The sequence below is a fragment of the Pseudorca crassidens genome, chromosome 2 (genome assembly GCF_039906515.1).
Source record: "Pseudorca crassidens isolate mPseCra1 chromosome 2, mPseCra1.hap1, whole genome shotgun sequence".
NCBI lineage: Eukaryota > Metazoa > Chordata > Mammalia > Artiodactyla > Delphinidae > Pseudorca > Pseudorca crassidens.
In genome coordinates this window covers 111,688,749-111,821,415 of record NC_090297.1, presented here as the reverse complement: position 1 = coordinate 111,821,415, position 132,667 = coordinate 111,688,749, and the positions used below count along the sequence as shown (strand labels likewise).

The window sequence follows — 132,667 nt, the reverse complement described above, 5'->3', positions numbered from 1 at the left end:
AAGGAGATGGGAGGAAATTATCAAAGAAATAATACTAGAGGGCTTCCCTGGTGGCGCAGTTGTTGAGAATCCGCCTGCCAATGCAGGGGACACGGGTTTGAGCCCTGGTCTGGGAAGATCCCACATACCGCAGAGCAACTAACCCCATGTGCCACAACTACTGAGCCTGAGTGCCACAACTACTGAGTCTGCACTCTGGAACCCGCGAGCGACAACTACTGAAGATTGTGCACCTAGAGTCTGTGCTCCGCAACTAGAGAAGCCACCCGGGCATGGCAAGGAAGAGTAGTCCCCTCTCACTGCAACTAGAGAAAGCCTCGTGTGCAGCAATGAAGACCCAGTGCAGCCAAAAATAAAATAAGGTTAAAAAAAAAAAAAAGAAAAGAAATGATACTAGAAACTTTCTAAGAACCAAAATTTTAGAATGAAAGTGATAAAGATTTGCATTCACACAAAGGATCAGGAATGGGTTTAGTCTTAGACTTCTCAGTAGCAACGCTAGAAACTAGGAGGCCTTGATGTCCTGAGGGAAAACGCTTTCCAACCTATGATTCTACCCCAACCAAACTAGCAATGAAGGATGGGGTTAGGATAAAGAGCACTACAAGTCACTCAAACACACAAAAGAAAGCAAATGTTTCTCAGGAAGTTCTTGGAAATATGTCCACAAAGGAGAAGTAAACACAGAGAGGATGGGACATGGGATCCAGGAAACAGGGCTCTAACACAGGATAAAGGGGAAGGGAATTCCCAGACTGTTGATGAAGAGGAGCTCCAAGGTGGCAGCTGTGCTAAAGAACCAAAGACCAACCAACCCAGATTAGAGCAAAGGAGTGAATGACTCCTGGAAGACTGTCTCCAAGAAAAAGGGCACTGCCAAGCTATTGATGAGTTTGACCACATTGAGAGGAAGGATCGATCAGAGAGTTTGGGGGTAAATTAGTAATCAGGAAAAGAAAAGAAATAAATAAAATAGTCCAGGAAATATTTTCATTTTAAATTCATTTTTGAATTGGTAATACATTCACATGGTTGAAAAATCAAAATGATATAAAAACCAAAATAACTGACTCCACGTACCCTGTCTCCTCCCAAATAGGCAACCATATTATGTTAGTTTCTTATGGACACTTCCAATGATTTTTCTTTTTTTTAATTTGTGGTAAAAAAGACATAACAAAATTTACCACCATCATCTTTTTTTTTTGGCCACACTGCACCGCATGTGGGATCCTAGTTCCCCAACCAGGGATCGAACCCGTACCCCCTGCACGGAAGCGCAGAGTCTTAACCACTGGACCTCCAGGGAAGTCCCACATCATAATCATTTTTAAGTGTACAGTTCAGTAGTGTTAATTATATTCACATTGTTATGTTCCAGGGTTTTTTCCATAAGGTATGAGTAAATATGAATATACTATCTTATTTTTTAAAATATTCTATATACATTGTTCTACACTTTGCTGTTTTCGTTTTCCATTATATCCTGGAAATCTTTCCACGGAGAGTTTCCTCATTCTTTTATCAAGTGGCTTAGTGCCCCACTGTGTGGATGTACAGTAATTTATTAGACCAGTTCTCTATAGAAAGACACTTTTTTCCCCAATACTTTACTGTTGTAAATGAATGCCACCGTGAGTAACTGTATACATACTTTGTTTCAAATGTCTGCAGATGTAGCTGCAGGACCAATTTCCTGAAGTGAGACTGCTGGGTGAAAGGGTAAATGCATTTGTAATTTTGCTTGATATCTCCAAATCCCGCTCCATGTGAGTTACACTGTTTTGCCTTCCCACTGGCAATATATGAAAACGCCTGTTCCCTGAAGCCTCATCAACAGACTGTGTTATAAAGTTTTGGATTTTTGCCAAGCTGATAAATGAGAAATGCTACCTCAATATGGTGGGTTTTTTTTGTTTTTTTGTTTTTTCCGGTACGCGGGCCTCTCACTGTCGCGGCCTCTCCCGTCGCGGGGCACAGGCTCCGGACGCACAGGCTCAGCGGCCATGGCTCACGGGCCCAGCCACTCTGCGGCATGTGGCATCTTCCCGGACCGGGGCACGAACCCGTGCCCCCTGCATCGGCAGGCGGACTCTCAACCACTGCACCACCACGGAAGCCCTCTTTAAACATTTAAGAGCCATTTGCCTTTCTTTTCTGTGAAATATTCATGTTCTTTGGCCATTTCTCTATTGGGTTGTTGGTCTTTCCAGCTAATTATTAACTACAAAGAAAATAAAAAGTTTTTGAAGAAAATTCTAGAATGGATCATAGTATATTACAAGGCTCAATTCTGAATAATTATTACAGTTTCATAACTATCTAAATGCTAAATATTGAATTTACCAAAAATTTGGATTTGACTATATTGGGAAGGTAGAAGCAAAGTGTGTGTGTTTGTGCATTGAGGGGCAGAGCATAGAGAACTAAATACCTTCCCTAAGAGGAAGTCATAGGTAAAGTCTAAAATAAAAAAAATAAGAAAGAAAGAAATAACAACAGCAGTACCGGCTAAATCTGATTGTTTAGAAATATGAAGGTAAATATCAAAAGAAGCAACTAGAAAGTTTGAGTGTGGTTGCCTCTGGGAATGGGGATTGGGAGTTGGGGAAGGGTGTGGCAGGGGTTATTGTTTTTCATCGAAGTTATTTAGTCCTATTTGACTTTCTAAACTATGTAATGCATTCCTGTGACAAAACAAAATTAATTATATACAATTAAAAGGGGGTGGCATATACATTGCAATATAAAGCCTCCCCCTTTTCAATGGAGGGATATAATGGAATGTGATACACAGGAGTGTTTATGCTAGTTATTGCAGCCAGAAGGGGTTAAAAGACTGAAGAAGACCCAACAGGTCTTTTTTTTTTTAATTAATTAATTATTTATTTTTGGCTGCATTGGGTCTTCATTGCTGCGCATGGGCTTTCTCTAGTTGCGTCAAGTGGGGGCTACTCTTTGTTGCGGTGCGCGGGTTTCTCATTGCGGTATCTTCCCTCGTTGCGGAGTATGGGCTCTAGACACACAGGCTTCAGTAGTTGTGGCACGCAGGCTCAGTAGCTTCGCGGCACGTGGGATCTTCCCAGACCAGGGCTCGAACCCGTGTCCCCTGCATTGGCAGGCAGATTCTCAACCACTGCGCCACCATGGAAGTCCCAAGGGCTTTTTAAAAAGCAAACAAAGTCATGTTTGCAGGAAAGTCTCTTCCAATCGTAGGCCAACTTCTAATTCCGTCCATGATGGAGTAATAGGGACCATCCTCTACCCTCCTGCATTAAACAACTAAACAAATGGACAGACTCTATGAAACAATGATATTCAGACATTGGACAACAGGCAGAACAGAACAGTGATCCCTGAGAGGGAGGAAAAAAACAAAGTGAGCTCTAAGATTTCCCAAGATTGCTGCCTGAAGAGAATTTCCAGGCAGTGGTGTAGAGAGGGTCACCCAGGCTGAGCCTGGTGATCTCCCGGAGTTGAGGAGAGGGAGCTGGGGGTCTGGGGAGGCCAAGGTGGGCAGTTCACAGGTCAGGGCACTGAAGAGGAGAGAGCTGCATGGAGAGAGAATTCTGGAGATCTGCAGAGCGTCCCCTCCAGGAGTTCAGTTGTGTGCTGAGCAGTGTACACATGGAGGGGAAGAACCATAGGAAAGGAGGCATTCCTCAGAGCTTAGACAACTCCAGGAATACTTTGTGTTCCTGTTACCAAACCAAACTTGGGTCTGCTTGCCTGGTCGAAGTAAAGCCAATCTACTGACGCCAAGTTGTGGTGAAGGAGGGTGGAGTTTTTATTGCAGGGTGCCAAGCAAGGAGTCCAGGCAGCAAGTTCTTAAAAGACCTGAACTCCTGGGTGGCATTCAGAGGAAGGTTTTCAAAGACAGGGTGAGGGAGGGGGGCGTTGTAGGGTATTTGATCAGCTGGTGGACATTCTTCTGATTGGTTGGTGGTGAGGTAATCCAGAGTCAACATCATCAACCTTCTGGTTCCAACCAGTCTGGGGCAGCATACAATTAACTTCTTCCACCTGTGGGCGTTTCATTATCTACAAAACAGCTCAAAGGGTATGGCTCAGAGTATTGTCTGTAGCCCTTGAGGAGGAACTAAAAGTCCTTGATTTTGTTTAATGGTTAAACTATTATTATTTTATCTTACTTGACTGTTTTCCTTTGTTTCTACATTTCCTCACTTCTCTGATTAAATTTATTCTTTGGAACTCGGAGAAGGCCTAGGAGTCTGAAGTTTTTCTACAAACAAGAGGCAGGTGGAGGACATGGTGGGGGTCTGTCCTGGGAAGGCCCCAGAGGGTCCTGCTCAGTTATAGTCTCACCAACCAAAGTAGAAAGACCTCCTAACAGTTATCACTCTGTGCCGGTTATTAATTTATTGCCTCTCAGCTCTAAATTGATTCCTCAGTGGCTTCCTTGATGGCGCTGTGGTTAAGAATCCGCCTGCCGATGCAGCGGACATGGGTTCGAGCCCTGGTCCGGGAAGATCCCACATGCTGCAGAGCAACTAAGCCCGTGCGCCACAACTATTGAGCCTGTGATCTAGAGCCCGCGAGCCACAACTACTGAGCCCGTGTGCCACAACTACTGAAGCCTGCACGCCTACAGCCCATGCTCCGCAACAAGAGAAACCACCTCAATGAGAAGCCCGTGCACCGCCACGAAGAGTAGCCTCTGCTCGCTGCAACTAGAGAAAGCCCGTGCACAGTAATGAAGACCCAACACAGCCAAAAATAAATAAATAAAATTAAAAAAAATTGATTCCTCATTGCCTGCTCTGTGAAAATGGAGATGAGCTCTTTAAATATTTTTGTTATTTTAAAATTATTTTTTCTTCCTGTTTTATTGAGATATAATTGACATACAGCACTGTATAAGTTTAAGGTGTACAGCATAATGATTTGACTTACATACATTATGAAATGATTGCCACAGTAAGTTTAGTGAACATCGATCATCTCATATAGATACAAACTAAAAGAAAAAGGAAAAATATTTTTCCTTGTGATGAGAACTCTTAGGATTTACTCTCTTAACAACTTTCACATATAACACACAGCAGTGTTAGTTAGATTAATCATGTTGTACATTACATCCCTAGGACTTATTTATCTTACAACTGGAAGTTTGTAACTTTTGACTGCCTTCATCCAATTCCCCCTCCCCTCACCCCCACCTCTGGTAACCACAAATCTGATCTCTTTTTCTACGAGTTTGTTTGTTTGTTTTTGAAGTATATTGACCTACAACACTAAGTTAATTCCTGGTACATAATACAGTGATTTTATATTTCTATACAGTACAAAATGATCACCACTAAACATTATGGGCATGATTTCAGGCTTTGTTAAAGGAGGATGCTGCAGAGACATTGCAGGAGGAAGAATTTTTCCTTCCGGATTCTGGTGTGCTCTCTCCACAGGTTTCTGTAGCATACACAGCTTCTCAGACGCAGCTGGGGGAGGGCTTGTCCTTCTCAGCCCTAGAAGTAGTGGCTGAATATCTGCTATTCCTATATGCCTTTAGAGTTCTGTTTATCTCTTACGGACCAATCTCTCGTTACGGTTAATAATTCTTTTTTTAAAAAAAAAATTTATTGGGCTTCCCTGGTGGCGCAGTGGTTGGGAGTCCGCCTGCCGATGCGGGGGACGTGGGTTCGTGCCCCGGTCCGGGAAGGTCCCACGTGCTGCAGAGCGGCTGGGCCCGTGAGCCGTGGCCGCTGGGCCTGCGCGTCCGGAGCTTGTGCTCCGCGGCAGGAGAGGCCGCAGCAGTGAGAGGCCCACGTACTGCAAAAAAAACCAAACCAAACCAAACCAAAACAAAAATTTATTTATTTATTTTTGGCTGTGTCAGGTCTTAGTTGCGGCACGCGGGATCTTTCATCGCAGCACACGGGCTCTTCGTTGCCACGCGCAGGCTTCTCTCTAGTTGTGGTGCGAGCTCCCGAGCATGTGGGCTCAGTAGCTGTGGTGCGCAGACTTAGTTGCCCTGCAGCATGTGGGATCCTAGCTACCCAACCAGGGATCGAACCAGTGTCCCCTGCATTGGAAGGTGGATTCTTATCCACTGGACCACCAGGGAAGTTCCAATAATTCTTTATATTAAACTTTCCCTGTTCCTGGCTGATACATGGGCAACAAGTAGCCTCCTCAGAAGAGTATTGTCTCAGTGGCCAGACCAAATTAGCCCTAAATGAAAGGCTGTTTCGGTCTTGCCAAATGGCACTTAAAAGCAAGTTTTAAAAGATCAATCTATTTCCAAGTAACTTAACTGTGTCTCTGAACAAGGCTCAAAGATATTCAAAGCAATTAAAAAAAAAAGGCCAGCACCAAACAACATAAAATTCACAGGGTCTGGCATCCAACCGATAACTACCACACACGAAAAAAAGCAGGAAAATACGACCCAAAATGAGAAAAATCAACCAATCGAAACAGATCCAGAAATGACACAGATGATAGAATTAGTAGACGAAGGATTTTAAATAGCTATTATGAATATATTCCATATGTTCGGAAAGATAAAGAAACACAGGAACATGATAAGGATAGATGTGAAAGATGTAAGATAAGACAGCAATTGACCTTCTAGAATTGAAAATTACAGTGCCTGGGATGAAAAATATACTGGATGGGATTAAAAGCAGATTGGACACTGCAGAAAACAGCTGGGTGAACTTGAAGACTTAGCAATAGAAAGCTAAAATGAAACACAGAGAGGAAAAAACAGAAGAAGAAAAAGAAGGAGAGGAGGAGGATGTAGCAGTAGTAGTAGCAGTAATCAGTGAGCTCTGGAATACTATCAAGCAGCATATATACCTGTTTGGAGAACCAGAAAGGTGGGGAGAGGGGTGACAGAAAAATATGTGAAGAAATAATGGCCAAAAGACTTTGTGTTTTTTTTGTTTGTTTGTTTGTTTGTTTTGCAGTACGCGGGCCTCTCACTGCTGTGGCCTCTCCCGTTACAGAGCACAGGCTCCGGACGCGCAGGCTCAGCAGCCATGGCCTCACGGGCCCAGCCGCTCCACGGCATGTGGGATCTTCCCGGACCAGGGCACGAACCCGCGTCCCCTGCATCGGCAGGCGGACTGTCAACCACTGCGCCACCAGGGAAGCCCAAGACTTTGTGTTTTTGATAAAAACTATAAACGCATATATCCAAGAAGCTCAACAAACCCACAAGAAATATGAAAGCACATCATAATCTGCCTTAATCACTGCTGAACATCAATGATGAACAGGAAATCTTAAGAGCAGCCAGTGCAAAAAACAGGTTAAGTAAAGAGGAAAAAGAGAAGCAGACTTCTCGTCAGAAACAATGCCAACCTGAAGACAGCGGATAAACGTCTTTAAAGTACTAAATGATAAAGCTGTCAACCTAGAATGCAGTGGAGATGTCTTTCTAAACTGAAGATGAAATAGAGATGCTTCAGACATTCAAAAGCTGAAGGAATTCATTACCAGCAGAACTGCACTATAAGAAAAAATTTCAAGCAGAAGAAAAATGATACCAGATGGAAATCTCCATCTACACAAAAAAATGAAGAGCACCAGAAATGGTAAATATATGGGTAAATATAGAGACTATTTTCTTAGTTTAAAATTCTCTTTAAATGATAGTGGAGGGATTAAAACAAAAACAATCATGTGTGTGGGATTTATGGGATATGTAGAAATAAAATGCAGGACAACAGTAGCACAGAGGCTAGGAGGTGGGAAATAGACCAAGTAAGGTGCTTACACTCTAAGTGGTATAATATTGCTTGAAGAAGATAGTCTATGATAAATTAAAGATACATTCTGTAATCTTATGGAAACACACACACACACACACACGTTTAGAAGTATAGCTTAATAAGATAATAAAGGAGACAAAAAATGGAGTCATGGTCACAAGCATCCACAGGGGCATGTTGGCTGCCCGCTCTAAAAACTGAGCTTTTGGGTTGGGTTCCTCAGACCACAGGGGTGGGAGGGGGCACAGGGGGGGATGTCCCACAGAGCCTCCAGGTGTTTAGGACAGAATAAGTACCGTCAGAAAAGCGCTTCCTCTTCTGCCACCTTCTGGCAGGAAATCCAGCCTATTTTTAACTCAGGCTTCTGCTTACGTGCTCTTGGCTACAAGAGAACCTGTCGCTTCTGAGGCCCCTAGCGGCCACAGTCTCCCTGGCTTCCCCGCTGTCCCCAGCGCTGGGAGGCTCACGGTCTGCTCCGATGCTCCCAGCTGCCCAGCCACCTGTCCCAGGAGAAGAGGCTCCTTCGCTGCGGGTGTCACGGCGAACACCCACGCACGATAGGCGGCCCCTCAGCCCGGGCGCAGATGTGCGAGAGAACCTCTAGGGGGCGCCATGCACACAGAGACTGTGGGAGCGGCGCCGACAGGGTAGTCCGGGAGGGAATGGGACCGCAGACTTGTGCCCGAGGTGTGTGTGTGTGTGTGTGTGTGTGTGTGTGTGTGTGTGCGCGCGCGCGCACGCATGAAGGTGCACTGTGTGAAAAGGGTGTGCTCTGCTGCGAGTGTGAATGTTTTTGTGACTGCTTATGCTATGAAACATAAACATAACAGCCTCTGCCCTTTTGGTCAGCCGCCCCCTCTGCCGGGCCTGTTTCCCCTCCTAGTGCACCAGCCAACTCCCACACGCTAGCTGGCAATCCACCACCCGTCCCTCAAGCCTCTCATCTCTCCAAAAGCCGTCCCTGGTGGCCCTGCCCACAGGCCCAGCCGAGTGGCCCTTTCCCTCTGGGTCGTACACCCAGGGCTTAGCACAGGGCCTGGGGCGTGCTTAGCCCTCGAGGAGTGAAGAATGCTCCCAAGGCGCGTTGTGAGCCCTTTCTAGGGGTCAGACCAGGTGCTGGCAGGCCTAGAAGAGCCCCCAGGTGACAGGCCTCAGGATACAGAGGGGTGCCAGGATCACCCTCCAGGCCCAGGGCTGGATCTACGGGGGTCTGTGCCCAGAGTGGGCAGTCCTGGTGCCCAGGGTGGTAGGTGTGGGGACACGGCCCACAAAGAGCAGGGCAGGCTCTTTTGGTCTCTCCCCGGGTCCCTATCCCAGGCTCAGGGTCTGGTGCGTGTGTGTGAAGGCGTGTCCGTGGTGTGCAAAGAGGGGTCCCTTTCATTGTTGTCTCCTTATTGATCAGCATATGACAGGAGTGGGAGGGGTGTTCAGGGCCCCTGGGGAGGAATTGCGGTGGGCATCTGTGTCTAATGCCGGTGTGGACTCATGTCTCTGTGTACGTATGGACGTGGGTGAGAAGCCCCTGCCTCGTCCTGTGTCTGTGAGTGTGTCTGGGCATATCCTTGGGGTCCTAGGAACCTGTAGGTTCCAGAGGGCGTGAATGTGGCCCTGCTCTCTCCCACACCCCACCCTCTCCCTCCCCTAGATTTTCCCGGACTCCAGACTTTGTCCAGCCGGTTTGGCTGCTGCCCTTCCGGGCAGGAAACACTGTTTGTTTAGTTGGGGCCGTCAGCGTGGTCTGTGTTGGCAACTGTCATCTGTCGGATGCCAGTCCTCAAGCGTGTCACCCTGTGTGACCCCGGGTGCAAGTGTGGCTTGGGTGCCTGTGAGCCCCTCCACCTGTGTGTGGGCTCTCGTTTGTTGAGTGTGTTAGTGTGACCTTCCTGTGCGTGCCTGGTGCCCGTGAAGGGTGGGAGTGTGGCTTTGAAGTGTGTTGAGCGTGCACGCCGGAATGTGTGTGGAAGTGGCGAAGCGGTGTGTGTCAGGGGCCTGCCCGCGGGGCGGCTGCAGGGGCAGGGGTTGTCGGCGGGCCCGGGCTGCCTGAGCTGCTCCCTTGGCCCAGGGAGGACCCTTCCACTTCAGCTGTGTCAACAAAGCCCCTGCCTTCCTTTCTGAGGCCCCTTCAGGGTTGTCATTCCTCCCCCCCACCCCATCTCAGAGCAGGGAATTTGATTGAAAGCATGGGGTTGCAAGGTTGTGAGGTTATATGCCCGGGTGTGAACTGAAGTGTGCAAAATTGTGCATGAGCGCGAATGTGAAGCCGAAGCGTCCCCTGGCCAACACCAGCCTCTCAGTGGCAGGTTGGGGGGGACGCCAAGCCACTTGAGCTGAGCTCTCGCAGGTCCCCAGGCCGGTTCATCCACTTATAGCCAGGCTTGGCGACAGCCCTGTAATTAACCCCGGCCAGGTGCTGCGGTGAAAGCCAAGCGTGTGACGCTGACCCTCTGGAGGAGGAGCTGTATCTGTCCCTGCTCCCCCCAACCTCTGTTTAAGCCAGAGGCCAGGCCTCCCTGGCTCAGATCTCAGGCCAGCATCGCTGGGTTCTGCTTGCAGCTGCTCTTCCTGCTCTGGGCCCAAAGTATCCTGTCTGGCCTGGCCCCAGCACATCTGGGCTGTTCCCTGTGTCAGCACCACACTTGCCAGTGTGTCATCCCGGGGCTGAGCTACCCAGCCTATGTGTCCCCACCACTTCCCACCTCTGTCCCTCATGCTAGCCACCCCCCCCCAACCTAGCTCATGTCCTTCATCCACACCTGTGTCCCCCATCCAAGTCCATGTCTCCTGGTCCTAGCTCATGTCCCTCCATTTCAATCTCTGTCCCATCCCAGCCCATGTCACCACCACATCTAACCCATGACCCATGTCCCCCCAGCTCAGCCCACGCTCCTGGGTTTGCCAATAAGGCAGAACAAGGATGGCAAGGGAGACTGCGTAAGGCTTTGGGGCTGAGTAGCTCTAAGCTGGACAGGTGTGGACTTGGCCCAAGTCCACTCTCAGCCCCATAGCATCTAGAACTGAAGGGAGGGAGAGAAGGGGGGAAGGGGTCAGAGAAGTCCTGAGATGGAGGATGCACTGGGATGTCTCCGCTCTGCCCCAGGCTTCAGAACAGGCTGAGCCTAAAGCATCCTCCAGCGCAGCCCCCTGCTCCCCTCAAGGGCCAGCACCCATGCTTGCAGGCCCCCAACCCAGGGCACAAGGCTTTGAACCCAGCCTGGGTTACAAACGGCCCTGCTGACCTCGTGTCCGGAAGGGGAGGACGCGGCTGGCTCTGAACGTCACTCCACCAGCCAAAATCTGTTCTGAGTTGTTTGTTGTGGCTGCAGTTTTTCACCCTGGGGAGGGCAGGAAGGAAGGGGCCGTGTGAGAGTCTCTGTCTGGCTGTGTCCTGGGATGTCCCTAGGAGGACCCTCTGGGAATTCCAGCGTGTGTTGCTATGAACCCTCTTGAGGCCCTTGTGGAGGCGGCCAGGACAAGAGAACAAGGAGGAAGAGGACCCTGCTCAGCGTGGGCACGCTGCCATCTGGAGCTGGATTTGCCAGTCTGGAGCTGGCACAGCTCACTGAATTGAACTTCCCTGGCCTCAGGGCCCTGTCCTTTGGGGTGGGGACAGGACACTAGCAGAATGTCAGGTCCTGGGGCACCATCTGGCAGCCATCAGCAGATTCTAGGGGCATCCCAGGTGCTGGGATGTGGCAGCAGGAAGAAGGTGGCTTAGCCTGGCTTTCCCATGCCCTGCTGTTGTCCTGGTGCTCTCTTTCCCCCTCCCCCCAGCATCTTGCTCAGTCCCATATCCCAAACTGTTCTATTTGGTTCTATGCACTCCTCCCCTGCTTTATCCTCTCCATCAACAGGTATTGAGTCTGGATCGTAGGCCCCCTTCCTTCCTTCCTGCCACCCCTGCCCTCATTCACACCTCCAGCCCTTGCCCTCAGGCCCACCACTGGCATCATCTCACCTCTGCCTTGGCCAGGACACCCTGGTCTATGCAGATCTTGGTGCCACAAGGCAGAGGCCCTGTGCCAGGCGGGCTCAGGGTCATGTCATCTGTGCATCTAAATGCTGAGCCCTCACCCCACTCCATCTTTCGTGCTCTGGGAACTAAAGCCTTGCCTGAGGGGGATCCCAGCAGCACCCCAGAACTTCCTGAAGCCCCAGCCTTAGGGGAAATGAAAAGCGATCTTTGAAGTGAGTCGTGCTTCCTCCTTAATCCCTGCTTGTGGGGGATTAAGGGGTTTCAAAGACCAGTCTCCAATTCCTGGGAAGGTGCAGATCTTCCCTTCTGGGGCATCACAATATGATAGGAAAAACTGGGGGCTCAGAAAACCTGAGTTCCAGTCCTGGCTCTGCCATGGACATCTAAGTGACTGTGGGCAGGTCACTTGCTCTCTCTGAGCCTCGGTTTTCACATATGTAAAATGCGGGGTTTGGACTGGCTCCCCCAATCCAGAGCTGAAGTCCTTTGATGTCTTTCTCCAAAACCTCTGAATGACTCTGATGGAGGGGATGACAGGAGGCAATCAGAATTTGTGGGAAAGGGTTCCAGGTGGTGGTGCAGGGTCCAATGGTCAGAATACAGCGACAGACAGACCCATTTTGAATGTCAGCCTTGAGGGACATAGCCTCTTAGGCCCTCAAGTTTTCCTATCTGTGCTATTGGGGTAGTAAGGCTTCCAAGGGCGTGATGCACACAGTGCATGTAAAGCACTGGGCACAGTGCCTGGCACGTAGTAGGTGCTCAGTGGACGGAAGCTGGCTTGCTCTAGCTCCTGCTCCCAAATGCCTGGCCTTCTTGCAGCCTTCTCATTCTTGGATTTTTTTTTTTTTTGGTACGCGGGCCTCTCACTGTTGTGGCCTCTCCCGTTGCGGAGCGCAGGCTCCGGATGCGCAGGCTCACCGGCCATGGCTCATGGGCCCAGCCGCTCCGCGGCATGTGGGATCTTCCCGGACCGGGACACGAACCTGTGTCCCCTGCATCGGCAGGCGGACTCTCAACCACTGCGCCACCAGGGAAGCCCCCATTCTTGGATTTTTGAACCCACTAGATCCTCCCCATCCCAGCCGGCCAGCTCCTACCCCACGTAGGAGCTCCTGGACTCCTTTGTGGGACAAGCCCACACTCCTCAGCCTTCAAGGCCCTCAAGACTGCCTAGTAGGGCCCCAGCTATGTGTACCTCCTCCTCCTACGTCCCCAGGCTAGAGTGTGATTTTTTTCCCCCATGTTCCTATAGCTTCCTGGCATTTACCCATGTTACACCTGGTTACATTGCCATATGTGTGTGTGTCACTGATTCCGCATCACATATCAACACATGCGAAATTATGAGCTCATCTGAGGCTAGAGACTGTCTTCTTTGTATCCTCAGCACCCAGGTTAGGGCCTGGCACTCAGCAGGCGCTCAATAAATGTCGATTGAATCCATGAATGACTAGATCGATGAGCCTACCTTTTCAAGTCCTGTCTCCACGTAGGGAGCCTCGGACTAGTGCACTGGCTGCCCCTGATCCTTTCCCCACCTGCCCTCCCACCCCCACTCCTCCCAGCTCTGCCAGTGGGAAACCTACCCACTCTCCACGGTCCGGTCGAAATTCCGTTTCCCATGTTTTATGAGTACAGAGGGGGAGAAGACACAGTCCCTGCTGCTCAGAGACTCACAGTGCAGCTGGCAAGAGCCACAGGGCACACAGGAGGGGCCCTCACCCAGGACCCAGCCTGCCCACACAGTGCCCTGGTTGGGCTGGAGTCACTGCTTGGCAATGAGGAAAAAGGCACCCCCTCCCTGGGCCAGGGAGCTTGGCTGGGCAAGGGAAGCCTGGATAGATCTTGGCCCCTATCAGCAACCCCTCACCGCCCTCCTGAAGTGCCTACCTGTACAACCCTGACCTCACTGGGCTTAGGTGGGGCTGTGACCTTTGACGGCTTCAGCCACTGTCCCGTCTTCTTCCTTCTGTCCCCTCACTCTCCTGATGGATGTAGGGTGCTGTTGTTATGTGCGGCTACAGCACCCGCAAACTCTCAGCCTTTTGGCCATAATGTTTTAAATGAAAGAAATAAAATTACAAAGGATTATAAAGGAAACCAATTATATTGAAACACAGTTATCAAAACATTTACATTTTTTGGTAATAGTAATATATATGCTTCTTTATTAACACATTAAAAACAAGATCTAACAACCACGGTTATTTCAAAGTAGTGATGAGAGTAAATGATATTTTGAGATATCTTCAAAAACTATAACGCAGTCTGAACACATCTGTGTCTGTTACAAAGTCACAGGCGCCCTTAAAACTACTGTGGCTATTTTTTTATTAAAGCTTCTTTGTTTTACCTTCACATTGTTTTTTAAAATTTTTATTTATTTATTTAGTTTTGGCTGTGTTGGGTCTTCGTTGCTACGCACGGGCTTTCTCTAGTTGCGGTGAGCGGGGGCTACTCTTTGTTGCGGTGCGCAGGCTTCTCATTGCGGTAGCTTCTCTTGTTGAAGAGCAGGGGCTCTAGGAGCGTAGGCTTCAATAGTTGTGGCACGTGGGCTCAGTAGTTGTGGCTCAGGGGCTCTAGAGCACAGGCTCAGTAGTTGTGGCACACGGGCTTAGTTGTTCCACGGCATGTGGGATCTTCCCTGACCAGGCCTCAAACCTATGTCCCCTGCATTGGCAGGTGAATTCTTAACAACTGAGCCACCAGGGAAGCCCACTACTGTGGCTTATTGCCCAAGTACATAGGAGAATGTTAAATTTCAGTTACAGGCGAGTGAAAATAAAGATATAATTTTTTCCTATCTAGGTTCACACCCCCCTGAAATCCATAGACCCCAGTCAAGAACTTCTGGTTACAGAACGGAATGGGAAGAAAAGGAGAAAACCACCACTGATTGAGCCTTATACTCCCTCTGCCATTTAATCTTTACACCATCCCTGTGAGAGGTGTATTATAACCTAAATTTTCTGATTGAGGCTCAGAGAGGTTGCCATGCCCTGCTCGGAAGCCCTTGTTGCTCCCTCCACTCAGAGCTGCCTCCTTAGGGGAGATGAGCCACAGAACAAGGTGTTCAGTTGACCCTTTGGCCCTAGAGTCCTGTCCCCTCCCCAGGCCCTGTGACCTGTGGGGTTTATTTAACCAGTGTACAGAAGAGTGGTGGCCCCTGGAAATTACACACACTCAGTTATTTACATCTCCAGTTTATTTTTTTAGACTAAGAGCAGAGTATGAAAGTCACAGCCAAAGCACTTGAAAAAGGCCCAGGAGAATGGGTGGGGACCACAGAGGATGGGCAGGGCAAGGTCCTGGGAGCTGGGTCCCCGCTCAGGGCTGGAGGGGAGGGGGCGTTGTTGTCTCACGGTCTCCAAAAGTGTCTGTGCGTTGCATAGGTCCTGTCTTCACAGAAGACAAAAGAGGGGCCAGGTGGTCCCCCAGTGGGGGGCCTAGCCTGGTGGGGAAGGGGTCTGAAGCTGGAAGGGGATGTCAAGGAAGGTCAGGGGGTTAAGGAGGGGGAGGGATTCTGTCCATCTGTACATTATATATAGAGATATAGAGTCTGTACATGCCTGCCTGGCACCCCAATGCCCACCCCTTGTCACCCTTGTCCACTGACGGCCCCCCCAGGGGTGTCTACTTGTAAACTTGGATTCAATCCAAACCACAGTCCTGGGAGTGGGAGTAGGGGGAGGAGGACGTGCTTATTGCTGTAAACAGGGGAAGGGGGCAGCAGGCGGCGCCACCCCTTCGCCCATCCAGTCCCCTCCCCATGTTCTGCCCCTGGAAGAGAGGGATTGGGGGTGTCTCCCACACTTCGATTTGCTCTCTCTGGGGCACATTTGTCTCTCTCTCGGGGGGGGGGGACAAGGGGGAGGGCACCAGGGGTCAGAGAAAGGTACCAGGGGGCAGGGAGTCCTGAACACTGCCCCTTATGGCCCCCCGGGTTTGGTACCAAACATTACCAGAGCCACAAGGCCACTTGGAACCCTTGGTTGTCCCTGTGCCTGGTCCACTACAGTGCCCTACTTGGTGGGGAGGGGGCAGAAGGGGTGGGCACAGATGTATGGTGCAGACCCCACTTCCAGCCATCAGAGGAGGGGTCTAGGCCCCAAGGCTCGGCTTCCCTTGGAGAGACCAAAGGCTCCCTGCTCTGTCCCAGTCCCACTCCATCTCTCCCCGCCAAGGGAGGGGGCAGAGCTAGGAGGCCAAGAGTGTCATAAGGAAGAAGGCGATGCCCACCGCCAGGGGCAGGTGTTCCCGCTTGGGGCTGGTCCCGCTGATGCTCTTCTCAAGCTTGGGCACCTGGGGGTTCTCTCCCTCAAAGTCTTCTGTGGATAGATGAATAGACAGACTGGTGAGAGCTGTGCTGAGTGCTGGGGCGGGGCACGCGGCAGCGGCAGCAGCAGTGGAGCGGGGGACGTGGCCACCCACGGGGGTGGTAAAGATCGGTGACCCCAGGAAAGACATGCAAGATGAGCAGGCACCGGGAGGGGGCTGCGGTTCCAGCAGTGGCCACCAGAGGGCGCTGCGCACTCACCCAGCACGTTGATCTTCACATTGGGGCCCATGGTGAACTGGGGGAGAGTGGGGACCGGCTTCTCCCCGGAGTGCGATGCTGCGGGGGGGGGTGCGGGGGGGTGGAGAGAGGAGGGGATAGTCAGGGCCAGGATCCCCTCCCCCTGTTACAGCTGAGGACCGAGTCCCCCTCGCCTGTGCCCTCCGCCCCCACCCCCAGGAAGCCAGGGGAGCCCCAAAGCAGGGGAGCCGAGAATGGGGTCGCGGCTGGGAGCCTATTATACTCACTGGAGGCGCAGCAGACGAACACCTTCATCCTCAGACACTTCCAGTGCAGATTGTGGGTGGGCGTGGCTGGGGAGGAGATTGGGCCTGAGTGGCTTTCTCCAGATTTACACCTCGTGCCCTCCTCGCTCAGAAACTCTCCTTTTCACCCCCTCCAAACTGCCCCTCTTGGGCAGTGTCCTTCAGTACCTCCTCCACCCTTTGCGCATTGGTCGTGGTGGCTCCGCCGTCAGCCCTAGAAGCCCTTTGGGTCCCATCCCTCAAGAAACAATGACCCCTGAGGTCCCGGCCTAGAAATGGCCCTCACAGAAACAGTGACTCTGCGACCCAAAGTTCGGAATGCCACTAACCTCTTTCTTAGCCTCAAGACTCTGAGCTGGAACCCTGAGGTCCCCAGCCCCCACGCCTCATCCCGAGGTATCACTCCAAGCGACGGAGACCTAGTGCCTTGCAGCGTTGGCCCGCCGCCGGCCCCTCGGGACTCCACCCCCTGGCACTCTTAGGTCCCGCCCTGGTCCGCCGCCTGGCCGTCACTTACAGATGTAGTAGTACTCGTGGCCCGCGTGGAACTCGTAGCCCAGAGAGAAGGCGCTGTAGCGCTGGAACTTCTCCGAGAACTTGATGGGGCTGTGGGGAGCGTGCGGTCGGTTGCACTCCCAGCGCTTGAAGCCTTGGCTGGCGTTGCAGGTGCGGTAGCCTGCCCGGCTCACCATATACAGCACGTACTGCTCCGCCCCGCCTCCGGGCCCTGGCCCCGCCCCCGGGCCCACCCCTGAGCTGTTGTAGTGCGGGCAGTAAATATCCAGATAATCGTTCACATTCACCTGCACTGTGTAGCCCTCTCGCCGCAGGCTGTGGGGAGAGGAAGCGGGTCAGAGAGAACAAACCCAAAGCCAACCCACTTTCCACCTCACCGCTCCGCAGACCTTCCCCAGGGTCCTCGGAGCCTCCCGGTTTTTCTTCTGAGCTTCCTCCCTTCTCAGTTCCTGTCTCTGTCCCCAGGGCCCTAGTGCCGTCAATCCCCCAGCTATCCTTCCAGGCCCACTCCTTGTTCTGCCCTTCTCATAGTGGCCACCAGAGGGTAGCAAAGGCACAGGGAAGCCCTGCCGGCCTCCGAAGGAAAAGAGGCGGGGGAGAAGGGTGGAGGGAAGAAGGGAACGTATGCTTTGGTTACCACAGAAACGGCGCAGGCCCCAGCGACTCCCAGACCCAGGCCCGGATTTCCTCTGTCCATCCCCCATAATTCACTAGTAGGGAGGAAGGATAGAAGGAATGGAAGTGTGAAAGTGGGAGGGATCCCTTCGAGGGATGCGCACTCTCCATCGCCTCTCCCAGCATGCTTTCCTGCTGCTGCCAGTGGGCCCCAAAGGCGAGTCGGACAGGACCTGCCCTCACAGACGCATGTATGGAGGCTTCATGCATATACATGCACAAGTTCTATGGCACACACACAAATATGTTCACCGCCCACTCATAGGCGGTATACACATAGAAAAAGTAGGTGATATGTGTGCTGGACTGGCATGCCAGTATTGGTTGACCCCAGCAATTGCAAGCTCTCTTCCTGCTCTCCCCATACACACACACACTGGCACATGCTCTCTCTACGGTATGACTGGCCTCTGTACCTTGAGTCCCACTGACCTCCACCCTGAGGCCACGGACAATTAGGTCCCCAATAACGTGACACAATAGATCAGGGAGCTAAGGGACTCAACACCAAGGCTCCGTGTGGTGTCACGCTAACCAGCCAAAACTTCTGTCTCTATACACCTCCCTCCTCAACCTGGACGCCAACGCCCCAGGTGATGACGATGCTGGGAAGAGTAGTGGGCATAGTGCCCAGACAAGATGGCTGTGCCTCTTACTTCCCTGATCCTTCTATGGGCAGAGAAGCAGATGCTGGGTCCCTTGTAATCCCCACCTGCCTTGCTAGTTACCATCAAAATGTTGGTATTACTGTTCTCCATGGTGGTACTGAGTGGTGTGGGGATGGGAGAAACATCTGAATGGAGAAAGAAACTCAGAGAAGTAGGCAGGAGTTTCCCCTAATTTCCTTAGCATAAGAATGCACACATCTTGGCAGTGAGAGGGGAGTGTGGTGGACACAGGAAGGCATGGGGTACTTGGCAAAACATCCAACCACTGGGGTCCCTGGTCCCTGGAACTCCCTGAGGGGAGAGACTCACTCCCCATGTCGCCAGGCACCTTCCAGTTCCACAAACAGTAATTAGATCCATTAGGGAAGCGAGCTTGGAGGCCTTTGGATGGCATGGGGCCTTGAGAGTCCCTCCTCACCTCACCGTACTTCCTTGGCCTTGCCTGTGCCACCCCCTCCCCAGATACTCCCTTCCAAGCCTAGCAGTAAGGCAGATAGGTAAGAGCTGGTGCTTGAGCACCCCAGTAAGAATGGGCACGGCCTCCCTGAATCATCAGGAATGCCACCAGCCCCACTCGGTCCCCATGGGAGTGATGGGGTCACTCTGGCCCCTCCTTGGCCCTGGCACTCAGGTGGGCAGGAGTCTCTGCCTGGGGCACTGGGAGCAGGAAAACGGGTTAGACCAGGCCTAGCTCCCAGCCACCACCCCAGGTTTGCCTCTCTATCCCCAAGCCCAAAGTCTACTGTTTTCTCCACAGGCTTTGAGGAGGGGGCCACCAGTGCCAGGCCTGGAGCAGCTGCACAGGCACACTGGGGCCTCTGTCCATTAGCTTCGCCCGGGTTTCCAGCCCTCCTCTGAAGTAGCGCCTCCCTAGGGCACTGCCCAGTTCCTCCACAACACACCCTGCTCTAGCAGAGAGGAAGCCAAAGCCAGAGCTATCCCTACAGGTACCTCAGTTTCCTTAACGCAGAGGGGAGTAGCCTTATACAAAGGTTGCTGGGCGACCACAACTGAAGAGGAGCCACCTCTTTCCCATCCCTGGGCTGAGTGGAACAGCCCCTGAAATGCACCTCCCTCCCCAAGCTGTGCATGTGGGAGAAAGAACTGCTTGTGGAATGCCTGTGCCCAGTTGGTAGCTGGTGGACAGGGGGCAAAGGGCTGGGTGCCAGGATCCCCAGCCACACCTCCCGGGAGACCTGAGGTGTCTGCTCGGCTTGGGCGCTTTAATTGAATCTGTCATCCTCCCAGCCTTGGCACTGAAGAGGGAGGTGCCGCTAGGCCCCGGCTTAGCGCCACAGCTCACCCCCCCTCCAGGGCCGCACCTCTCTAACCTAGAGCCATACCCCACCCCCCGCCCCACGGGAGAAGAGGATAGGCTGGGGGCTGGGGGCTGGGTCGTGCCTGCCCCTTCAAACAGTTCTCTATTCTTCCTCACTTCATCCCCTCCTAGCCTCCCATTTCTCCTCCAGAAAGGCGTGTCAACACACCCCACCCGGAGGGGGTGCCCCCTCACCCTGTTATTTCATTTCTCCCGGCTCTCACCGCCGCCGGTGCGCATTCCCACCCCTCACTTTCACTCCTTCAGTGGCCTACCTGCTCGAGCCTGGTGGGGTGGGCGGCGGGGGAGCGGGGAAGGAGCAAACCTCTCCCCCTGGGGCAATTAGGGGCAGGTAAACAGGGTGTCTAACGGACCAGGGAGTAGGGAAATGATCCCCAGAGAGCTGAACTTGTTAAATCCCTGCCCCCACCCCAGACGCCAGGATGCAGAGCTAAGGAAGTGGAGGAGGGATAAAGACACCGGACCCCGGTTCTCCTTCTCTCTAGCGCGCGCCCCCGAGGCTGCGCGCCGCTCACCCCAGCAGACTAGGCCTGACCACGTGTGTGCGGCGTGGGGTCCGCGCACCCGGGCTTGGGTGGGTGACTGGCGAGAACGCTCGCGGGGCGGCGCGTGCACGCTGACACCCCCTCACCCCTCCGGCGCCCCGGGCCTCGGCGCCCCACCGCACTGGGTCTTGCCAGCCCGGGACTGGGCCCTGGGCTTCTCCGGACGGCGTCGGATGGGAGAAAATCAGCGCGCCCCATATCCCCGCCCCTCCTCCCTGCGACAGCGGCGGCGGCGGCGGCGGCGGCGGCGGCAGCGAAGGTTTATTGATCTGCAGCGGCGGAGAAGCGCGAGAAACCCGCCGAAAGCGAGACACGTAGAAATGGAGAGAGGGGGAGACGCACACCGAGAGGGGGATGAACAGAAACCGGATTCACTGAGAGGGGAAAGGGAGTGAGACACAGCGAAAGAGAGGGATCCAGAAACCGAGAGAGAGAGGGAAGAGAATGGGACAGGAGAGAGGCTTGGAGAAAGGGAGAGACGTAGAGGCCGCTCCAGAGAGGCCCACAGACAGCAAAGACGGAGACGGCGAGACGCAAAGCAGAATATCAGGGACGGGGAAGGGGTTCAGGGCAGAGACTCGGTGACAGACAGAAAAGAGAGAGAGAGAAAGACCAACAGGGAGGTAGTATAGCCTCAATAAATATTTGTTCAATAAATATATGAATGAAAGAGAGATAAGCAACAGAAACATTTCAGAGATAAAGAGACAGGTAGGGAGACAGCTAGAGAAAGATGTTCCGTACACTTCTTGAGATAGGGGTGAAGACCAGCACCTTTGCACACTTCTGCAAAGAAATGGAACACGGTCCTGGGCGTATATATTTGGCCATTGGCCAGTCCCGACCCCCCATTCGATTCCGGGCTCAGGGGACCCCTCGACCTCACACTCTCACGCTTTCCTCCAGTATAGTTCGCCCAATCCCTAGTTTCTGGGCCAGGCTGGGAATAGATCTCGCCTATTCCAGAGGACCAAACGGAGGGGCCGAGTGGGAGATAGGAAGCGAGATCACGGTCGCTGTGCAGGGCACTGCCCCCAGGTCTGTCAGAGACCAGCGCACAATTTCCACCAGTACACTCCCACGTGACCCCCAGGAGGCGGGGTCGCAAGACCCTCTCCACATGATCCCAAGGGGCAGAGACCCTCGGCAAGTGACGGGGGGTGGGAGCCAGGAGCCCAGCTCACGTGACCTGGGGGAGGGGGCGCGGGAGCCTGTGGCTCGGCCCGGCCCCGCCCCCAGCTCCCTGGCCCTCTCCACTCCCGGCTCCGGAGCACGTCGCTCTCACGATTTATGGGGCCGCGGCTGCCGCAGTGAGGGAGCCGGGGAGCCCGGGCACAGCGGCAACAAAGGCGGAGGAAGCGAGGCGGGGGCGGCGGCGGCCTCCCGGCCCGGTGCGCGCCCCCTCCCATCTCTGCCGGTCCAGACCTGTGGGGGAGCGGGGAAGACAGAAAGGAGGCTCTCGGAACCTGGGCTCCCCACCCCCTCCCAGGGCTTTCACCTGCGCCCAGGTGTATGAGGGGAGGGGAACCTGATCGACAACATCCCTCCCCCCCCCGCCATTCCCGCATCCCCCTGGTTCTGGCTTCTCCTAAGAATATGGGGGTGCCCTGACGGTCGTAGGGAACCCGGGGCCCCTCACCTGCGCGCTCTCTGCTCCCCGCCCCCCGCCAGACTCTAGCGGGGCGGGGGGCGGACGTGTGAGTCTGGGGGAGGGAGACGAGCTAGACTGAGCAGGGGAGTCAGCCCCCAGTGCCCCTCGGATTTCTCCGAGTCCCGGTCCGGGGGGGAGGGGCCGTATCCCCACCCCCGAGGTTTCCATGGGAAGCGAGAGGGGGGCGTCGCTGGCTCATCCCCACCCCCAGTCTGACACTCCGGGCGCGAGGAGGGAGAGAGGGGGAGGCGCAGAGCCCCAAACAACAAAGAGCGGAGCGGCGAGCGGCACTCCCTCCCCAGGGAGGTTGGGGGTCGCGGCCGCCCGGCCTTCTCAGTCCCCTCCTGTGGGCCTCGCCATTTGCTCCCGAGTCGCCCCCTGGAGTGGGGAGCCAGAAACAGTGCCACCGCCGCCGCCTGGGTAGGTGTGACAGTGACCCCCGTGTCCCCAGGGATTCCCCCCCTCCACACACACACACAGACACACACGGAGGCGGCCGGGGTGATACACACGGCGGCTCGGCGGGGAGGAGAAGACAAGGGCAGCAAGGACTGAGCAGAATGAGGACCTGGCCCCGCAGCCGGCACCCAGCCGCCTCTTCACACACCCCGGGAAACCACACGGCCGCCCTGACACCCGCCCAGACCGCGGCCAGCCACCCTAGCTCAGAAGCGGCCGGCCACGCGGACAGCGACCGCAGCCCCCTCCCCGACCCGTCGCCCGCTCCCACCCCCAGACAATCGCCGACGCAGACACACAAATCACACACTCAGACACACACGCACACTGACAGCCGCGCACGCCCGCTCACTCTTGGAGCCACACGCCGTCCCCAGCCCGGGCGTGTGTGTGCGTGTGTGACACGCCGTCTCCTTGCCTCCCTCCCTTTTGCCGGTACCCCACGTTCCCATCCTATCCAAGCAGCACCTCCAGAGCCCCCCAACTTGGCGGCCCAGCCCCAGGTCACCCCAACCGGGCTTATCCATACAACCAGGGTAACCCATTCGCCTTCGTTCTGAGGAGGTGCTTGGTCGGACTCCTTGCCTCAGCTCTGGACTCCACTTTTAAAAGCAGGAGTCATAGAACCCCTTGAAACCCTCACGGCTGAAAACAGGTCATCCCTGGGTCCCCCAAGTGTGGCGGCCTATCCCCAGCACACTGGTACTCCCAAACCCCAGCCCGGCCGAAGGAGAGGAAGATGGGAGGACTGTCGGTGGGGGTAAGCTATTCCAGAGGCGGGTGTGGAGAGAAGCCAAGGTAGGGTGGGGTGTCCCCGAGCTGCCTCCTCAGCACGGCCCAAGCCCTGGTTACTATACCTTAACAGCCTCTTTCAGACACCCCCCGAGTGTCATAGATGCCCACAGAGTGTTTCCCCCTCTCCCTCGCCTCCTAGCCCCCAGCTATGGTCTCCCAGGACTCCCACCCCAGGTTCCCCCAGGACTTCCCAGGCCTCCCCCTCTCACTGACGCGGGACGCATGGGCTCCCTGGGCCCCCGACTCACTGCTGGTTGGAGCTGTTCCAGTACACCGCATGCCGGTTTCCCAGCGCCCCCCCGGGCCCTTGGGCCAGCAGCGGCAGCAGCGGCACGGGCACAAGCAGCAGCAGCAGCAGCAGTGGAGCCGCCGCCATCCCCGGAGCCGCCGCCGCCGCCGCCCCCCGACTGAGCCCCGCGCTCCCGGCTTCTTGCTTCCCAGCTCCCTGCTGCCGCCGCCGCCGGCCCCAGAGCCTTAGGCCACGCCCCCAGCCCTTCCCTCCGCCCTCCCGGGTGCGCCCCTGAAGCCCCGCCCCTGGCGCGCTCCCGCCAGGCCCCGCCCCGCTCGGGCCCGGAGCGCGCGCGGCGCGTGGGAGGTGAGGACCGTGCTGCCCCCTCGGGAACAACCGGGGCGCTACTCGCCTCTCACTCTTAGGTTTAATTTGCTACCGCCGGCCCTGGGCCTTCAGCTCCCCAATCTGGAGTTCCCAGGAGAAGAATTAGGGAGGCCGAGACAGGGATCTTTATCTCCTGTGAACATTCATTTCTGGAATGGGGCGAAGGAGACTTGAAAAGAAGCTGGGGGTCCAGGACCCCTTAATAAGTAGAACTAGGTCCCCCTCCTTTCTGAACAGTCTGGTCCTCTGCTCCCTTTATGCCCCTCTTCCCATGTGCATGAGGAGTCAAGTGGGTTCTAGAGGGTGGCTGAGAAGCCCTCAGCTGCCACCTAGGACCTGACAGCTGTTGACCTGAAGCCCCCAGCTGAGCAGGCGGCTTATTTTTCTTGGAGGTAGTGTAGAGTAGCTCAGCCCCCAAGAATGCCAATACTGGGTGCTGGAAGGGCCTTCGGCAGTCCAGGGCCCAAGGCAGAGGAGGGACCAAGGAGAGTCAGCTAGAGCAAAACAGGCTTCCCTAGGACACCTACAAAGGATTCTTGACTCACACCCAACCAGAGCCCCCTCCCAGCGCAGCCAGTGGTGTCCCCAGGCATTCTCACTCCTACTCTTACAGATGCTAACAAGAGGGCAGCAGGCAGATCACCTTGTCTTCCAGCTCTCACCATAGTCACCGTCCTCACAGTGGCACCCAGACACAGACATTACACTCACACATTCAGGAGAAAAGGCACAGACACCCAGAGGCAGAAAACATAGAAACACAGGCGTTTGATACAGACATACACACACACACACAGATAACCCTTCGGAGACACACACAAGTAAAGGTACTATCAGACAACTAGAGATCTGTAGAAACACAGGGATTAGGTACACATAGATTTAGGAGCACACACCCAGACACACACACAGTGACTCACACACAAGACCATGCACACACTCTGACACACACTCAGCTCTGCCCTCTCCTCTTCTCTCTTTTCCTATGAAGTAGAAGTTGAGGGAAAGGGTCTAGAATCCGGACCTAGGGGGTATCCACCCCTCATCCCCTTTTTTGGAGAGGCTCAGATTAAGCGTGATCAGGAGGACCAGGTCTCAGACCAGACTCTCAGAAACTGATCCAACCACCTGTGCCCAGGGTGACAGGCATGATGCCCTTTTCTTCTTACTGCAGGAGAGAGGACATACAGGCCCTCTTTATCTGCTTATCGTTGGCGGGAAAGGGATCCTGACCACAATTTGGCCTCAGATGCTGGGTTTGGGGGAGGGGCAGTGCCAACGAGAAAAAGCCCTGTGCCTAGCTGCTGCCAGGCAAGAGCAGGCTCTGTCCTCTCTGGGCTCCTCTTTACCCCAGGAGATCTCCTCTCTCTTCTCAGAAGCCAGAAAATAAATTAGGCCCCTTGGGGGGGGAATGGGGGACATTGCAAACAGCTCTCCGTCCCCCCAGACTCCTCATCCCCAGGGAGATTTGTTTCACCCAAATGAGGCTGACCTGCCTACTCCAGGTGCCACAAATCCCAGCCTCCTCCCTGCCTACCCACATCCCTGCTCTGCAAAGGGAGGCTTCTCTCTGTTGGGCCCACAGTTGGCAGAGAGGCTGCCCGTATTCATGGGGAGTGGGAGCCTGCTGGTTTGGCCTAGGACTTTAAATTCCATTTTAGAAGCCCTGTTTATAGAATCTGGGTCCCACTTAACGATTTAGGCCCTTTTCTGTAGGGCTCAGATACTCCTCTTTAGAATCTAGCGTGCTCTCCCTCAACCCCCGCTCAATAATAACTGAGTTCTTTTCTCTACAGTTTGGAGCTCTCTCTCCAGGATTTAAGCAGCTCTCTCTATGGGGTCTAAGCCTCTGGTTTTTAAGTTCTGAGACACTCTCTATAGAGCCTAGGCCTCTGTCTGTGGGATATGGTGCTCTGTCTATCTGGGCCCCTATCTAAATTAGGTGCTGGCTGATTTGGGCTTTTGGGTCAATTAGAAAAACCACCCCTCTATGCAGACCCAGTCCTTAGGGTTCATCTCTTGGCAAGCGGTGCCTTTGTGCAAAAACAAAGGTGCCGCTTCCTTCTGTGGGAGGTGGCCCTATGTGTCTCTCTATCTTAGTGAGGGAGCTTGGGCTGATCGCCTGTACTACTTCTCGGGTGGCTCCTTTGTGCCAGGCACAAACCGCACACCTGTATGTGGCAGTTCTGAGTATAGGATATGTGCTTCCAGCTGTAATGCTTAGGCTTGTCAACAGGCCTCTATTCATGGGGTCTGGACTTCTCTAGGGTTTGGGTCTCTGTGTGTAAGAAAGATCTGGGCCACTGTCTACAGGCCTGGAACCGGATCTGAGGCCTAAGCCTCTTTCTGTGGCATCTGGGTCATGGAAGGACCCAGGCCTCCATCAATGGGGCCTAGGGCCTCAGTTTATAATAGTGACTCAAATCTTTCCTGACTGTGACTCACAATAAGATGTATATTTTGCATTTGCAATACAGTACACACACACACACACACACACACACACACACACACGCGCGCGCGCGCGCACACACTTTCACATATAACTGAAATAATGTTTCATGAAGCAATACTTACCGTATTACAGAAGATGCACTCATATTTTTCTTCTGTTCTATTCTTAAAAATCTATTACATAAAGTACAAAGCTCGTTAAGACCCAGAAAATTGATTCCTTGATTGTATCACCCTTAATCAGTTACAATCTATAGTTTGAAACACTCTTAGGCCTGGGCCCTGCCTGACACCTCTCTGCGGAGTGAGGGCCTCTGTGGAAGCTGGGGTTCTCTCCATGGGGCTGATCCTCTTTCTCTAGGGCCTCAGGCCTCTTCCTCCTGTCCTGCAGGCTCTGCCTACATTTCCCTCTGACCCTCAGGCTTGCCAGAATGCTGCTGGCTGCCATGTTCTCTCCAGGGGCACTGAGTCAGGCCCTCGGGAGTTCTCTGAATGTGGTGCCTTACCCCACCCACCCCTCCCCCTGGGGCCAAGGAAGCAGGGAGCTGAACAGGTCAAGGGCAGAGGGAGTACTCAGGCTGTGTGGCCCAAGGCAGCTCCTGGGACATCGGGTGGCAACCACAGAGCCGAGCTGTGTTCAATAAATCATGGAGACTAGGGCCTGGGGGAGGGGGAGGCCAGGACGGAAGGGGGGGGCCATGGATAAATAATTCATTAAACAAATAAACAAGGAGCCTGTGAGAGGGAGGATCAGGCACGCATGTGAGCGGGAGAGGCAGCCGCCAGTTCCAGACATGAAATATTCACAGGTTCCGCACCTTGCCCAGGGCCCATGTGTGTGCCTCAGTGCAGGCAGCCTGTTGGCGTGGTCCTAACACGGGACCCTGGGTGCCAACAAGGAGGGCAATGTACGTATCCTCTGACTTCCAAGTGTGATGTGTGTGTCAGCATGGCTACGTGGTGCTCTGATGTCCATGAGTTGACATGGAACCACACACATGACTGACAGCAGGGAACATGGTGCGTTGATGTGTGGTCCAGGACACAGGAAATTAGAATGCAGGGCTTGGTGGGTGGGGTTAAGGTGTCATAACCTCTGATTCTAGTCATGCCCTGATCCCTCAAATGAGGCCAGCAAGCTCAGAAGCCTGAAGTGGAGAGGCTTCTCTGGGGTGTTACAATGGAGGTGCGTGTGGATCCTCTGAATGTGTTTCTAGAAAAGCTGAGAGGGAGGCAGTTGGGCTTGGCAGTTAACAGGATGGGCTTCGGTTCGAATTCCATTTCCACCATTCACTGACTGTGCTAGTCACCTCACTTCTCTGAGACTGTTTCCCCATCTGTAAAATGGGAATAATGACACCCTTGAAGAGTTGGCTGTTATGAGGATTAAGATCCATGTCTGGGAAGCACTTAGCACAGAATTTAGGACCCACAAGGTGCTCGATTGATGGAGGCCTCCTCATCATTATTATCCTGAGGTCTGCCCACCTAAACTAGCTTCAGATTCTCTTTTTCATTTGTTCCTCCCCATCTCCAAACTTCTCTTCATAGCTATCATAGTTGGGAGAGGTGACCTTGGGCTTGGGGAGTAGGGATGGGATAGGAAAAGATTAGATAGAATGAGGGGGAGGAGAAGTTACAGCCAAAAAGAAGCTCACATCCTTGGCAGTGTGAAAGGAGGGGTCCTTGACCTTCTTCTCAGACCCCAGAGCTTCTCCTTAACCCCTAAAACTCTCCTTAGATCCACAGTCTCTTCTCTTTCCTGCCACCGAAATTTAGCTTTCTAGCAAGTGGCTGCAAAGGGACAGAAGGAATTGGGGTAGAGTCTCTGAGTAGCATCACCATCTCCTCACCCCACCTGTCCCCAGGCCAGTCTTCACTGCCAGACCTCTAGCCCCTCCCCTCTGCCTATTGGTTGAGCGCTTCCCTGACGAAGATGGCTATGTCTGGGCAAAACTCAGAGAAGTGGCACCCCAGAGTGGGTGGGGAGAATCCAGGCTGGAGAGAGCTGCACAGGGCCAGGGTGGAGTACCTGGGGCCTCCCACTAGGCCCGAGCATTCCCCAGCCCTCTCGTGTCCCCTGGAAAGGATCCGGTCCCAGTGGGAGAGAGCCAGCAGGCAGGCCTGAGCCGGCCTGCTCCTCCACAGACAGAAGAGGAACAGGCTGGGGGAGGGGGCCTGAGATCTTGGTGGGGAGTGGTGGCTGTAACCCCCACATCTCCTGTGAGGAGCCAGGGGCAGAGGGGACCATGGCCTGGGCACACCCTAGGCCATAGCCCAGCCCTTGCCTCCCTTGTCTAGCCTGCTGCTACTTGGGGTGTCAAGGGTCTGGGGCCCGAGGTGTGAAAATGGTGCCTGTCCACCTCTTCCCAAAGAGCCAACATCAGTTCTCCACTTCCCCTCCCCTGGGCTGGGCAGGTTCAGGCTAATCTGCACCAGAGCGTCACAGCAAACACTGATCTGTAATGAAACCACAATGTGTGTTCGGGAGAAGGGATTCCAGACACAGAAAATCCAGACAAACATACACACTCACACACATACACACAGATGCAAAACATACAGCTCTGGGAGGGCAGACACCAGCAGTACTGAAAACACAGCTAAACATGGGCCCATACACTGAGTCAAACACACAAGCATGGTTAGTCCTACACCACTCCTCCATGCCATAAACTTTGTCCTTCAAAACCCAAGTCCTCTCTGACAGTCCGTCTTCCCTGTGCTCCCGTAGCACTTTCTGCACAGTTCCATAACTGCATTTGCACTTGGTATTGTAATTATTTGCTGGCCAGTTTGTCTTCTAGAGTAATCTGAAGATTCCTTAAGGGAAGAGATCCTGTCTTATGCAAGTGTATATCCTCAGCATCTAGCATGCAGTCTGGTATTTAGTTAATAGGAATAGGTGAGGTGCTTAATAAATAATTGTTGAATTGATGAACAGAAGAATAAATGCATTCAGATAGTGAGACACCCATGCCTAGAATCCCTCAGAAGCACACAGAGCATAACCAGTGCAGGCTACTCAGGCCTCTGGTCCCACCTTCTTGTCTGCTGGTCCCCTGACCCTACTGCCTCTTAGCTTCCTCAAAGTCCCTCCTTTCTCCTTCTTTGCTCGGTGCGAGCCCATGAATTTGAGTACCACCTGAGGGCTGGCAGGCAAGGTAAGGGTTAATGACACCTCATTAGTGCTTAATTGGAGGAAGGAAGCTGCCCTGGCACCAGACAGGTGGGCAGGCCTACCCCTTGCTGGAAGCAGGCATCCCTAGTTCCAGTACCCTGTCGGGCATGTGGGTGATTTGGCCCTGGAGACCCTCATCTCAGCCCGGGGCACCTCCCCCCACCATTTTCGTTGCCAATTTAGTCTCTAGGCAGTACAGACCAGCCCTCCCCATCTGTCACCAAACATCCAGAGGGAGAGGCAGCCTTCTTATCCTTTCTCCTTTCGCTAGGCTGTGCCCCTTCCCACCCATGGAGAGACCGGAGGCTGGGAGGAGAGGTGGGGTAAGGAACTGGACAACTGAGAGGTAGATTAGAGAGCCACTAAGGGATAGATTTGGGATACAGACAGGCAACAGAGCTGGGGATGTGGAGATGTCTGCCCAATTTGACCTTAAATGAAGAGAATGCAAATGAGATGCAGACGATATGCAGATGAAAGCGAGGAGCTCATAATTAACATTCCGGGTGGCATCAGTTCCATACCCAGGACCCCAACGCCGTTGCCAATACTCCCCTCCTAACCTTCCTGGGTTAAGTGGCACTGCCCATTACTTTGAGTGAGAAAGATGATCTCAAGAAAAATAAGAGCTTGGCTGGGCTAGGACTGCAGGACCTGGGAAACAGGGCTCCACCCTGGCCTCCCCGCCCCCATCCCAAGCACCACCCAAGCTGCCGTTGAAGCACAAGCAAAGACCACTCTCCAGGTTACGCTCGGACGCACCGTCGGTTGCTATGGGGACCCCCTCCACGTCCAGGCCTGAACCAATGGGCATCACCACTGATGACCTCATGCCCCAGGCCCCGGGATTCTATTGGTTATTTGGAAGCCAGAGTGCCCTTCTCCAACTGCGTCACCGCTGGGGATCCCCCGACGACCCCAGCTGGTGTGGCCGACTGAAAGAAGGACGCGCTGGGAGCTCACAATTTGCTGTATGAATGAATAAGGAAAGGAAGGAAGGGATTAATGAAAGGGAAGAAGAAAAGAGGGTGGGGTCACATAAAAAGACCAAAACTCCAGGATTTAGCCTCTAGGGAAAGACTTGCAACCCCAGAAAGTGCGGAGCAAGATCCAGGTCGGAGACTCGGGCTCTCAGGTTCTCGGGACAGCAAGATAGCGTGATGCAAAGATGAGGGGAGTTTTTGCATCGTTCCGAAAAGACCAGGGCAGGCCCAGCAAATTGAGGGCCCCACCCTTGGCCATCTAGCGCCGCTGAGCTTTGGGGAGATCGGTGACTCCCCAAAACCTGCAGGTCTCCCAGCCTCCTGGAACCGCGCCCCGGAACACACCTCAAGGACTTCTGATGGGTAGGGCCCAGAGCCTTCAGCCCGTCTAGGTCCCATGAGCGGACTTCGCCCTCGCTGGAAACGCGCCCCAGGACTGAAACAGTTGTCCGCACAGGGCCCAGGCTGTAAGGAAAGTGAGTGTAGGGAGGGGCTGGCTTGAGGCCTGCGGCCGGCGGGCCTGAGTTTTCACCGCCACCCCCCACCCCGGCCCCGAGGCCAAGTGCGTGGCTGCCCAGGTGTCCACCCTTAACACCTGCAGGGAGCTTAGGCGGCCGGCGAGGGTGTGTGTCTGTGTCAAGTGCGCGCGTCTGCCTGAGAGTGAGGGCGTGTGTCTGAGTGCCGGGGAAAGCCGACTGGGCCCCGCGTCTCTTTCGGACATGCGTTATGAGCGGCGGATCCGCGCGCCGGCCACAGACTCGGGAGCGAGCGGGCCCGGCTTGGTCCGCGAAGAGAGCATGTCTGGGGCCGCTGGGAGCAGGATGTGACCCGCACGGTCCTCAGTGCCAGGCTAACCAGTCATCCCCGGCCTGCGCCGCCTCTGCTTTCACTGGAGAGGGGCGGAGGTAGCAGTACAGTCGGTTTCCAAGGCGACATATAGACACCCTCCTGGATGACAGTAGAGGCTGAACTCGAACTCAGGACCAGAAGACCGAGCCCATAGTTCACGCTTCAGCTCAGACTTCACCCTCTCCACTCCAGCCCCTCGTCCCCGCTAAGGATCTTGTTTTGGGGTGAGGGCGCTGACACGCAGGCACACGTACCTACAGACATGGCATTTTATGAAAGTGGCCTTGAATGGGGGGCGGGAGGGTCCACTCATGTATGCTCCGTCCGCGGCGCTGTCCTCCATCCCAGGCCTCAGCCAGAGCAATGGAACCAACCCAGAGGGACCGGGGTCCGACCCAGGTGTGCAAGGGGGTGGGGCAGCGGTTCGCAGTCTCCAGCACTTCGGTCTGGTCTGTCAGTCTCTGGACCCCCAGCACCCTCCGCGGCGCCCCTCCCCTCCCCGCGCATGTTCACACGCCGCCTCTAGCCGCCGCAGCCCCGCCGAGCTAATCAGCACAACATCCACCTATCGATCGTTGGCTGGGTGCCAGGCGGGCCGGCATGGTGCCAGTGCGGACTGTGGGGCACCGGGGCGGGTAGGGCATAGCTTCGGGGGAAGGGGCACCCCTTCCCTGGCTGCACCCAGGGCACCGTTCAGAAAGAGGACCCCGGTTAGTCTTGGGGTGGATCATAGCCTTGCCACCTCTGCCTGCCTGAGGTGGAAGAGACAGAGTGAGGCTGAGAGCAAAGGGGGCCCTCCCTCCTCGGCCCCACCTCCTCCTCCTTATAAAAGCGAAGAACAAAGAGGCCGCTGGGGAAGGAGGCTTTGATCTGACCCCACCTTCCCAGTTCTAGGCCAGGCACCGCCCAGACTGCCCTTGGGGCGGGGGAGGGACGCTCAGCTCTCAGGGACCCAGGCATTCTGAAACCCAGGTGCTGTCTTTCTACTACTCCTTGCTTTTGCCCCAAGGCCCTGCTTGGTGCTGCCACAGCTTCCGCAGCGCCCCAAGTGGGTGGGCTACCAGGAGCACCTGTCCCCTCCCCAGCACAGGAAGCCAGCTAGGGAGGTGGTGGAGGGTGCCAAGCTCCACAGCTGCTGCTGGCATCCACCCCACACTGCCCAGAGGGTGCCTACTGAGGCCTGGCATGGATGGTCTGGGCACAGCTGGCAGGGAGGTCAGGCCAAGCCAAGCTGAGAGCAGAGGCTGCAGGGAGTCCCCGTCCCCCTCCCCCCCCCCCACCGCCCCCGCCGTGTCAGGGAAGGAGCCAGAGGGCAGTAGGTTGGGGAAAGCAACAAAAAGATGGGTGGTTTATTGAAGGCTTGGTCCAGACACTTATAAAAATACAAATTGGCATGAAATTCGACCTCATGGCAAGTCCGTCTTCACAGAAGACAAGTGGGTGACCCCCCGGGGAGGAAAGGTGCTGCCCCAGGGAAGAGGCCCACAGGGCACTGGGCACAGATGGCAAGCCTGGGCTTCCTGCTTGACCTGGTCCAGCAATCACCTGTCCCCAGGTCTTCGGCCTTGGCCCCCAGCAGGCTCAAGGATCCGATCCCATCAAATCCCAGTCTTCCTGGGGGATGGGATGAGAATATCAAAGCAGCTGACAGAGACCCTATGTTTGTCTTGCCTCTGTTCCAGGGTGCCCAGGGCTGTCTGCAGCTCCCCTGCAGCTCCTCTTCAGCCTGTGATGAGGAGGCCGGCACCTGGAAGGGTCACCCCAGACCCTCTGGCCTCCCCCATCACTATTCCATCTTGTCTGTCTGGCTTGGCCCTCCCAGCTCAGGTAGGGGGCAAGGGCCCTCCTCCGGGGAGTCCTGGGAGGGCTCTGGTTCCTGGGGCTGGCAGGAAGGGTCCGCTTGGCTCAGAGGACTCTCAGGAGACGCAGAATTGGGAACAGCAGCAGCAGCAAGAGACAGAGGGGGCTGGGAGTGGCCCCCCCTTGCCACCCTGACGTGCCACTCTCTCCAGGGCTCCCAACAGGATGGGCTGACTCAGGCTCTGTGAGGGGGAGGGGGTAGCACTGATGGGTCCTCCTGCTTCAGCAGCCTCCTTCCTGCTCTCACCATTACCTGTTCACTCCCACCCCTTTCTAAGGGGTCTCCCGAACTGGCCAATCCCTTCCCATAATCACCTCATCATCTCTAAGCCCCAACTTCCAAGTCTCCTCCCAGTTGCCATTAGAGACCACCAGTTCAGCTAAGGCTTGGACAGCCTTGCCCCTGGAGATGCCATTCCCTTTGTGTAGGGGAGGCTCCCACAGGCTAAATGGGGGGGGGAAGAGGTTCCTCAGAGTTTGATGCTCCCAGATTCTTCCCACTCCTCCCCTCATTCCTGAGGGCCCCACACTAGCCAGAAGGGTTGCTCTCCTGCCCCAACCCACTCACTGTCCTCCTTGCAGCAGACAGACACCTGGAGCCTCAAGCACTGGCCAGGACTCTCCGGAGTTGGCACTGCTGGGTGGTGGGAAATCGGGAGGAAGAAGTTAGCACAGGCTAGTTTGCATGCCTCAGACTGCGTTTCAAACCCTCCCAGCTTCTCTTCTCTCCAGTTCCCTGGAAAGCTTTTCCTTATTTTGGGGCCCCATCTAGGGGCCCATCTGTGACCCTACTCATGTCCTCTTTCCTGGCTCCTCTTCCTTTCCCCTCCTCTCTATTGGTTCACTCTAGATGTCCCCCTACTCGGTCCTGGACTCAGGCCCCCTGTCCACTCCCCCCTCCTAGGCCTAGCCTTCCTTCCCAGTCCTCTCATTCCCCCACCCCTCAGGATCTCTGCCTTGACTGCTAGCAATGGCAGGTAGCCCCATTCCCCTCCCCACCTTCCCCAGGAGGCAGCCAGTGTGCCCATCTTCACTCACAGATGTAGTAGTAGGTCTCTCCAGGCAAGAATTCGAAGCCAAGGGAGAAGGGCGTGAAGCGCTGAATCTTCTCTGAGAATCGAACAGGGCCAAAGGGAGCGAAAGGCAGGGAGCACTCCCAGCGCTTGAAGGCACCCGGCCCCTCGGCCCGGCAGGCCTCATAGCCTGGCCAGCCCACCATGTATAACGCAAATGTCTCAGGGCCCTCAGGGGGCCCTGGGCCCTCATAGTGTGGGCAGAAGATGTCTAGGTAATCCTTGAGGCCCAGCTCCACCACGGCGTCTCCTCGAAGCAGCCTGCAGGCATAAGGTAGGTGAGGGCGGAGGGGCTCATGGCACGGCACACCTGCGGCACGAGGGTCAGAGATACCCCTTCCCAATGGTCCCCGCCAGCCAATCCCCCACCTGCTGGGGAGGGAGCAGCTTAGGAAGGCCTGAGTTCTCCAGACTGACACCTCTTGAGAGACAGAGTGCAAGAAAAGGATGAGGTAACCGATTCACAGGTTCAGAGAGGTTAAGGGACTGCAGTGCCTGCAACCACATGGCCCAAATGTGAGAAGGCCACTCACCACAGCCTAGCTTTTGGGTGGGAGCTGCCACCCACGTATCTAGCCCTAGTGCCCAAGACAGGGCCTGGTGTAGCACCTGTGCTTGATAAATGTTAGGTGGATGGCTGCTGTGAAGAAGCTGGGGCACAGAGGCAAGGGGCACAGATCTGGGCCCACAGAGCAGTCACAGACTAGAGATGGAGCCTGGGAACAGTATCCTCATTAACAGGTGCATAAAGAGGAAGCCTTGCCTTTTAAGACCTCAATTCAATGCTGAAAAGAATGCCATAGTAAAAAAAAAAAAAAAATGAGAGGGTGGATGGTGGGAACCTCCCTTTTTTTTTTTTTTTTTTTGGCCAGGACAATCAAGTGTCATACGAAGAGGGGGGCCCCCTCCACATATCCCCCAATCTTTGGCCTCCTCAGGACTCCCTTCCACCTGCCTGGGGGAGCCAGTACAGGTGGGAAAACCTGGGACATGCTGTCCCCCTCCAGCATCAAACAGAGCATGAATCACTCCCCCCCGCGCCCCCCCCCCCCGGCATCCCCACCATACACAGAGTCCAACTTGACTTATGAAAGGCCCCCAACTGTCTCTCTATGGGTGGTCTTAAGATCACCTGCATCTGGAGTTCTGATTAGAAATGCAGATTCCTGGGCTCAGCTCAGACCTACTGGGACACAAGCTGGGCCTTTGTACATTTTGTTCCACAGCATCCCCAGTGCCTGGAAAAGTGTCTTGCACAAGGACAGCGCTCCACAAATATCTGTGGATTGAATGAATGAGCCAGAAACCTCAGGCTTAGGGGCTAGCAACCTGCATTTTTAACAAAACCTCCAAGTGATGCAGAAGCACTGGTCTAGAACAGAGAGTGAGGAATTCAGAGTTGGAGGACAACTGATAGCTCTTATCACACAGCATTGGTATTGTAATGACCTGTCCCGAAGCTTGCTGGCCCAGGGGTTCTTTGGGCTCCCAGAGGGCAGAGCCTAGGTCTTATCTCTAACCCCCAGCACCCTAGCACAGATCCCGGCACAGAGTACACACTTAATAAATGTGAGTGAACAAACGGCGTCACAGATTGTCTTAAGTGAAAACCAGAAAGAAAAACAGATGGAGAAAGCAGAGGGAGGCAGGGAGAATTGGGGAGGAGGATGGAAACAGGAAAAAATATCGACGTTCAAAGGCAGGCAGCTCAGGAGAGAGAAATAAATAATAGTTTATATCTGTGCAGCCTGCACCTCTTTCACACACATGACCTCTGTTAGTCCGCCTGACTTCCCAGGGTACTAGGCGTTATTAACCCATTTTACAGATGAGATAACTGAGGTTAGGGAGGTCAAACGACTTGCCTAAAGGTGATTCAGCTAGAAGGGCAGGGCCGAGACTGCACAGAAATAGGACTAATAATGACGAGATGAAAGCAGAGTTACAGAATGAGATCAGGAGAAAGAGTAGCACCAAAGGGAAGTCCAAGAGAGCAGGGGAGTAACCTTCTTTCACAAGAGTAAAACCCCCCCCCCCCCCCCCCCCCCCCCGCCTCAAGTCCGCCGGCCCCAGCTCGGGCCGTTGGGAGGCTGGGGATCACCAAGAGAGAAGCGAGAGGGGCGGGGCTCGGAGTGCAGGCCGAGGTCTCTCGGGTGCAGGCTGCCGGCTCCGAGACCCCACCGACTGCCTTCGGGGCTGGGGTCCCCCTCTCGGCCCCCAGCGCGTGCGGGCAGGGGTGGGGGACCCCGGGCACGCCTCGCCCCTCCCTCCTCCCCCGCCGGCTCAAACAAAGGAGCCCCGGCGCGCGGCCGGGTCTAGGCGGCGCCGCGCACAGTGCGAGTGTCGGGCGCGCGCCCGGCCCGGGAGCGCGCAGGCCCGGCTCGGAGCCCGCAGGTTTCAGCCCTGCTACCTGGGGTTACTGGAGTTCCAGTAGACCTCGTGGCGGAGGCCACAGCCCCCTCGCAGAGGGGAGCTGAGGAGCGCGGCCCAGAGGACAGTCCGCAGCAGGGGCTGCAGCCGCATCGCCCCCGGGGTCTGGTCTGCTCTGGCCCGGGCGGGCCCGGCCCGTCCCGCTTCGCAGTCGCGCCGAGAAAGGTACAAAGTGCGGGGGGGTGGGGGGGACTTGCGGGGAGGGGGGTGGGGTGCTGAGACTCACAGGCCACGCCCCTGGATAACTTTCCACCAATGTGGGCGCGTCTCCGCCTCTTCATTCAAAGCCAACTCTTGTTAACCTTCTGTGCGCTGTAGCGCGCGCGCCAGCTGAGGCAAGGTCTTGCTGAGGCTAGACCGCGTTTCAAGGGGGCGGCGAGGAGGGACGTATTCCACTGTCTAGGAGTTGTTTTAGGGAGGTCGTGTCTTTCGTGTCTGTATTGGTACAGGGTAGAAAGCCTTATTAAATCTTTGGAAGATTTAAATATGGGCCCACGCCTTTTGCCCAGAAAGAGGCAAGTGAGGCACGGGAGAGGATCCACGAATTTGTCCAGCCATCTTAGGCACCATTGCTCCTTTTTCTTTGCACATCTAGGGATATAGCGAGGGGAAGGGACAAATCACCTCCTGGGACCACCCCCTCACCCCAACCCCCCTTTACAGAACCTCAGATGGCGAGCTCGATGTCCACCTTGGGGTTGGGCCCTGTCCCTTTCCGCCCCATACCTTCGTTCTGGGCGAACGAAGGCCATAGTCTCAAAGACGAAGTAATGAGGTGGTTGCGGCCCATACAAAGCACTTCTGTTCCCGAACCCTTAGGTGGGGTGGGGGAGGGGAGAAGCAGGTGCGCGGCCTTGGAATCGTGGGAGCCGCCGCCGCGCCTCGCCCCGGCTCCGGGGCTCTGAGAACGCCAGCCAGTTCCGTTTTTCCCAGCCGCTGGTCAGAGGGTGGGGACAGCGAGTCCAACAGCTTGGCCGGTTTGTCGATGGTCGCCGCCAAGGGGCCGCGCAGCGTTGGGGGCGAGAACTTGGCTACTGGGGGTGGCAGAGGGCGTACAGCGCCCTTTGTGGTACTGGATTGTGCAGAAGGTCATCCCAGACTGGGCAGAAACAAGCCGCGTGCATCCCAGGGACACCCTCTGACCCAACCTGGGGCTCTCGCCCTCCCTATCCTGTCTTCATCTGAGGAGCAGCGTCTCCTGGCGGCCAGATCTGGAATCGCGACAGGGGAGACGCTCCTTCCCTAAGCAGACAAACTTCGAGGCACGCTCCCAAGACCTCACTTTTATTGCAGTTCTGCAGAGACAGGCTGTGCGCACCTCCCTCAGCTCCGTCCAGCTCCCAGACACTCCCCAACCCCAAGATGCCACTGCGTGGGCGGGTCCCCAGGGTGCTGCTCGACAGCAAGTGGAGGTGCCCGGTGTCAGTGTTTTAAGACTCCTGTTCCGTAGTGTCCAGGCCCCAGCTCCTTCGGTCACCGCAGGGGACTCCAGGGGTCTGCCTGTTGAAGTCCTAAGTCCAGGTTGGAGGCAGCGGAACCTCAGGAGAGGTCAGAGGTAGAGCGAGGGCACTGCTGGGGGCGGCGGCGCAGGCCTGGGGTGTGGGAGGCCGAGAAAAAAGGTCAGAGGTCCCCCCAGACCACTCGCCCCACGAGCCCATCCTCAGCGCCCCTCCTCCCCTACCTGGAGGGTACCACTGGGGGCGGGATTCCAGCTCCAGGGCCAGGCAGGTCAGCCGAAGGGTGCTGGCCCGGAGGGTCAGTAGGCAGTGGTTTTCTCGGGGGTGGAGGCTTGGTGGGCCCCTGAGACTGAGAGAGAGAAGGCAGGAGGCCAGCTTGGGAGGGGGTATCATGTTGCCCACCTCCCACACACTGGTGCTGGGGAACACCAGCTTGAGGGGCGGCACCAGAGGACACCTTTGTCTGCAAACAAACCTGTCACCATTAAAGATGCCACTGGGGTATGTGCCCTTAGTCACAGGGGGCATCTTACTACCAGCACCACTGCCAAGGCTACCAGCACCACAGCCCTGGGTGGGGGGAGAGGCTGTGCCCTTCTCTCCCCCCACTGTTACCTTCGGGTACCTCACCACCGGGTCAGCGGGCAGAGGGCGGGTGGGGGGATTGGGTCGGTCAGCCAGCTCAGCCTGAACAGAGAGAGGGGCAGTGACTGTGAGAGAAGAGCCAGGAGCAGTGGGCATGCAGTGGGTCTCCCGAGGGGTTCAGGTCAACATGCAAAGTCAGCCAGGGGGCAGGAGAGAACGGGGGCATGCGCAATGGGGCTTGAGTGCATGCCAGTAGATGCCTTAGGGGAGAAAGGTGTGGGTCACCTGTGGTGTCCCTGGCAGACTGCAGTCCCACCACTGACCACCAGATGGTGGTAGAAACCAAGGCAGGAGGCTCACCCTTTGCTACTTCTGGGGAGTGTCTGAAGGCTGAGGGGCACCCTGGTCCCCTAGTGAAAAGCGCCACTGGCAGGGAACAGCGGGGAGAACTGCAGTTGGGCACCAAGCCTCCCACCTGCCCTGGGCCAGGGTAGGGGCTGGCCCAGATTTACCTGGAGTCTCTTGGGCACAGGGTCAGGAGGCAGCGGCCTGGAGGGAGGGGCCGGGAAGCCAAGAGCACTAGCCTGCTGAAAGAGCAGGAGGAGCGGACAGGCAGAGTGGGGGCGGGGGGGGGGGGGGGGAGAGGGAGCGGAGAGACAGATGTGGGCAGAGAGGTGTTAGTGCTCAGGGATGGGCAGCCAGGGCCCCGGGGGGCAGTGGGGCTGTGCATGCGGTTATTCAGTTTCATGCAGAGGGAGTGACAAGTGGTGGAGTGGGCGTGCAGACCACCTCCACACACACACTTCTGTCATCAGATCCAGAGGGCTCAGGGCAGGGGCACTCACCAGCCCTTCTACACATGGCGACCAGGGCCTCATCAGGTCCTGGCACACTGAAGGCCACTCTGAGCACCACCCCCTCATGCCCTCCAGGGGACATCACTGCTGGGAGCACAGGTAGACCCACCTTTCAAAGCCACTGGCTAGGCCAGCGCAAAGAGCACAGCACTCCCTCCTCTAGGTGACTGCCCCTCCCCAGTCCAGGCTGGACCCTGCTTCTCAGCCTGCAGCCAGGGGACGGGAGGGGAGGGCTGGCCCTGACTCCTCTGACTGACTCTTGGGCAATGCAAGTCTTTCTCTGAGTCTAGAGCCTTCAATACCCGCCCCCCACCAGGGCCCAAGCTGGAGGCCTGGCCAGGACTGGGCCCTCTCTCCTCTGGCATGCAGACTTACCTTGGCACCTGGCATCAGCAGAGCCCTCTGCGGGGGTCCTGGGCGTTCGGGGGGACCAGACTGGGCTGCCCTGAACATGGAGAAAGGCAAGGAGAGAGAGGGCCCAGCCTCAGACCCTGTTTTCCACCCATTTGCAGCCTTTGAGTGGGGTTAACCCTTTGTGGCCCCTTGGAGCACAGTGTAGGCCAAATCAGAAGTGGGAAGGGGAAGCTCATCAGCCTGAGGGAGGGCCCCACTTCAGCACTGGGGCTCCTGGAGAGAAATGATCCTAGCACCCCAGCTTCCCCACTTGGGTCTACATGTGAGGTGAAGGGTTACGGGGCACCTGTAGGGAAGGGAGATGTGTGTGGGGTGTGGTCTGGGGGGCTTGGGTTCAGAATCAGGTGTCAGGGGCTGCCCAAGGGCGGGGGTGGGGCTCCAGAGCTGTTGTCCTTAACAGAGATGTGGAGAAAGCTAGTAGTGGGGAGGCTGGTACCTGTATTGGCAGCTGGGTCCCTTAAGCTGGCAGAGTCTCTGGTGCAGGCGGGCACGGTGCCAGTAGCTGGCACCAAGCAGCACCAGGACCAGCAACAACAGGAGGCTGAGGGGCAGCCCTGTGGTCAGGGAGCTGGTTGCTGTGGATGAAGGCAGGTTTGAAGGTGGGCAGGGCTAAGAACTCTACACCCAGGAAGAGGTGGGGGGGCAGGGAGGTCAGGTGATCAGAGAAGGTGAAGGGGTCAGGGGTCACACAGAGTCAGGGAATCAGCAGCGAAGGGGTCAGAAAAAGAGGGGCAGTGAAGGATGCCGTCTCAGCTGCCCCTGTCCCCCACCTCATGCTACCTCTGATGTGGGTGGTGCAGTCTGGGGGCGCCCAACCCTCCTCACAGTGGCAGCGTCTGTTGCTGTCGCAGACCTAGGAGGTACAGGTTGAACAGTGAGGAGCTGTGCCCTCTGGGGCCGTGTTTCCCTGTCCCCAGCTTTTCAAGATCTCAGATGTCCACAACTGGAAGGCGTGCTGAGAATGATAGCGTGGAGGGCGCCAGCGTTCTGGAGAGAGAGACTCTTTATCTGGGCCAGAGAAAATTAGATTGAACTCACATTGTGAGTGCCTTCTATCTGCCAGGCACTGTGCTGGAAGCTTCCATACTCATCTCATGTGCCCCCAGGAAGTGGGTACTATTACTATGCCCGTTAGTTAGAGGAGGAAGCTGAGCTCAGAGAGGTTAATAACCTGCCCCGGATCCAACAGTTAAGATGTGGTAGAGCACGGATTAGAACCCAGGTGTGTCTGTTTCCAAAGCCCACCATTCTTTTCCTTCCCAGAGGCTCCCCTTTCATGCTCCCCTTTCATCTCCCCCCATGCCAACTCACCCCATGCCCATGGCATTTGCTTCGACATTCCTGTGTTCCCAGGATCTCCACCGGTTGGCATTGATGGTCGATGCACACCTGCCCGATGGCGAGAGAAGAGCAAAGATCACCTTCTCAGGAGCTTTACTGGCACTGGGAGGCCAACACAAACGAAGCCCACCCCGCTTTTACAGATGGGGAAACCAAGGCTCAGAGGGTAACGGGACCCTGCTCCATCTGAAGTGAGAATCTGAACTCCCCCCGGAGCCTGCACCTTCTTCACCGGTGGCTAGTGAGGCCTGGGCGCTGCCTGCAGCAGTCCAGATGTCCCTCCCCACCTGGTGCTGCCCACCTAGGCTGCTCACCAGGCCGGGGCCACAGGCTGTGCCAGGCAGAGTCATCAGGGGCTGGGCCACGTCGTTGCCCAGGTCCAGGTGTACCCAGCTGCAGTTCAGTTTCAGCTGGGTCCCGTTGGCTTCCAGCATCTCCCAGTGAAGATCCCGGGCTGAGCCCAGCAGAGGCTGGGCCCTCCCTCCCTGGCACTGGAGCTGCCCACAAATGGCATCTCTGGGGTTAGGGAGGAGGTGTAGGGTAAGTGGGGGCGGAGCCAAGACTCCCACAAACCCCGAGGAGGAGCCAGGTTCCCTCACTTACCTAGGGGCACAGGACACATAGCTGCCGTCAGGGCTGCGCCCACAGCTCCCAAAGGCGTCCCCCCGAGTGTTGGCAGTAAGGAGGCAAAGTGGCGCGGCGGGCTGGGCCCCAGGCCCCCAGAGAGCCTGGCACTGCTGGGCATAGGAGGTACAGCGTCCTTGCATGCACACAGCCTGTCCACCAGCACACGGCTCACCGTCCCCCAGGCTGACATCAGGGGGGCACTGGGAGCTGTCTCCTGGGCAGAACTCAGGCAAGTCGCAGTCACCTCTGGTAGAGCGGCACTGCCAGCCGGCCGGGCGCAGCTGTGGAGGGTGGGGAAGCATCAATGTGGGTGCTGGGCAAATCCAGCCAGGCCCTGGGAGTCAGAATGACCTTTTCCACACTGGCCCCTGGCAGGTGGGCTCCGGGCAGCCAGTCCAGTCTGTGCCCACCTGGCAATTTTGACAACAGAGTCCATCGGACGCGCACTGTGCCCCTGGCCTCAGCTGGCAGGTGAAGTAATCACAGCAAGGATCAGTGCAGTCCTATGGGCAAGGGCACAGAGGGGCCGAGCGTCAGAGCAGGCTGGGCCTGAGAGCATGCCCTAACCCCCTCCCAGAGCCTGAACCCAAAAGGATGCACACAGCAAATGAAGACCAGAGCCCAACAATCTATGTGCAGTCCCCGCAGACAGGGAGGTGGGGAGAGGGCTTCCTGAGGCTTGGAGACGGCTCATGAGCCAGGGTGAGGGCACAGAAGTGAGTGGGGCAAGGCTCTGGGTGAGGGGCTCACATCTGGGAAGCCACAGTCACACTGCTCGCCGGGCTCCACCAACATATTTCCGCAGACACTGGCCATAGAGGGCAGACTGGAGAGCCGTTCAAAGAGGCAGCTGCCCATTCCACCCAGGAGGGCTTTTTCCAGGGCCTGTCGGCTGCAGTTGCTGAAGTTCAGGCCTGGCAGGAAGCTGGCGATGGCGGCAAGGAAGGTTGGGGCTGTGGACGGCTCTCTGCCCCCTGCCCCCTGCCCTCTCCATCCTGCAGTTACTCACTCTGTCGAGGCCTCCATGATGCAGCTCTTGGCTGGGGCTGGACCTGGACAGGGGCAGCTATTCCCAGGTGAGTCATGGCCCAGGCCTAGGCTGTGGCCCAACTCGTGGGCTATTGAGGAGGCGACTCCCAGGATGCTTGTGGAGTGGTCCTGTCATTGGGGAGGGGATACCCCAGGTCCAGCACCAGCCTGACTGCTCCTCTTCTCTCCTCATCTGACCTCTTGGGCACTGAGCAAGCACCGCCTCCCTCCTTAAGTGCTTCTAAAGTAGGAGAAGAGCCCAGGCCTGGGTGGCAGGAAACCCGGGTTCTAGCTCACCTCTGTTACCCCTCTCTAACTATATGGCCCTGGGAGAGCACCTTTGTTCTTTGGGCCTCAGCTACCTCCTCCGCCCCCAAGAAATGGGAAGAGCTCATAGGTGAAGACACGAATGAGCGGGCCACAGGCGGAGGGTATCCTGACAGCAGAGGCCACGTCACACACCCCGGCCCTCTATACCCTCAGCTTTGGGGTTGGTAACTTTGCTGGGGGTTTCAGTGAATACATGGTACCACATTTGGGAGGAGCTGAACGGGAATGGGGAGGAGACGTGGAAATAGCTCACCATGTTCACACCTCCTGAGAATTCAGGAGAACAGATGGAGTTCTGAATGGCCATGCCCACCATGGGCCCAGAGAATGAAGTGGCACTGTGGGATTGAGAGGGCGAAGGTTAGGGCCCAAAGCCAAGGTGGCCAGAGCTTCAGGGCCTCAGGTAGGGAGCTGGCATGTGAAATTTGACAGGCCGGGGCAGGGCCGGAGCAGAGCTGGGCCCCGCTGGCTGAGCCTGGTGGGTCTTACGTCACCAGCTGGGCACTGTCGTGGGGCAACCGAGGCAGCAGGTCTGTCCGGCGCCAGCGGAGGAAGCTGTCTAGTGTGACACCTGGGTGCTGGCTTATCTCTATCAGGTCACGCTGGGTCCAGGCCTCCAGGCCCACGAGCGCCACCCGGACATTCAGAGGCCTGAAGAACTGAAAGAGAAGTGGGGCTCAGGAGATGGGTTCCCATGGTCGGGGGCCATAAGGATGCTGCTGGGTCCCATACTCACTGTGTCCAGGAGGAGGGCCACTTCCAGGGTGCGGTTCAGCAGGCTCTGGAAGTCCCGGTACCTCTGGACCTGTGGGTCAAGAGAGGTGACCGTGAAAGGCAGCAGGGCAGGCAGAGGTCGGGGGAGGACTTGCAGGGGTCAGCAGGCTCACCTCGGAATGGTCAACCACAATCACCAGCTCAACAATCTTGGTCTCTGTCACCACGTCCCGCCTCCACTGTGGACAAGAGGAAGGCGCATCAGGCACACCCGCCCATCACACCCCACCAGCAGCCGCGTAGGGCTGACCAGGCTGTGTCCACAACCACTCTGTGTGGTCAGACAAGAGAGTGAAGAGCCCATTTTACAGAGAACCTGAGAGGCCAGGGACTTGCCTAAGATAGACAAAGAAGAGGTTTAGAAGCTGGGAGTAGGGCCCTGCTCTTCTGGCTTCAAATTCAGTGCTTTTTCCCAATTAAAAAAAAATAACAGCCAACACCATCAAATACTTAACGTATGCCAGGCAGAGTTCTAAGCATTTACATATATACATGTATGTATATAGATTTATTTAATCTTCACAGTAATCCTATAAGGTAAGTAGTTTTATTATCCCCATTGAATAAATTAGGAAATTGGCTTCTTATTGCTTTATGATCAGTAACTATGTATTTGCTATATCCCAGTGAGAGCTCTCTGCATTTGGATCATAAGACAGATGAGGAGTTTGAGTCAAGTACCTGCATCCAAACCCTGGATATACCATTTATTAGTTGAATGGCCTTGGCCAAGTCACTTAACCTCTCTGAGCCACTTTTCTCACTAAAATAGAGCTACAGATAGCACCTACCTCCCAGGGTTGCTGGGATCAGTAAAGGAGATAATGTTCACAAAGTGCCTGGTACTGGGAAGTTGCTCCATTAGCAGGAGCAGTTGTTACTGTGAACAAATAGCTCTGAGGGCCCGGGGGCCAGCCCTGGGGACAACAGAAGCCCAGCCCTCCTGCCATTCATCCTCACCCGGAGAAGGTGACGCTGTCCCAGGGGGTGCTCTGGTGGAGCCTGAGTGGGCACAGATGCAGGCCAGCTCAGGGCACAAGTGTGGCCTGCCAGGAGGAGGTCTTGGAGCCGGGAGATAACAGGGGGACCCTGGAGGTCCCCAGGCCCCAGCTCCAGGGAGTAGCTTCTCTCTGGGGACAGGATCACCAAGCCCCTATGCAAAGATGCAGGAAGTCAGAAAACTTTTCAGCTCCATGCCTCGTTTACGCCCACTCTCTCCACCTTCGTGGAATTGACCCCTTGTACCTGAGCCCGGAGCAGGTGCAGACAGAGACCCAGGAGTCGGCGTGGCCCTGCACTTTTCCATGGTAGCAGCAGTTCTCCTATAGCAGAGAAACATGAGTGCCAACTGGAAGGCCAGGCCAAGGTTTGAGCCCAGGAGGCTAGCCTGTGGGTGAGGATAGGCAGTGTCCTCCCATTCTCCAGGAACGGCACCTTCCAGTCGCCCCTTTCCTTCTTCCCTCGGGCCAGAAACAGGGCACAAGATGACCTGACTCACCAGAGTGTGTCCCTCACTGACCACCCGGGTGCCATCAGGCTGGTACCACACCAGGGTTGGACGGCCTGAGACTAGCTCCCTGTGGAATGAAGAAGAAGGAGGGCAGTGCTCCCAGGGTGGTGCAGTCACAGCCTGAGACCTGGAGGTGGTAGAGGGGTGGCTGGGGGCTGGGCAATCCCTGCAAGCTTCCTGCTTCCCCTGGAGACGGCAGAGTATGGTGGTTGGGCCACAAACTCTGTCAGGCTATCTGGGTTCCAATCTAGTTTTCACCACCCACTAGCTGTGTGACCTTGGGAGAGTTATTTAACCTCTCTGTGCCTTGACTTCTTCATATATGAGGCCGATAATAATACATCATAGTATCTACCTTATAGAGTTGTTATGAGGATTTAATGAGTTCAAGCTCTTAGTACCTGGTACACCGTGGATGCTATATAAGTTGTTAGCCATGTTATTGTTAATGTTACCACTATCATTATTACCTATTCTGTAGCAGCTCCAGGATATGACTCTCACCATCCAACTCCAATTTGATCCGCAAAGCCTCAGGCAGACTGGTCTGTGGGCACCAGAGGGCATGTCACCTCCCTGGCCCTGTCTGAAACTCCTATCTTCTCTAACCAGAAAACCTCAGGCCCTTAGGAGAGTACCAATGATTAGATCATTGGTGGGGGGATCCTGAGGGAGGGGCCAGGAAGCCCTGCCTGGCCTGGGGTATTGTTCTGGGGGGTTGTGTGGGGAGGTCAAGGAAGGTATCCGAGCCGCCCCTTCTCGGCTTCCTGCCCAGAGAGGAAGCATCATGGAGGACCCAGTGCAGGCCCCAGCCCTTCCTCTGACTCAGCTTTAGAATTGGGAGGGGAGGGTGTTTGGTGAGGCCCTGACCCTCTCCAAGTCTCCCCACTGAAAAAGCTGACAACATGAGACCAAGAAAGCAAGCTTGGCCTCAGAATTTCCCAGTGGAGATGGAAGGGTTGGGTGGGGCTGAGGCAGACAGATGTGTGTGCAGTGGGGAGAGCGAGATAAGTGAAGCCAGGTGCTGGGGTGCGGAGGGAGAGGCAGCCAGACCTGGGATGGCCATGCTACAGTGAGGTCCATTCACCCACTCCTCAGCCAGTCTTTGCCTGGAGACACCTGATTATTCAGGGTGGTGGGTGGTGTGGGTGTATTTCTTTATTCGAGGGGAGAGAGAGGCTCACCTGAAGTACCTCTGCTAGGCTGAGCGTGAGGTTGTCCTGAAGGATCAGGGGCTCCGAAGACCCATTCAGGGCCCTCTCTGGCCTTGCCTGCTTCTCCTCAGTGCCACCTGCAGGGTTCCCAGGACACCCCAAGAGAGTGCTGAGAGAATCAGCACCACGGCTGGGGGTGGCTGGTGCCCTCTGACCCACCTGGCTCCCAGCACATCAAGGCCCTTCTCTGCTTGAAGGACCCTTGCATTGCATGCTGGGACTTAAAGAATACTAGAGGGAGGGGGCGGGGGCTTCTCTCCAATTTTTCCCTTTCATCCCACCAACCCATCCACAAGTCCCCAAAGAAAGAAGTTCAGTTTGCCCAGTCTGTGGCCCCCCCGTCCCCCTCAGGCCCATCCCAGGTTCTCACAGGGACCCTCCGCCTGTTCCTACCCGCTCCCAACCACCTCCGCCCAGGAACGCCCCCTCTCAGGACTGGGCGAAGACTTGTGGCCCGGTGCCCACTCACCCTCCCTTTCCTCACATCAGAGATGCCGGGAACGCCCATTTCTGGGTGAACATTGCAAACACCCCCCTCCCTAAATACCCCTCATGCCCAGTTAGGCACACCCGCTCCCCACAGCCTCCGCTTCCTCCCGGAGTCCGCCCCCCATCCCCACAATGGCCCTCTCTCCTCCGGACACTCCACCCCCGCCTGCCCTCTCGGCCCCCAGCCCAAGACAGCAGCGGGAAGTGAAAGTTCCAAGGAGGAGTTGGTGTCCCAGCCTCTTTCCTGGCCAATTCTCCCCACTCCTGGCTCCTCCCGGGCCCCCTCCCGTTCAGCCAGCTTTCTGGTGGCATCAGCACCAGGGTGAGGGGTGCCTGGCCGCTCAGGTCTGGGATGGGGGCCAGGAAGTATCCTCTTCGCCAAACCCTAGGAGACGTGCCTACTCGGCGCCCTGGCACCGGGTGGAACGGTCAGCTAGGCCCCAGAGGAGCGAAGACATCAGTCCTGGGGAGCAGAGACCCTCTACCGCGATCCTGAGGGGGCGCTGGGCCAGGCCCTGCGGTGCCTGGTCCCGGAGCCTGAAAGTGTCCGCGGGGACTGCGCAGAGGATGACAGAGTAGGGGGCGCCGGCATCCCTCCTCCTTCCCTTCCCACTCCATCGCCCAGTCTCTGGGCCCTCGGCCCAGGACAGCCGACCAGGGCGGGCTGCACTCTGGTTGGGGTCTCCGGCCGACCCCAGGACCCCAGTGCTTCCCGACTTCCCTGCGCGTCCTCCCAGTCCGCCCCCCGGCCCACTGCTGGCAGGGTACTCACCTATATCTGGGAGCGGCCGGGAGGGCAGAGGGCTGCCCGCCCCCAGGAGCCCCAGGGCCCAGAGCAGCGCCAGCCGCATGGCAGCGGCGCCCGGGGTCGGGCGAGGGCAGCAGGTGCTGGGCGGAGTGCCGAGGAGCCGCGGCTGCTGGGTCTGCTTCGCTCACCTAGCGGCTCGGCTCAGCCACCAGGCCCCGCCCCGCCCCTCCCACCCCCCCAGAGCCAGGCTCCGCCCTCGGAAGGCCCCGCCCCCACAGCGCGCCGGGTCCCAAAGAGGCGTGGACCTAGCCCATGACTCCGACTCCCGCACGGCCAGCGCTGATCTGCACAGCGGCTTCCCGGCTACTGTGCAAAATAGGAGCCGAGGCCCGGTCCGACCGCCTTGGGAGCCGCGCCTCCACCCGGCCCTGGGTCCCGATGCCTTCCTAGCAGCTTCACTGCCCTCTGGCCTCAAGTCAGCCGCCCCGCTCTGTCGGATCAGGCGGGCCAGTTCTCCCGATTGCCCGGCTCACCCTCCTGTACCGGACCCCCGCGAAGCGCGGGCAGCAGGCGTGTACAAAGCATTTTATTAAACAGGAAGGAGCGGGTGGGAGAGCCAGCAGGACGCCTCTTCACTCCGCGTAGGTAGCATCGTCGTTGCTGTCGCTGTAGGCGGAGGAGGAGAGCTCCTCGCGGGGTGTGCAGACCGGGCACCGCTGCCGCATGTCGTTCCAGCACGACCGGCAGTACACTGCCTCGCAATCCGGCGTAGGGCACACGTAGGACTCGGGCGTCTCGGGTGCCTGGCACACCACGCATCGCCTGCGCAGCCAGGGGCGCAAGAGGGGCAGGCAGCGGCGGTGCAGGATGTCCGCCAGGTGGCGGCGCTGTTGGGAGGCAAGGGGGGTTTAGAGCCTGTTAGCACTTCTTGTCTGAAGTCTCAAGGCCTGACTATGCCCACATGTTGGAGGAAGCTAGATTGGGCAAAGAAGACCCCTGGAGGGCGAGGGTGCTATGCAAGTGGGTCCTAGAGAGCCTCCCTCACTCCGTGATGGAGAGTGGGAGGATGAAGCCTCGATTCTCTCCCAGCCAGTAACAGCAACTACCAGCATCACGTTACCATAAATCGCCTTATTTGATTCTCACCGTGGGGCTGAGAAGTGAGTAGGACAGATAAGACTATCACTATTGTGTTCCCCCCCACTTTACAGATGAGAAAGATGAATCTCATAAATGTTAAGTGACTTCCCCAAAGGCACAGACTGAACAATCAAACCTGCCTGGACGCAGGTACCCTGATTCCAAATCACAAGCCTGGCTCATTATGCTCTCTCGCTCTCCCACCCTCTCTCCGCACAATTGCCAGGAATTCTCAGGCCACCTTACCAGATGCTCTTTGCTCAAGAAACTCCAGGGGGCACTTCCCTGGTGGTCCAGTGGTTAAGACTCCGCGATTCTGACGCAGGGGGCCCAGGTTTGATCTCTGGTCAGGGAACTAGATCCCACATGCCACAACTAAGAGCCTGTGTGCTGCAACTAAAAGATCCCGCATGCCGCAAAGAAAATCCCTCAGGCAGCAATGGGGATTCCGCGTGCCGCAACTAAGACCCAGAGCAGCAGCCAAATAAATAAATAAATATTAAAAAAAAAAAAAAAAAAGGAACTCCAGGGGTTGGGACTTCCCTGGTGGTCCAGTGGCTAAGACTCCATGCTCCCAATGCAGGGGGCCCAGGTTCAATCCCTGGTCAGGGAATTAGATCCCACATGCCGCAACTAAAGATCCTGCATGCTGCAACGAAGATCCTGTGTGCCTCAACTAAGAGCCATTTATTTATTTGGCGCAGCCAAATAAATAAATGAATATTAAAAAATAAAAAAGAAAGAAAGAAGCTCCAGGGGCTCCACTGCCTGCCAAACAAAGGCAGAACTCCTGGGCTTGGCCTTCTGAGCCTTCCACAGTCTGGTCTCTTTCTAGCCTCTGCTCCAACTTACCCCTCCCTGAAATTTGCATCTTCTGTGCCACTTTCTCCTTAGACTAGCTCTGGCACTTGGCATTCCCTTTGGACTCTGAGTCTTTGCACATTCTGTTCCCTTAGCTTGGAATGAATGCTCTTCACATTTCCATCTACCCATCAAAATCCAGTTAACTCCATGATCTGGTCATGGAATCATAGTATGTTCATTTTCAGTGAGTTTCTTAGGAGGCTGGATCAAGATGGTGGAATAGAAGGACATGGAGCTCACCTCCTCCTGTAATATGTTCATTTTTTCATCAGACATTCATTCAGCCCCTACTGTGTGTCATGGGAGTTGGGGGATCTAGGCACTGGAGGAAAAAGTTAAGCAAACACAGTCTCTCACTTTTATGAGCTTTGTTAGGGCTGATTAAATAAGAGTGACTGGGTGGGATAGGGAGGGTGGGAGGGAGGGAGACGCAAGAGGGAAGAGATATGGGAACATATGTATATGTATAACCGATTCACTTTGTTATAAAGCAGAAACTAACACACCATTGTAAAGCAATTATACCCCAATAAAGACGTTAAAAAAAAAAAAAAAGTGTATGGACAGGGCTTCCCTGGTGGCGCAGTGGTCAAGAATCTGCCTGCCAATTCAGGGGACATGGGTTTGAGCCCTGGTCCGGGAAAATCCCACATGCCGCAGAGCAACTAAGCCCACGCGCCACAACTACTGAGCCTGCGCTCTAGAGCCTGTGAGCCACAACTACTGAGCTCGCATGCTACAACTACTGAAGCCCGTACACTGAGAGCCTGTGCTCCACAACAAGAGAAGCCACCACAGTGAGAAGCCCGCGCACCGCAACAGAGAGTAGCCCCCGCTCGCCGCAACTAGAGAAAGCCTGAGCACAGCAACAAAGACCCAACGCGGCCAGAAATAAATAAAAAATAAATAAATAATTTTTTAAAAAGTGAAAAAAAAAAAAAAAGAGTGACTGCCACTTGTTTTTTAAATAGTATTGGGCACTGTACCAAGAAACTGTAAGTAAATTAACTCAATTCAAACAATAACCATGTAAGGCAGATATTGTTGTTATCATCTCTTTTTCAGGCAAGAAAACTGATGCTTGGAGAGGTGATCACTTGCCTAGGATCACACAGTGACAACTAACACGCGTACAGAATTTGCTATGTGCCTGCACCGTGACAGTGAAACTCATTTAATCCTTACTACAACTAGATGGAGTAGTTAACTCCATTTTACAGAAGGGAAAAACCAAGGCTCAGCGTTTATGTGTGTTCAAGATCACACAATTGTCATAGTAATAAGGGGAGGAGCCAGGATTCAAACCCAGGCTCTCTGGCACCAGAGCCCCACACCTGACCACCACTCTATCTCTATTACTGATCTCTAGTGAGCAGGCCTTACAGATCTGTCCAAACTCCCCATTCTTCAGAGGAAAAACTGAGGTCCAGGGAAGACCATGGCCAAGGTCACACAGCTTAATGAGGGAGTGTGGACTGGAGCCTGCTTCTTCCCACGGTGTGCTCTTTCTGTACACTGCGTGCCCCTTCATGAAGCCTCCCTGATCCCCAGCCCACCTGCTTCCCCTCATCCACGAATCTCCCACCCCACCCACCGATGGGACTGCACTGAAGTTCTGGTCTGAAGCCCTCTCAGAAGAACCTGTGGCTTTGTCTTGGGTCCCTTGTTTCTGACGAACCCCTCTTGCTCTCCTTTGACCTGATGGTATCAAATCTGATTCCCCTTTTCTGCCTGCTTCCCAATGGTCCACTTAGGATCTCAGGCTGGGCTGAATCCTGGGGCACAGAGATGGACACAGCCTTGACCTCCAGGAGCTGGATGACCAGGGCCCTTGGCATGCATTCCATCAGAACTCACTGAGCATCAGTAGGCCTGGGGCCTTGGTGGGGGCTGGGTGGACTGAGGGGAGATGCCTGTCCCCCCTCAGTTCTCAGACCCAGCCAGGGGCACAGGCCTGGACTTACAGGAGCCCTCTGCTGTCGTGCCCGTCTCACGATGGTGGCCCTCCTCAGTTGGGTGAAGGCTGCTCTCTTCCTCAGGAGATCGTTGTAGAGGAAAAGGATCCGCTTCTTCTCACGCTGGGGCCAGGGAGACAGTACAGAGGAGGAAGACATTCCCCAAAGATGGGGCTTGTGGGGAGCTGGGCTCAGGCTGGTGTGTTTGTGTATGCAGGGGTGGAGAGGGCAGGGTGAGGCGCACCTTGGGGAAGTAGAAGGCTACGATGACCCTCCGGAGCCGGTAGCTGAAAGCTTGGAGCAGGCAGAGACACACTAGCAGGCCGCTTGGTAGTGCAGCCCTCAAATAGGCCCTGGTACTCAGGGGCACGGGCTGGGGCAGGCAGGCTGGCAGAGGAGGCAGGCCTGTCAGGGATCTGGCCAGGACCGGCCGCGGCTCTGGGTTGAATTCCCCATGCCAATGGGGTGTGGGTTAAATGTCTGATTACCCTGTTCTCCTCCTGCCTGCCCCTCACCCTGCAGAGCTGTGCTGTCGGACTATAGCCACTAGGCCCATGAGGCTATTTGCTCAACTTGGCACAGATGTAGAAATTTTCCATCACGGCAGAAAGTTCTGTTAAACAGCACTGCTCCAGAGGGCTGGGACCATCTGGCCCCAAAGCCCCAGCCCTCAGACTCCTCTGACCCAAGTCTGTCATCCTCCAAATCTTCAAGCCTGACCTGATGTTCCCTAGTTTAATTTCTCCAATGCAAGCACGCCAACCCCCATCTTGCCACAGCCAAGGCCCAGTCCCCCAACTCTTTGTCTTGGAAAGACCCTGGTCCTCCCAGCCCTCAATTCCTCTGATCCAAACTTTCAGCATCACTCACGCATGTTGTTGGATTCCACCACCGTCTCCGAGGAGGTGTTCAGGGCTCCGATGGTATTCCGAAGAAGCCGGGCAAGCATGGAGTCTCCCCCGACTTTCACCTCCAGTTTATGACTGCCTGAAGCCAGGATAGGGAACGTGGTGTGTGTGGGGCGGGGAGTCAGGAAAGAGTTGGAGTTAAGGGGATGGGGCAGGTTGGGGACTGGATGTAGGGGAGAGGTCAAGGCATACAAATACTTCTCAACTGCACGGGACTTTCCATCCCTTCACTGAGTACTAATTCCTCCTTCTGGTAGATATAAAGGGGGGTGGAAACAGAGGGCCCCAGTGACAGCTGTCAGGTTGCAGGGTTGATATTTGACCCTAAGGAGGACAGGGAGGGGCCGAGATGCAGAAGGAGGTGACGAAATTGGAAGAATTGGGGAGGGGTGTCTGCACAAGGGTGGGAGTTCTCCAAGGGGGTGTCTCTTGGGCCTGGAGCCTGGAGTGGGGACTGGGCTCACTGCGGAAGGAGTACTGCACGAAGGAGTGGTGGCGGATGGTGTCGAAGATGGAGTAGAGAGCCCAGTCCAGGCCACACAGCAGTAGTAGCAGCAGCAGCACGGGCAGTGTCTCCATGAGCTCCTTCATCTGCCCAGGGAGCAGGAGGGTCAGAGCTGGGCAGCGCCTTTGGCCCTGGCATGGAGTCCCCTCTGACGCCTTTGCCCTCCCTCCTGCAGATCCCGCCTCTAGTAGGATCCAGGGGCCTCCCCTTCGTGCCATCCTCACCACATTTCTCATTTCTGTGGCCTGGATAGTGGGGTCCCAGGGGAAGATGACGGTTTTCTTCTCAGCGCTGCGGAGTGGCAGCAGAGTCCGCTTGCCCTGGGAAAAACGTCCACATGGTGAGAGCACTGAGCGCCCTCTCCCTTTCCCCTCTGCCCTCCTGGAGCGTGAAGCCACACAGGGCACAGAGCAGGGCACCCTTGGGCAGGGCTGTGCCCACTCACCAGCTTCTTCCTGCGTTCATCGATCTGACAGAAGTAGGTGCTGATGTAGATGTTGTCGAAGCGGATGTCCCCGTTATAGCTGTCCACATAGGAGAAGCACCTGTGGACGAGGGTGTCTCCATCGCCTCCAGGTTCACCCACCCCCAACCATGGGCTTCCCTGACGCACAGTCAGCTGGCCACCCAGCATGCACCGAGCACCACCTGCGTGCTCTGCCCTGCCCTCCAGCAGTCCACGGTCCAGTGAAAGACATGCACATACACACTGATGAGACATAACAGAGGTGAGGAGGGGAGGGAGCGTCGTGTAAGTGCATGCGTGTGCCTGGGAGGTAGGGGAAGGTTTCCCAGGCATGGAACTTCCAGGATGAATATCAAGCAGAAGAAACAGCAGGAGCAAAGGCACGGAGACAAGGAAACCCCTCGAGGTTGAAGAAATCACCTGATCCATTGACTCCCACGTTCACCTCTCAAGTCCCTGCCTCTTGGCTGAGCCCTCAAAACATCTCCCGGAGGTCACTTCAAGCAAAACTCGTCTCAAGCATCATTTCCCTTCTCCTCTGACACACCCTTGCGTGTGGCGATGTTTTCCGTGTGTGCGTGTGTGTGCCCGTGCAAATGTAACTCTCCTCTGTGTATCTCCCAAAGTCCCACATAATGACTCAGTTTCCTGAGGAAAAAATGTTAATTGTTGGAAATGTGTTTAAAACTGTATAAGTACATTAAATAAGCTCTGTAAACCGTGAAACGTAAGTTCCAATGCTGTTGGTTCTGGGACCCTGTAAAAATCCACATCTTTGCCTTTAGAAGTAACTATAAATGCAAAGAAAGACTGTGGGCGCCCCCTTGTGGAGAGACCTAGCGCTGTTGGGCCTGGGCCTCCTGAGTCTGGTCTCCGCCCCTCAGCCAGCTCAGCCCCTTCAGTGAGTGACCTCACCCAGGTTGAAAACCTGGAAGTGGCTTTTGACTCTGTGCCTCCTTCCTTCCCTCCCCAAGCTGGCTCTGAGACCTGCTGCACCTTCCCCCTACCTCCCTCCATCTCAGGCCAACTTCCTGCCACGCCCCACTCCACTCAGGCTCCCTAATCTCTGACCCAGTTTGGCCTCCCTGCCTCCAGGCTGTCCCAGTCCACCCTGCAACCTTGCAACTGTGGGGCAGTTCAGGGCCCTCCTGCAGGGATTTCCAGACTGTTCTGGCCATGCCCACTTCAGCCCAGTCCTCAACCCCAGCCTCTGCCTTCCACATCCCACAAATGCCAGATTCCTGGTCCAAGAGAACACCTTTCCTCTTCTTGGCCGTAGCTCCCCATCTGCAGCCTTTTGAAGCCCAGTTATGGCCCTTGCAGGGGCCCCTCCTCAGCTCCCATACCAGTCCCGAGAGCCAGTCCATAGTACAGCCCTTGAACCATCTCTGTTTTGTGGATGCCTCGCCTGCCTCCCCTAGACCCTGAGCTTCTTGAAGGCAGGAATATGGCTCATTGATCTTCGTCGTCCCACAGGGCCCTGGGCACACACATAACCACTCACCTGCTGTCACTCTAAGCCCCACAAACAGGGGCAGAGAGAGCAGGCGCCCCTGTGGCCGCCCTTGCCCAGCCCCTGCCCATCTCAGGCATTTGGGGGTGGAGACAGGAAATAAAGGGTCCAGAGGTCAGCAGGGAAGCTGAGTGAGGCTCAGGGCAGCCCAGCTGGATGCCAGGCTGGGTGGGGTTGAGGACTTTGGTCCAAATGGAGGGAAAGTAGCAGCCAACGCAGCGGGCGGGAGAAAATGAAAGCAGAGTTGGACGATAAAAATGGCACAAAGTCAGAGCCAAGGGGAATATGAAGGGCAAGGAAAAAAATCAAAAGTCAAAGTTAAAAGTGGAAAAAAAAAAAGTCAGCGTTGGGATAAAGGCCGGAAGGAGGTAGATGAATGAAGACGGTCGCCCTTTTAAGGTGGTGGGAACATGGGTAACTGTTTCTTCTGACAAAATGTCCACATTTCTCTTACCTTTGGGTAAACAGCGATCCCAGCTCTCTAAAAAGGCAAAGTTAAAGGCGCAAGAACATTCACCTTCAGAGTCGGAGGAGGGCCCTGCAGCTCCATTCTTAGGGCCTCCCTCAGGGCAGGTCTCCAATCCGGAGCGGAGGAAGGGGCATCTGGGTGGAGGTCAGGACTCACGCGTGGAGGACGAGCAGGAAGGTGCAGGAGAGCAGCACGTGCAGCAGCCCCAGGATCCACTCGAGCCGGGCCTCCTGGCGTCTCACGTAGTCCCGCACCTCGGTGCTCACGTGTTCCCAGCTCGTGTTGAGGCCCAGCACCCCAGCCCGCTTATCTTCCTGGTGGACGGCCCGGGTGCCGACTCAGAGGCCCAGACCCAGCCTCCCAGCCTCTCTGTGGCTTCTCTCCCCTGATGCCCCGCTCCTGTCCCCAGCTCTTCCCAGGACCTTTAGGAGTTGCCGCTGTCTTCTGTTCGCTGCCCTCCTTGACACAGTCTTTCACCTGTATGAGCTGACACCTCCTCACACCTGGCCGACCACCCATCCAGAGGCAGGTCCCTGTGCCCGCCGCAGGCTCGGCACCCTCCCTCTCCTGTCACCCAGTCCCAGCACCACTCCTCGTCTCTTCCCCCTCCCTCACAGCCAGCCACCTCCCTCCCGTGCCCGCTCCCTTGCCCTTTTCCTCACGCCCTGTTCCCTGTGCCCCCCACCCTCACACTGCCCCTCTCCTACCTTGAGGTTAATAGTGGCTGAAAATTCCCCCTCCAGGCCGCGAAGAGACTGATTGAGGGAGTCATAGGTCTGCCCAAAGTTGCCTTCCACTGGGATGCGACTACGGCACCAAACTTCCATCACTGGTGGACAGGGGGGCCAGGTTAGGGGCCTCCCTGGGCCTGGCCTCCAGTCCTCCCTTCCCGTGATCCTCTTCATGCTGCTTTTTTGTCTCTCTGCCCATGACTTTCTTTCTTTCTTTTTTTTTCTGCACTATGTGCCTTGTGGAATCTTAGTTCTCCCACCAGGGATTGAACCTGGGTCCTTGGCAGTGGGCGTGCAGAGTCCTAACCACTGAAAGTCCCAGCCCATGACTTTCTACCACCCTGAGTCTTTCCCCTCTTTACTCTCCTTGAATTCTTTCCCCCATTTTTTTCACCTGTCTATAACCATACCAAACACTAACTAATTATGATAACCGATACTTAATAGAGCAATTCCTCTGTGGGCGAGTTGTTACCTGCTTTACATGTATTATCCCCTTAAATCCTCAAAACCCCTAATGGCATGAGTACTATCATTATGCCCATCTTTCAAATGAAGAGACGAAGCTGAGAGCCTTGCTGCAAACTCACCTGAGTCACAAAGCTGGTCAGCTGGAAGGGCTGGACCCTGAGGATGCTGTGTCCTCAGAGCCGAAAGCCTCCCCTCCTGAAGGCCTTCCTGCCCTACACCTACCCAGTGGTCCCCAAGGACTCAGATCCCTGGCCCTGCTGCTCCCCTCCCTCCTGCCACTATGCTGACCCTTGGCAATGCCACAGAAGAACTTGAACTTCATGGGCAGGCAGAGCAGGTGGTTGAGCAGTGGAACCGAGATGCGTTGAAGGCACTCTCTGTACTTTTGGTCAAACCAGCGGCGGCAGTTCATCATGGCCTTGTTCACCACATCTGCGGGAAGGGGCAGTGCGGGTCTGAGGTCCCCACACCCTGACCCGGAGCCCTGGCCCGGCGGCCCTCCCTGCCCTCCCCTGCCCAGGGATCCCCCTCACGGGAGCAACGCAGCTTGGTCTTCAGCTCATACATCTTCTGTGTAGAGAGGCGGTGTCTGAAGGCTGAGGCGCGGAGGGTCTCTCTGCCTGGGGCTGTCTCCTCCGAGCCCTCGGCATCCTCGGGCGCGTATCCACTCTCACTGCTCACCTGGGCATCCAGTTCCTCAAAGGTGTTGGTGATGTTCTGAGTCTTGGCTTTCAATGACTCTTTGCTGCTCTGGGGTCGGAGGGAGGAAAGGGGTCAGGCATGCGAGCTTAGAGCTTCTGCTGCCAGACAGCCTGTTCCCCTGTTAGCCAAGCTTTGGGCTCTTACCTCAAGCCTATAGGGAGCCTAGGCCCAGAGATGGCCTCTCGCCTCAAACAGTCCACTGTTCGTAGTGCTTGGGAGCCCCCTCTCCTCCCCAGGTGCCTCTGCTCTGCTTACATCCCAGGCTCCCAGCTCCTCCTGAGGCCTCCCATCCCAAGTCCTGGTTAGTCAAGGAAGGGTTCCCCAGGTCCTTGGACTTCACCCTTCATCACTAACCTCTCAGGCCACTGTGCCATCTCAATGTCCCCGACTCCCAAGCCCCTCAGCCCTTCTCTCCCCAACTCCTCAACTTTCCAATTCTTCTAATCTCCAGTACCCAATTCCCTCATCCCCTGATCCTCAAAGTTTCCAAACTCCTCAAGGCCAGGGCCCCCAGTTTCCTGACATTCTAGCTCATCTGCGCAGAGTACCACCTACTCAGGTGTTTGGAAGTGTGTGTGTGGTGTGTCCCAGTGGCTGCGGACAGGGGCTCTCCTGGCATTGAGTGTCCAGGGATCAGGGCACATCCTGCAATGTTTGGGAACAGTTCTGCCAAAAATGCCAGTACCGCCCCCATTGGGAAACTGTAAGTCCAGGGTCCCAGCTCAGGTCATCTAGGCCCTGCGGGGAGAGGGACCCCTAGGCCCTGCCTGTGTAGGGTCCTGACCAGCAGGTCCTTGAACACTGCCCGCAGGGGGGCTGTGGAGACACGCCAAGCCGAGCGGGTGTTGTTGATCTGCAGCTCCACAGTGCAGCCGAGCGATGCTATCACCTCATTGAGGTTGTGCCGCAGGTTGGCCACTGGTCCTGGGGGAAGATGCCCTGGTAGATTATCTCCCTCTAGAGCCAATTAACTTTCTTCAGCCCATCCCTAGCTCCTGCTCTGCGGGCAGTGACCACCTTCTAGAACTGTACACTGATGGGGCTCAGAAGCTGGTGAGAGGTCATCTCATTCAACCCCTGATGTTTTTCTCTGTGTAAACTAAGGTGGCCCAGAGATGTGAAGGAACTCTCTCAGGGACACACAGCAAGTTGGAACAGCTGGGATTAGACCCCCCACTCTTTCTCCTTCTCCAGGCCTGGCTCTCAATGGATGGCCCACCCAGGGTCACTGCTTCAGTGTCACTAACTGGTACCCAGGGGCACACACTCACCCTCATAGATGGCGGCCAAGGCGTATCCCAGCACAAAGAGCCGGCCCTCCTTGCCCAGCATCTTGGGTACTAGCAGGAGGCTGGCGCAGCGGATGTGAGGGGAGGTACCCCAGCCTATGGCCCCCAAGCCTGTCAGGAGAGCCCAGGAGGTGGTGAGGCAGAGTCAGGACGCTAAACCACCAGGTTTAGCAGAGCACACACCGCACCCCCCCCCGCCCCGCAAAACTCCCTTCTAGAACCATCACTGTACTGCCCTTGTCCCATTTACATTGACTCTGATAGGCCTTCTAGACCACTCATTCATTCATTTATTGAAGAGCCATTTACGGAGTTCGACTGTGTGGCAGCCTGTGGAAGGGCTTGGAGAGATGGCTAGAGATTGAAAAGCCATGGTTGGTGATTGACTTGGTGTGTGTATGAGTGTGTGGGTTTGTGTTAGGGAAGGGGGCCAACACTTCCCTTTTCCAGGCTGGAGTCACACTAACCCTAGGTACTGAGGGAGAAGAGAGAGCAAGAGAAAAATTCTGGAAACAGGCACCGGTGCTCAGAGCAGTGAGAAGAGAGGCCACAGCCACCTCAATATTCCCCGTGCTCTGACACCTACAGCTCTCACCATCTCGGTCCGTAATTTTAGCCCTTAATCGTGTACCTCCTGGTATGTTTTAGCAGTTTCACATGTGTCTCCCTGTGGTCTCTGCAGGGAGACAGTGAGCTCCTTGAAGCTCGTAATCCAGGGAGAGAGACAGACGGGTAAACAGATGACTGCAACACCAAGTGCTAAGTGCACAGGGAGGTGCTTATACAGAGCTGTGGGAGCCAAGGAGGGAGCGGGTATTTCTGCGGGGGCGGGTGGGGCTGGGAAGGCTGGACAAAGGAGGTGATGTGTCAGCTGGGCCTGGAAGATGAGTAAGTGTTGTTAGGCATTCCAGGCCAAAGGAACAGCATAAACTGGTCAGGGAACCTAGAAGATTCCTGTGTGGATAGAGCGTTCTCCCAAGGCTCGCCAAAGCAAATCCCAAGTCCTGACTCTTCCCTCCATCTGCACTGCCCTCATAGAGTCCCCAGCGTCTCTCACTGGGACTAACTAGTCCCCTAGCTCCTCTCTTGCTAACCTAAACTTCCATTTTCACAAGGCAGCCAGAGGGATCTTGTAAAAATGAAATCCGATCATGTCCCTTTTCCGCTGGAAACCATGCAGTGACTTTCCGTCTCACTTGGGAACAAATCCAGACTCTCCTAATACGGTCGACCGACTCTCGTGATCTGGCCCCTGACTACCTTCTGAAGTGATCTCATGCTCCTCAGCCCTTTGCCCACCATGTCCGCCCACGCTGGCCTACTGCTGTTCCTAGAACTTGCCAAGCTCATTCCTCCTCTCAGGTCTTTGCCCTCGCTGTTCCCCCTGCCAGGAGCACTCGTCCTCCTAGAGTCTTCACCTGGCCGGCTCCACCAGTCTTTTGGCCAAGACTCAAGCTGAGGATGACAGTGGATAAATAGTTGTCCTACATTCTGAGGATGATTGATTGTTGACCAAGCGTTGCTCTACGTTCTAAAGAGAGCCCCGTGGAGCTTGCTGGTCCCAGTCTGGGCTTTACCAAAAGAGCAAAACTGGTTTTTCACCCCTCTACCCCAACCAGTCTATACAAAGGCAAGACCAGAAATCTGAGTTTTCTGGACATAGAGAGAAGTGGTTAGAGTAGGCAGACATGGGAGGAGAGTCTGAGGAGAGGATGGGTGTTCACTTCCTCATGCCCAGTGACAGACTCCAAGAGAACCCTTCTGAAGCTGGTGCTGCAAGAAGGGGAACCCGGCTCATCCCTCCCAGCTGGATGCCCGCTGAGCTGCAGAGCCTGGCAGGGCCACCCCAGGGCTGTCACTGGAGCACAGAGAGGGAGGAGAGTTCACGGACGTGCTCAGCAGGGCCTCCCGGGAGTGTCAGGGAAACATGAACATGGAGGGTGGTACTCGCTTCTCATCATGACAGGGGAGAGGGCAGCTGCAAGGGGCCCTGCTTTCCCAGTTTGGCAGGGCAAGGATATGTGCATTTCCTTTGGGACAAGCAGACGTGTGGAGGGTATCAGGCCTCAAGCCATCCCTCCGGGATGGGGACCCTCTGCCTGCTTGGGTGGAGGCATCTAAAGGTAAGAGGCTGCAGGTGGCCTGTAGGAGCTACAGGGAGCTTCATTCGAAGTCAGTCAAAGAGAACTGCCCTCAGCAGGAAACTGGGCACTGTGCGGTCCACACAGAGCCTCCAGCGGGACCATGAATGGGCCCCCTGAGACAGCCAGGATGTGAGCACTCGCCGCACAGAGGCGGTGGAATTCAAACAGTATCGATGACTTCAGACTTTTGTCCCTTTTCCTCTAATTCTTCTAATCCCCTTTCTGACATCAGAAGAACCAGAAGGGGAAGGAAGTGGAGAAAAACAGTGAGTGAGCAGGCCGTGCCCCCTTCTCCACCGCGGGACCTCACGCCAGGGATCAGGCCTGAGCTGCGGGGCAAGGGGGCGGTAAGGAGGGAAGATGTTTGAGAATGGACGTGAGATTGAAATCTTGACGTAGACTGGATTGGACCTCTTAAACCCTAAAAACAGTCATAATTACTGAAGCAGGACTAGGTCTTCTAGATTAAAATCACCAGAAAGCTAAGGGTCTGTGTGAGAGGTCATCAGTGGGAGAAAGGTTGGAATACAGTGGTCAGGGGAAAAGTAGTTTCCTGTTGGTATCCCATAGAGGTAGATCATTCAGTGAACCGGGGATGATGCCATGTCCGAGCCCCTTGCCTGGGACAGTGTTAGGAAGGGACACGTGCTGTCGCTCTGACCAAAGAGGTGTGGGGGAAGTTGGCTGGGGGGTTACGGGAAGTTTTCTTTGTTCTTATAAGAGACATGAGGAAGGAATGTTCTGCTCTTTTGACACTCCTGTATGAGGATGTGATGCCTGGATTTGCTGCAGCCATTTCATGACCCGAAGAGGAATGATGTACAGACCAAAGACGGCAGAGAAAAAAGTCAAAAGGAAGCTGGGTCTTGGTGGGTTTACTGAGCTGCTAAATTATCCAAACTCCAAAACCACTCTACCTTGAAACTTGTTATATGAGATGATAAACTCCCTCTATGGTTAAACCACTTTTAGATGGGTTTTCTGTTCTTGCGGCCCAACACCTCCTGATATGAGGTCTCCAATCAAATGTCACCTTCTCTGAGCAGCCTTCCCTGACTACTCAAGCTAGCTCCCAATCCCTTTCTATCACATCCCCCTGGTTTACTTTTTTCATAACACTTGTCACCATCAGAAATGCTCTTGTTTATTTCTTGTTCATGTGTTGTCTAACTCTCTCCACTAGAATGTAAACTTGAAAGAGAACGTAAACTCTGAAAGAGCTGGGTGTGCGGGTGTGGGGTTGGGGAGGGGGGAAGTAGTTGAAGGGAATTAAGAGGTACAAAATTCCAGCTGTATAATAAATAAGTCACAGGGGTATAATATATAGCATAAAGAATTTGGCCAATATCCTTATTGACCAAAATATGGCCAATATTTTATAATAACTTTAAATGGAGTATAACCTATAAAGATATTGAATCAATATGCTGTACAGCTGAAACTAATATAACATTGTAAATTAACTGTACTTCAATTAAAAAAAGAACATGGCCAATAATACTGTAGTAACTTTGCACAAGGACAGATGGTTCCTAGACTTACCATGGTGATCATTTCATAATGTCTGAAAATGTCAAATCACTGTGTAGTACACCTGAAACTAACATAATATTGTACAGCAACTATATGTCAATTAGAAAAAAAAAGAAATCATTATAAAAAAAAGAAATCATTAGATTTATATTGTAGCTGTCACTGCCCATGTATATATACAAGTATGCACTATACATTACAATGTATGTATGTGTGTGTAATATGTGTTATATATATTATAAGCTCTAGGAGTGTAAAATTTTTTTTAAAAGTGCTGGGTGTTTGTCAACCTTGTCCACTGCTGAATCCTTAGCAAGTGCTCAGTTAGTGCTAAATGAATGAATGAATTGAATTTATCAGGAGCAGCAGGAAACAAGACCAGAGAGGTCAGGAGAGATGGGGATTATGAATGGTCGTGGGGTTTGGACCATATCATGGGGGTAATAGGGAGTCCCTCAGATTGGGGAGACTCTAGTGGGCAAGGACTGTGTCTTCTTCTGTAGACTGGGGGCCTCTTCCCTCCTCTCAAAGGCCAAAACAAGGCTGAGGCTACAAGGGACACTTGGGAACAGAAGAAACAAGTGCAGACTCCGCCCTGGGCACCCAGAGCTGGGCTGTGTCCCTGTCCCTAGCCCGGCACTAACCCACCAAGCCGTACAATGTCACCATCTTCTGATCTTCATAGATGTTCATAGGGTTCACCAGGAGCTGAAAGAGACCTAAGGATACAGGGTGAAGCCAAAGGTCAAAAGATGGGGCCCTACGGCTTTCCTGGTGGTGCAGTGGTTGAGAGTCCGCCTGCCGATGCAGGGGACACGGGTTTGTGCCCCGGTCCGGGAAGATCCCACATGGCGCGGAGCGGCTGGGCCCGTGAGCCATGGCCGCTGAGCCTGCGCGTCAGCAGCCTGTGCTCCGCAACGGGAGAGGCCACGACAGTGAGAGGCCCGCGTACCGCAAAAAAAAAAAAAAAAAGATGGGCCCCATCCCTGACGTCTGCCCTGTACTCACCTATGGCCAGGAGCCCCCCGGCGCCTGCCCCCAGCAGGAGAGCACTGACCGGAAACTCGCCCGGCTGGCGCCACAGGAATCGGCTACAGGAGACGGGCAGCCCCCAGCTCAGGAACCTCTGCACCGCTGAAGGGTCGAAGAGTTTAGCCCAGCGAGGCCAACATACTACGCTTCCGACTGGGGCGTGATTCATTAGGTTTAGGGGCTTGCAGCGGGGTAGAGGCTGGGGGAACCCGGATGAGGGTGGCAGGAACTTGGGGGATCCTGAAGGAGGATGAGGGACCCTGGGGAAGTGGGGCAGACATGAACGAGAGAAGAAGAAAGGGCTAGGCCGGAGGAGGGCACTGGATGAGGGGGTGGAGGCTGGGGGACCCCAAAGTGGGGGAAGGTGCTGGGGTCCTGGAGGAGAGATTGGGTGAGAGGAGTGGGGGCTGGGAGCCGCTGGGAGTCACTGGGAAGGGTCGGGGTCTCTGGTGACTGACTCACTGGTGTGGGGTAGTTTCCTTTTTTGCCCTTTTGCTCCGTTCTGATGAGGTCTGATGGCCATGTGTGCTCTGGATGAACCCTCTCTCATCCCAGAAGTCTCCTCGAAGATGTCCTTGGACGAGAGGTTCTGCTTCTGTCTCCACCGCCTCACCCACAGCCTGTCTGGGGTCTGTGTCTTCGAATCCCTCTGCTGTGAAATGTGGAGATTAGAGACGTACCTATCCCTTTGCAACTGGATAAAGAATTCCAAGATACAGCAAAAGCCCTCGGGAACCTTAGAATTCGGTGAGAAATTCTAGGGCCTTTAAGAGCCACAGAACCTGGTGGGCGTCTCCTGGAGACAGGGAAACGTTTAGTCTCCGCAGCCATGCCCGAAGTCACGAAGGATGCTGTGCACCCCTTGGGGGCAGAGGAGCCGAGCGTGGCGCGGGCCGTGGTCCGCAGCACGGGGGGCTTTATCCTGGGCTTGTCCTTGGCCACAGCCTATGGGCTCCTGGAGCTGCTGGTGGAAGGGCACAGCCCCTGGGGCTGCCTGGTGGGCACCCTCACTTTGGCCGCCTTCCTTAGTCTGGGCATGGGATTCTCCCGCCAGGTCCGAGTCACCGTCCTCCTGTTGCTGCCCCAGGCCTTCTCCAGTAAGCTTGGCACCCAGTGGAAGGGGTGGGCCCTGGGGCAGGGGCTGGGGCAGGAGGGATCTTGAGGGAGAGGGCGTTTGAGGGAAGTACTCTCAAGGCTTCTATAAGGCACTTGAATGGTATATGCCGCCATGTGTCAGGCTGGGGGCCTGGTTCTGAGGGAGCTCTCTCCCCAGAGCAGGGCCGGACACTGCTATTGGTGGCTACCTTTGGGTTGGTATTGCAAGGGCCTTGTGCCAACACCCTGCGCAACTTCACCCGGGCCAGCGAGGCTGTGGCCTGTGGGGCAGAACTGGCCCTGAACCAGACCGCCGAAGTGCTGGAGAGGGCCAGGCAGCCCCTCGTCAGTAAGGCCGCCCATCTCCACGGACCCCCAAGTTCCCCCTCGTCCTGCACGTTCTACAGTCCTCTGGCTTCATTCCTCTCCATTGGTCCTGGGCCCTAACCTCAAAGCACCCTGTTAGACCCCCTGACCCTCGCTCTCTGGCCTGCTCCACCGCCAGATGAACTATTTCCCAGCATCCAGGCTGCCCATTTCCCGAGTGGCAGGCCCCCTCCACTCCCTACTCCAGGGCAATGGTGAGAACAAGCCCCCAGAGGAGTTCCGACAGTACACCTGCCCCCACCTCTCAGGTGCCCTGAACAAGATTAAAGCCATTGCCCAGAAGGCCAAGGAGGTGGCTGACCAGGTCCGAAAGTTCTTCCGGTCAATCATGGATGGCGTGAAGCACATAGGTCAGTACATTAACGTGTCTGTCTGTGGGGGGGTCAAAATTCACCCAGTCTCCTCACCCTCACACCCCGTCCAGGACTTTTTGGGCCCCGCCTGGGTGCTGACTAGTTCCCACTGGATATAGCACAGCCAGGCCCCTGACCATGAGCCTTTCCAGCTCTGGGTGCTGTCCTGGTGTTCCCCACCCACCCCCCGAGAAGGTGCTGCAGGACTCCCGGGTACCAGCCCTGCAGCCATCCCCAGCCAGGGCCCTGCGGAACGTGTGGTACTGGCTCCTGCACATCGGCGACGTGTGCAACTCGGAGCTGGGCAACCCTTACTTGAAGTGTGCTCGGGTCTTCGATGACGCCAAGGACAGCTGCATGCAGGTCATACCACAAGCCTACCACCTGTGTTTTGTGCTCATGCCCTTCAAGCTGATGCTCTGTGGACTTGCCAGTGGTGAGAGAGCCAGGGGCTTGCCGGCAGGATTGGGGGCCCGGCAAATGTAGGGGTCAGGTGGGAGGGTGGGCCCAGGGGCCCAATGGGGGGCAATAAATACGGGACCAATAAGGATGATGCGCCCTTTGTGGGATCGGGTGGGGGCAGATAGGGAGGAACCAATGTAGAGGGTGGGGTAATAAGGAGAAGCCAAAATGTTCTGAGCCAGTGTGGAGGCTAGTAGGAAGAGTGAAAAGTCAGGGGGCCCTGTGAGAGCAAGGTCCCTGGAGGTGGGAGAGGCAGGCTGTGTGTCTCTGCCCCTGCTGACACTCGGTCTCGGCTCTCAGTGGCCCAGGTTTTCTGCATCATCCCCGGGTACATCCAAACCTTCCTGCGCGAGAGCATCGTCACCCGTGAGTGATCCCCTCGTGGCCCGGCTGCATGCGGTGCTCCTGAGAGGTCTCCCTCCCTCCTCCCAGGATGTGCCAGCCCAGGAGTGCTCCCAGACCATGAATGAAAATGCAGGAAAGGACCTCAAGAGGTTACCCAGGCCAGTGTCCATGCTGTACAGATTAGGAAATTGGGGCCCAGAGAAGAGGAGGTGCTTCCTCAAAGCCTGACTCGAGAGCGGGAGCTGGGGAGAGAAGCAGGGTCCCCTGCCCCCGCAGCAGGTCATTGAGATGTTCGTTGTGGAGACGTAAGGCTGGTGCTAGGCACACAGCGGCAGTGGCATAGACTGTGGAGACTTTGTCCCCTCCTCAGTCCACTGTAGGTCCCAACATTGAGGGTTCCCGGCCGGCCTGTGAGCCGTGGGACCCCTGGGCTGACCGGGCCCCTCCCGAGCGCAGCCCGACCCCGTCCTAACTCTCCTTGCTTGCCTCTCCCCTGGACCCGCGCACCACAGCCGTGAGGAGGTTGATTAACCAGGTGCGTCACGAGTTCGAGTTCAACATGACAGCCACCCACCACTTCTCTGTGGATCTCAATGCCTCTCGGAGCCTGTCCCAGGTGGCTCTGGACCTCCACGAAGCTGTCAGCATGAAGCTGTACCGCGTCCGAGAGGCCGTGGCTCTGATGGGCTACACCACGCCTCTGCTGCTCGTGTTTCTCTACCTCCAGTGAGGGGATGGAAGACGGGTGTGAGGGCGGAGAGCTAGGGCTGCTGGGGGGCCAGCCCATGCCCATGGCATCCTGGGAGGCTGGAGTTTGGGGGCAGGGTTGGGGGCGGGGGCAGGTGCCCTGCCCTGGGGGGTCTGGTCGGGGGGTGCTTAGGGGCCTCACGTGTGCCCCGCCAGAGCCCTGTGTTACCGGTACCGCTACCTGAACTGGGACAATTTCGACAACTTCTACATCACCAGCCGATTCCTGCACATGGATGCTGTCCGCTCCAAGGCGGGATTGCCCACGGTGCTGCCACTCAGTGCCCGTGAGGCCAGACACTACATCCAGCCGGGTGAGGGCCCTGAGGACCCGGAGACAGGGACCCTTAAGGGAGGCCAGGGATTCCCCCAACCCTACTGCCCTGCCCAAGAGTGCCATGCATGGGCCAGGCTCAGGGCGGGACAAGAGGTAGGGGAGACAGGCCAGAGCTGACGGAAATTTCCGGCTGGGGGGAGACACAACCCTGTCTTTGGGGAGCCTTCAGTCTGAAAGGGGAAAGTAGGGTCCCTCAGAGCACGCAGACAGAGAGAGAAGGGGAAGATGATGCTTCTGGGAGCACCCTGGATGTCAGGACGGAGGGAAGGATGGGTAGGGAGTGGATATGGAGCAAGGGAAGTGAAGTTGGGGAGGCTTTTGGTGGGGGGCAGGGTGGCGAGCAGGAAGTGTGCCTGTGCTGATATGGAGGTGATGCAGCTGGGCGGGGTGGGCAGTGCTGTCTGTGAAGTGGGGGGCCTGGTAAGCGTATCAAGGATGCCTCAGGAGAGAGGATTCCTAGAGACTGGAAATAGGCCACCAGACCCAGGTGGAGATGCTAGGCCCGCACCTCTAGCCACGGAGCCCCTGCCCACAAAGAGTGCTTCCCACCTTTGCCCAGGGGTCCTCACTGCTTCTACATCTTCCAGATGAGCAGACGGGCTCCAGCTTGATCAGGGGCAGGAGCCGCCTCCAGGAGGGAGATCCCTGTAGGAGCTGGGTTCTGGTGGGTGGGAAAACAGGGGAGCGTCGTCCTGACCAGCTCTCCCCTACCCAGGCTCCCTCTTCTTGTCCCAGCGGGAGCAGATTTTCTACATCCTAGCAACCTTCCACCTAATCCGGCACCTCCTCCTCATTTTCCTCCTGGTCTTCTTGGACTATGCCACCTTCTGGGTCCTGGACCTGGCCCGGTACCAGCTGCAGGGGGAGATCGTGGCCCGCAGTGAGTGCCTGAACCTCCTTAGCTTCCTCAGTCCTGGGGGATTGCCTGAATGTCCCCATGTCACTCATACTTACCAGCCCCTGACATTGCCACTCCTCCAGCTCTATCCTCTGCCTGTTACCCCTGTGCCCAGTTCAAGATTATACCATAACAGAATAGCTAAAAACACAAGCTCTAAAGTCAGACTGGCCTGGGTTCAAATCTCAGTAGTGTCCTTTACTAGGTGGTGACCTTGAGCAACCTTGCTGAACTTCCCAGACCTTCAGTTTCCTCATCTGAACCATGACACAATCATGGTAGCAACCTCTCTGGGTGGCTCTAAGGAGTAAATGAGACCACATGTGCTAAGTGGCTGGTGGACCTCTGACTGAGTGTGTGCCACAAACCACAGAATAGAATTAATCTAATCCTGTATACCAGAGGCCCAACAGAAAAAGTTAAAAAAAAATACCCAGAACATGGGACTTCCCTGGTGGCACAGTGGTTGAGAGTCCGCCTGCCAGCGCAGGGGACATGAGTTCGAGCCCTGGTCTGGGAAGATCCATATGCCGCAGAGCAACTACACCTGTGCGCCACAACTACTGAGCCTGTGCTCTAGAGCCCACGAGCCACAACTACTGAGCCCACATGCCACAACTACTGAAGCCCGCGCGCCTAGAGCCCGTGCTCCACAACAAAGAGAAGCCACCGCAATGAGAAGCCCGCGCACTGCAACGAAGAGTAGCCCCCGCTCGCTGCAACTAGAGAAAGCCCACACGCAGCAACGAAGACCCAATGCAGCCAAAAAAAAAAAAAAAACAAAAAAACCCCAAAACAATCCATAAAACACTTAGTTCAGTACCCGCTACACAGTCAATGCTGAGCAAATGCTTCTTTTTTTTAAATTTTACTCTTTAATTTTATTGAAGTATAGTTGACTTACAATGTTGTGTTAATTTCTGCTGTACAGAAAAGTGATTCAGTTATACATAATATATATATTATTTTTCCTATTCTTTTCCATTATGGTTTATCCCAGGATATTGAATATAGTTCCCAGTGCTATACAGTAGGACCTTGTTTATCCATTCTATATATAATAGTTTGCATCTGCTAATCCCAAACTCCCAATCCTTTCCTCCCCCAGGCAAATGCTTTAAAATAAATGCTTCTGGATGGTCACAGAGTCAGGGGATGGACTCACTCACCATTCAGGTCATTTCAAATCTGGTAGCCTGGGAAGGCAGACCAGGCACCAGTGCCAGCCAGCTCTGGACCATGGAGCCAGTCCCAGGTTCCAAGGGCTGATGTTAAGCCCCAGGGCACCACGAGGGTGCCTAGGGTGTCCAAGGCCCCTGGCTGAGGGCCTGGGGGCCATCTCTATGCCCTGCACTGTCCACTCTCCACCCTCCTTTCCGGCATGGTGGAGTGGGCCGCTGCCAACAGCATCCCTCACACGGTGTCTTGTGCCAGGCCCTGTGCTAATATCCATAACTGTGGAAGGCACTGGCTCTACTGGGAAGATTTACCGCGACCTGGTGTCGGCATTTGATGTCCTGCAGCAAGGCAACATCACCGTCTTGTCCCAGCGCTGCCGCCTGCGTCCCTCGGAGCCCAGCACCACTGGTTACATAGCCATCGGTATCCACACCCCTGAGGGCACTGGGGGAATAGACGCCATTCAGGGAAGGAGGCACAGACTGCTGAGGGGGAGCGCGGCTGGCACCTCGTGCCCTCCGGCAGTGGCTTACTGTGTCTGCTGTGCCCCCAGGTGTCATGTATGGCCTGTGCTTCTTCGTCACTTTGTTCGGCAGCTATGTCAGTCGCCTGCGGCGGGTCATCTGTGCCTCCTACTACCCATCCCGGGAGCAGGTGAGGGGTCCGCGGCCAGTTCCTGCCCCCCCTCCCCAGGCTGCTAAGCTCATGGCTGTCTGTCTTGGTTTGGGGGAGTTAAGGGGCCTTCAGCAGCCCAGCTCTCTCTCCTCTGGTTGAACCCCAAAGCAAATGATCTGGACTGCAGATGGCAGAGATGGTGCCTCTTGGGGCAGGGCTTTCTGAGACAAAGCTTGCCTCCAAAGTTTTGTGAAAACCCTGGGGGGACAGGAGCCATGTTAACAGGTTGAGGTGTGAATGGAAACTCACCATTTGTTTACTCATTTATGACTGAGCATCTACCGTATGCCAGTTACCGTGCTGGCCTCAAGGATGCCAAGGTGAACCAGACACAGTCTTGAGGCAGGCCGGACAGTCTTTTAACCAGATGTTACAATGAAAAAAGTGTTTTTATTAAGGAATGAATAAAGTGCTATGGAAATCCAGAGGAGGGAATGGGTGAATCCACCTAGGGAAGTCCCAAAGTCTTCCCCCAGGAAGGGGCATTGAGCCAAGCCTAGAGGGATTCATAGGCGTTGGACAGAAGGCAAAGGTAGGGAGTGAGGCGGGAGCAGAGGGCATTCCAGGTAGAAGAAACAAGATCAAGGGGACCCCTTCCTTGACCTCCCCTCCGGCAGGAGAGGATCTCCTACCTCTACAATGTACTTCTGAGCCGCCGAACCAAGCTTTTGCCTGCCCTGCACCGATCGGTGAGGAGACGGGCAGCTGACCAGGGCCACATGAGTGTCCTCCAGGTGCTGGCCAGGCGGTGAGCCCACTGTCCTTCCTTATATGAAGTGGGGTGAGAGGGGGTAGAAAAAGAGCCGGAGGTCAGAATGGATCACTGTCCTTCCTAGGTGTCCAGAGGTTTGTTTGAAGACGGTGCTCATTCCATGGCATTCATGCATGAATGGATTGGGGATGAGAATTCTTAGGGGTGGGGAGTGAAAGGAGGAGGACAGGAAGCAGAGATGTTGTTGCTATAGTCAGAGGGATGGAGGTTTGCCTACAGGAAGCGCTACCCTTGGTTTGGAGGGTGGTGCTAGAGAAGACAAGTGTTAGTTATGCTGGCTGGGCTGGCCTGCTTTTTCTAAAAAATTAATTAATTTTAAAATTGAAATATAGTTGATTTACAATGTTGTGTTAATTTCTGCTGTATAGCAAAGTGATTCAGCCACACACACACATAAACTCTTTTTTAATGTATATTCTTTTCCTTTATGGTTTATCACAGGATATTGAATATAGTTCCCTGTGCTATACAGTAGGACCTGGTCGCTTATCCATTCTATATATAATAGTTTGCATCTGCAAACCCCAAACTCCCACTCCATCCCTCCCTCACCCCCCTCCCCTTCGGCAACCACATCTCTGTGAGTCTGTTTCTGTTTCATAAAAGTTCATTTGTGTCATATTTTAGATATCATGTATAAGCCATATCACATAGTATTTCTCTTTCTGACTTACTTCACTTAGTATGATAATATCTAAGTCCATCCATATTGCTGCAAATGGCATTATTTCATTCTTTTTTATGGCTGAGTAGTATTCCATTGTATATATGTACCACATCTTCTTCATCCATTCATCTGTCCTTGGAAATTTACGTTGTTTCCATGTCTTGGCTATCGTGAATAGTGCTGCTATGAACATAGAGGTGTATGTATCTTTTTAATTAATTAATTAATTTTTGGCTACATTGGGTCGTCATTGCTGCACACGGGCTTCCTCTAGTTGCGGCGAGTGGGGGCTACTCTTTGCTGCAGTGTGCGAGCTTCTCATTGCTGTGGCTTCTCTTGTTGTGGAGCAGGGGCTCTAGGCGCGCAGGCTTCAGTAGTTGTGGCTCACAGGCTCAGTAGTTGTGGCTCGTGGGCTCTAGAGCACAGTCTCAGTAGTTGTGACACACCAGCTTTGTTGCTCCATGGCATGTGGGATCTTCCCAGACCAGGGCTCGAACCCATGTCCCCTGCGTTGGCAGGCAGATTCTTAACCACTGCGCCACCAGGGAAGTCCCAGGGGTGTATGTATTTTTTTGAATTACATTTTTGTCTGGATATATTGGGCTGGCCTGCTTAGTGTCTGGGACCCCTCTCCTCAGGTGCTCCTGCCTAGCTCCGTTTATCAGCCACTCTAGGCAGCACCAGACCTACTGCCTGGGCTGCGGGCAGCCCCAGGATGAGGGGGACACAGAGAATTCGGTGTCCTGCAGTACCCCAGGCTGCCGAGGTGAGACTTCTGGGGAGTATGCCTCTCCCTTCTGGGACTCACCACATTTGCATATGACAATCAGCTGTTGTCCTTCTTTTATGGACTTCTCCTGTACCTCACCTTTTGTACCCCTCCCTTCATTACTATGCATGTCCTCATTTACACAGAACCCTCAGGTAGCTCATTTTCTCTGTGAGCCTTAATCCTCCGGTGCAAATAGAATTTATAGGCAAGTGGCGTTGCAGCAACTCCCTAGTGTGCACCGCTCGATGAGGATGGTCCTCCCAAGGGTGGGGTCGGGGAGGCAAGGGCTGAAAGCTGGGGAGCACAGTGGTTGTGGGGGTACAAGTTTACCTCCTTTCCTCCGGGCCTCCTCCAGGTCTCTTCTGTCTCACCTGCTTCCGCCTCCTGGACAACACCTGCTCCGTGTGTGCATCTCCCCTCTCCTACCAGGGGGAGCTGGACCTGGAGCTGTGAGTCTCCAGTGACATGGGGTGGCCGGAGTCTGTGGGGGCAGTGGGAGCAGCCACCCCTCCCCCAGGACCTCTGTGGGCTACTGAGACGGGAGGCTTCTCCAGGGACTCCAGTGATGAGGACGGCCCCCGCCTATGGCTGGCGGCAGCTCGCAGAAAGGGTCCTGAGCAGGAGGCATTACTGCAGCAATGGCTCCAAGAAACGCTGGGCAGGCCCCTCTTATCGGATTCCAGCTCCGAATTCAGGTGAGCAGAAAGCTGAAGGAGTTGGGGCCTGGGAGGCCTAAGATGTTCTGTCACATTTACCAAGGGCTTCTTGGGTGCCTGGTGCTCTGCTAGAGCTGGAGATGGAGATAAAGGGAGGGGAGGGAAGGGAGGCTTGCCCTGGAGGAGCCCACCAAATGGTGGGGGAGAGTGACATCAAATAGATCAGTGACAAATGTGGAGAGCGCCCCGATCAAGGAGTGAAGCAGGCTCTGGGCAGCACAGAGGACAGAACCACCAATTTGGAACGGGGGAATATTAATGAAGGCTTCATAGAAGAAGTGAAAAAAGAGGTGGGTTTGGGGGCACCCCGGGGGTTTGTTAGGCTGAGGAGTGGAGGAGAGCATTCCAGGGCGAGGCTTTTGTGTGTGAGTTTGGAGAACATGAGACACTTAGGAGGTGCGCGGGTGCTCCGGGGCGGGCGGAGCTAAGGGAGACGTGTATGTGTGGCCGGGTGGAGACTGCAGAGCATGCTGGGAGATGAGGCAGGAAGAGGTGGGAGAGGGCCTCACTTTGCCATCTGAAGATCCTCAGTCAGAGAGTGATATAATCATATTTGTCTTTTAGGACAGTAAGCTAAGGAGGCAGAATGGAGGCTGCGCAGGAACAGGGAGACCAGAGAGGAGGCTGTCTTATCTCAGGAAAAGTTGGTGATGGCCTCAGGATTGAGGTGCTGAGAATGACAGGGAGTTTATGCTTGGGACTGGGCGGTGTTAAGGCAAGAGGAGAAACAGGTTCTGCAGAAAGAGGAATGGCCCAGTTCGAGACCTTTGAGGTATCTGTAGGGAATCCAGCGGGAGATGCCCAGGGGACAGTTAGAAAAGGGCAGGGCTCTGGGCCAGAGGTGTCTTTTGGTGGGGGGGGGGGGTGTTGACTTAGAGACTGTAAGAGAGAGGATGAGCTAGATCACCCTGGCAGAGGGCAGGGCAGGAGAGGAGGGGACAGGGACAGAACTCTGAGGGGCTCAATCACAAGCCAAGGAGGGGAAAGGCTCAGGAACAGAGCACCAAGCATATCAAACGCTGTGACATGATCAAGCAGGATGAAGCCTGAAGATTGGCCATTGAATTTGGCAGTTGAGAGATCCTTGGTGTGGCTTGTGGGAACATTTCTCATGGTGTGGGGAAGGCCAACACCAGTCTTAATGGGTTGAGAGGGGGTGACTGGTAGAGAAGACTCAGAAACAGAAATGGGGTATGCGGCTCTGTGTCACTGTTGCAAGAAGTCTGAGAATTCTTTTTCTTTTTAATATAACTGCTGTAGTTAAAAAAAGGAAGCTTGATGGTAAAGAGGAGGGAGTTAGCTTCATAGAACAAAAGAGTAGCTTGGGGCTTCCTTGGTGGCGCAGTGGTTGAGAGTCCGCCTGCCGATGCAGGGGACGCGGGTTCGTGCCCCGGTCCGGGAAGATCCCACATGCCGCGGAGCGGCTGGGCCCGTGAGCCATGGCCGCTGAGCCTGTGCGTCCGGAGCCTGTGCTCCGCAACGTGAGAGGCCCACGTACCGCAAAAGACTAGCTTGAAGGGAACCTAAAGGATTTTTCTTTATCCAAGTATAGGGAGATTTGAGCATTTCAGAGGTGAAAAAGAGAGCGCTGAAGAGAGAGGGATGCCAGAGAGATGGGATCTAAGGCCAGGTGAACAGGGTGGCCTCAAATAGGAGCGGGCTCGCCTGAGGCAGGAGGGGAGAGGGTATGTTCCTCTGAGCAGAGCCGAGCCTGCTCCAGTCTGGTGGCCTTGCTCTTCTCAGGGAGGGTGGGGGGCGGGGGTAGGAGGCAAGCACAGCTGCTAAGACGGCAAAGAAGGGGTCTGAGAGTGGAATAAAAGTTTCAAGGAGTGGGTGGTGGAGGCTGAAATATCTGCCTTGGGGACTGTGCAAAGGAGCCAGCGGGGGAGGTGAAGAGATTTCCAGGTAGCATTACAGGCTCAGATGAAGTTGAAAACCATAACGTGTAATGACCGACTCCAGCGCGCTTGGTTATGCGGTTTTTTTCGAGCAAATGTGGTAGCCATGAACAGGATTCCAGGGTTGAAGGTTTTTTCTGGGCAGGTCAGGAGGATAAGATGGGGAAAGAATTGGGGTGTCTTTAGTCAAGAGTGTCTGAGATGACTGACTTTGGGGAAGAGAAGGTACTGAGACCCCAGGGGACAGTCCTAGGTCTATGTCTCGACGGGGGTGTTAGAGCAGAGGCCAGGAGGGACACTGAGGATGGGCCACGGCTGGGAAGAATTCGGGGATAAATGAAGAGAGTGGCCAAGGTTGAGGGTGAGGTCCGAGTGGGAGCAGAGGTGAAGGTCATTATGGCCAAGGAGGTTGAGGACTGAAAGGCCAGAGTGTTGGAAGAGTCCGCCCACTAGTGAGGAGGCAGCTGGGCCTCGCCAACAGCCCAAGTCTGGTACCAGCACCCTGGATGGGTGTGGCAGGGTGTCTGCGAGGCCTGGGGAGAGCCGCAGCCCAGGGGTGTAGCTGCCATGGCAGCTAGGGGCTTTGCAGTACGCCACAGGCCTGCCGAGTTTGAGAAAGGCAAGCAACCTCCACTCGGGAGGACTGCAAAGAAAACTCTCCGGTGGTCACATTCCAGGGCGAATGGGGCACTGGAAGTAGTAATGAGTTGAGGGGTTGAAGGGGAGGCAAAGTTTTATTTTTAGAGGTTCCAGAGGGCTCAGTGAAGTTAAAAGCTGGGTCGCCAGAGAGGATAGCTTGAGCCTTGAGCAGCTATTATTCCCAAGGTCACTGCTGGTTCTGCCCTTACTACTCACATGACCTTGGGCAAATCGCTGCCCACTCATCTCTCAGCCTAAAATCAGAAGCTATCTACAGCCATGAGCTGGTTTGCCTTGTGGGGGGGGGGGGCCTGTGAGAGCAGCAGTGGCTGGTAGATAACAGAAGCCAAATCTGAACAGATGGGGCAGGGGCAGGAGGCAGGAATGCACCTGTGAAAACAGAATGTTGGTGACTGGGCCACCCCCCTTCCTCTCCTCGCTAGTGACCTGGATGAGGAAAAGGGGCCTTGAAGAGGAGGCACAGGTAGCAGCGCCCACGTGAGGCCCAGTCTGTCAGCATACCCATGCCCCCTCAGCCCTCCTGACCACCTCAGAAATCCTCTGCCCCCAAAGCAGCCCCTTCCCTGCTTCAGAACCCCAGTCCCTCTGTCTCTCATTTCCCTCTCCTCCCCAACCCTCCCACCTATCTCCAAAATAAAGAAACCAAAGGTGGACACAAGTGTGAATCTTAAATTATTATTTCTTCCTGTCACTTACACCCGAGGTGGGGGGCAGGGCAAGGGGAGGGGAACAGGAGAGGGGGGATTGCCTCCCCCCCACCCCGTAAGGCACTGAGTGGAGAAGCCGCAAGGGGGGAGGGGGGAGGCCACATTGTCCTCACTCCCTGGGGCTAGGCCCCAGGTCTCCTCAGCCCTGGGCTCTCCCATCACCTGAAATGCTAAGATGAGGCCCAGGGCAACCCGACCTCCCCCTACCCCAATATATTACATCATCACTTTTTAAATAGATACAAGGACTGGTCCCGCTACCCCCTCCCTGTGACCCCCCCCACTATTGGGGGTACCTGGGCAGCTGTGCAAATGGGCATGGGGGTGCATGGGGGGGGAGGGAGAGCACCGGGCCCCTGAACCTGCCCCGTTTAAGGAAGGGGAAGAGCCGCCAGGCCAGGGAGGGGAAATAGTGCAAGACAGAGCCCAGGCAGAATGGGGTCCAGCACCCAGCGAGGAAGGTGGGGAGGAGATACCCCCACCCCCAGCAGAATTGGGTAGTTAAAAATCTGAAACTAGATTTCAACAAGACCAACAGAAAAGGCTATGTACAGACCGGGGGTGGATTCAATCCTAAGGGTAGAGTGAGGGGATTACTCTCCCCGACCCAAAAGGAAGCCCGGCTGGCAAGGGTCTGGGGAAAGGATCCCTTTCCCACAGGTCCGCAGCCCACCTTCCTTGCGGCCAAGCAAGAAGCTATCTGCCCCGGCCTTGGCAAGGGGGCGCCGCTCACCAGCTGGGGTGGTGGAGGTTGAGAGAAGACGGCTCGCTGGAAGTGGCCGCCAGGGGCGCTCGCCCGCGCAGGGCACGGCCGCCAGATGGCGCCGGCTCGCCCGTTCTCCGCAAGGCTGCCCCCAACCCCTCACCCTGTCCCACACCCTGCACCGCGCCAGCCCGGGGGCGGCGTGAGTCAGGGGCGGCAGCAGTGTCGGCGGCTCCGGCTTGCACCTGGGCGGGGAGGAGGAGAAGAGGGTAGGCCGCCGCCCGGCCCGCCCTGCCCTCTGGCCCCGGGGAGGGAGCGGCGGGAACAAGACATTCCCTGCCCAGCGACTCGGGAGGGGAGGGGAGGGGAGGAGAACCAGCAGCAGCTCCCGTAGTTGGGCGGGGCCCCTCCCGCTGCCCCCAGGGGCGGGCGAACCAATCAGGCCACCCCGCCCCCTTCTCCAGGACCCCATGACTCAGCGCTGGGAGCAGGGCGGAGGGGGACTAGGATGGCTCCTTCCTTACAGGCCCAGTCCCCCAGTCTTTCAAGCTTCTACCTTGCTTTCCCCCACTTACCCTTCCTTTGCCGCCCCCCTTTGCATAATTCACTGCCAGGAAAAGGGAACAGAAACCAGGAAGGAGGGGTCTCGAAAGGGAGGGGCAGTCCTTCACCCCCTTACACAGCCAAAACCCCAAGGGGCATGGGGGCAGGGCAAGGCTTTGGTCCCAAGCCCCCCACCCCCTAGAAACCCGCATAGCCGAAGAGGGACCCCACAAATCAGAAATACATTATTGCTTCTACTCCCCAGGAGCAGCTGGGGACAGGGACCCCACCTTTACAATGGAGCTGTAAATATATACATGATATCGTATGTATCACTCCTTGGGAGAGCACCCCAATCTGGGGAGCCTCTGCCCCAAAACCTTCTCAGCTTGGAACTGGAATGAGAGCTCTGAGGGAAGGGCCCAATTTCCGATGCCAGGGAGGCTCAGTGCCCGGACCCCAGCGCCGTCTCTGCTGCACACTCCCGCTGCTCAGCATGGGCGTCCCGGCCCCGTGCTGCTCCAGCTCGGCCACTCGTCCCTCTTTAAGAGGACTCCATGGCACCTTCAGCCTGAGGTGTGGTGGGTGCCCCCTCCTCCTCATCGTCATCAGGGGGCCCCGGGGTGGAGACTGGGGGCCCAGTAGGGGCTGGCTCCTCCCAGAATCGAGCCAGAGAGAGTCGGAAGTTGTCCAAGTGGCCATTGGAGAGGTCGAGGCCAGCAGGGGTCGGGGTGGCGGCAGAGGGCGGGGGGTAGTGAGGGGGCGCATCGTCCTTGCGGCGCCGCCGGGTGCGCACCTCCAGGCAGTTCTGGCCTTTGAGGTGGCGCTGCAAGTGGTCCTCCTTGGCGAAAGCCTTGTGGCACAGGTGGCACTCATAGGGCCGGTCCCCTGTGTGCAGGTGCATGTGGTTCTTGAGGTCATAGCTGTGCAGGAAGCGGGCTGGGCAGTGCGAGCATGAGTAGGGGCGCTCTCCTGTGTGCTTCCTCATGTGGATCTTCAGCTTGTCATTCCTGGCACAGGCAAGGGGGAGGGGCAAGGAAATGGTTCAGGATGCGATCCCTGGGTCATCCTGGCCGGGTTCCCAGGCCTCGTCCCACTCCCGTCCCCCACCATTCGTTTCCCTATGACTGCCCCAGGAGACCCTTGCTGACGTGCCTGCAGCTTAACTGGGCCCGGCCACCACCCACTCTGCCTCCAGCACAGCCACATCTTTCATGCCCCAGACCTAGCTCCCTTGACTTTCTTTCTCCTGGTCTCCCTAATCTGGTCTCTCTCCTCACCCTGGGCATCACCACCCCAGTCCCTCCAGGATCACCTGCCTCCATACCTCGGGTCTCATAATCCCTTCCTCACCCCCCGCCTCGACATGGCCCCTGCTGCACCCCTTCCCCGCTGGTGCTCACCGGGTGAAACGGACACCGCAGACTTCACAGGCGAAGGGCTTCTCACCAGTATGGGTCCTCATGTGGCGTGGCAGTTTGCCAGCCCCGTGGATAATCTTGTGGCAGACCGGGCACTCCTGGGGCATCTGGGAGCGGCGTTTGCGCACTAGCTTGTCCTGGCCATCTAGGCCTGGTGCCAGGGTGTCCTGGTGTAGGGAACTCAGGTAGGCCATCAGGTCAGGATCGATGGCATCCTCATCTGAGCCCAGCTCCTCTGGGGACAGCGGGGGCCCGCCACCCTGCGCCAGCCCATAGGCCGGGGGATATGCCAGCTCCTCCTCTTCTTCCTCACCCTCATAGGCCTCATAGCTCAGGGGCCCCTCACGGGGTGAGGCAGTCCCTGTGGGAGGGCTGTAGCTGTCCCCCAGCCTACTGCCCCCGCTGCTGCCCACTCTGCCTGCCGCCTCCTCCTCCTCCTCGTAGGTCAAGGGATGGGTGGGCACTGTGGGCACTTCAGGCACTAGGTGGTTTGCCCGGGCCCCCTTGGTCTGCAGGAAAGCTTTTCGTGGCTTGCGGCTGCGGCGGGCGACAGGCCGAGGGGGCGGCGGCAGCGGCGGTGGGAGGGGCACCTGTGGAGGGCTGTCTTCACCGTTGGGAACTCCCGAGGCTGAAGCTGTGGCTGTGGCGAAGGCCTCCAGGTACTGGCGAGCTCGCTCACAGTCGTCCTCGTCAGGGCTGGGAGCTTCTAGTCCGCTCCCCTGCAGAATCTCCATGCAGGCAGCGATGACACACGGGATCTCCAGCAGCCGCGCAGCCTGGAGCACTGCCGGCATGTTGGCGCTGCTGGTGGTCAGTGTGGCTGTATAGGCAAACTCGAGCAGGGCACCCAGTGCCTCCGGCCCCACAAAGTCCAGCTCACACACACCGGCCCCTGCTCCCCCGGCAGCCACCCCGCCGCCCCCAGCGCTCAGGACCGCCCCGCCACCGCCCTCCGTGAAGAGCTTCTTGAAGTAGTGGCTGCAAGCAGCCAGCACAGCCCGGTGGGTGCGGTATTCAAGGCCCTGTGTCCGGATGGTGAGGTCACATAGGTGGCCCAGCTGGCGCTGCTCATTGAGGCAGCTCAGGAGCTCACTGCTGTGGTCTGGGAATGGAATCCCGATCAGGTCGTCCTCGGGGCTCCCCATCTTCTCCTGCAGTCAAGCAGAGAGGGAGGTTAAGAGCGCTCAGCCCTGCAAGGTGGTCCAGGGAAGGGATATATACCAACGTTGGCCAGGTGACTGCAGACTACTTAGACGGTCTTCTAAGTACTTTACACCCACTTCATCTTCCACAACCTTCTAAAGTAACAGTTATCATTCATTTCACAGACAGGAACCTGAGGTGCAGACAGGTGAAGCAACTTTCTATGTTAAGTGCAGAAGAGGTTCAAAGCCAGGCGATGGGCCCAGAGTCCGTGTTCCTAAGCACTGTGCACTGTTCTGCCTCTGTGAGAGCAGGAGCCCTGCCTTTCTGGCCTTTCCTAGAGACCCGTCTGCTTCACGGGTCTGCCCCATTCCCCATCCCTTTGGAAGAAGCACTGGACTGGGAGAAAGGATGCCTGGGTTCTGGTTCAGGCTTCATGAAGAGTTGGCTGAAGGACTCTGGGTGGCTCTGGCAGCCAGCCTCAGTCATCTGAAAAGTGGGGTAACAGTCTTTGTGATGGAACCTCCTCTCAGCCCAGAGAGAGGCCAATGAGAGAGTTCAGATTCACATTGCGCCAAGGACTGTTCAAGGCAAGGTCAGGTGCTTTAACTTATGTTATCTCCCTAAAGCATTTGGTGTACAGTAAAACACTATGCAAACCTGAGAGGTGGCTTCCCAGCACCCTCCTCCTCCTCCTTCCCCACCCACTAAAAGTTCATCTCCCCTTCTAGATCCCCCCTTCTAGAGGCCAAAAGGGAAACACAGCTCCCAGCATCCCTCCCCCCACATCCTCCCCTCCCCCATGGGGCCAAGGAGCAGCCACCCTTTGCTGGGGTGTCGCTGGCTGGCGCGGGTGCTTCCTGCCCCGCACCGATAAGCATCGTCCCCGCCCCCTCTCCCACTGCCAATAGGCCAAGTTCCAGTCCCACCCCTCCCCCACTGGGCTACCACCACCACCTCTCCCTCCCCATTCCCATCCAGTCAGGAGAGTCCCCCGTCTCCAGAGGACCATCTTTCACCCTCTATGCTTTCCCCTCCAAGGCAGAGCCACAGAAGGTGCAGAGCTGCCAGCAATCCCGAGGCTGGTGGAGGGGAGGGGAGGGGTAGTAGAGGGAGTCTGGCCTGGAAGTGGGGAGATCTGCTTTAAGTCCTGGCTCTGCTACTATCTTTTTTTTAACCATACCATTAATATTTATTTATTATTATTTTTAAACATCTTTATAAGTATTCTGCTGCTATCTTGCTGAATGACCTTGGGCAAGTCATTTCTCTCTGTGCTTCAATTTCCTCACTGTACAAGGAGGGGCTGGGAATGGATGCCCCATGGGCTCAGCCCTTCAGCCCTGACATTTGGTGGGTCTGGAGCAACTGGAGACAGAGTTGGGGCCTGGAAAGAGCTGGGCTCGGGAGTCATCCAGGCTTGAGTTTGAATCCTCCGTCTGCGGCTGATTAGCTCTGTGACCTTAAACAAGTGATTTAATCTCTGGACCTCTTTCCTCATCTCTAATATGGGATCATTCCACCTGACTCCTAGGGCTGTGGTGAAGGTTAAATGAGACCGTGGGTGGCACAATGCCTTAACACACACAGTAGGGGCTCAATAAATATTCTGGCCTTGGCAAGGAGAAACAAGGCCTCACCTAGAGGCAGATTCCACTACACAGGTGGTGTCTGCTGGGAAACAAGTCTGTCTCCCTCCCTCAAATCACCCCAGGAAGTCAGGTTACTACTAGCTACATGACCTTGGACCAGTCACTTCCTTTCCTGAGGAGACCTGTTTCCTCATCTGTAAAATTAAAGACTGACCTAGATGATCCTTAGGGCAAGTCCCACTGACATTTTGTCAGTGTCTTCTCTGCCACTCCCAACAGCTGCTCAGTGTTGGCCATTGATGGGGAAGATTTTGGGAGGGGGGGTTGGAGGAGTCAAGGGCTACAGGTTTCCTCTTGAGGACACAAGAACTGCATTGTTTCTGCCTGCCTCGCTGTCCCAGCACCAGAACGCCTGCGCGGAAGCCATGAGTGAGCAGCACCCATGTGGCTCATAAGCCACAGCCAGACACCCTTAGACAGCCCACCCCTTCCCACCTTAAGTCCCCAGATCACTTCTCTCCCTAGGGGCCAAGCAGTCTGGGAGCACTCCCAGTTTCCTTTGGTTCCCCTACCTGTACTTTACAAATACTACAAGAGGCAAATGGCCCCAGGACTTAGAAACAAACAAAATCGGGTGGGCAGCAGCAGTGGCCACTCAAGCAGCAATGGGCTCCCTCCTGGGCCCAAGCAAATCCTGTCCCTCCTGAGGGGGATGGGTGGGGCTGTCCTCGATGTCCATTGGCCCGGGGCTGGGCACCCGCAGGCACGTGGCTAACCCCATCCCTCTCCCTCCTTCCCTCCACACCCCACCCATTCCCGCTGTTAAGCCCGCCTCCCTTCTCCCACCCCAGGGCCGTCTCCGAGGCAACTTGGTGTGGCGGGTGCGCTGATTGGCTGACCCCGCTGTCAGGTCACAGGCTCTGGCTGGTTCACGATGCAACTCACTCAGGCCTGGCTCGGGCAGGGGTGGGTGTTTAACCCCTTGGGCCTAACCCTGTGGCCACGAGGTACCAATGAAGGAAGGGAGAGGCAGAGGACACACGTGGGAAGGGGAGGTGTTCACATGGTTCTCTAGCTTCTGGGAAACTCCCCTAGCCCTTACCCAGGGCTCTGGCACCCATGCTAACTTAGGTGCCACCTGGAACTAGGCTGATGCCAACCAGGCCAAGGGGATACTCCTAGCCCCATCATCTGGGAGGGGCTGCTGGGGTGGAGGCTTCCCCCTTCTTTCTTCCAGGGTGGGGCACTGGTGCCAGGATGCCCACCCCACCTTGGGCACCCTTCCCACCTCTGTATCCCAGAGGGCCCAGCCCCCCGACGCCCATAAGTGTCCCCACCCAGCCTGGCATGCCCCCTCTTGCTAAGACCTTGTGGGCATGGGCGTGTGTGGTGGCTGGGGGGGCAGCTGTGCCAGGGAGCCAGGCAAGGTCTGTTTGGTCTGTTTGCCTGGTAGGGGGAAGAACTGGGGGCCCCACCCCATCTCTCCCCACTTTCCCGCCACCCCCCAGGCTCCCCTCACTGTCAGGCCTGCTAGACCGGCCAAGCCGGTGGGCAGCTCTCTTGAAACTGGGCCCTGAGTCAAGCTTGCCCCATCTTTGGTGGGGGGAAGACTTTGGGGTTAGAAAGGTGGGAGGGGGCAAAGGGGGGAGCCCCTATCACCTACCCCTCAGTGCCCAAGGGCACCTGCCAAGGTGTGTCCACCACCAAGAAACCAAAAGGTAGAGGGCACTGGCCCTGGCATGGGAAGGAAAAGGAGGCTGGAACTCTTTCCAGGTGCTGACCACCGGCAGTGTCCAGTGCAGGGCTGGGGGCACCAGGGCCAACACCACCGGCTCGAGCCAGCTGAAGAGCTGGGATATGAGGCCCTGAACGGGGCAGCTGAATAAAGCTGGCCCCCCTTCCCCACACCCTGGGGATTAGGGGAGTAAGGCTTAGTGTGGGGGGCAGCAGGCGGAAACAGGATTAGCGGCGGAGAAAATAGATATGGGCCTGAGACACAGGCACACAGAGCCACCCCTCCCCAAGCCTGGAGGCCCCCACCTCTGGGCTCTGCCGGAGAGCCTGAGAGGGACCTGGCCAGTCCTCTCCAGGTGTAGCAACGTGGGGTGGGGGAGGTTGAGGACCAGGCTGTGACACCGCCTGCCAGGGTGATGGAGAGGCCTGGCACTCTTCCCACCTTAGCCGGCCACCCTTCCCCCTTACTTCTTTCTCCTTTCTGCCCCCCTCCAACCCCCACCCCAACTCCAGCCTCAGGTTCTCTTCCTGTTTTTTTGGAGCTAAGTTTGCACGAAGCCAGGGCTTTGGCCTGTGGCTGGACCAGGGGGGTGGGGAAATAGGACAGCCAGTCCAAAGTCCTCAGGGACCCAGGAATCCTAGTTCCCCAGCTTCTCTCACCCCTTCTTAGGGTCTCTGAGGCCCAGGGGCTGAAGCCATCTGGCCTGCCCAGTTGGGAAGTCAGGGTGAGGGGTTGAGGTGAATCCCCTTGAGGATTGGAATGGCTTTGAAGGAGAGGCCCTTGGCCCAGGGATGCCCTAGGCATTTATGGAGCCCTTCCCTCTCCACCCCAGCCCCTCCAAGCTAGTACATGCCTTCCCCATCCCCCATAGGCCGCTTCCCCCTCCTAACCTCACCACCCCCAGCACTCACACTTCCTGGGGGCCGAGGCGGGGAAGAGAGACCGCAAGCCACGAAGGGGGAAGGAGGCAAGGGGAGTTGGCTGCTTCCCGGTGCCGTGGGGGTTAAGCCTCTCCTCCCTCAAAATCCCCAATTCCTGGTGCTTCAGCTCCTGACAGGAGGGAGACCTCAGTGTCCCCCCACATTTTCTTTCCATGACAACTGCCCTAGTCCACAGCCGCTCAGGCCGCATCAGGGTAAATCTGAGGGAGATAAAAGATGGCGGAGGAAGGAATGGGGGCAACTCCGTCTTCCCCAGCCTTCCCCTCTTGTCCTTTGGGAACGAGGCCCTCTCCACTCTTGGCCCCTTTTCTTGGCCTCTTCCTGTCCCCTTACCGCCTTCTCGGACCCTTGTCTCCCCTCTCCGCGACTCATCCTTTGCTTTCCTTCCTTCAGCCCTTGCGAGGCTCCCGCTTCCTCTCTACCGCGTCTATGTCCGTAGGCCTCCGAGGAATCATCCCTACCTCTCCTTTCTTTTCCCTTTTGGTTCTATCGCTCAAGCCTCCTCACTTCCTCCATTTCATCTTGCTCTGAGCATCCCTTCTCTTCTCCCCAGGCAGGCGCAGTGTGGAGAGGGGCAGAGGAATTAAATCAAGATGCCAGGCCTGCCCTCCAAGGCCTGGTCTTGCCATGAGATGGTCACATGTAAGGTACCCACGGCCCCATTTTGGATGAAGCACAGGGCCAAAATTTGGGGGACAGTTGGGGAAGATGGGAGGGGGTGGTACAGTGAGAGCGGATGTCGGGTGGGGTGAGGGGGATAGCCTAGGCCTCTCTGCCCGTCAGAATTTCCAGCCCTGGAGCTGCTGGACTTTCCCCAGAGGCTGCCCACCCTAGGCCAGGCAACTGTGCACTTGGACAGACCCTGGTCATCAGGGTTCCCAGCGGGGGTCTGCCGGAGCAGTGCCAGATACCCTTAGGGCCTGAGGAGACCACACAGGGTGCCAGGGTCTGCCCTGTGCCCACCCCCTCCCCCCAGTCTAGCGTCTCCGGCTGGGTAACCGAGCCGGCTGGTAACCCCACACCCGCCAAGCCGCCAGCAGAAACCTGAGCCCCCCAGCCCCAGAGGACACCCCGGCCCGATCCCCGGAGCCCGGCTCCCTGCCAGCCTGTCCAACCTCCTGTCCTGGCCCAGCAACCCCTCGGCTCCCGTAGGCCCCTTCTTCTGCTCTCCTGTCCTCCTGGGTCCCCCAGACACAGACGCTTCCCCACGCTCCAGCTCCTCAGCCCCTCAGTTCCTAAACTGCCCCCTGTGAAGTTCAGACACCCTCTTCCTAGCCTGTTTTTCAGTCCCTCTCTGACCCTTGGCCAATTCTAGGCCTCCAAGCCTCCCCTGGGGCCTGATCTCCCAAGCCAGAGTGTGGCCTACTCACCTGAACGCTGAGGGGCCTTGCCGGCAACTCCTCTCGGCCCCTGGGGGGAGCAGGTTGGGAGGGGTGGGGGAGGGCCGGGCTGGGGGGGAGGTAGGGTGGCTGTTCCCCGCTCCAGCTCCCTCCTTCAAAGGGGCCGCCCACGACTTGGCCCAGCCCCTCCCCCCTACAGCCTTAACTCTCTGGGTGCTGTCCCCCCTCCCCCCAGATGGAGGGAGGGGTTACCAGAGGCCTGGCAGCGTGGGAGAGGGCCTAGAGTCTCTGCCTGTGGTGCCCGAAGCCCCAGCTGTATCCACCCTGGCCCGTCCTCTCTCAGTCCTAAAAGGGGAAAAAGGTGAGCAGTAGGAAAGGTAGGAGCTGGGACAGTCCAGGAGGACAGAGGTGAGGAGGAGCAATGGGAGAGGCTGCTGGAGGTGGGACCAGGAGAAGGAAGAAGGGAAGGGAGGGGAGGGGACAGGAGGCAGCAGTGGCCAGAAGCGGGAGGAGGGGAACCCTGGACAGGCAGTGCCAGGGGTGACAGGTGCCTAGGTCCCAGCCCCTCAGGGCATATGGTATAATAGGGGAACACAGGGAGGCCCTCCAGACCCCAGTATGTCCCTCAGCACCCCTGGGAGCTGGCCGAATTCTCCCCACTCTGTACTGGGCTGGGGCCCTCAGGGGCTGGGCAAGGCAGCACCCCGCCCTCCCCATGCCTCACCCCAAACCCACTCACATACCACAGTTCCTTGCCCGGGCACCAGCCCCTGCCAACCAGGCCAGGGGGCAGCACTTGTGCCAGCCCCCAATGGCCAGGAGGATCAGGGGGACAGAGCTGGCCTGAGGGGGGTGGACAGATGGGGGGAGCTGTGGGCACCGAAAGAGGAAGGAGCCGGGAGGGGGCATCTGCTGGGAAGCGGCTAGCCCCACCCCTTGCGTAAGCTGCTGCCACCCTGGCTGGTTGGGTGGGACCCGCCTGGGCCTGAGGGGTAACTCAGGAGGGCTCTGAGCCCAGAGATGGGTGGGCCACAAAGTTCCACTTAAACAGCTTCTGGGGTCTCTTATTCCTGGAACGAGGCGTGCCCTAGGTCCCCCAGACACTAGGCCATCCCAAGTCCTACTGGGCTGGGAGGGGGCACCACAGAAATGCCCCCTAAAATATCCCCTCCCCTTTCCCCCCAACAGCTGCTGGCTCAATGCCGCTGGCCTGCTGCCCCTCACCAGCTCCCGGCCCGGTTGGCACCTACCCACCAGGATGCTGGCAGTCCTGCCCTCCTCTCCCTCCTACCCCCCTGGCTCCCAGCGCCCCATGCCAACTGTGGGCCTCGGGTGGGGGAGGGTCACCCCTGTGCCTTGGTGCCAGCTAGGCGGGCCCAGGCCCTTAGGTCCTACAGATAAGGCACAAGACCCTGTTCTCAAGCCATCTCCTCAAGAGGCAGCGCACGGGTTAGGGCCTACACAAAGAGAGCCCAGGGGGCTATGGCCAGCTTGATGAGCAGTTATTGAAGGCTCTACCCCCCAAGGTGGGGGCCAGTGTCTCTCCCTGCCACCAGGTGCCAGCCTCCCGGCATTCCCCCTGCCCAAGCATTTGCTTGGGCACCAAAGTCCCTGATATTCCTGAGTGCCCTAGTGCCTGCAGCCTGTGAGGGAGTGGGGCGGGGCTGCTCTCTGCCCTTTGATCCCCATAAAGGGAGGGAACCAGCCTAGGGGGCAGGGGGCAGGGAGGGAGTTCATGGGGCCTCTCCGTTTCACCCGTGCCAGGGGCAGCAGGGCAGGGTGTGGGCATCTCTTGGGTGGGGCCCTCAGGTGAGAATGGGTAGCATGTCTCAGCAGGGGGGATGGACGTCAATCATGGGTACATGGTGTCATGTGGGAACAAGATGGTGAGGACAAGGTGGGGGGATGCAGAGGGTCCCCACATTCCAAATCATCCCAGTCCGCTTTTAGCCCCATCCAGAAAAATGTCCAGACTTAACCAAACTGAGAGATCAAGGAGGACTACAACTCCCAGTATGCACCACAATTGCTTTGCATGTACCTTGGGAGCTGTAGTTCCCTTGAGAAGCCCAGTGCTCTCCTCTTCCCCAGAGCCTTGCTGATGGGGTGGGGAGGGCAGAGCAGAGGACTTGGTTATGAATCTCCAAGGGGACTGTGTTTAGAAGAGGTACAAGGCAGGAGGTCCATGGTGGGGGGAGAGGACCCCCTCCCAGGCAAAGGGGGAGGAAAGGAGGAAGGAAGGAGGAGAGGATGTCTGTTGAAAGGAGCATATGGGTGGGGAGGAGTTGGGGGGAGTGGTGGAAACAGGAAGGAAACTGAAGCCAGAGACATGAGGTCGAAAGCAAGGGCCTGGTGGAGCCCCACTCCGAGGCTCAGCAAGGACTGGGAAGGCATTTCCCCCTGCTGGGCCTCGGCACCATTCTGGTGGTCTGGGGAGGCATAAGAGGAATTAGTGATGTCAAGTCACAGTAGACTGGTGTGTTTGCGGGGGTCACTGGCTCCATTTGCCTGCCACCAGCCCTCTTTTGTCCAGGGCACCCCAACTCCCGGATCTGGCACGGGTATCTGCTGGCTGGAGAGCTCTGAAAGCTGACTAGGTTCTAGGATGCTAGCAGGAAGAGGAAGGGGTTGGGGGAGGTTAGGGCCAGGCCTGATGGGTATGGTGGAAGGAGACATGTATGGGGTTAGGCCCAGGTGTGAGGTCAAGGAATTGTGCTGGCAAATGAGGATGCCATCCTCTAGGGCTGAGGCCATAGCAACTGGGAGGCCTCAGTGAAGAGAGGGCTAAGATGCCAAGGAAGGCCACCAGCCTCCCACCCATCCCAGGCTGTGGGACAGAATGAAGAAGGCAGCCCTTTCCAGTGTCCCTGTGGAATTTAATTGCTAAAGGTAGCTTTTCCCCTTGTGCCAGGCAGCCTGTGAACATTAACGGTGGCAACTCAGGGGACCAGATGGCAGCTGGGTGCCTTTTCTTAGTGGGGGTGGAGGTCAGAAGTGGGCAGAGGCTCTGCTTCCAGGCCACTTTCCCTGGGCTCCCCAAGGTTCTGGGACAGATGCTTATAGGCCCCAGCCAAGACTCTTGCCAAGACCTGGGTCTGGCTGGGTGGTGGGTCATTCTTGCCTCTCCAAGGCCTTTGATGGTGGGCAACAGTAGCTCTTACCCCTTCCCCCCAGTCCCCCAGGCCCGCCTTGGCGCCTGGCCGCCTGTGTGTTGGCAGGACTGGTGGAGGGGGGGGCGGCGAGGCAACTTCAAACTGTCCGGGCAAAACGTCAAGTTTACTCACGAGTTTACTCAGCAGAAGGAGGGGGAAGAGGCCAGGGCAGGCACACCCCATGCCAGGGTCCTATCCGTCTGCTTTTCCCCACCTTCCTCCCCCACCCTCCTCTTCAGTCCTAGGCCAAAACAGGCATAGGCCCCAAGGCCTGGTAGCAGGGCAGTCTTAACTCTCGGAAGGTCAGGGAACCAAGCAGGCTGGAGGCAGGAAGCCCTGAAGCAGGCCCAGAGGCTTCTATCAGAGTGCAGTGCCCTGCCTGGAGCCCATTCACTACCCGTCTTGGGACCTCGGCCTTAGGCCAGAACTGGGTCTCTTAGCCACCAAGAAGGGGGCAGTACCAGGCCAGGCCTCCTCCATCTGACCAGTCCCCTGGGGGCAGTGGCTTCTGACCCCAAATGCCCAGTACTAGGCTGTGCCTCAGGCAGCATGATGCCATCTGGGCAGCCATAGGATCAGGGGCTGGTTCTCTAGGCCTTGACTTGGAATGAGGGGCCAGCACCCTATCTGACCTACTTCCCTTTCCTCCCCACCTGCTTTCATTCTCTGCTTTTCTCCCCCAGCCTTCACTGTCCCCACCCCAGAGGCGCTCCGCCCCCCATGCCCGCTGGGCCCCCTCCCCCACCCTTCCCCAGGGTGCCAAGTGCAAGCACACAAAGGGCCCGATGGTGCATTGTTAGCCCAGCCCCCGCTGCCCGCCTCGCCCTCCCGGGGCAGGCACTAGGCCAAGGAGGAGCTGGGGGCCCTGGGTGCCAGGGGGCACCATGGGGAAGGGGGAAGAGGTCAGCACCTGTCTCCCAGTCCCTGGGGTCCATGTCAGCCAGAGCTGAGCAGTGATGAGAGTACCCCATTAGAGCAGGCCTCTCTCCTTGACACCTGAGCCTAGTGGGCACTGCCTTCTTTCTTCCCCAGAGCCCCCTTTGGGTGGTATTAACCCCTTCTTGACCCCTGTGCTAAGGTTGGGGGGTGTGGTACCCAAGGGAGGGGACAGTGTCTGGGGGTGCCAGCAGGCTGTGTGGTGCTCACAGCAACCATGTAACAGAGGCACGCTGGGGGAGCCGGGGTCCCGAGGGCCAGGGACAGGAGGCAATGACAGAGATTTCTTCTTGTTTCATCAGCTGCTCCAGGGGAGCCCCCTGCCCTTGTCCCCAGTCACCACTGAGGAGGAACACTAAATGTTACCCAAACTCAGTCACAAATATGTCCCTCTCCAGCCCAGCACAACACTCCATATGCCCACTGTCCCCTCCCAACCTGATGCCCACTCCATGCCAGCTCTCCCAGCAGTGCCAGGAGGGTACAGGGGTGACCAAACCAGTTGGTGTGTGTGGGGGGAGCAGGAGGCAACCCCATAATCATCCAGGCTCACCCCCCTATACACATGCACCCTCAGGAAACAGAGTTCCCATCCTGGTTTAACCCCTCACCGCCCAATCTGGCTCCCCCTGCCCCTTGATAAACTGTCTCCCTCCTCCAGGAATAAGTTGGGGGAAGGCGGAATAGCTGCGCTGACTCATTCCCATTCTCAGCTGCAGCTAGGGGTCTCCAAGGCACTCGGGTGGGGGTCAATTCAAGAACGCCCTCCACCTGGCCCGGAAGCCAGGACAGCCTGCTGGTCTCCCCCTCTCCCCAGCACCCACTTCCGGTGTCCCAAACTAGGTCAGCAGCGCTCGTTTCCTGTGGGTCAGCTAGCACCCGCGCCTCTGCCCCTCCCCTGCTCCGGACCCAGACTCCCCGCCCCCCGCCCCCCAGGGCGCCCCGAGGTCTCACCACGTCTCAGCCGCCCTTTGATACGTGGGGGTTGTGCGGGGCGGGGGGCAGGGGACCCGCCCTCTCTCCAAACACTAGCAGGGCCGGGGCGCCTGGGCAGGCACGTGTCCGGGCACAACCCGCTGCCCACGCCGCCCCCCCACTCCCGGCCCCCCCTCGCTCTGGCCGGGACACGTCGCTCTCTTACTTGGGGTGGGGTGGGAGGAGAGAGAGAAAGCTGGAAATTGAAAGCAGCGCCCCCCACCCCTTTGAATGGCAGCCCTCTACCAGCGGCGCTCAGAGTAGGTTCTACAACAACACAGTAGCGACCCCCACTCCGGGTAGGGGCAGGTGCGCCGGCGCCTGTTGGGGGACGGGTAATAGGTAGAATTCTTCCCAGTCGCCCACCCTCGCTCTTGGGCTCTGGGGGCCGGAGCTGGCTTTGAAAAGGTGGCGGCGGTACTGGAGCCTGAACGAAGAGAGTGGGATTGAGGGGAGGCGGAGAGAGGGGTCGTTCTATATTCGCTCGGAGGTTGTCGCTGAGTCCCACTACCAGCGAGAGAGCGCGACTCTGGAAGCGCAAGAAACCGAATAGTCCAGCCGGTAACTTTCCCCCAAGCCGCGGCTCCTCCTGTGCTCCCCCCACCCCCCATGCAACTGGCCCGGGTCCAACCCACCGCGCCAGGGGGCGCGGAGTTGGGGGGGGAGCGTTGTCCTAGTTAGAATCCGTCAGCGTTTCCATTCCCTCTACTCGGACGGGTCGGGGGTCTCCCCCTAAAGTCACGAAGGAGACTGGGGGAGCGCTCAGCGCCGCCTCACCCTCTCTCCATCCCGGAGCCGCCAGTCTGTCTGATCCCAGAAGTGAAGAGAAAGTTTCTGGGGACCCTCCGCCCTGGGTTGGGGGCGGCTGTAGTTCCTTCTCTACCTTTCCTCCCAGTTAAAATCAATTCCAAAGACCCGGAGTGTTGGGAAGGCACAGGGAAGGGGAGTGGTGGGAATCTGGTCTGCGTGCGTGTGTGTATGTGGGGGGGTCCCACTTACAGGACGGACGAAGGACACTGCAGCAGTCTCGAGTATGGGGGACCTCTAGCCAGGAGACAAAAGTGGGGTACACTCACCTCTCTGCCTTTGGGTCCGCTGGCTGGAGCTGCTGAGGCTCCGGGTGTGGGGAGAAGCGCGTCCCCCGCCAGGCCCGGGGGCTTGGGGCCCTGCTCCGGTCCTGGTCAGAAGGCCGCGGTCAGTGGCTCGCCGCTCTCTGCTGGGGGGCTCCTCCTCCGCAGCCCTCTGCCTCCTCCTGCCGCCCGCCCCCCCCTCGGCCGCCGAGAACCGTACATTCACCTGGCTCCCACCCGCCCCCCCCTCAGGGCCCGCCTCACCTGTCCTGCTGTCTCACCTGTCCTCCTGCTTGCTTTCCCCCCATCCCTCCCCCCGCCCCCTGCCACCCCCCAAACTCCCCCTCCCAACCCTTAGCAACACCCTCTGTCACTTCCTGGTTTTTCACCCGCCCCCCCAGGCCCCCCTCCCTCCGCCCAATAAGGACATAAACTTCAACCCCTTGGTCCAGCCAGTCTCTGCAGGGCGCAGATGGATCCCTCCCTCCTTTTTCGCTCTCTTATTCCAAGCTCTTACTTTGCTCTCCGAGCTTTTCCCACCCTCCTCTTTTCCCTCCTTCTTTCCTTCTCTCTCTCTTTCTCCCTTCACCTGCCGCGGTCCCTTTCCTCCTCCTCCTCTCCCTCTCCCTCTCCGTCTCTCTCTCCCTCTCTCTCTCTTTTTCTCTAGCCCCTATCTCTCCCAGTCCACCTTAACTCGAGCTCCGCCCCCGACCCCCATCCAGCCCTCCGCCGCTACTCCGTCCCGCCCCCTGCACTCCACCTCCCGGCCCGCCCATTGGCCTGAACACCCGCCCATCCCAAGTGGGTCCCTCCCTGCGTTCGGCCAGGGAGGGGGCGGAGCCGAGGGGCTGGCCTGAAACCTGGAGGAGGGGAAGAGGAGGGGGCAGTGTCCGCAGCGGCCGGGGAACCGAGCACCCCCATCAAGGGCTCGCACTCCTACAAGAGGGGCTTCCGTAGGGTCAGCACCTCGGGAGGGAAGGGTATGAGGAGGTTAAAGATACACTAGATGGGGGCGAGGCGGGGACTTAGGGGATTGAGGGAGGGGGTCCCGTGAGGGGCTATAATCAGGTCAGGGCCCCTGGAGGTAGGGGGAGGGGAGCCACCCGGCCATCAACTCCAGCTCCTACGCCCCACCCCACCCCTTGGAGGCGGGGGAATTGAGGGTGCGGGCACACTGCGTCCCTCCCCACGCGTGACGGCGCCTCGCGGGGAGGGAACGGCGCCCTGGGCAAGCAGCTTCTGCGCTCCAGCCGGTGCCCGATGCGGCCTTGGCATTGTCGGAGGGGAGGGGCCAGGTCCGTGAAGGGGGAGGGGGAGGAACGCTCACGCTCCTGCTCCCCGCCTCCATCCCGCTGTTCCCGAAGTGGAGAAACTGAGTCTCCGCGAAGGAGGGACCTCTGGACTTGGGTTCGCTCAGAGACCTGGGAGGCGAGAGGGGTCTGAGTGTTTTACGATGTGTATGTGGATTTGGGGGGGAGATCAGGATAGGTACTTCAGTGCCCCCCAACTGAGGAAGGTAGCCTGTTTGGGACGCTTCCAACTGGGCCTGCGGCGCTACGTACCCCAAAGAGCCCCTCCCACTAGTGTAAAACTGATTCAAATCCGGCTCCGGCGGGCCAGGTTCCGCTCCCCGAGGCCGGCCGGGCCGAACCGGGTCGAACTTGCTTTCTCCAACCCCAGCCCCCTCCGCAGAGGGCCTCCCTCCCTTTCCAGCAGGTGGCTCCGCGGGACACCAGCTCAACCTGTTGGACCACAATAGGCGGCGCCAGGGGGGCCCTGGCCCTCACCCGGGCTGACCCGGGATCCCCGAGCAGGGGGAGGGGCGGAGTCCCGGTCCCTCCCTCTCTCTCCCTCCGGCCGTGACTCAGCCTCGGGGCCGCTGCCCTGCTCCCCAGCCAGGGGCGGAAAGTGTGAGGCGCCCCTGAGGGCCCAGGCCAAACCAAACAGCCCCCCACCCCAGACATTATCTCACTGTAGATTTAGGGGGGCTCTAGGAAGGAGGGGGTAGCAGTAGCAGGGATGGGTCTCTCCCGCTCGGGTAATCCGCTCCAGGTTTTCCTATCGTCCCTGTCCCTCTTGGGTCCCGAGGCTGGTCACTGCTCCGGGTTTTCTTCTCGGCCCCGCCGGACAGATTCTGGTTCGCGAGCGCCCGAAGCCGGCGGGGTCCAGGCCAGGGATTTTCCCTCCCTTCCCCAGCTCGGGGTCGCGCTAGCCTGGAGAAGGGCCGTGCCAGGGCAAGACGGCAGTGCCAGAAGCACAAGTGAAATTGAGAGGGGGCTGCTTCGGGGTGGAGAGGGCATGGCCGAGGAAAAGGGGGGCGGGAAAGTGGCTCGGGGAGGGTAGAGCCAGGGCCTCTAGAGGCAATAGAAGGGAGGGCGCCTTGGCATCAGCCCATAGGTATAGAGAAGCGAACAGCGGGCTCGCCATGTCCCCCATCCCTGGGGGTCGCCTCAGGCGTCTTGTTGGATCCCACCTGGATTTTTCAGTGGCTGGAATGCCATTCCTCACTTGAGTCTCGAGAGTCCGGGAACCTCCTGTTAGTTTCTCAGTGACGCCCCCTCCCACGTTCTCTTCTGGTCCACAAAGCTCCCTCGCTCAGAAGTCGGAGTGGGGAACCCCGACTTTGAAATTCCCGCCTAACCCCCAACTCCCGGGCCCTTACCTCGCCAAACCACTGAGACCGCGTCGGCCAAGAAACGCTGACTGGGGGCCCCGCCCTCTCCCACGAAACCCCAGCCTGGCCCCTGGGGCCTGCCGCCACCCCTGCCCCGCCACTAGGCCTGGACTGGAACTGGGAACTGGAGGGCAGGTGTGGGCTCTCCAAGGGCCCTCCAGGGGATCGGGGAGCGTCCAAGATCCGCACGTTCAGTTGGTCTTCAGGCGACCAACTAGACCTTAATTTTGTGTGGCAGGAGGTGGGTAAATACCCGGAGAGTGAGGTGGTTGACCAAAGAGAAGGATGAACGCCCAGGCCGGGAGTTAACCCCTTTTAGGGAGAACTGCACACCTGGGGTTGGGACAGCGATTCGGGGTGAGGGCCAGGTGCCTAGGCCGGGCCACGTGCGCCAAAGTTGAGCTGCAGAGGAGCTGGATGTTTGCAGAGCCTGGAGGAGAGAGGGCTTCTGGCGGGAAGAAAGGCAAGGCTGTGACTGGGCGGGGTCCTGAGTGAGTGGGTCTAGGGGCCTGCTTTGGAATGTGGGGGGCTGAGCTGGAAGCGGCGCATCAGCTTCGGCGCCCACCTCTTCCCCGCTCTCCGCCTTCCCCCGGCTGCCTCCGCTTCCCTCGAAAAACCCGCCGCCCAGGAAACCGCTGGGGGCGCTCAGACCGCAGCCCTGCCGCCCCCCGGCGCCCCCACCGCGACCGCCCAACCCACCTGAAGGAGCCGTGGCTGCCAGGGTTGCCCCCCTCCCGCCGACTCCCCCCACACCTGCGGGCTGCACTATTTATAACTCGGCGCCTATTCCGGGCCTCTGGGCGGGAGCCCGGTGTCGCGCAGCGCTAATCGTCGCCGGGATCTCTGCGCCCCCCAGGGCCGGGGGAGATAAATTTAGCCTCAGGAAGCTCGGGGGAACATTTTCCAAAACTCCACGTCCCAGAGAAGGCGAAACTGAACCCCTCTGCCCTCAGCCTCCTCCGGACAGCCACCAGGCGGCGCAGGTCCCCCGGCTCGAGAAGCCGGGTCGCTGCTTTGAAGCTGGGGTAGGTAAAGGGTTGAGAAAGAACGACCTGAGGATACTGAGGGGCGGAGGTCAGAGGGGTCAGAGAATGGCCAGAAGAATGGGTATGCCCCCAAGGCTGGCAAAGACTGGAGTAGACAGTCTCAGCTGGGCATAACTGAGAAAGGACTAATGCCTTTTGAAGGGGAAATAACTCATATGCAAACGAGATGCAAATAGGAACGCAAATAAGAGCGTATGCCCTTGGAGGTCTCCGCTCTGGAGCTAGTGAAACAACTGCCACACTCCCCTTTCTGCCCGTCTTTCAGTTTAGCTGGGAAAACGTGGGACCCTCCCAAGATTATTACTATAATATCCAGTTTATTGCGCATGGCTCCTCAGACCACTTCTCTTGACCCCTCTCCTCCAGCTTCTGCACACCACTGACGGTCTTATATTCGACGTAATCAGCTGGGAATCCTGGATATCAGGCCGCTCCTCCGCATGCTGTCGTACTTGGGGGTCACTTCCAGTTCTGCCTGGTCTCCTTCCCTGTTTTACCCCGCCCAGTCCCCTACCCCTTGTGGCCACTAGAGGGCTCCGGGGCGCCGAAGGGTAAATGAGATCTTACCCATCCCTCCCTGTCTAGGTGCCTGCACATCTTCCTTTATTGCTCCCCTCATCCCCCTCCAGTGAGTTCTTGAGACAGTAGTTTGGACACTTAAAACCTGAACTTACTCTAGTTGGGAAGAGAACATTGCAGGGAAGCTGCCACATCTCACTTTCCCTTCTAGACCAGTGGGGAGGTGTAGTCCAGGGAACCATCTCCTGGCTTTGTGGCTTACATGAAAAGGGCGTAGCTGGGCCTCCCAAATGAGCGCGGGGGAAATCAAGAACAAGGGGAGATTAGGGTTGAGGTGAAGTGGGAAATCATGGAGTGGGTGCAGAATAGGGGTGGATAGTCCCTTCCACATTTCTGCTAGCCTGGCCCTGCCTCCCAGGCCACTTAGGCTACCATCCCAAGCACCAGTTCAGAAGAGGAAGGCAGGAGAGAAGCCCTGAATTTGAGATGAGAGAATCTGGGTTCACTAAATGACTACCCTACTGCAGTGTGCTGTTCATATGACTTTGGAGAGGTCACCACACCTCTCTGGGCTTGTTCCTTCATGTTAAGATGGGACAATTGCCCTCGTCCTAGCTACTTTTTTTTTTTTTTTTGCGATACGCGGGCCTCTCACTGTTGTGGCCTCTCCCGTTACGGAGCACAGGCTCCGAATGTGCAGGCTCAGCGGCCATGGCTCACGGGCCCAGCCGCTCCTTGGCATGTGGGATCCTCCCGGACTGGGGCATGAACCCATGTCCCCTGCATCAGCAGGCATACTCTCAACCACTGCGCCACCAGGGAAGCCCCGTCCTGCCTACTTTTGAAGTGGACTTTTGTAACGCTCGCACACTCTGTAGCTGAAAAGGGCTCTGGAATGGCATATGAGGTTTTTGTTATCCTCCCCATCCCTCTCCTCAGTCTTTCCACTTTCAGGGTTCTGACACTCTCTTTCCAGCTCTGACACTCTCCTTGGGCTACTGGCAGTCACGACTTCTCTCCCCTCTTCAGCTCCGACCACCTGCCACAATCACAGGCCCTGCCTTCCACCCCTACTACTTCCCCAGTAGCCCTTGCCAGACATCCCCTCCCCTGGCAAAGTCAGAACGCTCAGACTTCAGGATCCACCTCCAGGCACTGCCCCAGCTTGGTAGGAGTGAGGTCTAAGAAAGGAAAAGGAGGCAAATGTCTAGAGCTTGAGTCAGGGAAGGGCTGGGGTTGGCCAAGCAGGGTGCAGGCTATGAGGGGGAGAGGGAACTCCAAATTCAGATGGGAAGTTGAATTCTGTGTCCATCTCTACCACTAACCTCTCTCTCCTTGGATTCAGGACCTTCTCACTGCTGTGCCCTGGGGCTCTGAAGGCACCAGGCAAGAACACTGACCTGCATTTTGTGGATGTCTAAAGAGGGGCTGCCAGGGATAAGAAATAACCTTAAGTTGGAGTACTATAGAGTACCATACTGCTGTACAAAAGAATGGGCAGGCTCTAAATATACTGATGTGGACTCCTGTACGAGGTATGTGAAGGGAAGATAGCAAGGTACAGAACAGGGTATAGAGTATGTTATTAACTAGAAGTATAAGTATATGTAAGTGCAGCCACTTCTCCCTACTGCTATTGCTATAAGCCTGCTCTGAGCCACCAACATGTCTGGCCCCGATTGTGCCCATGACCTCCTAAAAGGTCTCTACTATCCTACCCTTGGTCCTCTAAAGTCTATTCTCAACCCAGCAGCCAGTGTGAGCCTTTTAAATAAAAAATCAGTTTATGCTCAACTGCCTGCAACAGTTCCTCATTTTACTCAGCATAAAATCTCAAGTTCTTACCATGGCCTACTAGGCCTGCCTCCACTCCCATCCTTAGCTTGACTTTCTCTTTTTCTATAGAACCTATCACCTAGTAACATCAATGTACTTATTTTTTAATGTTTATATTTTATTTTCTGTCTCTACCCACCAGAATGTAAACTCCATGAATACAGGGATCTATTTTGTCCACTGCTGTATTCAAATCAGCCAGATTGGCATATAGCAGATGCTCAATAATATTTGTTAAATGAAAGAATAAATGTTTTGCTATTTGCAAAAACATGGATGAACCTGGAAGGTATTATGCTTAATGAATAAGTCAGACAGAGAAATACAAATACTGTATGTTATCACTTACATGTGGAATCTAAAAAATAAAACCAATGAATGAATATAACAAAACAGAATGGACTCACAGATATAGAGAACAAGCTAGTGGTTACTAGTGGAGAGTGAAGGGGGAGGGGCAAGACAGAGGTAGGGGATTAAGAGGTACAAACTACTGTGTATAAAATAAATAAGTTACAAGAATATATTGTATAGCACAGGGAATATAGCCAATATTTTATAATAACTTTAAATGGAGTATAATCTGTAAAAATTTTGAATCACTGTGTTGTACACCAGAAACTAATATAATACTGTAAATCAACTATACTTAAATTAAAATAAAAAACTAAAAAAAAAAAAGAATGAATGACGATGCAGTATATGCATAGACTATCTCTGGAATGCTGTCCAAGATACTGGTCACCATGGTTACCTCCAGGCAGGAGAGCTGGGGGATAGGTGTGGGAGGGAGATAATTTTTACTATCAGAGTTTATTAGGCATATATTACTTTGACAAAAAAAAAAAAAAAAGAAAGAAAGAAAAAGAAAGAGAGAGAGAGAGAAAGCAAGAAAAAGAAAATAAGCCCAGAGAAAAAGGAGTTAACTAAGAAGTCTGAGGAAGAGCTGGTCCCTGGCAGTGAGGGAGGGCCACATACACCATCTCCAGGCCAGTGTCCCAGGACAGAATGGAGGGGGGAGGGCATAACTGGGCCCCAGGGAATGCTGGGTAGAGATCCCAGGGACACTGGCTGGCTCTGAGGTCGTTGGGGGCTGTGAGTGGGCATGTCATTATGCAGGAACAAGACGACGTAAATGGCTGGTGTGTGCCTACCACTGGGAGTGATTCAGGGAGAGCATGTGTTGGTGGCTGCCGAGGGGAAGTGAAGAGTCAATTCTGCTCATTCTGGCTGTTTGTGTGCTATGCACTGTCATAAACCTGAGGGACCTGTGTGGCCATACAGGTGGCTTTCTCTTGCAGCTTTGTGTGTGAGCTAGAGGAGCAGGGCCGGACTTCCTCCGTAAGCTGGGAACTAGCACCAGCTCAGTGCTTTCCCCAAGATCTTCAGGGGCAGGGAGCTGGCCAGACCAGGTCTTCTATTTGGGTTCCCATCCTTACACACAGGGCCTCACAGAAGAAGACCCCACCCAAGCTGGACTCCTCCCTGTCTACAAGTTGGGAGGAACCTGGCCTTTCTACCCAACGCCCTCCCCACCCAGGCACCAGTGAGTCAGGAAACCTGGCTTTCATTCTGTTCTATCCAGGAAAACTTCCTTCCCTCCTTGGTTCCCAGACTCTTCCAGTGCTGACTTTTTCTGACTTCCCTGTAGACATTTAGAACTTTTGGTCTCAAGGCTTATTTATTATACATACAGTTCAGTGATTCTCATACAGAGATACTGGGGGCAGCCCATTCCTGGTACTAAGAGGGTATGGTGAGATCAGCCATCTGGGCCGGTGGGCTCACTGTACCAGGCTTGGAGGAGTGCCAGGTTCTGCTGCAGTCTGACTGGGGTCCTAGCCAGCAGGCCAAGCTCCTGTGCACCAGAGGTGCACTGGAGGTGGGGCCTGGGAATAGAGGCCGAGAGATGAGGCAGGTCTGACAGATGGCACAAACTCAAAGCAGGATCACACTTCACTCATTGTTTGTGGCCCGTCCTTGGTCAAGCACAGCTGGCCCCAGGAGTCTTGATGGGGGTTGGGCTGGGTGCTAAAAAAGAGAATGGGAAGCTGAGAGGCAGGCTCCGCCACAGAAGCTGCAGCCATGCCTCCTGTCTGTTTGCCCTACCCTGCCCACCTGAGCGATGCTGGCCATGGTGCCAGCGGGGAGGAGGCAGCTCCCTGCTGCCATTAATCCAGCAGCTCCTTGATACACCAGCAGCAGAGGAGGATGTAGGCGACTTCCTTCAGGGTCCGCTGCAGGCCCTCCCACCCTGTGCCCGTCTTCATGACAGGCACCCGGAGTCCAGTGTCTCGCAGAACTCCTCCAAGGGAGAAGGGCAGGGCCTGGGCTAGGGGCTGTATCCGGGACTGCATGTGGGCAGCAGATCTGAGGAAGGGTGTGGGAGCTGCCTCTAGTGCCTTTTATCAACATTGTCCCCACCCCCTTCAGACCTCATGACTGTGGGGACAAAGGCCCCAGGGTCTAGCACAGGGAAAGTTCTGGGCCTGAGAATGGGCTGAGTCAGCCCCTGTGCCCAGGGATGGTGGGGTGGGGTTAGTAGGAGGAGGGCCTGGCCACTCCATCTTTCATCCTCCACAGCCAGGCCAGCTCAGCTTCCCTTCCTCCAGCCTGGGTCTCGAAGCCCTGGCTGCCCTGCCCAGTTATCCCTTCCCCCAGGGGTTGGCACTGCTCCCTGCTCCTGCCCTCTGGTGGGCTCCAGCTGAGGCTGGCACTGAAAATCATCAATGAGAGCTCCTTTCCAGCCTCCTCTCTCCCCCGCCGCCCCAAAGTGAGCACTGAGGGCTCCGAGCTGCCAGGGCCTGGCCCACTTCTGCTTCTCTCGTCCCCTGAAGCAGGAAGACACAGCCAGAGCAACAGGCACAGGAGAGGTGGTTTATTGACAGGTTAGACCCCAGGATGGCCCCCTTCCCTTCCTCCTGGACAGGGCAGGAGTGGGAGGTCACGTGCGGGAGTTCCGCTCCTCGTCTTCGTTCTCAAGCAGGTAGGCTGGACGGTAGGTGGGCTGTCCTCCTGGGTTCGGGCACTTCAGGGCTGGGTTCCGCACCGTGTTCTCCCGGCTCCCCAGTGACGTATAGCTTGGTGGGGCGGGGGAATGGGAATGGAGGGCATGGGTGAGTGTGGTGGGCTCGGATCTCCAGTCCCAGCACCCTCACATCTTCCACACACCCATCCTCTTCCTCCAAATCCCTTACCCTTGGTCATACAGGATACAGTATGGGACAAACAGTTGACGCAGAAAGTCCCAGATGTCTCTGTAGGTCCAGTCCTGGGAGGTCAGAGTCAGAGAAGAGTCACACATACTTTCCTTTCCCACACCTACCCACTGCCACCTGGGAAGGGGACTATCCGGGGCTCTTCGGCTCCCTTGGCCTCTGAGGGAGGGCCTGCTACCCAATTCTCTGGTACATCTTGCTCTGTGTAGGCCAACCAATAAGAAAGAGAAAGCTTTTATCCTGTCCCTCTCCATTTCTCAACCCACCCTCCACTGGCATCTAAGTTCCAGGACAGGGAGAGGATATCTATGTCTGTGTAAGCCTGTGCTGTCCAGTAGAACTTTCTGCAATGATGGAAATGTTCTTTATTTGTGCTAACATGGTGGTTGCTTGACATGTTGTTAGTAGAACTAAAGAACTGAATTTTGAATTATAATTTAATTTAAAAATTGAGATATTCACATGCCATGAAACTCACCCTTCTAAAGTATACAATTCAGTTTTGGTTTTTTTTTAGCAACTTGTATTTCATTTCAATTAATTACAATTTGAGTGTAAATAGATGGCTCATGGCTACCATATCAGTCAGCACAGGTCTAAGTCATTGTTCTGTCCACAGGAGAAAGCAGGATGCCTGCCGTTGAATTAGTGCTCGATAAAAATTGCTCAAAAGGCTGAACGAACAAATAGCACAGCCTCCCCTGGATGATGGGGCTGTTTCATCCAAGCCCCAGGGTCTAACCTCCCCCACCTCAGGTAGCCAAGGAGCAATGACTGATAGGGGGCACGAGACTGAAGGCGATAAATCCCCTTCCCTGATACCAGTAGCGGGTTGATGCGCATGAATGAAGGCCACCCTGGGTCAGTGGGACTGAAGGGGCCGAGGCTGCAGGAGTAGGGGTCGGTGCGGCGGGTGCCCATCAGCACAGCCTCCAGCTGGGGATGCTGTGCCCGCAGCTCGCTCAGGGCCTGCTTCATGTCACCCTCAGCCTCCAGCACCTGCAGACTGTACCTGAGGAAGAGCAGTGGGAGTCAAGAGTGGGCCCTGCCAAGCCCCTCTTGGAGCCCAAACCTTCAGGTCCCTAGTACCTCTTGATGGTGTCCTGTAGAAACTGCTCCAGCTCAGGGAAAGGGGAGATGCTGCGGATATACAGGATCTGGAGGGGCTCTTGAGCATCAGGGTATTTCCTGGGGAGGGGGCAGAATCCATTGGCTTGCCAGGATGGGCAGGGAAATGCTCTCCAGAGAGCTTGCCTTTTGGCCCCTGGGATGGACACCCTCCCCTTCTCTCCTTTCCTCATCCTTCCCATCCATCAGAACCCACTTCGTCTGGGAAGCCCACTCTGACCTCTTACCTCTCAAATCTGGAGCATACACTCCTGTTTCCAGTATGTAAGCCTTACCTCCCCGACAGGACTGTGACCACCCTGTTGTCGGGGATGGTGGCTTGCACGTCCATACCCCGCGCCAGGCAGGTGTCAGACGCTCAATAAATATGGTGGGGGAATGGAACCGAGAGGCCACTATGGCTACCATCCTCCCAAACCCCACCCAGACACCCCCTTTCCTCCCTGCTTCTTAGGATGGGGAACTAGAGGATGGGGCCGATCTATCTCTGGGGTCTTGCCTCCAGGGGGTTGGCTCACTTCTGCACAGCGGCATGGAAGAGGTGCAGGAGGGCGGTGCAGTCCTTGCCCCCGTTGAATCCCACGCAGAGCTGGGTGAGGCTGTACTGAGCCAGGGCAGTCTCAATGGTCTGTAGGGCGCCTGCCACCTTTTCTCTCAGAGAAGACCCTGCCAGCCAGGCAGGGAAGAGGGCATCAGATAGAGACATATGACTGTCAAAGGGCAGTGGTCAAAGGGCAGTGGGGGCCAAGTTGCCCTTGCTTAAAACCCTTCCATATCTTCCCAGTGTTCCCCACGCCTTCATCTGCCCACTCGGCCCTGCAGTCTGCCCCCAGCCTGTCATTCAGCCACACCTCATAGCACTCTTCACCTCAGTGTCTTCCCTCTGGAGGTCCTGGTTTCTTTCCATTCTCTAACAGTTTACTCTTGCCTACCTCCTGGTCTGACCAAATCCTCCTTAGCACTCAGCTTATATGTCACTCGCCCAGAGAAGCCTTCTTGGACCCCACATCAAGGCTGATCTCCCTGCTATGGAGACCCCCCCATCACTGACACCTCATGCACGATTACCTGTTTAACGTCTCCCTCTCCTGTTAAACTCCTTGTCCAGAATAGGGCATACCTCTGTCTTGTTGAGTTATACCCCCAACAGCCAGCACAGTGTTGCTGAAAGGAGGTACTCAATTGATATTTATTGGAAGAATGAATGAATCAGCTGTAGCTATCTTCTACCTTCTCCTGGATCTGGGGGAAGCCTCCAACAGCCCCTGCATTCCTGAGACTGAGGGTGGCACCAAAGGTCTGATGTATGCTGCCCCTCCCCCCGGAGGCCCCTACCTGACTCAGTGAGTTTGTACACGGCCTCACTGGCCTGCTCCACGGCGTTGGGTACGTAGGGGACCAGCGATCCCTGGGGCAGACGAGCAGTCAGGTAGGCCAGGCATTCCTCCAGGGGCCCTTCTTCCTCCGAGTCCAGTGTCAGCTTCACCTGATAGTAGTTGCTGCCCCAGTCAGGGTAGGAACCCAGGCCAAGCCTGCGCCCAAAGTGGGCCTGGGCCTCAGCCAGGATGGGGGCGATAGAGGCCTCATTAGCTGCCACATACAGCTCTCGCAAGTGGAACTGAACAGCTGTGTTTTGAAACAGTCCCTTTAGCCCCTCCAGCACCCGCCGCAGCAGCTCCGGAATTCCCGGGAAGAGGTAGACGTTTCGGACGGAGACTAGTGGGAATCTGAACGGACGGCCAGTGAGAGGATCTGTGCCATAATGTAGGCGGGCAGAGGAGGGCACCCGTGACAGCTTCTCCCAGCCCTCCCCCCCTAGGGCTTTGACGGCCCCTTCCAGCTCAGGGTGTGGCCTGAGTTCGTCCCCAAAGGCCTGTGCTACTGCCTCGAAGGTCACATCATCATGGGTGGGGCCAATGCCCCCTGCCGTAAGGACGTGGGTGAAGCGGCTGGAGAAAGACGTGACCTCAGCCGCGATGGTGGCTACCTCATCGGGTACGACAGAGACTCGGCACACCTGGACCCCCAGGGAGCGCAGTGTCCGGCACAGAAAGTAGGTATTGGTGTCCTGAGTGTGTCCCTGCGAGATTGGAGATGGGGAAGATGACAGTGTCAGTGCCGTAGGGATGAAGGGCAAAGGGGGAAGGATCAGGCTGCATCTGCCTGATGATGGGGCACTCTGCTCTTTGGGGGACACCACCTCGGGCTACGCAGAAGCCCAGACTAGGCGCAAGAGTGGGAAAATCCATGTGAATGGAGTCAGGGGTAATGTGATCCCCCTTGGGCCTTCATCTCTGCTTATGGATTCAATCATCAATTGTATGGGGACAACTCATCTACTTCCTCACCAACCCTGACAGTTTTAGTCCTCTGGCTCCAGGTGCTTACTGGGCATCTTTACCCTATCCCTGGCTGTTGTCCCTTTGGTCAATGGCATCTCCAGACACAGTCCACAGTGTCAGGTTCTTCAAGCTGTCAATTCTACTTCTGAAATGTCTCTCCATTTGCTCTCTTCCCTCTGTTCCTACTGCCACCAAACGGGTCCTTGGCACCTTTCACCTGGACAGTGGCGGCAGACCCCTGGCCAGAATCCCAGCCTCCAGCCACAGCACTCTGCCCTGTGCCTCCTGAACAACTTTCCTAACGTGTCACTGTGATTGCATCACTCTTGGCTCAAAAGCCATTTGTTGTTTCCAACCATATACAGAATAAAGTTCAAATTCATTTGCAGAATATTTGAGGCTGTGAGTCTATGGTGTGTGTCCACTCTTCTTTTCCAGCCCCATCTTCTTCTACTTCTCTATAGAGAGTTTAGTGGTTAAGGGGGCCTCTGGAGTAAGTGAGAATCAGGTTGGAACCCCACCTACCACTTACTAGCTGTTCAACTGTGGGCAAGTTTCTCAACCTCTCTGAGCCTCAGTCTCATAATCTATTCATTGAGATTTATAATAAAAGTACCCACATCGGACTTCCCTGGTGGTCCAGTGGTTAAGACTCCGCGCTTCCAATGCAGGGTGCGTGGGTTTGATCCCTGGTCAGGGAACTAAGATCCCACATGTCGGGCGGCTCAGCAGGGAAAAAAAAAAAAAGTACCCACATCATGGAGTTGTTGTGAGGATTAGTAAAATCACATATGTGATGTAATAAGCACACTGCCAGGCGCTAGTAAGCACTCAATATTACTATTACAAACCTGATGCCCACCATGACCTCTAGTGAGACTTCCCTGATTATTCAGAAGTAATTTCCCCCTTCTAGTACTTTCCTTCTATCTCACTTATCTACTCTGTGGAATGCCTTGGATCATTTTCCAAACAGGTTGGATATAACTCTGAAATAATACATGCATTGTCATTTCTGTAAAGCCACCCCTCCCCCTACCATAGTGCTTGGCAAATTGTAGGGACTTTGCTACAAGTTTTTCAACACAGTAATTGAAAGAATGAAGGTCACTTTTCCTCCAATATATTGGACTCACTCCAGGACCCTACTGCAGCAAGGGGGCTCCCACCCTGGTTCACCCTCCCTCAACAGAACGTGGAGCAAGCTCCGGAGGACAGGAGAACGCTGCCCCTCCCCCCTCCTCTGTCCCAGACACACCTTGAGGATCTCATCTCCAACAATGATGATGCCCGCCGTCACGCTGCGCCCTGGGGGAGGTTCAGAGGCCCTAGATGCCATGGTCCTGCCTTCTCTGCCCCTCTGCAAGGCCCTCCAGTAGCCACCCAGACCCCCAAATAGGGGGCGCAAGCACGCGGGGCCCGCCAGGTCTACAGGGCACTGGGGGTCATAGCCTGGGAACTGGGGTTCCGGGGTCGAGGGAACCTGGAGGAGCCAGAAAGGACAATGGGGGAGAGCAGGAGTGCAATCTTCCTCATCACGCCCTTGACAATCGACTCCTTTATCCATGTCCCTTTAATAAACGTGTTCTCAAACCCTAGCCCATACCTCTTTTAATGTTTTCTATGCTCGGTCCTAGTCTCCTTAAAATGTCCTTCTCTCCCGAACCTACCACTTTAAATGTCTTCTGTCCGTTGAGCTCGGCTCCTCTAGGGTCTGCTCTATCTTGGGCATCTGCACCTTTAAATGCCTCTTTTCTTTGGGGCATCTGTTCCTTTAAATGTCTACCTTATCCTGGGCCTTGGCCCCTTTAAGTGCGTTCCCTCCCTCCACCCACGACCAAAACTCAGTCGCCTTCTTCTGCTGGCTTCCGCACCCTTTCTAGCCCGGAATCCTGTCTCTTCCCGCCACGCTTCAGACTGCTGAGCTCTTCCAGGTTCTCACCTGCCTCTTGCCCCTTCACCGGGTCTTTCCCTCTCTCCTTCCCTCCCGTGGTAGCTTCCGTACTCAGAGTCCCGCCTTAGACTCCTACCTACCTCGTATTAATTGGTCATTTTGGTCGTCGCTCACACAATCTTTAAGGGTCAATTGGTGTAGTCGACTATCGCTCTCGAGCTTTAGCTAGAGGGCGGGAGTAGTGCTGGGTTGTTATTGGCGACAACCACGTGGTCACCCCTCGCCCGGAAACATGGGGGCCGGGCCTTAGTTGGGGGGCGGGGCTTTTCTCTCAGAGCTGGGCTTGAGGAGTCTGGAGTGAAATGAGTGGTGGTGGTTGGAGGTTCTTTAAGGACTTTGGGGTGCTCCAGTCTCGTGCTGGAAGTAAAGAGGGGCTTGACTCTAACCTCTGTGTTAAAATTCTTGTATGCATATGCTGTTATTCATTAACCATGACTTATTCTAAGGGGTTGGGGGCTGGCACTGGTGCAGAGGGGATTTTATATTGTGGCAAATGGACGTTGGAGGGACAGCCAAGAAAAATTGTCAGCATTGCCTGGGAGGTAGCAAGATCCTGGAGGTGACCTTTTAGTGTGTGGAACTTTCATTTGTCTCTGTTATAAACAGCAAAGCTAATTACCGAAACCTCTTTTTTTTTTTTTTTGCGGTACACGGGCCTCTCACTGTTGTGGCCTCTCCCGTTGCGGAGCACAGGCTCCGGACGCGCAGGCTCAGCGGCTACGGCTCACGGGCCCAGCCGCTCTGCGGCACGTGGGATCTTCCCGGACCGGGCCACGAACCCATGTCCCGTGCATCGGCAGGCGGACTCTCAACAACTGCGCCACCAGGGAAGCCCCAAGAAGTACTTTTAGACCAGAAGCAAGTGAAATAAGAGGAAACTAGGATAATGTGAGAATCCAAAGTGGACACGTGGCACTCCCTAGTCGCCGCCCTCACTCGTACCTCCAAGACCAATTAACTGGGAGAGGTTGTTTAAAAGTACTTCTTAAACTTTAACGCTCCTACGAATCATCTGGGGGCCTTTTCATTTTTTATTTTTATTTTTAAATTATTTATTTATTTGACTGCGTTGGGTCTTTGTTGGTGCGCGCAGGCTTTACTCTAGTTGTGCGGTGTGAGGGCTTATTGCAGCGGCTTCTCTTGTTGCAGAGCATGGGCTCTAGGCGCGGGCTCAGTAGTTGTGGCACAAGGGGTTAGTTGCCCCGCAGCGTGTGGGATCTTCCCAGACCAGGGCTCAAACCCACGTCCCCGGCATTGGCAGGCAGATTCTTAACCAGGAAAGTCCCCATGGGGGCCTTCTTAATATGCTGTTTAAATCTACAGGATTCATGCGGTTTGGGTGGGGCCTGAGATCTGCATTTAACAAGCTCTCATTGTTGTGGTCCTAAGGCGGGTTGAAAAAGAATTTCCAGACACGAGGCAGGATGAAATAAGATAGAATTTATTAGATGGAAGGGTTGCTGCCAGAACAGCAGGCCGACTTCCTAGCAGTCTGGGAGAGTCGCCCGAACATGTGCTATTGATCAGTTTTTATAGCCAGAAAACAAAAGAATGGTCGGGGTGAAAATTTCGTTTACTGATTGGCTGAGGCACATACACCTTCCTTCTATCTGGTGAGAGTGGGACAGCCCAGATGCCTTTCCTTATTTGAGACAGGTCCCGTTGCCCAGGTGGGTGTTGGCCAGGTGGGCTCAGGAATTTCATAACCATCTCAACATAGTGGGGAGGGCGATTTAAGAGTCTGGTAGGGGGTGTAACGCTGCAACTTTTTCATGCAGGGTCAGTCTTTGCCCTTGAAGCATCATTGTCCTTGGAGCACCACATTCCCCCTTCTATTTATAGGGCCAATTCCTTGGCCCTATTGGGTACCCTGCTCATATCTACCTAACTGCCTAATTGCCTCTCAGGCATTCTGGAACCCCTTTGTGAGAAGGGGTGACAAACTCTCTGGCTGCTTCCTGCTGAGCAGGGGCATCATGGGGCCCTGGGTTCCCGTTGCCTGCTCTCTGTCAGGGTGTATCTAGGGAGGAGTGTGGGCCCCATGTAAAGTGATGGCGGCTTGTTCAAGGGGTTGTACGAGTGTTGTCTGGCCGGTGTTTTTGTTGCATCACCATTTGTATTCTGGAAGAGACAAACTTAACAAGGAGGTTAAAAATACATGGCCCGAAAATCGGTCTGGACCTTGCCTGATTGATTAACCAAAAAACAGCAATCTTCCTTTAACACTGCACAAGTCCCTCCCTGATAAGCCGTTAGGAGGTCCTGAGCTCTTCTATTTTGTAAAACCACTCCTGTTAGAGAATTTATTTGTTCTTGTAGCATGTTAATTTGAGCTGCTAGGTTGGCAATCTGTTGTGTGAGTTCAAGAGAGAGCTGTTGGGCAGTGAAAATAGAGTTTAAGAGTCCTGCTGAGCCTGTTCCCATCCCTGTTAGGAGGATCGAGGAACGACCAGTGGGACAATGGCGAGTGGGACCAGAGAAGGAAGTCAGGGCTGAATAAGTAGCCCCTGTGTCAATTAGAAAGGTTATATTAGCCCCTGCCACATCCAGGGTTACCCGGGGCTCCTCCAGTCTTATGGGGAACATAGGGTCCTGTAGGTTGAGCCTCAGACACCTTCAGTCATCCACATCCAGGAGCCCCAGATCTACAGTGCAATCCGGTTCTTGCTCCTGGTAGTCAATTACCACTGACAGGGGTAATTGGTTTTGACCTCGGCCCACGGGGGCTGGGACCGAAAAACCCCGAGTGTTGGGTGGTTGTGGAATTGGCCTACCAGCTTGAGGGCGGCAGGGACAACTCCTCTTCCAGTTGGCCCTTTTGATGATAAGGGCGTCTGATATCGGGTGGTGGGGTGTGGCAGTTCCTGACAGTGTGCCCCTGCTGACTGCATTGGTAGCAGGTCCACGGTGGTTTCTGAGATGGGAGAGGGGCTCCCGTGGGTCCCTGTTGTGGGAGGGACTGAGTAATGGCAAGAGCCATATACTGAGCGTGTCGTTTTAATTTTTCCTCCTCTCTCAGTTCTCGTCTGTTCCTAGAAGCCTCCTCCCTATTGTTAAAAACCTTCAAGGCCGTGTCAAGTAGGACAGAAAATGGGGTTTGTGGCCCTTGCTCTAGTTTCTGTAATTTCTGTTTTATGCTTGGGGATGCCTGGCTTACAAAGTGAACTGCAAGTACAGCCTGACCTTCAGGGGTCTCAGGGTCTAGGCTGGTGTATTTCCTCATAGCCTCGACTAATTGGGCCTGAAAAAGGGCCAGATTCTCAGAGGGTTCCCGTGTGACTTCTCTGAGTTTATTATAATTGACAGGTTTGATGATTGCCTTTTTCATACCTTCTAGTAGACAGGTAATCGTGTAATGTCTCCTAGTGAGCCCTCCTGCTGGCCCATTTTTATTTTCCTGGTATCTCCATCTTGCGTCTGCCCGTGGGACTGCCTCTGCCCCTGCTCGGTTCTCATTAGGATTTCGAGCGTGTGCCTCATCTGCCCAGGCCTGAGCCACAGCCCAGATCCTGGCATTTTCCTCGTGATGCAGCAGGTAGCTAGGACCACATGGATATCTGGCCAAGTTAAGTCAAAGGTTATAGTTAGGGCCTGGAATTCCCTTATGAACATGGAGGGGTCCTGGCTAAAGGAGCCCAGTTTCCCTTGAATATGAGAGAGATCAGACATGGGGAAGGGGACATGAACTCTGATAGCACCTAGGTCTCCGTTAGCAACCTCTCGTAGGGGAAGCATATCGGGACTCAATTCAGAGCATTGGGCTACTGGTGACTAAGTGTGGGGCAGGGGTGGAAGGTCTGCTTCTGGGTACAGGGGTGGGGGTTGGGGAGCAGAAGGTTGAGGAGGAGGCTGGGGAGATCGGGGACAAGAAGGGTCATCCAAGATATCTGGTGGAGGGGGAGATGGGGAGGGACGAGGTAGTGAAGCTGAAGGAGGAGGGTGGGGAGGACGAGGCATTAAAGCGGCAATGGAGAAACACATGTGACAGGAGTCCCTCAGGCTCAGATTCTGACCGAGGGCCATGAAGGGCTGGACATATGGAACCTCGGAATCCTTTGCTAGTTTCCAACAATAGAGATCAAGTTGGAGGATCATGTTGTAATTTAGCGTCCCATTAAGAGGCCATTGTTCTTGGTCCCTCAGTTTGTATTGGGGCCAAGCCGTGTTACAAAAGAAAATGAGCCTCTTCTTTTTGAGACTGTCTGGATCAAATTCCTTACAATTCCTGAGAATATAAACAAGAGGTGAGTCTAAGGGGACAGATGTACCTGAACCCATTCTTAGCCCCAATGCCATAGAATGGGGCTACTGAGAATCACTGACAAGCAAAAAGGCAAAAATCACTGACAGGCAAAAAAAAAAAAATCACTGACAGGCATATGTGCCCTCTTTGTCTCAGTGATGTCTCTGTGCGACTTAGGCACAAAAATGCTTACTGTCTCAGCTGTCACGTCCGACTGAGGTGGCCAGAGCAGTGAGAAACCGTGCGGCCAGGGCATCAGTGACCAGAGAGGGGAATCCCCGGACGCCAGCCGGGAATTGACTCACCGTTATTAGACTCTCAGGGATGGGAAGGAGTTCCCGGGACGACCTAGAGGCGGTGAGGTCCTTTGGAGTCAGTCCGAGCTGAGGAGAAAGAAGCAGAAGCGACAGAAAAGAGGACTGAGGATTCCACCTTCTATCCCTACCGAGGAGGCGGTGGCCAAGGGACTGGGGGCTGTGTGTTTTGCTTTGTCCACAATGTGCCTCGCATTGCACGGAAGTTGTCTTGCTGGGGGCAGACGCTCTAATAGCCTGGTCCGTTCCGTGACCCCCTTATTCTTTCACGGGAGTCTTCAAGCAGCAGGCACCCTAATGGCTTTTAAATACCTTACCCGTGCCCGCACGATACCCTTTGGCCTAGTCCTGTCGGAAGGAAGACAGAGGGATCCTCACCTGCTCTGGGAGGCAGTTACTGGGGCAAAGTGAACCGTGGAGCTTCGGAACACACAGGCTGTGGCCCTGGTCAGAGTTCCTCCTTTGCTTCCACAGCAACTTGCCTGTTCACAGAGGGTCCCAAGGAATGAGGAGAGGAGGTGGGGAAAGAGATGCCCCTGGAGATCCCCGTACAGGCCACCAAATGTTGTGGTCTGAACGCGGGTTGGAAAAGAATTTCCAGACACAAGGCAGAATGTAAAGAAGACAGAATTTATTAGAGGGAAGGGTCGCTGCCAGAACAGCGGGCCGACTTCCTAGCAGTCTGGCAGAGTCAAGCCCGAACATGTGCTATTGATCAGTTTTTATAGCCAGAAAACAAAAGAATGGTCGGGGTGAAAATTTCGTTTACTGATTGGCTGAGGCACATACACCTTCCTTCTATCTGGTGAGAGTGGGACAGCCCAGATGCCTTTCCTTATTTGGGACAGGTCCCGTTGCCCAGGTGGGTGTTGCCCAGGTGGGCTCAGGAATTTCGTAACCATCTCAACGTGGTGGGGAGGGCGATTAAGAGTCCGGTAGGGGGTGTAACGCTGCAACTTTTTCAGGCAGGGTCGTTCTTTGTCCTTTAAGCATAATTGTCCTTGGAGCACCACACTCCTGTCATGCTGATGCCACTGTTTTCTGTAGTAAAGCTCTAAAATTCATTCATTTAGAGGACTGCTGAACCACACCTGGCCTCATTTTACTCTCCTAAAACCCCTCTAAGATAGATATGATGCCCATTTTACAGATGGGCAACAGGCTCAAAAAGGTGAAGGGATGCCATACAACAACCACAAAACACTACAGTGAATGGTAGAGCCAGGCTTCTAGACCCTTCTTTCTCAAATAACAAGCCCCGTGTTTTTTCCAATTAAGAGAGTCTCAGCTCTAAAAAAACAAAGTCAGGCTTTCCTAATGACGTAAGCCATATATGCTACATCATCTTTCTTAGTAATGGTGATATTTGACAAGCCCCGCCCCCCTCCCCGAAACATCAGCTCTGGTCTGATCCTTTACAGTGGGTTCTCAAGCTTAAGTATGCACCAGAATCACCTAGAGAGCTTGTTAAAATGTCACTAGGTTCTACCCTCAGAGTTTGATTCAGTAGGTCTAGGGTGGAGCCCAAGAATGGACACTTCTAAGGAGTTTCCAGGTGATGTTGATGCTTCTGGTCCAGGGACCACACTTGAACTACTACTGCTCTAAGGAAAAAATGAATGGAAGACAGAAGTGGGAAGATTAATCTCCCTTACTTAGCACTTCTGTTCAAAGTAGAGGGTAAACTATTATTTGGCGAAATGTTTTCTCAAATAGCCACAGTTTACAACTGTTTTCTCAAAGGTTAGTGCTGTAACTACCTGTGTAAGAATGCTTGAAATTCCCTCATCCAGGCCACACCCCAGACCAATTAAGTCAACTTCCCTGGGAATGACTTAGCCATCAGCACTTTCAAAGCTACCCAGGTGATTCCAATGTTCAGCCACGGTGAGAACCACTGAAAACACCCCCAAACCATTGTGCGGAGTGAACAGGCCAGAGGTGTGCCTGAGCCTTAGGCTGGTCAGGAAGTGGAGTGCACTAGCAGCCTCTGGCTGACAGCCTCCTCCCTTGTGTACCCTTCAAAAATCAGGACTACGTTAATGGCAGCATCCCTGACTGAAGAAAAGAATTCATTTGTTTTGATGAGATGAAGTTGTCCCCATATAACCTCTTTCTTAGGCCTGTAGTTAGAGTGAAATATATTTCAGTAGATGTTTGACAGCAAAGTCTGCTTAAAGTAGATTAAAAACCAGTTACCTGAATGTTGAAATAAACCTCATTATTAACAAAGAGCTGAACTTCATTATCTCACTGAAGGGTATATAATTAGAACCATGATAGTGAATGTGATGCTTGCCCTGAGAGGGGGAAAAAACCTTTACAATGAGAGAATTAGATTATAAAAACTTCCTCTTTAATCAAGGCTTTTTAACATGGAACAGATTTCTTGAATAAAATGGAAAGTTTCCAACACATTGAAACATAAATCACCATACATACAACACCTGGCAGAAAAAAAAAACAGGAAGTTTACACAATCCCTGTAACAGCCACGGTCTTATTCTTAGATGCTTCCTCCATCTGCCAAGTGTGTTCTGCTGGATACAGAGCTCACATTGGTTTTGGGGGTCACACTTAGCTGAGGCTGCAACCCAAAGAGCAGTTGTCCGGCTGGGCCATGGTCCTGTTGGTTCTGCTCAAGAAGCAAAGCAGTCTCCAACACGTTCAAACAGTGTACTGAACATCCTTTAAATATCAAAGTGAGAAACAGGAAGGCAACATAATAATGTCATCAGAAAGATGTTAGCAAATGAGGACAGCTGTATAAAGCATGAGGCTGAAAAGTGGCTCCCCAGCTTCATTTCTTTGGCTTCTTGGGCAGTGGCCGCCGGAACAGCAAGATGTGAGGTTCTGAAAGAGTGAGTGAAATCTAAGAGACAAGCTCACATCATCCTATGCACAACCTATAGTATCTCCCACTCCCACTTCCCAGGTATCACCCACTCAGATCTTTACAACTAAATTAAGATTTAAGCATATGGCCTTAGAAGCAGACCCCGAAGCCTGGCCTGTGTGCCAAGTACAGAATTGTCAGTATCAGTTCTCTTGCTATGTTTGTGCAGCCCCGGGGCGTCCTTTATTAGTTTTGTCTGGCAGTTTGGTGTCTGGTGTCTTATCAAGAAATATACTCTCCTTGGTTTATTTGGAACACATCCCCAAATTCACTTTCTGATGGAGAATGAAGCAGGGGCCATAACCTCTACCAGTGTATATGTAGCCTTAAAAAAAAAAAAAAAAAAAAAAATCCTCTGACCAAATTAGAGATTAAAGGAGGTTTTTTCAGTGACAGGTTGTTTCTGAACTTCCCAGATACTTTCTTATTTTTTTTCTTATTTTTCTTTTTTTTTTTTTCTTATTTACTTTCCTGTTTTTCTAGATGGCTGGTGAGTTAAGAAACTAGTAAATCATCCCCACTTTCCCCCTATTTCTTTGGGTTATGCAACCTTATCATTCCTTCATTTCCTCAGTCCTACATGGTTGCTTTCTGCCATTGCACTGACCTGGTTCATGGATCATATAATGGACCCATCCCTGACTCTGCTGAACGCCAAGATTCCTCCATTCAGATTCAGACATCAAATGGGTTTTAGGGACCAGCTTGGCTATGTCCTTGGGCAACATCACATGCCTGTAACAGAAACATGGGAAGGTGGGGAATCTGTATCAGTACTGTATGTACAGTATGTCAGACGAGTGCCTGCATATAAAGCCAAGAGAGGCAAGAAAAGACAAACCAGTTCGTAATGGCAGGGAGTTTATATAATCTTATTGTGGGGCAGAGGCAGCTAGAAATAAAGGCCAAGATACCTACATTCTCACAAAAGTATATTAAAAAGTACACATCAATAAATAACACCAGTGAATGAGCACCTAAATTCCAGACACTGTTGATATATTGACTCTGCCTTCTCGGAGCTTATAGTCTTCTAGTTGATGACCCTAATATAATGGGAACCCCACAACACACACACACACACACACACAGAGTTAATAAGTAAAGGCAATTTTGAACAGAATTGTAAGGAGGAAGGGAGAGAAGTAATTTCACGGAGAGGAAAGGCCTATCAGGGAAGAGTCAGAACAAAGGGTGAAATATATCTTATCCTTTAAGATCTATCCTAACTTCATTTTCCTAACTCTGAAGGGTTGTGCCATGAGACTTCTTTGGGGGGAACTCCATGCTTTTCTAACCAAGGATAAGTCTCCTTTCATGGCAAAGAAATTACTACTCTGACATGAATTGGGGTGATTCAGACTTCATCATTTTCAATGAAAATGTACTGAATGCTCTCTCTGTGCTAAGTAAAAGGGATTTTTTTCCCCCAAAGAGTCAATTCTAGTCTAAATGTCTGAAAATAGCTTACATCTTAACAAGTCCCTGGCATAAAGATTGGCTTCCATACCTATTTAGACCAAAAAAACAAACAAACCCTTTTCTTAAACCAAATATCACTGCCAAGACTTACATCTTCCAGGGGATGAAATTAGTGATGTTTCTCTAGCCCTGCAAAGACATTATAAGCACTTAATTTTAGTTAGCCTAGTTCAGATGTAGAGAAAAACAGCTGAGGAAAAGAAAGTTAATTGGGTCCAAACAGGGCCGGGGGGCCTTTCCCAAGGATTTGGCATAAAAATAATACAAATAGTGTGTTTGTCAGCAGACACTGAGTTCTCCAGAAGGCCCAGAGCCCTGCACTAGGCTGAAGAAACACAAGGAAAGCAAGCTTCCAGTTGTTTTAAGTATTACGCTTCATATAGATTGGTCGAATGCCAATATTTGTAGAATTCTTTGTCTTCCCTAATTTTCTAATCTAGAATTATGGATTTAGGGTTTATCAAATGCAAACTATAGGGAGTCCTTTCTTCACCATGCTTGGCAAGTTGTACGTGCTCCCACCACAATCTGTACATAGTTCTATCATACCAATTATCACCTTCTTTCTGCTGTCATTACTTCCACAGATTTTTAGGTTTGTTGAAAGCAGAGACCATGGCTTATCCTTGCACTTTAGTAGAACACCTGAAACCTATAAGCACTCCATAACTGTTTCCTAAGTAGATGCCCTTCAAATATTTGACGGGAATCTATTAGGTCTATATTAAGTCTTTTCTCAATGCTCCTGGCCGGTTTTATTCCACTCCAATTCTTCGAAGCCCACTTCCTAAAACAAGCCAGGCAACCACGCCCCCTTTCCATGAATTAATAAGCAACACTCAGGCTCTCTCAGAACTCCCCTCACTTTGAAGCCTCGAGGAAAATTCGGGATCCGCCTTTGCCACCTTCTCCCAGGAGGCTCTACGGTGTTGCCATGATACAAGTAGTCTCAAGAAGGCAAATTCAATTTGCTCAATGAAGGTGAGAGAATGATCCAGAAACCCGCAAAGCTGAGGGTGGTCGGCACTCTAATACTCTAACCACGTCCACCCACGCCTCCTCCCAACAGGAGAGCTTACTCCAAATTCTCTACCACTTTAGGGTTTCTTTTACGATCGCACCCTACCCTTCGCGCATGCGCCTTACGCTCTCATTGCTCGCACCCATTCCCTTCATCTCCCGCGCATGCGCCATTCTGTAGCTTCAGTCCGCGTTACTAACTCCTCGTGCCCTCACTTTTCAAAGCTCACGACCTTGTTATTGCCCCCGCGCCGGCACTAACCGGTACTCGAACTCCTCGTCGTCGTATTTGTCCGAATAGTAAATCTGCTTGTGCGACATAATCACCCTGCCTGAGGACCGTCAGCCCCGCACCGCCAACCTCCAAACAACTCCCAGCAGCACGCGCTCCCACCCTCTTTGGCCTCGCTTTCAAACACACCGCCCGCGCTTTCTATTGGTCATTCTGGCGGAAGGCGGGACAACCCCACCTTCAAGCCTCCGATTGGCTTAGATTTGCTTCTCCTTGAGTCCTTATTGGAGTGCACTGCCTACGTTGCTCAAGAACAAACGTAGGTCAAAAATAGGCCTCTTATTGGCTATCATGGCTCCTGTGCGCGTTCTCGTGCTGCCATTGGCTGACACGGGAAAGTGGGACGGGTGAAGGAGGGACGATGGTAGAGGGTCAGGGGTTAGTGAGGCCGGAAGTGAGTGCAATAAAGTTTCTCCAGGGAGGCCGGGCCCGGGGAGAAAGTTGGAGCGGCGACCTAAGAAGGCAGTGGCGTGATCCGGAACCAAATCGGCCCGCGGTGCGGTGCGGAGACTCCATGAAGCCCTGGTGAGTTGGGACTTTTTTTCTCCTTAGGTGACCCACTCCTCCTCCCCGGAACCCCTCTCCCGGGACCCTACTTCCGGTCTTCACTTATAAGCCCCGCCCCTGCGACCCCCTCCCCGGAAGTCCCACCTCCCAACTTCAGGGGGCTCCCCGAACCCCGACTTGTTTTCTATTTATTGTCCCCGACCCCACTCTGTCGCCCGACTTTCCTGGAAGTCCCACCCCCAGACATGCTTCCAGGTCCTACTACTAGAAACCCTACGTTAGTCCTTCCAATTCCCCGAAACTCCGCCTCCTAGCGACGATTCTCCGCCAACTCCTGTCTATCAAAAAGCCTATCTCCCGAAAGGGCAGAGCCCTGCCCCTCAAAGAACTATTCGAATTCAAGAAGCCACGCCTCTCTAGGGGTTCCTCCCCTCTAGAAGCCCCGCCCCTTCTTTAATCCACGTCTGATTGTCCAGAAGCCTTGCCTCCTGGGAGTCTCTCTGATGCTCGCGTCCTGAGAGGGCCACGCCCCCTCAGGAACGTTTTCCCTGTAGGACCCGGGTCATCGCCTCAGAAGCTTTGTCTTCAATCCCAGAAACTTCACCTGCTTAACATTTCCTTGTTCTTTTTCTCTTTGGGGACTTTGGCTCAGTTTTCCTGAGCTCTCATGCTCCATTGGGTAGGAAGTCAGAAGTTCACATCTCTGGCTCTGAGGAGTCAGAGATTAGAGGCAGCCCTTTTCCTCTCCCTTACCCTCTTCCAAGGGTGGACCTACTTGAAGGGGGCTGGACTTGGGGTTTGGTACGAGAGTGGGAGGGAGACTCGCTCATAGATTCCCAGCCCCACTCCCAGGACCGACTCCACCCCAGAAACAGCTGTTTGTCTCATACCTGTACGTCGGGAGCTGGGTAGGGCCACGGATTTGTTGGTGTGTAACATGTGGGTGTGACAGGAGAGAAAGTTTTCCACCACCAGAAAACGGTGGCTTGGAGTGGGTGTAGGTAATAGTGTCCTTTTTGCTGTTTGATTTTTTTTTTTAAGGGACTCCTCAGGCCCCACCACTTCTCTGGCTCTTCCCCTCCCCCTAACTGGAGTTCTAGTCTGGGCATTCCTCCTGGTCCCGCTTGCCCAGCCTTCCCTTCTGGAAACATTCCTGAGCTTTCGCCATTTCCTGCTACTTTCCGCCGCTCTTGCCTCCTCCTCCCTGCTGGGCTGAGAAGCCACACGCAGCTTCTTCCAGTCACCCGGATTCCCAGTAGCAATCTCCTTTCTTCCTACATAAATTTAAAAAGCCCTACTTCCTCTTTCTTTTCTAACAATGCTCACACCTGTTGGTCATTCCCTGCTTCTGGATCCTGCAGGCACCCATAGAATGCCCACCTCTAAAGATGAGGACATCCTGGTGTGTGTGTGTGTGTGATGGGGGTGTGAGGCTTTGGCAGAATACTTTCCTCATTCTCTCTATGCCTGGGCGCTGAGTCTTTAGGAAACAGAGTGATAGAATTTCTTCTCGGGAGTGGTGCATGGAGTGGCAAAGCTCTCCTTGGAGGACTAAGTGGGAGGTGATAAGCACAGTATCTAACATGTTTTAAGTGCTAGTGTTGTTCATTGCTATAATCATATGATAATTTGCATCTTTTTATATTCTGAAGTAAATTTAAGGATAGGTAATTCTGCGGTGAGCCTGGGGGGTTATATGTATCTTTTACAACTACTTTTTTGGGTCACTTTCCAACTTCCTTTATGGCCCCCTTGAGCAGAGCTGTGGAGCAGAGCTGTGGGCGGAAGGAATGGGTTTGGGACTGTTCCCTGTGTCCATCCTCAGTCCTTCTCCTGGCACCCCTTTCTCCTTAGCAGATTTGTCTTGTGCCCCCTCTGTCCCTTCATGGCCTGTAGCCCCCACTTCTCTTGGAGAACTGTTGCACTCTCCCATTTCCTCCAGCCAGACTCTGCCTCTGGCGTGAGGGGCATCATGCTCTGTGGTGGACACCTGCACCCTTCCCAGTCACTACTGCAAGAGGAGGGGTATGAGCTTACCCGCAGGTCCAGGGAGCTGACCTTAGTGTCAATGCCCTGGCCGCCCCCACCCCTTCTACCCTTGACAGCTTGCTTCGCTGTGGAAAGGGGGACAGAAGAGTGCTTGGCATGGGCCGCTGCTCCTTGGCATGGTAGGCGCCATGCATGGAGAACAAGCCTCCACCAGCCTGTCCTCTGCTCCAGCTCCTGCCTGGTGGCTCCCTGATGCACCACCCAGGTTGGACTTTATTCCCCTTACTTCACCAGCTTTGCCCTTCCTCTTGGCCCCTCCCTGCATCCACTGGGACCACGTCCTTCCTTTTCCCATTTCTTTAGCTCCTTCCACAGCTGTGGTGGCAGAGGATGCTAATGGCCCAGGCTCCCTGGGGCTGCCACCCCATGTGTGATAGTGGTGGGGGGTCGCCGGGGGTGGCCGGGGCTGGAGGAGGAGGGAGTTTGAGTGTTCAACTAGGACAGGAAGGGAATTGCTGAGCTCAGGAATCCCCTCCCTTTCCCACCCCCAGCTGCCTCTGTTTCCTCCCTTATTCCCCCCGCTGCCCTCCCTTAGTTTCCTGCTCCCTTTGGCCTGCCTATGTCTGGTTTGGATTGATGCAGACCTCCTCTTGCCACCCTCCTTTCCTTCTCACTCCTCCATCCCTCCCTCCCACTCCCACTCCCACTTTATTCCTCTCCAGATTACTTGTTGTTTGTACCGGGGCGGGGTGGGGGTGGGGGGGGCGGGCATGGATCGCTCTGCCCTGTAAGAGTTCTGGGTTGGGGCAGTGCTGGAGGCTTAGCCCCTCAGAGCCTGTGAGTCAGCACTGTCCTCGGGATTGGTCTCTCCCCTTAGCTCCCCGCCCCTGGGGAGGAGCCAGTCAGCTCTAGGTCCAGCCTGTTCTCCTCACAGCTAGAGAAGAGGCTCCACGCTGGGCGGGGATGGGGCCTGAAACTCTCTGGGTCTGAGCCTGGGGAGCCAGAGCCACTTGTCCCTCTCCCTCCCCAGGACCCTTGAGATCCCTGGGCCAGAGAGGTCCGATCAGGCTAAGGGCCTGGGATGCCCCCTGCCTGGCCCCCTTGCCCTGACTGGCAGGGGGGCCAGGCTGGGCAGCAGCCTTCCTCTCACTCCAGCCATGGATCTCCTGCCCCCCAAGCCCAAGTACAACCCACTTCGGAATGAGTCTCTGTCATCGCTGGAGGAGGGAGCTTCAGGGTCCACCCCACCGGAGGAGCTGCCTTCCCCATCAGCCTCGTCTCTGGGGCCCATGCTGCCACCTCTGCCTGGGGACGATAGTCCCACTACCCTGTGCTCCTTCTTCCCCCGGATGAGCAACCTGAAGCTGGCCAACCCGGCTGGGGGGCGCCTGGGGCCGAAGGGGGAGCCAGGAAGGGCAGCCGAGGATGGGGAGGGGATCGTAGGGGCAGCCATGCCGGACTCAGGCCCCCTGCCCCTCCTCCAGGACATGAACAAGCTGAGTGGAGGCGGCGGGCGCAGGACTCGGGTGGAAGGGGGCCAGCTGGGGGGCGAGGAGTGGACCCGCCACGGGAGCTTTGTCAATAAGCCCACGCGGGGCTGGCTGCATCCCAACGACAAAGTCATGGGACCCGGGGTTTCCTACTTGGTTCGGGTGAGTGAACATCCTCCCTCCCACTTCCTCCAGTTCCTCTGCTCACTAGTCTTTTTTTTCCTGCTCTTCCCCAGCAACTCCTTTGGTTTCTGTGTCCTGTTTCTTAAACCTTTCTTGCCCCTTCTCTGATTCTTTCGCCCCTTCCCTTCCAGCTCTGTCTGGGGCCCCTTCCTTCTTGTGACTCCCCCACCCCCACCCTGCCATGCTTAGCACAAAGCCCAGCACAAGCCCTTAGTAAGTGTTGGAATGAGTGACTCTTGACTGTCCCCTCCAGTCTCCTCCCCCTTTCTGGAGATGTCACTCCATCCCACCCAGTGCCTGTCACTCCCCTCCGAATTCTCTTCCCACATGCATGAGGTCCCCCAAGCTTGCCTTCTCTCCTCACCCTGTTGTTCTGCATGTCGTGGGATGTATCCACGGGCAGTGGGCAGAACTTCTGCAACCTTACGGAACAAGCAGGGAAGAGTCCTGGGGCTCTTTGTGAAGAGGTGGGGGGAGGCGGCTGACTGTTCTCCTCCCGTCCCTCCCCTCAGTACATGGGATGTGTGGAGGTCCTGCAGTCAATGCGCGCCCTGGACTTCAACACCCGGACTCAGGTCACCAGGTTGGTGGGGCGGGGGGCGGAGTGTGGGGTCCTGGGATTTGTGAGGGGAGGGGGGAGTGGGTCACTTGGCAGTGGCACTAGTGATGGCTCATCTTTGGGTGGTGAAGGGGATTGAGAGAAAGTTAGGGAAGGGAGTCGAAGTCTCAATGAAGAGAGGCAACTCTGACCTGGCTCCTTCTTGCTTATGCAGCCTGGGGGGTTGTGGGGGAGGTGGCAGAGGCAGCTGGCAGCTGGAGCTTGAGTGGAAAATGGGGGTAGATGGAAGGTTGCTGCTGCCTTTGGGAAGGGGATGGGACATTTGGTAGCTGGAAGGGGGTGGGCCCAGACCCACTGAGGCTCTAACCCAATCAGCCAGGAAGCGGCCTCTCAGTGTCATCAAATATTAAAGGCCCTTAATTCAATCCGCCACGACAAAGAGCCTGGAGTGCCCCTGGAGTCTGGCCTGGCCTTCCCCTCCCCCAGCCCTGTGGCAGCTCCAGCCGGGTGGGAGGCAGGCCGTGGGTCTGAGTACCCCTCTTTCCCCAGGGAGGCCATCAGTCTGGTGTGTGACGCTGTGCCGGGTGCTAAGGGGGCAACAAGGAGGAGAAAGGTAGCTGGGGTCGATGGGGCTAGGGGCGCTGCCGGGAGAGGTGGAGGAGCAGGGGGAAGGCTGGTGTGGGGCGTGCGGGGAGGAGGCCAGGAGGCAGGGGTGTGCGGGGAGCCCCCAGCTTCTGAGATCCTTGGGCCCTTCCCTAGCCCTGTAGCCGTCCACTCAGCTCCATCCTGGGGAGGAGTAACCTGAAATTTGCTGGAATGCCAATCACTCTCACCGTCTCCACCAGCAGCCTCAACCTCATGGCCGCAGACTGCAAACAGGTTGGTGGACTAGGGCGGCAGGACCAGAAACATTGATGGGAGGGCTAAGTGAGGACCCGGTTATGAGGGCAAGAAACTCGGACAGAAGGCTTGGGAGCATCAGGACGGTAGGGAAGGAAGAGATTAGGAGGACATGGGTTGAGAAGCCAAAAGGATGAGACTGGGACCCCAGGGTCCTGGGCCAATGGTGGGGGGCGCCCAGTGGGCCCTGAGGCTGCCTGACACACGTCATTCCCTTCCTTCTCCATCCCCTGCCCTAACCCTCAGATCATCGCCAACCACCACATGCAATCCATCTCCTTTGCGTCTGGCGGGGACCCGGTGAGTTGGGGAATGGAGCACGGGTGGTGGGAGAAGAGTACGGGGCTAGGGGTTGGAAAGACACTGGCTAGAGAATAGAGCGTGCTAGGATTGAGGTGATATCTGAAGAGGACTGGGTTTGAGGGGTCAGGAGTGAGGTGGGGCTATGAAATTTAGCTAACTGGCCTCTTCTGACTCTGTCCACCCCAGGACACAGCCGAGTATGTCGCCTATGTTGCCAAAGACCCGGTGAATCAGAGAGGTGAGGCGTGGTGGGGAGCACTGGGTGGGCCCAGCTGTCCGAGAGGTAGGTGAGCAGGACCCGGCGGCTCCTGGCTGCGGAGGACAGACGACAAGGGCCTCTGTCTGCGCCTCCTCCTGGCCACGCTGCCCCCGAGCTCCCTGACGGCCTCTGCTGTGTCCCCAGCCTGCCACATCCTGGAGTGTCCCGAAGGGCTTGCTCAGGACGTCATCAGCACCATTGGCCAGGCCTTCGAGTTGCGTTTCAAACAATACCTCAGGAACCCGCCCAAGCTGGTCACCCCCCATGACAGGTGAGTGGGCCAGGGTTGGGGGGCGGCCAGCTCTTGGGCCCCAGACCGGAATTGGAAAAGTAGGTCTGCTCTTCCCACACTTGAGCTCAGAGAGGTGCAGGGAAGGAAATAACCTGTGCGCCCCTGCTTCCCACTTCCTGCTATTCTTAAGTTTCCTGTGGCCATCAGGAAGGTCTTTCGAGGCCCTGCCTGCTGCAGGGCCACCTCTTCCTGTCGTGTGCCCGTGGTGGAGCTGTAGTCCAGGACGTCCACGCTGCAGCTCTTCCCTGGCTAGATGGGCTTTTCTTTTCCCAGCCATCTCATTGCTGGTCTGTCCTTTTGTGCATTTCTCCATATTTAGTTTAGTTCTTCATTTTCTTGCCTCTAGAAGCCGTCAAGAATTTGGGTGAGGGAGGATGGCTCTTTCCTGAGATCCTTACCTTTCCCACCTCAGACCAGTAGTATTGAGTATTTAGAGGAGGTTAAACGACTCTGGAGCACCCCCCTCCGCGGTACTTACTGCTCCCCCTCCCTCTTGGGAGACAGCTTAATGATCAAGGGCATGACTTTAAAGACAAATCTGAATTCACATCTCAGCTCCACCACCTTTTAGTTGTGAGACCTAAATCCTTTTACCCCTGACCCTCATTTTCCTCATCTATAAAATCGAAGAAGGAAATAATACCTACCTTATAGGGTTGCCAGGAGGATGAAATGATTATATATATGAAACACCCAGCCTCAGGCCTACCCCTCAGGGAATGCCCAGTATGTGACCGCTGTTCTGTCTGTTCTCCATCCTCTTACCCATGCTCTTCTCTTCCTCCTGTCCCTCCCAGGATGGCTGGCTTTGATGGCTCAGCTTGGGATGAGGAGGAAGAAGAGCCACCTGACCATCAGTACTATAATGACTTCCCTGGGAAGGAACCCCCTCTTGGGGGGGTGGTGGACATGAGGCTTCGGGAAGGAGTCCCCCAGGGGGCTGCTCGACCCACTCCACCCAGTGCCCAGACCCCTAGCCACCTGGGAGCCACGCTGGTAAGTTGCTTGCATGAAGGTGGGCTGGGCCCAGGAAGGCAGCGTCTGGTTAGGGCCTCTGGTCTCACCCTATTTTTGTCCCTTCAGCCAGTGGGGCAGCCTGTTGGAGGAGACCCAGAAGCCCGCAAACAGATGCTGCCCCCGCCACCCTGCCCAGGTATGAAGGGAGCTGAGAGGGGCAGAGTGGGGTGTGAGAAGCAGGGCGGGGATCACTGTAAAGCCTCCCTTTCCTCAGCAGGCAGAGAGCTCTTTGATGATCCCTCCTATGTCAATGTCCAGAACCTAGACAAGGCACGGCAAGCAGGCGGTGGGGCCGGGCCCCCCAATCCTGCCGTCAATGGCAGCGCGCCCCGAGACCTCTTTGACATGAGTGAGTGTGCCCCTCTCCTTCCTGCATCTGCGTCTTCTCACTTGGTTCCTCCTCTTTTCTTCCTGGCCTCCCCTCCCTGAGGGTCTGGCTCTTGAGCATGTGTTGTGCCAGCTGCCTCTTCTAGCCCTCTCTCTGTACCCCCAGAGCCCTTTGAAGATGCCCTGCGGGTGCCTCCACCTCCCCAGTTGGTGGCCATGGCTGAGCAGCTCCGAGGGGAGCCCTGGTTTCACGGGAAGCTGAGCCGGCGGGAGGCCGAGGCACTGCTGCAGCTCAACGGGGACTTCCTGGTGCGGGAAAGCACGACCACGCCTGGCCAGTATGTGCTCACTGGCCTGCAGAGTGGGCAGCCCAAGCACCTGCTACTGGTGGACCCTGAGGGTGTGGTGAGTATCGCAGGGGTATGGGGGGGTGAGGCAGAGAGGAAGGTGCAGTACCCTCCTGTGCAGCCCTGTTCCTGCTTCACTGCTTTCTAGACTTCACCTGCTGGGCACCTCTATCTGAGCCTCCCCTGCTCTCAAGGTGCCTGGCATTCCCCCTTTAGTGGCTTAGGGTTCCTTCCCTTCTCACATCCCTGAACTTGAGCTGTTTTCCCTTCAGTCCCGGCCAATCCCCAAACTTTATGCCCATGAGTGCTGGAAGGTGCACATGTCACCTGAGTCCCTCTTTTGACAAATGAGAAAACCATCCTTAAGAGGTTGTGATGTTCAATGTCAGATGGTTAGAGGCTAGGCACCCCAAATCTCCTCTCTCAAGAGGAGCCAGGGGCCTCCCCAGCTTCTCCAGACTCAGGGCTCAGACCAGTGCTCTGTCTCCTGTCTGCACTGTCCCTCTGCCCCTCATAACTTTGGTCTCTTTTCTACAGCAACCTCAGCCTCCTTTGCATGTCTTTTTTGTACTGTGTGTCCTCTTCTGAGACATACCACCTTCTTCCAGGTCAGGGGAGGAGTAGCTATCCCTCAGCTTCATGATTTCTGGGCTGATGTCCCCTCTGCCTTTTCCCAGTTCACTGACCTGCCCATTCCCACGGCTATCTCCAGCTTCTCTTTCTAGAGAAGCCTCAATGATCAGGACTGACGGCCCTCCCGCTTCTGCCATCTTTTTCTCCTGCCTCCAACCCTCTTGAACATTCCAGCTTCCTCAGCTTTGGGGACTGAGGTCTTATTTGACTCTTCACCTGAATTGACCTTCTCCCTTCCCACTTCCCAGGTTCGGACAAAGGATCACCGCTTTGAGAGTGTCAGTCACCTCATCAGCTACCACATGGACAATCACTTGCCCATCATCTCTGCGGGCAGCGAACTGTGTCTCCAGCAACCTGTGGAGCGGAAACTGTGATCTGTCCCAGTGCTCTCTCCTAGAAGATACCCTGCGACCCCTTCCACCCTATTGTCCAATTCTCAGGACCTCACTTGGGAGTGTTCTGTGGGCTTGGCCTTGTGTAGGGATGGGGGTAGTGTGGACATTGGGTTCAGCGTCCAGCTGAGTGAGAGGGTTTGAGTCAGGAGCCAGGGGTAGAGTCCTGCTTCTCCCCAAACCTCACCAAAGTATTAATGTACAGAGTGGCCCCCTTCCCTGGGCCTTTCCTGTGCCAACTTGATACCCCCTTCCCCAAGGTGGGTGCTGGAGGCCTGGGCAGTGTGCCTCCTTGTAATGGAAAATGTCCTGTGGTGATAGGCCCAGTGGAGCAATCACCCTTCCAGGGAAGGGGAATGAATCACACCCTTAGTCTACCCCTGGGCTCAGGGTACCCCAGACCCCTCTCAACAACCCTCCCTCCCAGCGTTTAAACTTTGTGCCTTTGACCATCTGCTAGGTCTGAAGATATTTTATGCAAAGAGTTCTTGGGCCCCTGAAGTCAAGCATGGGCGTGCTGACACCTTGGCTTCTGGGACCCCGTCCTCTCCTTGCTCAGTACCCCCTCCCGTTTAGGTTGGGTGAACAGAGGCAGGAGTGGCAGCTGTCCCCTCTCCACCGGGATATGCAGCTCTTAGAGATTGCCTCAGAGCCCCCTCCCAGCCAGTGGGGAGATGGACCTGCCTCTTGCTCAGTGCCTCTTGGGTGGGGCCCCTCACCCCAGGGGGTCTATATATACATTTGGCAAGTCCATCCCCCCCCCCATGTTGCATGCATGTTATACTCTAGAGCCAAAGTACAGCCCTTCCTCCTGTAGCCTCTGCCCTGCCTCCCCCTGCTGGGGTGGTGGGGGGATGACTGAAGTGTCATCCTAGGTGGATTTTGTGGAGGTGGGAACAGGGGCACTGAGACTCTAAAGCAGTAGACAATCCCCAGATACCATCGGTAGATTTGGAACTGCGTTTTTTATTTTATATGCATATATTTTAGGGCTGTAGATTTACTTTACTAATTTGTTTTCCATAGCTTATTCCTGAGCACAAAATGATAATAATCGATTTATACATCACCTTTTTGACTTTTCAAAGCCCTTTTACAACTATTGGCATTTTCCTCACCCTGGCCTTTGCCGGTAGCATTATCTTTTCTGAGAGACCAGAGGCCGAGTGTGAGCTAGGACTAGAGAAACTTGGACCTCCCACCGCGAGGCTGGGAGGCAGAAGTTTGGCTGAATGGATGTTAGTTTCACACGGGGCGGGCGGGGGCGGGGGCTTGGGGACACTTAAAACCTGCAGTTATTGAATCCCTTCTCCAGGCCGGGTCCTGCCGCAACGACAGAGGAGCCGGCCCTGCTCTGTCATTAGGCCTTGTGGATAAGGGAGCGTGGACTATCTAAATCCTCACCTCCCTTTTTTTTCTTTTCTTTTTGTTTGGATGTTTTCACGGGTCTCACTTATACCAAAGGGAAAGAATCTTCATTAAAGTCCATATTTCTTCTACCTCGGCCTCCTGGTCCCTGTCGCTGCCTATTGTTGGCTGTGGGCCCCCCGTGGCGGGAGGCCGAGGCCGCCTTGGGGCGCGGTGCGGCCCGGCCCACCTGGCCTCGCTCGGGTCGCGCCTCCTCGCGGAGGAGGGGCGCCGGGAGGGCGCGGCGGGGTGGGGAGGGCGGGGCCATCATCCAAGGAGGTGTTCGTGTCTGCAACTGGGGCCGCGGCGGCGGGGTGGGATCGCGGCCGGCCGAACCCCAGGCGGCTCGGGCTTCCCAGGCGCGCGCTCACGCCCTCGCGCACCTCTGCGGCGGCCCCTCGGCGGGGGATGGTACGGCCCAGCCGCAGAGCCCACGGCCGCCGCCTGCCCTAGTGAGCGGGCACGCGGCGCTCCCGGGCTTGGGACGGCCCCCCGCCCCAGGGTCGTGCCTTGGTACCGCCCTGCCCGCCCGGCGCTCGGGGGAGGGTGTGACCCGGGCCTCGCTCCCCCTCCTTGCCGCGCGCAGTGGTGGCTGCCACGCCGAGTTCCGGTTCCTGTGGCTGCGGCCGCGGGCGGGCGGTAAGGCTGGGCGAGAGTGCAGTTGGCCCCCGGGCTCGCCGACCCCGCCTCGCCGCACCTCCGGCTTGCTGCCGCGCGGGGGCCTGCGCCGCCCCAGCCTCCCCTTCCGGGCCATGGTGCAACCCCAGGGCGCGTCCGTCCCCCGCCGCCGCTGACCCCGGTCCCCCACTCCATGGCCGCCTCGGCGCCGCCCCCACCGGACAAGCTGGAGGGAGGTGGCGGCCCCGCACCGCCCCCTGCGCCACCCAGCACCGGGAGGAAGCAGGGCAAGGCCGGTGAGAGCGCTGAGGGGGCCTGGGGCTGGCGAGGCCGAGAAGTCGGGGAGCTCGGAGGGAGGGCTGGCGGGCGGGGGAGGTGGTGGTCCTCTGGCTGAGGGCTCTGAAGGGCGGGGAGGCTCAGGTGAAAAGGATGGGTGGGTGAAGCCCTCCAGGGGTTGCGGGCAGGGGTTCACAGATTGCGGATCCTAGAGTTTGGGGCACCTGGAGTTCAGGAGCCACTTGGGAGTCTGAGGGTATCAAGAGATGGGGCGTCTCATTTGAAGGAAGAGGCAGCTGAGAGTGTAGCGTCCAATTTATTTTTCAAAGTGTACCATTGTTAGTATCTGTGAAGTAAATAAACAAGAGTATAGTGAAGTTAGAAGAGTTCCTTATATCATGGCTGCGAGAGAGGAGGTTGGGGAAAACTTCAGGGAAACTTGTGTCTGCGTTTTACTACTTTTCCAGGTCTGCAAATGAAGAGCCCAGAAAAGAAGCGAAGGAAGTCAAATACTCAGGTGAATGGTGGTTGGTGGCAGGGGTAATTCCTAGTAGCCCCTTTGGGCTCTGCCCCTCCAATGTCTCTACTTTGCATAAGCCGCGGGGAGAAGAGAAAGTTGTCTTTCTTGTTCTGTTTCTGGTCCTTTCCTTCAACTTCATAACAGATTTTAGGGGTAGGGGTGGGGATGAGATGGTTTGACCAAAGGTCTTATCAGTCAGGATTAGAAACATTCTCTCCCCCGTTTGTGCTGTCGTGTTTCCCACATGATGTTAACAGCTACCACTTACTGAACCTTTTCTAAGTGTCAGGGATTGTGCTAAAACGAGCAGTTTGGGGAGATGGACATTGTCACTATTTTACAGATGAGGAATCTGAGGCTTAAAAAAGTTAAATGCCTGCACCAGGGCCTTGAAGTTACTCAGTGTCAGAGCTAGGATTCCAGCGTAGTTCTGCCTGTTTTCAAAACACAGTTACTGCACTATGCTGGTTCTGCTCTCCACTCTCAGTTTCTTTGTTGCATTCTAACGTCCATCTTGATTTAAGATCTGAGCTGGCCAGTACCAGCCTCCAAAAATGTGTATTGTGTTTCTGATGCTCTCTTGGTTTAGCTCTCCGTCTCCCTCCATGACCCTCTTTCCCTCCTCTTTTCCCCCAGGGCCCTGCATACTCACATCTGACGGAGTTTGCGCCACCCCCGACTCCCATGGTCGATCACCTGGTCGCATCCAACCCTTTTGAGGATGACTTCGGAGCCCCTAAGGTGGGGGGTGCAGCTCCTCCATTCCTGGGCAGTCCTGTCCCCTTTGGGGGCTTCCGTGTACAGGGGGGCATGGCAGGCCAGGTACCCCCAGGCTATGGCACTGGGGGTGGAGGAGGCCCCCAGCCTCTTCGTCGACAGCCCCCCCCTTTCCCTCCCAACCCCATGGGCCCTGCTTTCAACATGCCCCCACAGGGCCCTGGCTACCCTCCCCCAGGCAACATGAACTTTCCCAGCCAACCCTTCAACCAGCCTCTGGGTCAAAACTTTAGCCCGCCTGGTGGGCAGATGATGCCAGGCCCCGTGGGGGGATTTGGCCCCATGATCTCACCCACCATGGGACAGCCTCCCAGAGGGGAGCTGGGCCCCCCTTCTCTCCCTCAACGCTTTGCCCAGCCAGGGGCACCTTTTGGTCCTTCTCCTCTCCAGAGACCTGGTCAGGGCCTCCCCAGCTTGCCCCCCAACACAAGTCCCTTCCCTGGTCCGGACCCTGGCTTTCCTGGCCCTGGTGGTGAGGATGGGGGGAAGCCCTTAAATCCACCTGCTCCCACTGCTTTTCCCCAGGAGCCCCACTCAGGCTCCCCGGCTGCTGCTGTTAATGGAAATCAGCCCAGTTTTCCCCCAAACAGCAGTGGGCGGGGTGGGGGCACCCCAGATGCCAATAGCCTGGCACCCCCTGGCAAGACAAGTGCGGGCTCAGGGCCCCAGCCTCCCCCAGGCCTGGTGTATCCATGTGGTGCCTGTCGGAGTGAGGTGAACGACGACCAAGATGCCATTCTGTGTGAGGCTTCCTGCCAGAAGTGGTTCCACCGCGAGTGCACGGGCATGACTGAGAGCGCCTATGGGTTGCTGACCACTGAGGCCTCTGCTGTCTGGGCCTGCGATCTCTGCCTCAAGACCAAGGAGATCCAGTCTGTCTACATCCGCGAGGGCATGGGGCAGCTGGTGGCTGCTAACGATGGGTGATGCTGGCGAGGTGCGCAGGAAGTGCATACGTTCCTCCCTGCTCTTCCAGGGTGGTTGTTTTCCTGTCTGGCTCTTGGTCCTTGTTTCCACTGGCTTCCCATCCCCATGGGGCAGAAACACAATGTCTCCTGGGGGCAGAAAAGGAACTGAGATGGGCAGGCAGAAGAGCCTGGATTGCTCACTTTTCTGGAAACTTACGTGTTGACATCTACAGAGGTCCAGGAAACCAAAGCCCTGCCAAGCAGAGCCATTTTTGGTGGCTGTCTCTGGAGGCCTAGGGGTGTGGCTGCAAGAGAAAAGAGGCTGGAGGAAGACCTGAAGGGCAGGGGTGTCCCCTCTACAGATGATGGATACCCCCGACACCTGTGCCTAACACTCCTATCTAGCCCCCCAGCCTTAGGTTTTGGAGTCCAGTATTAAAGGTTTCTGGCCAGAGGAGTTGGGGGTCTCTTCCCATCTCTGCAGTAGCCCTTTCATGGGTGCTGGGAAACAGCTTTAGAGAATAAATGGAGATTTTCCCCTTTTCTTACCTTCCCCTTGCCTCCTCCAAGACCTACCCAACTCCTCCCCCCTCAGAGAACCAAATAGCTTGAAGAAGCAGGAGAGTACGTGGCTATGGCAGTTTCTTGGTGATTTGGGGCTTCAAGACAGTAGGTAAGAGATGCTGTCAGGACATACCTTCCTCATACCAAAGTCACTGGTCCTTTCTCAGACTCTCTTGTGCTTTTTCCCTAATGACAATATTTTTGCTAAAAATTGGGATATGTGGTCTGACAGAGCAGAATATTTCATGTTTGGACTGTCCTGGAAGCCTGGACTCTGGCTGTACACCCCCCCATCTGTTGCACATTATTCGCAGCGCTGGTCTTCAATTTTTGGCGCCCTTACTTCCCTGCTTCCCTGGCTTGATTGAAGGAAAGCTTGAAGAGGCGCAGAGCCCTTATACCTCATTTTTTCTCCTGATGAAAGGATCCCTGGCCCTGCCTGTGGGTGGGGAGGTGGCAGGACCCTTATTGCCATGGTACTAAAATGCAATCCAGAGCCTGGATGTTTTTTGTTTCTCTCTTTCCCTGCTATTCTTTATATCTTCTCCGGCTTGGTGATCTAGCTGTTCTCATTCCTCTCAGCCAGGGTCCTGCACTGGGCTTTGTTTTTATTTTATTTTGTAAGCACTGCCTGCCAGAGATGGGCCAGCGGCCTGAGCAGGAGCCCCTCACAGCTGCTGTCTCTTCCTTACAGCTCGTGCACACATTCCTCAGTGGGGTGGGGGAGGCAGGCTTGGGGTGTGGCCCTGAGAGGAGCTGGTGTTCCCCTGCCCCCACTTCTCCCGGGACCCTAGGGTGTGAAGAGAAGACAAAGGTATACTGCAGAACTCTTGCCTGCCCAGGTGCAGCATGCAGCCTCTGAGGCTGTGAGAAAGAAGGGAGAGGCCTCTGGGCCTCTCTCCAGTGTTCCCTGCCGCGGAACAGCAGAGATGGCAGCCCCCCCCCCACCACTGCTGAGCTTTGTGTTGTGTTTGTGGTTCTGTTTGCCTCTCTTTTATCGGTTGCTATTTTTGTGGTCTCCCCCATCTCTGCATTTGGTAAGATGGCTCTTGCAGGGGGGTGGGCGTGTCAGCTCAGTCCCTCTCTCCCTCTCAGTCCACTGCTTTTTGGAAGGAAGTGGGGGTGGCAGAGACGTGGTGGGGAAAGTTTTGTACGGTTGGGTTAATAAAATGACTTGGAAAATCCAGACCAGGACTCCTTGCTGTTGGGGTGCACAGGGTTGGAATGAAGCAGGCACTGCTGGTCAGGATGGTTGCGGGGTGAGGATAGGTATCCCTCAGGGTCCCTGGAGGTGGGAATGGCAGAAAGACTCGGGCCCCTGTGCTGACCCTGGTACAAGCCGCAGGGCCCAGGGAGGCCTCTGGGCTCCACCTCTCGCCCTGTGTCCCTGCTGCGAGAAACAACTTTCCTTTCTGAGCATGTTCCTGGGCCAGGCTTGGAGCCAAGCAGGAGCTTTGGCTCCAAGGCTTCAGGGAGACAACTGC

At 55.7% G+C, this 132,667-nt stretch overlaps 11 protein-coding genes and 2 long non-coding RNA genes across 60 annotated transcripts; 5 read left to right on the top strand and 8 right to left on the bottom strand.

Annotated features, from left to right (window-relative positions):
- Positions 1-13,868: 13,868 nt before the first annotated feature.
- On the bottom strand, positions 13,869-23,667 carry EFNA3 (ephrin A3). 9 transcript variants are annotated; one of them, XM_067728030.1, is made up of 6 exons: positions 23,433-23,667; positions 17,054-17,367; positions 16,519-16,584; positions 16,253-16,330; positions 15,955-16,043; positions 13,869-14,292 (listed from the first exon to the last, which is right to left on the bottom strand). In XM_067728030.1, exons 1-6 carry the CDS (start codon positions 23,558-23,560, stop codon positions 14,272-14,274), a joined length of 696 nt encoding a protein of 231 aa, XP_067584131.1. In that variant the 5' UTR covers positions 23,561-23,667; the 3' UTR covers positions 13,869-14,271. The 9 variants fall into 9 exon arrangements, with proteins under 9 accessions (XP_067584131.1, XP_067584133.1, XP_067584137.1 ...); XM_067728027.1 differs by lacking the exon at positions 13,869-14,292 and adding an exon at positions 14,301-14,565; XM_067728028.1 differs by lacking the exon at positions 13,869-14,292 and adding an exon at positions 14,903-15,114.
- An 8,920-nt stretch (positions 23,668-32,587) lies between these two features.
- EFNA4 (ephrin A4) lies at positions 32,588-36,744 on the bottom strand. Of its 2 annotated transcripts, none has more exons than XM_067728037.1 (4): positions 36,611-36,744; positions 34,166-34,461; positions 33,696-33,764; positions 32,588-33,309 (listed from the first exon to the last, which is right to left on the bottom strand). In XM_067728037.1, the coding sequence occupies exons 1-4, from the start codon at positions 36,721-36,723 to the stop codon at positions 33,173-33,175; spliced, it is 615 nt and encodes a 204-aa protein (XP_067584138.1). In that variant the 5' UTR covers positions 36,724-36,744; the 3' UTR covers positions 32,588-33,172. The 2 variants fall into 2 exon arrangements, with proteins under 2 accessions (XP_067584138.1, XP_067584139.1); XM_067728038.1 differs by having other exon boundaries at positions 33,696-33,761.
- On the top strand, positions 36,660-54,560 carry LOC137219453 (uncharacterized). 2 transcript variants are annotated; one of them, XR_010941137.1, is made up of 3 exons: positions 36,660-36,795; positions 53,553-53,717; positions 53,854-54,560. It is a non-coding gene; the product is annotated as an uncharacterized lncRNA (long non-coding RNA). The 2 variants fall into 2 exon arrangements; XR_010941138.1 differs by lacking the exon at positions 36,660-36,795 and adding an exon at positions 40,855-41,475.
- ADAM15 (ADAM metallopeptidase domain 15) lies at positions 37,899-48,215 on the bottom strand. Of its 19 annotated transcripts, none has more exons than XM_067728012.1 (23): positions 48,030-48,215; positions 46,739-46,845; positions 46,025-46,101; positions 45,543-45,681; positions 45,290-45,366; positions 45,005-45,197; positions 44,158-44,223; positions 44,007-44,075; positions 43,760-43,929; positions 43,524-43,608; positions 42,921-43,069; positions 42,662-42,836; positions 42,322-42,414; positions 41,888-42,192; positions 41,599-41,800; positions 41,255-41,332; positions 40,724-40,796; positions 40,380-40,518; positions 39,905-39,974; positions 39,185-39,259; positions 38,563-38,774; positions 38,312-38,436; positions 37,899-38,222 (listed from the first exon to the last, which is right to left on the bottom strand). In XM_067728012.1, exons 1-23 carry the CDS (start codon positions 48,106-48,108, stop codon positions 38,170-38,172), a joined length of 2,811 nt encoding a protein of 936 aa, XP_067584113.1. In that variant the 5' UTR covers positions 48,109-48,215; the 3' UTR covers positions 37,899-38,169. The 19 variants fall into 19 exon arrangements, 12 of the variants coding, with proteins under 12 accessions (XP_067584113.1, XP_067584114.1, XP_067584115.1 ...); XM_067728013.1 differs by having other exon boundaries at positions 38,703-38,774; positions 48,030-48,214; XM_067728014.1 differs by having other exon boundaries at positions 38,703-38,774; positions 39,185-39,256; positions 48,030-48,214.
- DCST1 (DC-STAMP domain containing 1) lies at positions 48,267-64,250 on the bottom strand. Of its 2 annotated transcripts, XM_067728025.1 has the most exons (16): positions 64,190-64,250; positions 63,704-63,829; positions 63,340-63,414; positions 59,001-59,129; positions 58,514-58,653; positions 57,561-57,777; positions 57,316-57,459; positions 56,533-56,654; positions 55,982-56,139; positions 53,823-53,922; positions 53,602-53,697; positions 53,337-53,463; positions 52,835-52,951; positions 52,209-52,351; positions 51,974-52,087; positions 48,267-48,892 (listed from the first exon to the last, which is right to left on the bottom strand). In XM_067728025.1, exons 1-16 carry the CDS (start codon positions 64,248-64,250, stop codon positions 48,638-48,640), a joined length of 2,124 nt encoding a protein of 707 aa, XP_067584126.1. In that variant the 3' UTR covers positions 48,267-48,637. The 2 variants fall into 2 exon arrangements, with proteins under 2 accessions (XP_067584126.1, XP_067584127.1); XM_067728026.1 differs by lacking the exon at positions 63,340-63,414.
- Positions 64,251-64,556: 306 nt separating this feature from the next.
- Positions 64,557-76,327, top strand: DCST2 (DC-STAMP domain containing 2). Its single transcript, XM_067728004.1, is given in 17 exon segments — positions 64,557-64,824; positions 65,001-65,171; positions 65,458-65,559; positions 65,801-65,998; positions 66,325-66,390; positions 66,882-67,095; positions 67,273-67,430; positions 68,169-68,333; positions 69,786-69,953; positions 70,084-70,184; positions 70,823-70,953; positions 72,283-72,410; positions 72,772-72,865; positions 72,971-73,111; positions 76,113-76,135; positions 76,138-76,248; positions 76,251-76,327. Coding segments are annotated over 17 exon segments (2,316 nt in total).
- Positions 76,328-76,349: 22 nt separating this feature from the next.
- Positions 76,350-92,329, bottom strand: ZBTB7B (zinc finger and BTB domain containing 7B). 6 transcript variants are annotated; one of them, XM_067728006.1, is made up of 4 exons: positions 92,213-92,329; positions 91,955-92,055; positions 79,047-80,215; positions 76,350-78,653 (listed from the first exon to the last, which is right to left on the bottom strand). In XM_067728006.1, the coding sequence occupies exons 3-4, from the start codon at positions 80,207-80,209 to the stop codon at positions 78,188-78,190; spliced, it is 1,629 nt and encodes a 542-aa protein (XP_067584107.1). In that variant the 5' UTR covers positions 80,210-80,215; positions 91,955-92,055; positions 92,213-92,329; the 3' UTR covers positions 76,350-78,187. The 6 variants fall into 6 exon arrangements, with proteins under 6 accessions (XP_067584107.1, XP_067584108.1, XP_067584109.1 ...); XM_067728007.1 differs by having other exon boundaries at positions 92,230-92,279; XM_067728008.1 differs by lacking the exon at positions 91,955-92,055 and having other exon boundaries at positions 92,213-92,277.
- A 710-nt stretch (positions 92,330-93,039) lies between these two features.
- LOC137219448 (uncharacterized) lies at positions 93,040-98,928 on the top strand. The gene is made up of 2 exons (XR_010941128.1): positions 93,040-95,647; positions 97,533-98,928. It is a non-coding gene; the product is annotated as an uncharacterized lncRNA (long non-coding RNA).
- A 768-nt stretch (positions 98,929-99,696) lies between these two features.
- Positions 99,697-100,756, bottom strand: LENEP (lens epithelial protein). Its single transcript, XM_067728002.1, has 2 exons — positions 100,142-100,756; positions 99,697-100,054 (listed from the first exon to the last, which is right to left on the bottom strand). Exon 1 carries the CDS (start codon positions 100,378-100,380, stop codon positions 100,195-100,197), a length of 186 nt encoding a protein of 61 aa, XP_067584103.1. The 5' UTR covers positions 100,381-100,756; the 3' UTR covers positions 99,697-100,054; positions 100,142-100,194.
- A 130-nt stretch (positions 100,757-100,886) lies between these two features.
- On the bottom strand, positions 100,887-106,883 carry FLAD1 (flavin adenine dinucleotide synthetase 1). Of its 7 annotated transcripts, none has more exons than XM_067727998.1 (8): positions 106,746-106,883; positions 105,970-106,194; positions 103,705-104,449; positions 102,888-103,035; positions 102,331-102,429; positions 102,064-102,253; positions 101,221-101,294; positions 100,887-101,103 (listed from the first exon to the last, which is right to left on the bottom strand). In XM_067727998.1, the coding sequence occupies exons 2-8, from the start codon at positions 106,048-106,050 to the stop codon at positions 100,968-100,970; spliced, it is 1,473 nt and encodes a 490-aa protein (XP_067584099.1). In that variant the 5' UTR covers positions 106,051-106,194; positions 106,746-106,883; the 3' UTR covers positions 100,887-100,967. The 7 variants fall into 7 exon arrangements, with proteins under 7 accessions (XP_067584099.1, XP_067584098.1, XP_067584102.1 ...); XM_067727997.1 differs by lacking the exon at positions 106,746-106,883 and adding an exon at positions 106,654-106,730; XM_067728001.1 differs by lacking the exon at positions 106,746-106,883 and adding an exon at positions 106,586-106,684.
- Positions 106,884-113,556: 6,673 nt separating this feature from the next.
- On the bottom strand, positions 113,557-117,041 carry CKS1B (CDC28 protein kinase regulatory subunit 1B). Its single transcript, XM_067727994.1, has 3 exons — positions 116,883-117,041; positions 114,726-114,853; positions 113,557-114,075 (listed from the first exon to the last, which is right to left on the bottom strand). Exons 1-3 carry the CDS (start codon positions 116,939-116,941, stop codon positions 114,023-114,025), a joined length of 240 nt encoding a protein of 79 aa, XP_067584095.1. The 5' UTR covers positions 116,942-117,041; the 3' UTR covers positions 113,557-114,022.
- A 228-nt stretch (positions 117,042-117,269) lies between these two features.
- Positions 117,270-127,612, top strand: SHC1 (SHC adaptor protein 1). 8 transcript variants are annotated; one of them, XM_067727989.1, is made up of 14 exons: positions 117,270-117,437; positions 119,525-119,673; positions 120,893-121,060; positions 121,594-121,664; positions 122,190-122,253; positions 122,400-122,519; positions 122,787-122,840; positions 123,030-123,081; positions 123,247-123,373; positions 124,192-124,390; positions 124,478-124,547; positions 124,626-124,760; positions 124,905-125,143; positions 125,967-127,612. In XM_067727989.1, exons 3-14 carry the CDS (start codon positions 120,896-120,898, stop codon positions 126,093-126,095), a joined length of 1,425 nt encoding a protein of 474 aa, XP_067584090.1. In that variant the 5' UTR covers positions 117,270-117,437; positions 119,525-119,673; positions 120,893-120,895; the 3' UTR covers positions 126,096-127,612. The 8 variants fall into 8 exon arrangements, with proteins under 8 accessions (XP_067584090.1, XP_067584093.1, XP_067584089.1 ...); XM_067727988.1 differs by lacking the exon at positions 119,525-119,673 and having other exon boundaries at positions 117,271-117,437; XM_067727991.1 differs by lacking the exons at positions 117,270-117,437; positions 119,525-119,673 and adding an exon at positions 117,506-118,327.
- Positions 127,613-127,865: 253 nt separating this feature from the next.
- On the top strand, positions 127,866-132,369 carry PYGO2 (pygopus family PHD finger 2). The gene is made up of 3 exons (XM_067727984.1): positions 127,866-128,434; positions 128,882-128,931; positions 129,571-132,369. Exons 1-3 carry the CDS (start codon positions 128,332-128,334, stop codon positions 130,636-130,638), a joined length of 1,221 nt encoding a protein of 406 aa, XP_067584085.1. The 5' UTR covers positions 127,866-128,331; the 3' UTR covers positions 130,639-132,369.
- The last annotated feature ends 298 nt before the right edge of the window (positions 132,370-132,667 follow it).

Excerpts from the sequence above, each read along its gene's own strand:
- SHC1 (XM_067727986.1), top strand. The coding sequence starts at position 120,566 with ATGGATCTCCTGCCCCCCAAGCCCAAGTACAACCCACTTCGGAATGAG. Across the intron at positions 124,761-124,904 it reads CCGAGACCTCTTTGACATGA|AGCCCTTTGAAGATGCCCTG; the intron begins GTGAGTGTGCCC and ends CTGTACCCCCAG. Across the intron at positions 125,144-125,966 it reads TGGTGGACCCTGAGGGTGTG|GTTCGGACAAAGGATCACCG; the intron begins GTGAGTATCGCA and ends CCCACTTCCCAG.
- PYGO2 (XM_067727984.1), top strand. The coding sequence starts at position 128,332 with ATGGCCGCCTCGGCGCCGCCCCCACCGGACAAGCTGGAGGGAGGTGGC. Across the intron at positions 128,435-128,881 it reads GAGGAAGCAGGGCAAGGCCG|GTCTGCAAATGAAGAGCCCA; the intron begins GTGAGAGCGCTG and ends CTACTTTTCCAG. Across the intron at positions 128,932-129,570 it reads GAAGGAAGTCAAATACTCAG|GGCCCTGCATACTCACATCT; the intron begins GTGAATGGTGGT and ends CTTTTCCCCCAG.
- FLAD1 (XM_067727995.1), bottom strand. The coding sequence starts at position 106,477 with ATGCCCCAAAGAAAAGAGGCATTTAAAGGTGCAGATGCCCAAGATAGA. Across the intron at positions 106,195-106,381 it reads GACAGAAGACATTTAAAGTG|GTTCCCTCGACCCCGGAACC; the intron begins GTAGGTTCGGGA and ends TGGCTCCTCCAG. Across the intron at positions 101,295-102,063 it reads TGCGCATCAACCCGCTACTG|GACTGGACCTACAGAGACAT; the intron begins GTATCAGGGAAG and ends CTGACCTCCCAG.
- LENEP (XM_067728002.1), bottom strand. The coding sequence starts at position 100,380 with ATGCAGTCCCGGATACAGCCCCTAGCCCAGGCCCTGCCCTTCTCCCTT.
- EFNA4 (XM_067728037.1), bottom strand. The coding sequence starts at position 36,723 with ATGCGGCTGCAGCCCCTGCTGCGGACTGTCCTCTGGGCCGCGCTCCTC. Across the intron at positions 34,462-36,610 it reads TGGAACTCCAGTAACCCCAG|GCTGCTTCGAGGAGACGCCG; the intron begins GTAGCAGGGCTG and ends TTATGCCTGCAG. Across the intron at positions 33,310-33,695 it reads TGTCTGCTGCAAGGAGGACA|AGCCTGAGTCAGCCCATCCT; the intron begins GTGAGTGGGTTG and ends TCCCCCTCACAG.
- DCST1 (XM_067728025.1), bottom strand. The coding sequence starts at position 64,250 with ATGGCCATCAGACCTCATCAGAACGGAGCAAAAGGGCAAAAAAGGAAA. Across the intron at positions 53,698-53,822 it reads ATGAACGCAGGAAGAAGCTG|GGCAAGCGGACTCTGCTGCC; the intron begins GTGAGTGGGCAC and ends CGTTTTTCCCAG. Across the intron at positions 53,464-53,601 it reads CCACAGAAATGAGAAATGTG|ATGAAGGAGCTCATGGAGAC; the intron begins GTGAGGATGGCA and ends CTCCCTGGGCAG.
- EFNA3 (XM_067728027.1), bottom strand. The coding sequence starts at position 23,560 with ATGGCGGCGGCTCCACTGCTGCTGCTGCTGCTGCTTGTGCCCGTGCCG. Across the intron at positions 16,585-17,053 it reads CCACGAGTACTACTACATCT|CCACGCCCACCCACAATCTG; the intron begins GTAAGTGACGGC and ends TCTCCTCCCCAG. Across the intron at positions 16,331-16,518 it reads GTTCGTCTGCTGCGCCTCCA|CATCGCACTCCGGGGAGAAG; the intron begins GTGAGTATAATA and ends CCCCCCCCGCAG.
- ADAM15 (XM_067728012.1), bottom strand. The coding sequence starts at position 48,108 with ATGCGGCTGGCGCTGCTCTGGGCCCTGGGGCTCCTGGGGGCGGGCAGC. Across the intron at positions 46,846-48,029 it reads CCGGCCGCTCCCAGATATAG|GTGGCACTGAGGAGAAGCAG; the intron begins GTGAGTACCCTG and ends GGAACCCTGCAG. Across the intron at positions 43,930-44,006 it reads TGGCCCTCCTCCTGGACACA|TTCTTCAGGCCTCTGAATGT; the intron begins GTGAGTATGGGA and ends CTTCTCTTTCAG.
- CKS1B (XM_067727994.1), bottom strand. The coding sequence starts at position 116,941 with ATGTCGCACAAGCAGATTTACTATTCGGACAAATACGACGACGAGGAG. Across the intron at positions 114,854-116,882 it reads GACGAGGAGTTCGAGTACCG|GCATGTGATGTTGCCCAAGG; the intron begins GTTAGTGCCGGC and ends TTTCTGTTACAG. Across the intron at positions 114,076-114,725 it reads TTATATGATCCATGAACCAG|AACCTCACATCTTGCTGTTC; the intron begins GTCAGTGCAATG and ends TCACTCTTTCAG.
- ZBTB7B (XM_067728005.1), bottom strand. The coding sequence starts at position 92,256 with ATGGGGGGAAAGCAAGCAGGAGGACAG. Across the intron at positions 80,216-92,229 it reads GAAAGCAAGCAGGAGGACAG|GAGAAGATGGGGAGCCCCGA; the intron begins GTGAGACAGCAG and ends GCTTGACTGCAG. Across the intron at positions 78,654-79,046 it reads TGCGGTGTCCGTTTCACCCG|GAATGACAAGCTGAAGATCC; the intron begins GTGAGCACCAGC and ends TGCCTGTGCCAG.